The following is a 144,179-nucleotide window of genomic DNA, read 5'->3' on the forward strand; positions in this document are numbered from 1 at the left end:
TAATTTTTAAAAAGGCATCTCTATAATCTATTATAAATCATGCTGTTTGGCGAATTGGTAAGGCTAAAATCTTTTATAATCTACATTATTTAGGGGAAAAGTTTTGCGATGCGAAGAATAGGGTTGTAAGCACCTCAATAAAACGTCGAATTTTATTTTAGTTTACGTTCAGGGGGTCAAAATAAGTTAATTAAAGTTTCAAAAGCATTGAAAGCACTGAAAACACCACGCGGGCCAATTCATCTTCAATAAGGTTGTAATATTTTTCACTCGCAGATCATTTTTTGTCTTATATCCGGTCACTCATACAAGAGCAGGCGAGCAGCTAACCAGTAATCAATGTTTGTTTATTCAATTTTATGGTGAATGTTGGCCAAACATCTTGAGCTTATTACAGTGGCCATCATCTTATTTATATAATGATGACAATGATACACAGTGTCATCGCCCCGATATCTTCATGGCAGAAATGGTCATGATGGTAGATCGAAAGGACTTGTTTCAACAGCCACGCATGGCCACTTTGTTCCGACCTGTTTTTATAGTTTTGAGACGCATAATGGGCAGAGGGATATCCGACTAAGGCTATTGAAAATAGTCTCGTACGCTACTCCAATATGAAGAGAATTACTATACCGTCCTTGACCCCTTAGAGTTCTCAAGAAAACGAAGATGGAGCTTGATGTTCATGGCGAGAGACCTTGGAATTAATCTAGCCCTAAACTAGAACTAGACGAATCCAACGAGCCAAGTCATGGTCAGGATTTGGTCGGCCATATATGGGTACCCGCATGCACCAAACAGGTGTTGTGAGTACCCAATTGGGTGGATTAAACCAGCTTAAAATTCAATGTTATATTCTTTTGTGTTGTAAACTGTCATCATTCTTTTGTCTACGTATTACACGGGTGATAGAATGCAGTATATAATACCCTTCAAGGCCGCATCATCCCACATTTTAGGTGGGATAGTTGGGTACCCTAATGGCTGCCATTGAGGAGCAGGAATGCGTGAAATTGGATTCGTCTATACCAGAAAAACAGCACCCGATCTTACCGCACTGTTTTTTCATATGATGATCCAAACTATACGCTTTCCATACATAGAGGGACGGACACATAAATGCCCCTTGACTTCAACGCCTACTACTTCTACTTCTACGCTGGTTCTCGTCAAAGCCTGTTCAGCATATGGACGAGGGTGCTGCCGACGAACGTCGGAGTGGTGCAGGTGTAAAATATGTACATGCCTACGAGTACAACCAGCGGTATTTTAGACGGCAGATAGTAGTTGCAGATGTAGCAATGGCACCATAATATTGCTCTTCCAATAATACATTTTGAAGTACATTATAACATGTAATTGGTTAATTTATATTTGTAATCTACCCCAAGTCTACCACTTCGTTTAACCAAAATATTCGCTAATGTTGCCAATATTATTGTATCGTTAATCATGACTTTCATCGCTAATATCTACGCTCAATCTGTTATAATATATAAGTGTAGCTGCACTTGTACTCATATTTTGGTGCCTACAAGTATATAGCTATAGACATCTACCACCAGGTCCATGGGGCTGGCCACTTGTTGGATATCTACCTAATCTTGCCATTTCGGCATATCGTACCGGACTACCACCGGCTCAACTACTCAATTCATTGGCCAAAAGGTACGGTCAGGTATTCAGCATAAACATTGCTGGGAAGTTGGTTGTTGTCTCATTTCATGTACATATCCTTAAAACTTTTGAATACATGCTTTCTTGAAATGTTTTCAGCTTTGACAGCCAGTTGCCATGGCAATTGCCATGAGCATGAAAGTTAGTCTTAAAAACACAGTGGTCAATCTGTCATCTTAATCAGCTGGACTTCACTTGGGGTCACCATACTATATGCCCTCTGGCAATTCCAGCCCTGAAACTCACTCCCATGCCCAGCTGACCTCCAGAGCACCAGGAATGTGTTGACATGCAAAAGGTCAAACATCAGCAGGTGCCGAGGTAGATACGATCAAATTATGAAATCCAATATCAGAAAATGAAACCAGTGAAACAAAATTAATTAAGGGTAATTTTGCTCAAGTACTTTAAGGACCCGTCGACGAAATGTTAAACAACTTTAAAGATGTATTCAAGCTTACAATGCTCCCAATTTAACCGACAAACCAATCCCTCGTCTCAGGAAGGAGCTCGATTATGATGGAGTTAGGTAAATGACAGTAATGCACAAAGCAGAAGTAAACATGTTCCTATCATTTTAATTGAGACGTATGTTGTGTTAAAATATTTTTCAAAAAACGTTACTTTTCAACAACAAAAAAGCGTTTATGTCGAGTTATTAAAAGATCAGAACAACGCTTAGAAACTTTCCATATAAAAATATGTTTCAAATCATTGCCAAAATCTTATTGTAAAATATTGTTTGCAAAAATTATGTTACATGTTTTGAGGCAACCTTTGCAACTTGAACAAAGAAAGAAACAAAGCTAGGAAACAAACATTCCTGCAAATTTCATTCTTAATCCGTGTACCAATCGCTCACGTTGCAAAGGTAATATCGACTGACACAACCCTGATTATAGCAACGACAAAACGTCAACACAAAAAAATACAATTTATAAAGGAATACAATCACTTTATTCGTATATTTACAGGTTTTTGAATAAAAATTGTACCACCGCTGTTAGGTCGACCAACTTTTCAACACACGGACAGCTTAGGCCTAATAAAGACTCCAAATGCAGAAGATAAGCTTAAACAAAATAATATATCTCAGCATTTGAGAATGCAACGGAGAATGAAGACGGAGGGAAATCGGGAACTCCCGTACGGCGGTCACTTTGCGGTTGGTAGCAAATTATGACATTCCAAGACCAAAATTACAAAAACAAATTTAAAAATCACATGTTCGTCATGTTATGTTATGAAGCCGGTAGCTGTAAAAGACAGAAAACAGAAATGACAGAAATTACAGAAAAGACAGAAAAGTTTGGAGTTATGAATTAGAGAGTAGTTATTGATAGTAATGAATGCAAATGAGTGACAATGAGTCGAAATGAATCCATACACTTTATGTGGTCCTCTGTATTAATGTAACACTCCCTCATTTCAAATATTTAGTTTTGGTTTCTCTTTTGTTCAGAAACCAAAAATCAAGGGATTAAAAAGTAGAGCTGATCTGGTCTGCATTCATAACACTATTATGCTGCGAGGACACAGTATAGGGTATATAACCAGAAGTATACAATAGCCTATTGTGCTAACATAATTATTATCATGATTGATATCGGAAATCTATCCCGCGGACGACAGTTGATGCTTCCAAATGCAGAAACCAAAACTATATATTTGAAATGAGGGATTGTCACAAAAGTCTGGACTGTGCCTCAAAGCCAGAAAGCCTTGACCAGCTGCAGGACCTGCTGATACACAGCAGGTTCATTTTGCATACCTGCATATTTTTAGAGTTTCTTAGTGGCGAGTATAAGCTACTTTATTTGAAGTGCATGTGACGTTGGCGAGAACTTTGTGGCGGTGGAGTACATGGAGAGGGGTGGATGCTGATCCCCACAGATCATCACAATTAGATTTTATTAGCTTTTACTATTTATATGGCACAACAAATTGTGATAAAGCTGGAGACACAATTGAAGACTTTATATCCATTCCAAAAATAAGCAAAGTTCACAAGTTACCCACAATTAGATGAAAACAATTTAATAAAAAAAAGTCTAGGCTGGCTGCACTGAAAAGCTGCCCCTTTTCCCCTGATGCCCCCTCCCCCCGTTGGCCATGACACTGTTGATCTGAGTACATGAAATGATGAAATTAATCCTTGCACGGACATGGCAGGTAAGGAGGCAATCATGAAGCTGAAAATAAGGGTGGCACTGTTAAGGTGCCTATAGCTCAAAAATTTGTTTAATTAAAGAAACTAAATTTTATCACATTCACCAAGTTTGATGGCAATCCAACAATCTATACTCGGATGACCTTGACCATTATTTGCACCCGATGGTGATCGCATCCACCAAGTTTGATTGCAATCCAACAATCTAAAGTCTAGGTTTACCTTGACATGACCTTGACAATTTTCGGCACCCGATGGTAGTCTTATCCACCAAGTTTGATGGCAATCCAGCAAACATTCAATTAATGGGAACATTGCACCTTTATACATTAACTCCCAACATTTTAACTCGTACAGCTTCTTGACAACTCTCTAATTCATAACTCCAAACTTTTCTGTCTTTTCTGTCATTTCTGTCATTTATTTTTTCTGTCTTTTACAGCTACCAGTTATGAAGCGATTCCAATTCACTAATAGAACTTGAAAGTCACACATCTCATAAAATCGCTTTTAAATAGTTTGTTAAAATTTGACTTGTTTTTTGGGGTTTTTTTCAGTTTCTGGGAGTCCATTTTTCAGAAAAGACTTAATTGTTACCTTTGGCACATCAATGCATCTGAATCATACTGCAGTTACTGTCCGGTTTTTTTATACATAATACACAGTGCTCTTTCCCATTGACGCGTGACCTCTACAAATAGCCTACGTAAAAAGTATGGGGATATGCCTAGTTAACGTCGCTGTGTGAAAAATAACCGGCCAATATTAAAAGTACTCTTCTAAAGTTCTAGAAAATATAGTTTTGTAACATGTCCTAAATTTTTAGCTAATTTAGATGTTTGGAAATATTCGCACTTGAGCTGTTTTCAATGAGTGTTATCTTGGTTTAATAGCTTTTAATGGGGTTTAAGTCCTGCAAATGTCGAATTGAATTCTACTGTAGACATGACTGCATCATGTTCAATATAATAGGGGTGGATGGTAATGATGGGTGCTGTCAATCACACTCTCATATCTGTCAATTCGCTGTTGTAATGACGTAATAATCGGATTAACTACCATAGCAATAGGGTAAAACAGTTTTTGAATGTATCGCTCTGCACTACAAGTAGGTTGTACTCATCACCTGATCTCGTGAGTGGGTTGGTTCAATATTTGATCGAAATGTTGTTGAAACAGCGGCCAATGTTATACATCTAATCAGCTAGTAGAACAAGCCGGTGTGCATGAATGCGTCTCCCTAACGCCGTTCAAACCCTGCACTGCATACAAAAGCATGTACACTATCAAAACGTGAATCATACGTTGGAACGTGTGAATGCCATCGCCGTTGGCCGTTCAAGGTTCCGTTTCACGTGTAAATCGCAAACTCTCAAATACCGCCAATGCGACGCGCCGATTGGGCATGGGCTAATGTGTATCTGTTTAATTCATTACAGGTCGTCGCATGTGTGGCGGAGACTACATCACCAAGATGGAGCTATACATCTTCTTCACGCACCTTCTCCATCAGTTCACATTCAAGAAACTAGACGATTCGCCTCCTCTTTCACTGGACGGTGTCAATAGTTTTCTTCATTGTCCAACACCATTCTTAGTGAAAGTTATTGCTCGTGACTGACGCACGTTATGATTAATAAGCTCATTTATTGATATAGAAAAGAAACCAGGTTTACCAAAAAAGTATAATACATATGCAGAAATATGTGTACTGAAAAGTTGTTGATTTATTCCCCGAGTCGTTTTTAGAGGCTATGTTATCTCCATGTAGCAAACATAGACGGTTTCCTCTGTTATAATTATGCCACATTTTGTGCATTGTGTCATAATTGACAACATTTAATATATAATAAGTTAATTCGTAGCTTTGAAAAATAATTTTCTGGTGTGTACTGTAAATTTGACTAAATTTGTTGTTTATTTTAATGTCGTTGTATAGTTGAGTTACAGCAGTAATGACTGTACCTAGTTGTTACTTTCAAACCACTAAGTATCAGCCCAAAATCATGGCGAAAATTGTTCGCGTTAAGGTAGCTCGTACGGATATTATATACATACTGCAATAGCGAATCAGAATTGTATATATATTTTAAAACTAAAAACAAATCAAAGATAAAAAGTCCCACCTATTTTTAGAGTTTCACCTTATGTATTTCCGTATTTTATAAATTACCTAAATTTGTCCATGTTCTAAATGTTTGGAGGCTGCAGTGTAGTGTGTGCTAGGGTTTCCAACGTTTTAGGAGCAGGTTTATAAGTTCAATTTTCTCGACAGTGTTTTTTAATGTTAAAGTGTTTACTGTTGACAGTATACAAATCCAATAAAAATGAAGATGTTAAACTCACATTTTAGTGACGTTTCACCACTACACTAGTGGTTTCTTCAACTGGCAACTCATCACATCTGACTGCTTCCTTTTCTAGGCAGCAGGAACCGCTATAGAGGGCGTGATGAGTTGGTCAAAGATGTTGTTTAGTGAGTAGGCCCCCTCGTCCTTGTTTAGAGTGTCTTTTCCTTTTCGGCGTATCCAGATGGCTTCTTTCAGCCACCTGGTGGTCTTGTCAGCTGCTCTATCGATGACTTTTGAGTCCTCCCAATTGATGGAATGATTTGTCGAGGCAACATGATCGGTGATAGCTGACTTGTGAATGTCTGTGATAGATATCTTGCGGCTAGCTCGTGTGTAGGGCTTAGTTTCAAATTTCTCCACCTCTTTTTTGGTGTTCTTTGAGGCGAACGCCGAATGGACGGCCGGTTTCTCCGATGTAAGTGCCATCCCCGCAGGGGATTTCATAATCATAGATCGTCTCTGCTTTTTGTTGCGGGAGAAGTTTGTCCTTCGGGTGAACAAGCATACTGCGGATGGTACGGTGGGGTTTCATAGCAGGTGGGATCAATGGTGTTTAAATGATCAGTTAGATTGTCAACTTGTCCTTTGCGTATGATTTTTAACACGTCATCGACGTATCTCTTCCAAAGACGTGGGCGACAGCTTTCCGGGGCTGTAGAGATAGCTTTCTGCTCAAGCCACTCCATGAAGATATTACAAGCAAGGGAGCTGAGGGGGCTACCCATGGCCATGCCGAAACATTGACGATAAATCTGACCTGAATAGCTGAAGTACGCAACCGTAGCGAGACAAAATTTAGTAAGTTCTATTATGTCATCAGTAGTGAGGAGGGTTCTATTTTTGAGATCTTTGTCCTCGTTAAGTCTTTCTTTGAGTATGTGAAGGGTGAGATCAATCGGGGTACTGGTAAAAAGCGCCACCACATCGTGTGAATTAAGGATCTCATCTCCCTCAAGTGTGACATCTTTCAGGTCTTCCGCAAGACTTTTAGAGTTTAGAACATGGTGCTCAGATTGGCCAACGATAGGGCTCAAAATATCGGCAAGAGATTTGGCCACGTTATAACCTATGGAACCTGTAAAGTCCACTATAGAGCGAAGCGGCGTACCGTCCTTATGAATTTTGGGACTCCCATAAATTCGAGGAACATTTTCCGAGGTGGGATACAGAAATTGTTTGTCCGCTTTCTTGATTTTGTCCTCTTTCTCTAGCCTTTGTAAGATTGAAACCAGCTCTCTTTTGTGTTTTGGAGTGGGGTCTCGATCTAATTTCTCACACGTCTTTGAGTCGCTGAGGAGGGTAGACATCTTTGACCAACTCATCACGCCCTCTATAGCGGTTCCTGTTGCCTATAAAAGGAAGCAGTCAGATGTGATGAGTTGCCAGTCTGGAGACCCCACTAGTGTAGTGGTGAAACGTCACTAAAATGTAAGTTTTAATAACATCCTCATTTTTATTGGATTTGTATAAAAAGAAATATGTCAACAGTGAAATCTAACAATCCAAATGAACTTGTTCAAAGATTGAAGTGTTTACTTTTAAAAGTTGTATGTAAACAAAGTATCTACTTTCACTGTAGAAAGTAAATGGGATTTTGTAAAGTTTAAAACGCGGTTTTGTTGTTGTTGTTTTGTTTTGTTTTTATTTTGTAAAAATATAAATTGGTATGAATATTTTCCCTTGTATTTACATAATTTTGCATCATTTTCAAGGACATCGTAACGCTGAATTATTACGATCAAAGATTTATTTGAAATGTATGATATATTTGTCTGTTTTTATTTTGTCAACTGGTTTTAAATATGATTAGATATGGGATAGGCCTTGGCATTGTGCTGTAACATTGAGTACAAAGTCTATGCACTAGGTACATAGAAGCTCCACATTATGACCCTGGACTTTAACGCCTACAAATATGACAAAGGTCTTGAAGGAGGCCACACCGCGGCAGACATTAGGGCCTAGTTGCAGATGCAGCATCGGTACCATACCATAACATTACACTCTTTCAATTTATTTTCCGGCTTATTTCTACTTATTGGTTCATTATTGGAATCTACCAGTTTCTTCAGTATCTTGTAAACTTCTATAGCCGTTATTACGCGCACGTTTACAATAAAATTGTATTGTTAATCATGGCGTTCATCGCTATCGACATTCAATCTGTTCTAATCTGTATAGCGCCATTACTACTAATATTTTGGTGTCTACATGTATATTATTATAGCCATAGGCATCTACCACCAGGACTGGCCACTTGTTGGATATCTACCCAATCTTGTCATTTCGGCATATCGTACTGGACTACCACCGGCTCAACTACTCGATTCATTGGCCAAAAAGTACGGTCAGGTATTCAGTATAAACATTGCTGGGAAGTTGGTTGTTGTCTTAAACAACTTTCAATATGTGAAGGAAGGTTACAACAATCCCAGTTTAGAAGATAGACTAGTCCCTCGTCTCAAGAAAGATCTTGGTGATGGAGGTAGGTAAATGACAGTTATGCACAAAAAGTACAAGAATAGCGCAGTGATTTATAGTGCGCTACGCACAGGTACAACGCCTAGACGTTGATCCACAAGCCTCAAATGCCTAGATGCCTAAATACGGCATAACGGCGCTGACATACGAGGACAGTCAATAATACCCCTCAACTATTATTTATCTCCACTCATGCATGACTTTGATGAATGTTACTTACGATAAATACAAGTGTGTACCTTTGTCTTTCAAAACACGCAACAATTAGTATTAGAGTATCTTTAATTACGTAATTTCATTTGCATAAAGTCATTGCTATATGTGCACTGATAATGTCAACATTGGCGGGAAATTTGAATTGTAGTTGACGAACGTGTAATAAAAAGAAGCAGAAGTAAGTACCAAAGCAGTTTACAAGCCTTATTTTTGGTATGAGGTAATTTGGGTATATTCAATTGATAATTGTGAAAGAAGAAATGCATCTATCAACAGATGGGAAAGGGACCGTCTTTGAACTTCATCAAAAATAGGCCTTAACGACAATCAAAAATGGTGTGAAAAATCGTAAGAGAAGTGCACACAAGGTAGAAACAAGAATCTCCCAAATTAAACGAAAACAAATGTGATTATTGGTATGGTATGAGAGATCATAGTCTGGACAATAGAAATGCATGATTAAATGTACTAAAAATATATGAGAAAGAGAAAATTTCATCAAAACACCGCTACAAATATGACTTATACAAGGTTTGCTGACCAGTAGTAGTGTGAGTGAATTGCTATACTGAGTCTCATGTAATATTAAACAAACCTTTCGAAATTCAAACTTCTTATTCAATCCAGAGACTCTGTATGGTGTGCTACTTTGATTACCAAAACATGACTTTTTGAAAACAAAGGGTTCATTAAGAAAGAAATGTTTGTGATTTCACCACTGGGTCCTCTCCTTTTAATATTCATTAGTTACCAGGTACCATTTATTAAATTTTGTCTTCGATTAATCTCGCTATCTCTTGTTATGTAAAGTACAAGGGGTAATAAAGCCTACTCAAAATTGGAGATATTCAATATGATTCCTTATCTTTAATAAAAATCTTATGTCTAAAAAGAGTATAGCATCAACACTGTGTTATCGACCTACAAAGTTGTAAAACCGCGCCAGATTCCATACTTTTGTTCTCGAGATATTTGGAATAATGTAACAATGCCTCAATTTGGCGCGAGATTTTCTTGACTACTTTTAACCATAAATCAGGCAGTGTCCATACGCTATTGTGTTTATGCTAAAGTCATTATATATTATATATAATATATAGACCTTTTTCCCTCTTTCCCATCATGCACTATTCCAGGGGGGGTATGAGTGTCGCAAAATACATCATCTCCCCGGGGGAGTACAGAGTTATGTTCATTACATTCTGGAATACGGACATTTCGGCTGGTGCATTCATCACAAAAAAGGAATCCCCGATCATCACGATAATGGCGCGCGATCACTAATACCTTTCGGGGGCAAAAAACAACATTTCTATGCCTTAGATATATGGCAATAGATTAAACAACGTAGCTATGTTACATACAATATTTTACGTACAATAAAAAGTCTGAATACTGCTTTAAAAGTTGCATCTGAGTCAATAGGAGTAAGCTCTCAAACAATACAGTAGACCAGGTTTATCCATATGTTTGTTAAACAATGTTAAACAAAACCTGACTGCTAAGGACTCAGATGCAACTTTTCTTACACAATTAAGCAGTATTCAGACTTTTTATTGTACGTACAATATTGTATGCAACATACGTTGTTTAATCTATTGCCATTCAATTTCCAGTAATGTTTAAGTTCTAACGAATGTTTGATGACGTAAAATCGATAATATATTTCTACTAGATATTACATGTAACATATTATCGATTTTTCGTCATCAAACATTCGTTAGAACTTAAACATTACTGGAAATAGAATGGCAATAGATTAAATAACGTAGATATGTTGCATACAATATTGTACGTACAATACTCGGAGTCTGTGGAGCGCTTTAACCACTGTGACTGAACGCAATGACGTGTGACGCTATGAACTGGTCCACGTGTGTAAAACAAATCTAGGGCTATACATAGGCCTATCTTTTTACATTTCGTAAAATATTTTGACTTATTCTAAAAAGTATTAGGGGAACTAATAAGTTGTGGACCGTATAATATGTAAGTTAGAAACTGTATCCCTTCATCGAGATTCAGCGTATCCTGACCACTCTTTCTGACATACTGCAGTTACTGTCCGTTTTCCTACACAGTGCTCTCACCATTGACGCGTGACCTCTACAAATAGTGTTAGAAGTATAGGATATTGCCTAGTTAACGTCACTGTGTGAAAAATAACCGGCCAATATTTAAAGTATTCTCTGAAATTCTAGAAAATATTGTTTTGTAACATGTCCTAAATTTTTAGCTAATTTAGGTGTTTGGGAATATTCGCACTTTGGTGTTTTAGTGTATGTTATAGGTAATAGGATATTGCCTAGTTAACGTTACTGTGTGAAAAATAACCGGCCAATATTTAAAGTATTCTCTGAAATTCTAGAAAATATAGCTTGTAACATGTCCTAAATTTTTAGCTAATTTAGGAGTTTGGAAATATTCGCACTTTTGTGTTTTAGGAAGGATATGTAAACGACAGATAACACCAAAAAAATATGAAGAAATTATTTCCAAACCGTGTTAAGTCAACTGCAATTATGTTTCTCATTTTCAAGAATGCTGGTTAACAATAAGCAGACTATTGTTTCAATTTCGTGAACAATAGTATTATTACCTTGCGTTTGCTTTATAATCGGTTACCCAACTGAAACTATAATACTAGCTCATTGCGATACCGCACAGGTAAAACAGAAACATGTGCAGTGTGGATTTAACCAGAGAAGAGCTGATTTAATCAGTTGAGCTGTTTTCAATGAGTGTTATCTTGGTTTAATAGCTTTTAATGGGGTTTAAGTCCTGCAAAGGTCGTGGTGAATTATACTGTAGACATGACTGCATCATGATCAATAATGCCTCACGTCAATCGGATCCATCTTGTGTGTGTTTATTTTAGATGGATACATGAGATGGATACGTGTGGCATGGATGGGCAAAAGATGTCAGGAGACGCTAAATTGCGATGAAATGATATATTCTCTAAATCACATAGGGCCTATATGATCCGCTGTTGAGAACTGTGCACCCTAGGGATGAGAACTCTCGCGGAAAACAAGCAAATCATCGCATTGATCCATTCAAGAAGTCACTCGACCTGGGACGAAACTATCTAAGATTGTGTTTGGATTTGTCTTCATGCCTTGGATGTCCTCTATTGGGGGCTAATTTATCATAGTTTAAGCTTGTTGGATATCCATGTTTCGCCTCGGTTAGTGGTTCTTTGTAGTCCTGTGAGGCAAACTAGTTGGATATCCACATTTCGCTGTTAGTGGTTCTTGTTTGAACGTTTAATTATGTAATTATTATCAGGATATATTAACTATATAATTATGATCAGGATATATGGTGTAAGTTCTGTTTAATCCGCCCACAAATGGAGAAGAAAAGTACCTCACAGGCAAATTCTAATGTTCCCTCGTTTTTCTTCATACGTATAGGGAGGTTTGCGAGTCATTCATGGAAAGAACAGAAACGAATTATATTGACAACGTTGCGCGGCCTTGGAGTAGGAAAAAGAAGTTTTGAAGCAAACATCTCAGAAGAAGCCGCGTTTTTAGCAGATGAAATTAGGAGCTGCAAAGTCTTGGAAGTAACCCATTTCTTTAACAACGCCACAGCTAATGTCATTTGTTCTGTCGTCTTGGGGAAGCGGTTTGAATATTCCGACCTTAGCTTTAAGCGCCTGACGGATACGTTTACCCAGAATGCGAAAAATTTTGCATTGGCTCAATTTTTTCCGTTTGTAAAGTACCTACAACTGTCTCGTTACAACGCTATGGCAAAAAATGTTAAATGCACAATGGATTTTGCAGAAGATTTTGTAAATGGACACAAAAAAGTTCATGTAGAGAATGAGCCGAATGATTTCATCGATGTGTATCTTGATGAGATCAAACAAAGACAGAAATCGAATCTTGATTCTTTCGTCAATGAAAAGAATCTTATAGCGATTGTGAGAGATATTTTTGCAGCTGGCACTGAGACGACCTCTTCAACGTTGCGTTGGGCGGTTTTATATATGATCGTTTTTCCCCAGATTCAAGATCGCATTCGTCAAGAGCTAGATTCAGTTGTGGGTAGAAATCGCTTACCAAAGCTAACGGATGAAAAAGAATTACCCTTTACTTGTGCAACGCTCCTTGAAGTTCAACGCATAGCGTCCATTACGCCCTTTTCGGGTCTTCACTTATGTGGGCAAGACACCGCCCTTGGGCCATATGCCATCCCCAAAGGAACCATAATCGTGCCTAATTTATGGGCCATTCATCATCATCCGGATTTGTGGCCAGAGCCTGATGAATTTAATCCGGAGCGGTTTCTTGACGAAGACGGAGTTTTGCAAGAAAAGGAGGAACTCATCCCGTTTTCAATAGGTAGGTATTTCCACTTTATAGGTGATGGTATGGCAAAAAAACAAACCTTCAAAATCGTGTACTAGGCCTAAAAATAGTCTAATATAAATGATCACATTTCGTTTAAGGGATCTGGAATGAGCGTTTTGAGCGTTTCGACAGTATTTTTGTGGGACATGAGAGCACATCAGACATATCGAATTGCATTCTGAATACGAAGAATGTCTTTCTGATATCAAATAATTTTCATTTTTGAAATTCACAATATAATACAAATTTTATGACAAATTATTAAAATATGATATTTTTCACATTTTTGATATAACAGTCCTCGCCTCGAAGTAAATTTTATAAATCTAATGACATATTCTTAAAGTGTATGTAGCTGGGAGGAAAAGTCGACGATCAATTGAAAATTTTGTCCTTTCATATTAAAAATATGGATTTTTTCCCAAAAGACCTTTTTTCTTCTTTTTTTTTTTTTTGGTGTTTTGGGAAAAAAATCCGGCATAACTTCAATACGAAAGGTAAAAATTTTCAATCGATCGTCGGCTTTTCGTCCCAACTGCATACACTTTAAATATAAATCATCAGATTTATAAAGTTTACTTCGAGTACTGTTCAATATCAAAAATATCAATTTTTAAACATTTGCCATAAAATGTGTATTACATTGCGAATTTCAAAAATCAAAATTATTTGATATCAGAAGGACATTCTTCGTATTCAGAATGCAATTCGATATGTCTGATGTGCTCTAATGTCCCACAATAAATACTGTCCAAACGTTCATACCCCATCTCTTAAATTAACGAATCGATAATAATTCCCCAATAAAGCCACTAAGAGCTACTAAGCTCGACCCGTAACTTTCACGGCTTATACATTGTATCTAATCGACGCCAATTTGACAGCAATCAAGTCACAAAATGCCAGGTTCTTTTTTCATGGATGAATGAAACCGGTCCTTTTTGTCGCTGAGCGCAAGTAGCGACATTCATTAACAAACGGCATTTCACTGTAGTTCAATACCGTGACCGGTTTATAGTATAATCTGGATTAGTCTCTGGAGAAACCACGACGACGTCTATGGCAAGCCAATGGGTCCAAAAGCGTGGAACTGCTACGCGTAGCTTCTTTCTCGTTACGAGCAGCTGTTTGACCATTCAAAATAGTCCAATTTAATCACGTGGTTGGGTCGTTAGCTGCGCGTAGCATAGTGCTAGGTATCCTCTTTCACAATTATTATCTTGTAATTAATTTACGGAATTAGCATAGATAACGAGCGGGTAAGGAGGCCAAATCACAGCACGTGTTAAGAGAACATGTTGCTAATGCCTGGCTAAAATGACACAAAGCATATTTATTTAGTGTTTCCAAGTTTACACCGTGTTTAATAGAAAGTAACTTTATACTCGGGCTGTGTTAGCGGTGCAGGGGATATGAAGGTCAAACAACAACTACTACTGATGTAAAGCGCTGTGTAAAGATACTGCAGGGAAAGCGATATCACATGCCACTGTGTAAATATGGAGAGAGTAAAATGGGTCATATTTTTTTTTTTTCGGAACGGGGGGGTTCCTAAATTTACAAAAAGTCGGCGTCAATAAAATTGCGGCCCTCACTATTTCGGTATCAAAATGTTATGACCCCCCGACCCCAACACCGATACACCTTACCCCCTAGACAGGCTAAAATTGTATTGAAATCAGTCTTTTTGAATACAACAAACACACTATCTGTAGTCATCTTGTGACTCCCTACATTTTGTCATTATCAATTTATGACCCCCTCCCCCTTATTTTTCTTTCCAAAAAAGTATGACCCCCTATTTTTGGGATCCCTTCCGAAGAAAATGATAGCCCCTAAATATAGAACAATCATCATTCTGTTCAGATATTACTTAAATAGCACCTATACCATTTTTTGCTGATATACTACAGATATTTTCATTTACAAAAATTAACAACGTAATATTTGTGAGAGAGGATGTTTACATCAGCTCCACGTGTTTAAAAACCGCGAATCTGATTGGTTAATAAGCTGCACGTAACGAGAAAGAAGCTACGCGTAGCAGTTCCACGCTTTTGGACCCCTTGGCTTGCCATAGACGTCAATTAGGCATACGGTAGGCTAACATGCATATGCACGTAGCCAGGAGTGCGGGTGGTCCACTTTTTAGGATAAAATGTTGAATTGTACCCAAGAAGATCCCAATTATAAAGAAAAATTAACAAAGGGCCACTTTTTCATATAAAAACCGTTCAAATTAACCCGAAAAGCCAATTTTGGGGGTTTAAGTGCACTTACGTTTTGCATGAAAGAAAATTTATTTTAAATTGTTAAATTTATTGCAGGTCGTCGCATGTGTGGCGGAGAAAACCCCCGGGGGGGGGGCACTCACATTCCCCAGCTATACGGGTATGTGCCGCGGCGACGACCCCCTTTTTCAGAGCCGCTAGCCGTTCCTTAGACCCACTAAATTCATTGATTGCCGCTCTTGAAGCCCCAAAAATTTTCTAGCCGTTCCATAGACCCTCAGATCATTGATCTCCGCTCTCATTGGCATTTTGATTGGCGTGTTTTCTGTCCTACTATTTCGAGCCCAAAAAGCTTCAAAGGGAATTTTCCATCGATTTCTTCCCCATTGAAACACATTGTATATAGGAATAAGGTGGATTTTGGGCGGGATTTTGGGCTCCTTGTACTTTGTAGTAGTGGCAACACTGGTTGGTTGATTGTAAACAGTGATTGCAGCACTGCCGGCCGGCGAGTGCCGAGGCCTTCAGCTGATAAACACTTTGCTGGAAATAAATGATTTTGAGATCTCTTTTGGGAATAAAATTGCCAAATATAAGGAAAAGTACCTCAAATAATTATGTACACGTCCTTGCAGCTAGCCATAACAGTGAATTAAAAGGTAATTTACGATCTACTGGTTCAGTGCCAATAGTGGAATGGTTGTCAAATTCTGCATACTTAATGGTCACATGTATGCATGACATTTCAATGTAGCCTAAATGTTTTTCTTTAGTTACGGCACTGAAAAAATATTTTTGTGGGTTTGTTTTTATGGTGGGCTTTTAAATGCTGCTCGCTGCTGCTATAATTATCAGTAGGCTATAGGTAGGTCTGCAGGGTCTAGTAATTTTGATCCGAATGCTGTTTTGCTTTGCTGAGATTTCCATCGTAGGCCACCCCATCAGACCAATTTTACATTAATGATTTTCTTGATCAAAGTGAAATCGATTCCTTCACAAATCTGTGGCAAAAACGTAACGAAATTGAGCCCTGGTTTGGCCTGCATTGTTTAGTTCCGCGACCCCATTTTCAGATGTTGGCGGCTAATCAGTTCCCAAGACCCCCCTTTTTGGCTGGTTAATTAGTTCCCAAGACCCCCTTTTTGGCCGGCCAATCAGTTCCCTAGACCCCCTTTTTGGCCGGCCGATCAGTTCCTTAGACCTCGAGTTCGAAACTGGCGGTGGCACACCCCTACCAAAAAAAAATTCGAGTGCCCCCCGGGAGAAAACCTCGCTAAGATGGAGCTTTACATCTTCTTCACGCACCTTTTCCATCAGTTCATATTCAAGAAACCAGACGATTCGCCTTCTCTTTCACTGGACGGTGTCAACAGTTTTATTCATTGTCCAAACCCTTTCTTAGTGGAAGTTATTACTCGTGACTGATGTTACCGAGTGGCCTCTCCGAGTACTGCACGTTACCATTAATAAACTCAATATTGGTATAATAGAAAGGGGTATCATCCGTAAACATGGACTTCCAAAGGACCCTAAATACGTTTGATTTATTGGCAAGGTACCCTTTTTCTCAAATTTGCTTACTTCTCTTGTTTATTCACATTAAAGTTAGCAACAATTTTAAACTGTTCCGATTTGCTAGTTCAAAGCATCTTGCGAATGGTAGTGAGCTTTGGTAAAAAATGCATTGATCATTTCATAGCGAATGTGTAAAAGAATTCAAATATCACAGATGTAATTTTGTAGGTCCTGTGGTTCTTGAGTTATTTTGTAAAGAGGGCTGAAACAACAACACTTTTGTAAAACGTACATAACTCATTAACAACATGAAATCAAGATTTTAATTTAAACTTTTGATCCAAACACAAGGAATTAATTCCTACCTCGGAATTTTCAGATGGTACTCCATTTTTCATCAGCGAGTGAGTGGCTGTATCAGGTCGTGATCTTTTTGACCATTGACCTGATAACAGACTCGTAGACTCCTGAGAATTTGAACCGGCACCTGTCTTTGTTGAGAGATGGTTGGTTGGCTTTGATGTGAACTGCTTCCTTGACTCCACGTTGGAACATTGATGTGAACTGCTTCCTTGACTCCACGTTGGAACCACCTGCTGTCCCTAGCTGTCCCTGTCGAGTACTTGAACTTTATCTAAGTCCACGAAATGTCCAGGAGACTCGATGTGAATGTGGTTTGAGACCACTGATGCTATACTTCTGGGCCTCCTATGTTTCTGAAACCGTGTTTTTAAGGAGTGTGTATAGTTTCAACAATATGCTTCTTTGCACTGTCCGGTTACAGTAAATTGCCCTGGCATATATACCGGACCTGTAATGTCATTCTTTTCTGTTTTGTCCTTGGGTGACACAAGGATTTGTCTTAGTGTGCGGGTTGGTTTAAAGAACACGCTAACACCGTAATTGCTAAAGGTCCTTCTAATGGCTTCAGAGGTACCTTTGATGTAGGGTAGCACTACGTGGCCTTTATTAGGGCGTTTATCGCCCACGTCATGCGTTTTGTAAGTTCCAGTGCCCATTTGGGATATCTACATTTCGCTATAGCTTTGTTCACATGAGATTTCTCGTCCTCGCGATCCTGGTGGTTGGTGACTACGGTATCGGCCCTATGGTACAAAGTTCGGATGACTCCAAGTTTGTGATTAATAGGGTGATTGGAAGCGAAATTCAGATATTGATCCGTATGTGTGCTTTTGCGATAAATAGTGACTTTGGTGGATCTGTCTGGTTGTATAACGGTGAGAGTATCTAGAAAGGTGATAAATTGAAGTTTTCAAAGTATATGATTGGAGAAAAAACTTTTGCAAAACAAATATCAAAAAATCAGACCTTTTCGGATAACTTCCGATAGTAATCGGGTAAACACCGGCAAATTTCACATGCAAATTAGATAGGTAGCGGGGGGCTAACCGATAAATTTTTGGGAAACCATACCTTTCAGGTAATAGGTACCGGATGACTACCCAATGACTGTTTTGGGAAACTTTATAGCGGGTAACCACACGATGACTTTTTTGGGGAACTAGCGGATAACTACCCGATAACTTTTCGGGGACCTAGCGGATAACTTTTGGTGACGATATACCTGGTGACCTCTTTGGAGACTTCCTGTTGACCCGGGCTGTTGACCTTTTGGGGAATGCAGAAATACAAATTCATGAGTTTCGACGCGATCTTTACAGCAAATGCCGCGATTTCACATAAGGCAGCCATTTATATTCCCATTACTTTACACAGTGAAATCATGGCTCCCGTATGGAATTTGCATCTATTCATGCTTAAAACAATGGTAATGGAATATTTAATGGTTTCACAACATTTTAAGTAGTTGGCATGGTGTCATGGAATCACTTCTACATTAGAAATTAATAGCTGCCATGTATATTTCCATTACTTTGCACATTAAAATCACGGCTGCCATATGTATTTGTGTCTAATACTAGGCCCTACTGCTTTAAAAGAGTGGCAAATGAAATTTGATGTTATCAAGTGTTGTTCAATAATTAGGCATACTGCTTTAACTAATAGCTGCCTTAGAAGCTAATAGCTGCCATTTACCAACATGTCAATGTCACTACTTTGTCTGCTTTCCATGAGTACTGTATGGCTGTATTTTTTTCTCAAAAGGATCTTACATAATTCTAGGAAAAGTGGGTATTAATAATTCTATAAATAGTACTTCCTCTGGTTGTTTGTTTATGTTTCTGTCAGAGCATGATTTCATGGTCAGAGAGATGACAAGAAACATGCCCCATCTTGTTGACCCTGATGAGAAATACCTTATTCCTTAGTATATAGACCTATAATTGGGATTTTCTTCAGCATCTTCACAAGTTGTTTGTCTTCACTGCAGCTATCAACATCCTGATATCAATGACAATATGGCTGAAAAAAGTTCTGCCAGTGCAGAACAAACCCCAGAGTCATCCAAGACAACTTCTAAATCGTGTACAAGAAAAAGCATTGAAATATTTGGGCTTGGCAAAGGAATCACTACTGCCGATTCAATTATCACAGGATCAAAGCTTCCAACAAGCAGACAGGTTCTACGGTGCTACTTGTATAACCAAAAGCAAGGACTAGCTTCAAAACAAACCAAGTATCAGACTGCAAAGCTTGTGTTAGACCAGGTTGCCGAGTTCTACAACAAAGCTAACATTCCCATGATCATAGAAAAGAATGCATGTAAGAAGATCATACAGCTTGCCGATGAAAACGCATAGATTCGAGCAATCCCACTTTCGCGGAGAAAAACTCCAGCTACTTGTGCTAAATTGCAGCTTGCTGAAAGCCAACTCGGTAAAACATTTGCAATTTGGCCACAAAATGTTGATGAACTGATTACAATCCCAGAAGACCGCTTGTTCCTGAATTCCATGAGAGGAGATCGATGTGCAACATTTGGCTCCAGTGATACAGTACTTGCAGCAAAAATAAAACGCAAAGAAGAACGTGCAGCCGCAGAAGCAAAGCGACAAGAAAGAAGTAAACAGCAGATGGATGAACCATCAACTAGTTTTCATTCTCTTCTTAGTTCCAGTGAAGATAGCAATAGTGATGCAGACTCATCTGATAGCGATTCTGAATGTGATACAGAAACTCCAACAGGACACCGTCGTACTCGAACAGGAACATCAGTCTTCATACCTCCTAACATTTTGGCATCACCAAATCTTGTTTCTCTTAGCACACGAATGGGAATAACACCTACACAACAATCTGCTTTTACTGAAGAACTAGTAAGAGAAGTTGGTGGAGATACTTCAAAATTGGCCTTATCCTATGCCACCGCAGACAAATCTAGACGGAGAGTGGTGGGAGACATTGCAAATTCAGCCAAAGAGGCATGGACTCCGCCAAAGTTTGCATCTCTGCACTGGGACGGGAAACTTATGTCATCCATTTCAAACCAAAATGAAAAGGAGGAAAGACTAAGTGTCCTGGTGGGAGATACTAATAATGTGAAACTCCTTGGAGTACCGGCTTACAGGCCTGGTACAGACCGCAAGTCGGGTGACATCATCTCCAAGTTATCTGTCAACTTGCTCCAATCCTGGAATTGTGCTGACAACATAAAAAATTTGGTGTTTGATACTACTGCTTCTAACACAGGCCATATGTCCGCTGCATGCATTGCAATCCAGACTCATCTTGGAAAAGCACTCCTATGGTCAGCATGCCGACACCATGTAGGCGAGGTCATGCTGACCCAAATCTTCAGGGATCTCCAAATAGAGACATCCAAATCACCTGAGGTAACCCTCTTTTCCCGATACAAATCCAACTACAACATATTGCCGCAGAATAGCGAGCAGCCACTTGCCCAATTTGACATTACTGAGTTTAGTCAGACACAACAGACCTTACTGCGGAAATTCAAAGCTGATGCTGAAATTGTCCTGAGGTCCAAAATGGATCTTGTAAGAGATGATTATAATGAGTTTGTTGAGCTCTCCATGTTCTACCTTGGATTCCAGACTTCCATCACTTTCAAGCGGCCAGGAGCAGTACATAAGGCAAGGTGGATGGCCAAATTATTATATTCAATCAAGATCTCTCTTTTGCAAGATCATATTCGGCAACTCCCAAAAGGAACAGTCACAACAAAGCACCAACCCCCGAAGATTCGCGACTTTGTCACATTCGCAACCATCATATACAGCACATGGTGGTTAACATGTAGCAATGCTGTTGATGCGCCGTATAACGACTTGAAGTTATACAAGCAGTTGTTGCTGTATTCAGAGGTGAATGCTTGTGTTTCTGCAAGTGCCATCGCAGCAATGGAGCGGCATCTGTGGTATCTCACGGAAGAGATGGTTCCACTAGCACTCTTCAGTGAAAAAGTACCTGGAGTAGAGAAACAAGCTCTAGCCTGTAAGCTCCTGGCAGTCAAACCTGACACAGAAATTATCATCCCAAGTAACCGCTATGGTAAAGGCTTCAAGAAACCTAATTTCCCAACAAACATCACAGAAGCAACAACCCTAGCTGACCTAGCAGGAACGGACTCTTGGTTCACCATGCGCATTTTGCAGCTTGATGATGGCTTCCTTTCAGACAGCGTTGACACTTGGCCTCAATCCCCAGCTTTCCAGACCTCTGTTGCCAATGTCCGTGCCATTAACGTTGTAAACGATGCAGCAGAGCGTGGTGTAAAGCTAAGTTCTGACTTCCTGTCAGCTGCCCGTTCTGAGGAGCATTATCAGGCTATCTTACAGACTGTGGAAGACGACAGAAGAAAGCGGCCAAATCTGCGAAAACGCAAACTGCAACTTTAATGAAACTGCATGGCGACTTGGACAAGGTGAATAGTCTCATTTACAATATATGAGAATAGTAGTATTGTACAACACTTGTCAGTCACTAAAAATTATATGAAGCCATTGCTACTCTGTTAAGCCTAAAAATTCATGCAGGAGCCATGATTTCACTGTCAAAGTAATGGAAATATACATGTTTGTATAGGGCAGCTATTCATTTCTGATGCAGTAGTAATTGTATAACACTTGTCAATCACTAGAAAATGATGTAAAACCATAAAATATTCCATTACCACACTTTTAAGCATGAATAGAATACAAATTCCATACGGGAGCCATGATTTCACTGTGTAAAGTAATGGGAATATAAATGGCTGCCTTATGTGAAATCGCGGCATTTGCTGTAAAGATCGCGTCGAAACTTTGAGCTCCCGGTGGACCCACTAGACGACTTCGGATTGAATTTAAATTTGGTGGGGATTAATATTTTAGCAAGTGGCACACTTTCACCAAATAGCAATAGTGATAATACAATCTGCTGTCATGGCAGTTGAGCTTGCGCTATCTTGCTATAACTCTTGAAAGTGTACAATGTAATTGTATAGTTATTGTACAAAAATATTCTTTTGATTTAATTTGGTTCACATAAGGTGCACACCATTCAATTAATGTACAACCAAATTGTTATGATATCAGCATATACATGTACGTAGGCCTACCTAAATGTGATCACATCACTGACACAGCCTATAATTTTTATATCAAATAAATATTATAATTTATTTACAATAAATAGCTTAACATAAAGCTTATCAGTTATTTGACACATAAGCTGATGATTAGTAATTTAATTGGCATTAATTTACTGTCAAAATCATGTATGATTTACTAGAAAAGATATAAACTAAAACATTCAAATGTGTCATATGTTAAGTACATAGTGTATTTTTATCTGGCAAACGATATGTGAACCCTCCCAATATTTTGATACGGGTTATGCCCTATATGGTCCATACAATAACACCCCCTACACCCCCCCATGTTGACGCCTGTATGTGGGTTTCTACCAAATCATAACCTCATATTTGGACATTTCAGTCTGAAAAGTACAAATTGTGCTTGCATATGTACCATGAAACTTATTCTGTCGCCAAAAGGGGCTGGATTTCCTATATAGAGATCCCCCAAAAAAAAAAAAAAAAATCTACGCCACTGAACATTATATAATAATGTACCTAAGTTCATAATGTACATGTAGTTTCTAGAGTTATTTCCTGGTGTGTATTTTAATTTTGAAGAATTTTCATATTATGTCGTTGTATATTTTAATGTCAAATAATTGCGAAAAGTGTTTTCATAAATTAGCTCATACGGATATGCTATAGGCATAAAAATGTAATTTCTAGAGTTATTTCCTGGTGTGTATTGTAATTTTGACGAATTTTCATATTAATGTCGTTGTATATTTTAATGTCAAATAATTGCGAAAAGTGTTTTCATAAATTAGCTCATACGGATAGGCCTATACTCACGGTAAAATAACAACTAACAGCAAACCAGAATTGTGTATATATCTGAAAACTATTAAAGAACAAATATATAAATATTTACTCCATCTATTTTTAAAGTCCCATTAATTCAGTAACATTACGTATTTCATTATACTTTTTTATAAATGACCTAAAGTTTTCCATGTTTTTTTATTTATTTGTGTGCCGTGGTTTCTTAAATAATGTGTGATTTGCATAAAGAATAGATTCCTATTTAAATGTTTGTTTTCACTGATCACATTATCTCCTTTTAATTTCGAGCCAAACGAATGAGGTACCGAATAAAATTGCGATTCATTCCAACGCCTACAATGCGTATACTACGCTCGCCGATCATATTACATGTAACTGCACGGAGCATCGCGCTCGATGTGTGTACATACAAGCTGACATCTACGGTACATGTTAGCAAGTACTCGATCGTTGAACTTTGAATAAAACCGGGTCGACTGGTTTTAATACAAAAAGTTCAATTTTACTGTTATAAAAGCACTTCAGGCTTAGTCTTTTACGTGGTATTTTAGTATACCACTGGGCAATTAAATTATGCAAAAAGTAGAAATCGGAGTAAAATTGAGGGCGTCGCTGTAAAGCAAATCACACATTATGGCTTTAAGTTTTTAGAAGGTCTCTCGCCAAAGTTTTCAAATGTTAGGCCTAAAGGTTTGTGAGAAATTCAAGTTACGAAACTTTTATTTCTGGTTAATTTAGAAACACTAGGCCTATGCCATGAAAGAAAAAACTCAACTGGAGAATTTCTTTAGATATAGTGACATTTGATTTTAACATGGGACCTGTAGTTAGCTCCCAACAAATTCTTGAATTTGCGTAAATTGAACTGTGCAAGCCCGTACGATACGTGTATAATTCACACGTAAATCAAACGGAATGTGCTCTAACGTATATAAATATACAATTTTAGATTTCGTCCAATGTATTTCCATGAACATGCATAATTTTCTCGGGAGGGGAAATGCCCAAAACCTATATATAATTGACCTTAACTCAAGAACTGCAAGACCTATATAAATGCGACTATTTGCTTCCATGAATAATTTCCTATAAGATCAATGTATTAATAACAATATTAAGAATATTTCAGTGAAATGGCTACAAAATAATGAACAAAGTTATACAGAATTGTTGGTCCTGTTAAGGCCAGTCGGGGCCTTCAGGACATATTTTTCCAGATTTGGTAATTTTGCTTAATAATACAGTTCTGCAAGGACATTAATATTACAGGAAATGAGTAAAGGAAGCCATTGGTCACATTTATATTTCCATATGTATTGAAGTTATTGCGATAATAGGCCAAAGTAAGAAATTTTTGCTATCCCCCCCAAAAAAATCATGCACATGGGGGAAAATAAAACCTATTACAATGGGTTTTGGGATCTCACATAATTATTGAACCCATACCTTTCCCTATGAGTTTGCGCTTTATTTTTTCAATATTTGAGCACAAACACTGCTAACTCAGGCACCGCTCTGACTTGCCTTAAAACCTAAATAACTTCACATTCTTCAGCCCTAAATTAATGGCTGCTATTCTGATTTATACACCCTGCCATTTTTGTTCTAGATTTCCTTACCTGTCTGAAATCTTGACAATAAACCATGACAAAGACAAATGTTATATTACTTTAAGATCCACAAGTTGTATTTTATTTTACATCTTCTTCCTCTATGCACAATAGTACATTAAATACAAATACATTATATACAACTTTTAAAATAATATAAATCTCTCGGTTGGACGGTTATTTAAGTTTACAGTACAAGATATAAGATACTTTGTAAGGGACGGCACTTCATATAATTTGTACAAAATATCTGTAAAATAACTATTAGAGAATGTATCATTTCTACATAAAGCTCATTTCCTAAATACTCCTCAAATACAATCCATAATCTTTTATTTTATATTGTTATCCATTTACTAATTATTATTATTACTTTTTTTTAAAAAGAAAATAGCAAAAGCAAATATGTGACACGATCTGGTCCATGGGGGTTAAAGGAGGCATTTTTTGAAAATTGAGTTACTGTAATTATTACATTACACATACAATAGGCTATCATTTACTGAAAACTCCAAAGGTCTAGCATACTTGGTTCTAAAGTTATGAAGTTTTATTATTTCTATTTTCTTATGTATTTTATTGTTTTTTACTCCATATTTTTACCTTTATCTCAATTTCAAATTTGCTGCCTTTGGCCCCCATGGACCAGATCGTGTCACATATTACATGTATACATTGACATTGTATAATTCAGAATTCTTTTCAGATTGGTATTTTTCTTACTTAATTCTGTTTTCATCAGAGCTATCTAGCAAATCAGAGTCCATAATGACTATCTCTCAATGAAATTCTGAAGTTAACAAAAGGAGTTCCCAAATATAATATTATCATATTCATTCCATTAACTGCCCATGCCCCTATAAGCACCCACCAGGTTGATATTATTAGCTACAATGCAAATCTGGATCATTGTCTGAAACATATAGCACACGGATGATGATGATGGATGAATATTTTGGGCCATTTTTTTACATTATGCAATTATGTAAACAATATAAAAAATAAGCACCCACCCAAAATGACTTTGTTAAGTGCCCTGTACAGTTAATGGAATGAATACGGTAAGCCTATGTATGTCACAATTAAGAAAAAAAATGACAATTTCGTATTATAAATAGTATATTGTAATTGATTAATTTTACTACATATTATATATAACTTATATATAAATCTCTCTGTTGGAATAGACAATCTGAGTACAACACAGATAACACACACTTTGTATGGACGGCACATCACACAACTTAGACGTAATATCTTGATAAACTTTCATACACTTTTAAAACCACATAGCCAATCAGTAAAGCTGTTAGAAACTTACCCTGAATGCATAAATATTATATAATTGCACATGTTGCACAAATTCTTGTACCAGTTGGTATGTGTTTGTAAAATTGATATTGGTCAAATTTTAAGTCACTTTTAGTATTTTGTTTGTTGTAAAAAATAGCAGATATTGCAGAAATTTATTGTTGTGTATGAAATAGGTTAATATATGCAGATTCCTTATTGCTCGGGAGATTTGACATGGTAATGCGCTGCATGTTAATGCATCTAATGCACTCCCGTTGCTGGGCTCATGCGTTGGACACATCAACATCTCAGTGTGCATGTATTATCAAGTACAATTTCTCTCTCAACAAGTGATACACATTTATTAACCTATCTATCATTAAGATCATGTTTCATTCCTATTGTGCCTAGACGGCTACTTCAGGCGGTTTACCACATACTTGCATAAATTTTTTGAAGGTTAAATGAAGCTAACTAATCTGATATTAATTTCTATTGCTAATTATTTACTAATTATCAGTTTCTTCTTTCAAAAAGAAAACAAACACACATACATTGGCTCAGATTAAACCTTTAGTAATTTGCCTCATTAAATAACAAAAGCTTTTTGCAATTTATTCTGTTTTCCTCAAAGAGTACCACAGAGATTACACACACGTTGTGATATGGACGGCAATTCATATTACATGGACGGAATATCTTGACTATAAGATTATGTATCATTTCTATATATGAAGCTCATTTTCTGACTATCCCTCAAACACAATCTAGCTCTTTACTTTCTACTGCTATTCATTTACTACTTTTCTATTTTTCTTTAATAAACACCCACCCATATGTGACCCGCCCTGACAAAACCAGGAACAAGTCGCTTTTTTGACATTTCATGATTTGAATAAAAATGTAACCACCAGACAATAAGCTTGAAAATGATACCAAAATTATATACATAGCATCAAAACTTTTAGAGATATGGATCATTTTGTAGATGCCTTGGTATTTTTTGCCAAATTGCTATTCTGAGTAATGGACCAATTAGTTCCCTGCCTTACATAGGATTGAATAGGGATTATCCTAGTTCTTATTTATTGATTAAATAAACCTCTTTTTAATAAGTTATTTCAAGGATTTGAAAGTCCACTTAGTCCCACATTCAAATATCATGAAATTGAGAATCACAAAATTTGATTCTTTTTTATGGGAATGTCATCTTTGAAGGCCTTATAACTCAAAAACATGTCTGGCGACTTGTTCTGGGTTTTGTGGAGCTGGTCACATATTTAAAAAAGTCCACCAATACATCCCATCATGTGCATTATATAAAAAAGTACCCAACAGTTTGGTCAAGCTAAAAATGTTCTTGATCACCATATAGCAGATCCAAGAAAAGAATCAAAATGTAATATTATTCATTGAAAGTGGGTGACCTGATGATTGACACCCTCCCCTTTATCCCATAATTAAATTTTGGCATCTGAAGGAAGCTTGTATTTTCCTCATAACTCCAGTAAAAGTTTCTGCTGCAGACGCCAACTTGAAAAAGAAGAAAACCCATTATCAATTCTTACCTGCTTGACCATATCAAACCACAGCATTATGTCAATTTGGCCAGTGGTAATGTTACATGGAATAAGAGTTTATCATAACTAGATTTTTCATAAACAAGCATCAGGCAACGTGTGCTGGAATTGTTTATTTAAGTGCCCCCCCCTTCAAAAACCTGGATCTGCCCATGGTAAGAATGATATCTGCAATCAATCCTAGGTTCCAGGATCGTGCATAGGTAAAGCTGTGCACATAAAGTGATATTACTCAAAAATTGAGGTATGTTAAAAGAAGAGGAAAAAAGAGAAGAATAAGTCTAGTCAGTACGGCAAGGCACAAATCAATCTACTATGGCAGCATTTTTGCAAAGTAAAAACTTGGTCGAAAATACCTTTCTATTACAGGATTCCATTGAAAAGCATCACAAGTGATTCTTCCTCTACAACTCATATAATTCTTCCAGTGGAATAGCTAGTGGGAAGCCCCACCCCACCCCCTCCAGCAAATTGTGACTATCGGTACATCACAGGTCATTGGTACACGACAGGACAATCTGCGATGTGTTTCATTCCTTTAATTGGCTTGTTTCAGTCCCAAAATTATCAAATGTTGGCACATTTAAGGACTAATCCAGCAAATTTTTTGGGGCTTTTGAAAAAAAAGTGATCTCTACCCTTTTTCCACATTTTAAATTCATGAGCAACCTTCGACAACAAATTTGGGGTCAACTGTTAATTATCACTCATCAGTGATATCATGCTTTTGTGTCTGTATATTCAACAGTTTGTTACCCCCCCCCACCCCATCCTTCTCACTGCCAATGGGTTCTTCTTTACAGGTGTTTCCTTCTCACTGCCACTGGGTTCTTCTTTACAGGTGTTTCTTGCTCTGTATCTCAATAGCTCTCTTGTAATCCAGGATGGCATCTTGATGACGTCCTAGTTTCCCCCTTACTTCAGCTCTCCTCTTATGCACCAGAGGATCATCTGGTTGAAGCTTCAAGGCTACACATTACAAAGACAAGAAAAGAAAGAAAATAGTCTCTATTTCTGTGGATTACTTCTCACTTCTTTTATAAAGTGTAGTAATGCAGAATGGTGTGTTTTTCTCAATTTGTTTTTAATTAAATGATTTCATACTTTTTATTTTCATTATCTTTCCATCCTCTCTCTCTCTCTCTCCCTCTCCCATCATTTCTCTCTCACACTCACTTTCTCTCTCATTCTCTTTCATTAACATTCCTTCTTCTTTCTACATGTACTCTCTATTACGTTTTGTTTCTTTCTTTCTTTCGATTTTTTAATTCAATAATGTATGAAAAAATAACTGACAAGAACTGCAATGAATTTCTGTTTAGAGAGTATGTCTAAATCCTTCAGAGATTGCCACGCGGATTAAAGGTGGCAAAACTCAAAACATTATATATTAATTATATATTTGAATCTGCAATTCTATATTATGTATTCAATTTAAATATTGCAATCAATTAGCAACTTACCCTGTGAATAGTCCTTCTCTGCTAGTTCATATCGTCGTAATGATGTGTAGAGATTACCCCTATTGAAATACACATGAGCTGACAGTGGACTTAGCTTGATGGCCTGCTGGAAGTCTTCTAAAGCACCACGAGCATCCCTCATCAACACCTACATGATGCAACAATATTAAGTTTGGCTTTAACAATAAATTATGATACAAATATATGGATTAAGAGTTTCTAGCGCCCATTAAAGAATCACTGCATATTTTAGCTACTGTAACAAAAGAAATTAATTTGATGAAACAACCCAGAATTTGATTTTAACCTTTGTGCTTGTAACTTGAGAATCAGTTATCACAGGTAAGTCAAGCGATACTTTTGTGTGAATCCTTATGACCAGAAGTATACTTTGGGGGTGGTTTAAAACAAAATTTAAGTAATTCTGAGCTTTGAGCACCACAAGAAAATTGGTGACATTTTTTTGCCATAAGAGGAAGAAGAAGAAGGAAAAAAAAGAATGATTTATAGTGTGCTACACACAGACACAATGCCTAGACGTTGATCCACAAGCCTCAGCACACTTTACAGAAAAGCTACTTTTACAGAAAAGCTACTCTGACAAAATTGCTACCCCCCCCCCCCTCGCTCCAAAAATACCCTCCCCCTATGGTAATTACCAATCTATCAGGCTCATCCAAAATAAATATTAATTTGGTAATAAAAGGTGGTGATTTCAAAAGCTTGTGATTGGTTCTGGTCAAACCAGGCAAGATTGATTTACCTTTGTAATGGCTCTGTTGAGACAGGCAGATTCATCTCTTGGATTGTGATCCAATGTTTTGCTGTAATATTCATGTGCCTGTGAAAAAGTGAATTATGCATTCATTTGTTACAATAGGCATGACAATAACATAAGATTCTAGAAGCTCTCTTCTATCAGGGCCAATGTAAAGTAGCGAGATCGCATGCTAAACCGTGAACTCCTGGTGCCATAACTTCATCGTCAAGGACATATCTCACTATACTTTACATTAAGAACCATCTGAATATCAGCAGAGCATTGCACATGGAAAATGTAGAACTCAAGTATCAAAGTTACGTTTTTCATTCGCAATGGAAGTGGATGCAGCATGGACGAAAAAAGATAACAGACCAACTCCAAATAGTCAAAGTCTCAGCATCACCCGATAATGAGGGCCGATTGTTCCATGAAATGCAACAGGCGAAACTGCTACGGACGTACCGCATATTTTTAGGGTCATTCACGTAAACGCGACTGCATGCAACGCTGGTGTGATTGTTAGTCACGGCACAATCGAACGATCGGCCCTCATGAATATGCGAGAATTCACAGTATACACAGGGACTTTGACTGGTTGCGAATAGTCTGTAATAGTCTGTGGGTTGCAGTATGTAATTATCTCATTTGTTTTCATTTTCTTGTCAATGATAGACTATGTATCCATATTCTGCCTGTTACAAATTAGTATGTACATATAATGACCAAGAAGGATAACCACTATTCCAAGATCTGTATCCACTATCATTGCACATGGAAAGCTTAATCTTATTATTGGGCTATTCCAGTTGAAATCCATACACCCCCTATGGAAGACATGACCTTAAGCTTCCTCACAGGGTGTGTAAATTTCAATGAGGGGTTACCTGAATTAGTGACTCCATTTAAAATCTACACCCCCTGGATAGAACATTAAAGCAATGTCTTTCATAGTGGGTGTATGAACTGCAACTGGAACAGCCGATTGTATATCTAAGTGATGATATACTGACCTGCCTAAACTGTCTGTTATGAAAGTAGACATTAGCTGCATTGAAATATGCCAGTGCATATGTAGGATCTCTCTTGATGGCTGCCTGGTAATCCTTCATAGCATTATTATGGTCCTGCATAAACTGATTCACAACACCACGATTGGTGAGCAGCTCTGCTGATGCTGATAATTTGATGGCTTTATTGAGGTCTAGGAATGCTGCAAAGGTGTCACTCATTTGGAGGCATACGATGGCTCTTCCTTCCAAAGCAGGATGGTAGTCTACAAGGTTGAATATAAATCAAATTATTTTAAAAAGAAAACTCATTTTATATAGCACAATTACATAAGATTGTTGTGCTTCTGCAGAAAGTCACTGCCCACTTAGGCCTGGGTGCTTAATCTCGCCGATTAACTCTGCGGCGTGCCCGAAACCCAAGCCGCAGACCCACGCCGATGCGCCTATGCTGAGAAATAAAATACTGTTGCGATATGCACTAACAAAATGTGTGTCTGACCGATGAAAAGCCATGTTCAGTCACCCGTTCATCGGCTTGATCGGCCCAACTGCTACATTTCTTAACCGCTTATAACACTTGACAACAATACCCTTACAAATTAGTGTCCTTGAGTGCGTTGATTCTTTGCCGGATTATATCGACTGATCCGCAAATTGCTCATGGTGAGTAAACTCAAGTAAGTACTAAAATAAACATTAATATCAAGGTTTTGAGTAATGAATGGCAAACCGCAGAGCAAGAAGATGGCAAGATGTTGCGAACTCGATGCCCATAACTGCTCGCGATTTCGCAACCAGGGATATGGCTACACTATATTCATTCGTCGGCATACTGCGGCTTGCTGCAAGCCGCAGGAGAGCCATCGAAATGCTCCGAGACGACGCAGAGGTAATCAGCGAGATTAAGCACCGGGGCCTTAAGCCCAAGATACATCTTATAATCCATTAAGCACTATTCAAGGACATAATGCTATACAGGCTCAGAACCCTATTCAGCCTACATATAAATAATCATTGCAGCCCGTATCAGCTCTTTGATTCTCATACGGGTATACCATGACAAGTAGCAGTAATTTCCTTGTCCCTGGGAATTTCAAGCTAGCACAATTTTTCCACAAGAACAGAATTCTGACACTATGTGATGCCCGAACTCGTACAGCTATGTACTCATGCACCAGAGTCTTGGGACTTACTTATTAGGCTATCTGCTTAAATACAATCAGCAATAATAATCACACAATTAGGCCTATAGTTGAGTGAATGTTCATATGTGTTGATAGTTAAAATGGCAATTAAGGTTTAATCAGTTATTCAACACAAAAATAATGGAGACTAACATCAGGTCAATGGTGAAGTCAACACCTTTACAACATCTCTGTGGAGTTCTCCTGATGAGGATGTGTGTCTTCAAGTCGAAATATTCAAGTTAGTCTCAATTATTTTTGTGTTGAATGACTGTTTAAACCTTAAGGGATCTAAAATGAGCGTTTATTGCCTTTCGACAGTATTTTTTGTGGGACATGAGGGCACCTCAGAACTATCGAATTGCATTCTGAATACGAAGCATGTCTCTTTGATATCAAATAATTTTCATTTTGTGAAAATCACAATATAATACAAATTTTATGACAAATTATAAAAATTTGATATTTTTCAAATTATTGATATATAGCAGTCCTCGAAGTAAATTATATAAATCTAATGATATATTCTTAAAGTGTATGTAGCAGGGAGGAAAAGCCGACGGTCAATTGAAAATTTTGACCTTTCATTTTGAAGATATGGATTTTTTCCCAAAAAGACCTTATTTTTGTTTGGTGTTTTGGGAAAAAAATCCATATCTTCAATACGAAAGGTCAAAATTTTCAATTGATCGTCGGCTTTTTTATCCCACCTACATACACTTTAAGTATAAATCATCAGATTTATAAAGTTTACTTCAGGTACTGTTAAATATCAAAAATATCAATTTTTAATGATTTGCCATAAAATGTGTATTAAATTGCGAATTTCAAAAAATAAAAATATTTGATATCAGAATGACATTCTTCGTATTCAGAATGCTATTCGATATGTCTGATGTGCTCTAATGTCCCAAAATAAATACTGTCCAAACGTTCATACCCCAGCCCTTAATAGCAGACAATTATAGTTTCAATAGAAGAATATCTTATATTGTGTGATTTTCTCTACTTCATGTTTCTTTCTGGAATTTTTGTTTCTATGTTTGGTTAATGTGTTCATGTATACCACTATACAATGCAGATGCAACTTACTTGAATTAATGTTGAGACATGCAGTGAATTGCTCCCATGCTTGCTGATGTTTACCACATACTTGCATATTATACGCCAAGTTAACACGTGCTGGAAGACACATCGGATCCAGGTGTAATGCTCTCTCATAATCTCGCCTAGAATTCATGGAAATGATACAAGATGACAATATTAGAAAGTATAAACAAGATCGCCATTAACCTGCGTTAATGATTGATTGTGACAATCCTTTTAATAATTATCGTAAGACTTGTTTCCACTCATAGTTATTCTCCCAAGGTCACTAATGATCAGTCCAACCTCCCTTATCCAGACAATTTGATATACGGTATATCTCTGTTATCCAGCCATGTGACCTTCATAGGAACCCATGTTTTTTATGAGTACTTTAATCATGGACTAAAGGGATACAGACAAACTCCAAACAGTCAAAGTATCAGCATCACCCAATAGTGACGGCCGATCATTCCATGAAATGCGCCAGGCAAAACTGCTACACATGTACCGCATATTTTATGGTCTTTTGCATATATAAATGCAAAGACACACAACGATCTATCACATATATGCTACGGCACACAAAGCTAGCGTGATTGTTAGACATGGCACAATCGAACAATCGACCCTCATGAATATACAGGAACTTGACTGTTGGAAAATAGTCTGTATTAGTCTATGACTTTAACACTTTAATTTCATACTCTGAATTATTAATATTATTACCCATATTGAGGCTTTTGTTGTCCCAATTTTAATATTCAGACATTCAATACACCAGTGCCCTTTGCCGAATTTAAACCTTACCTTGCCAAGAGATTGGTGAGCTGATGTCCATAATCCATGAATGCATTGCCTCGACTTATGTAAGCATCCAGGAAGAACGGGTTGTTTTCTAATGCTCTGGTGAACACTAGGACAGAGTCTTCCAATTGGTTTAATCTACAGAGAAAGCAGTTAAATATGCAACATAATAACATAATGGATTAACAGAATTCTCTTGCAAATCACCTGAAATCAGAGCTTTGCAGAATGCAAGAAAGTTGTGAGTGCCTAGACTGATGCCCTCAAGTCATCTGGGCTGATGACTGTAAAATTTACAGGCAAATTTTGCTTGAGACTCAGCACCAGATGGAATGATTGTGCACAGTTGTGTCCAAGTCTTGACCTATGTTTGCTATTTGACACATGCCACAAAGGCGTGTCAAGACACGGGTACATTGGGCTACTCCAGTTGAAATCCACACACCCCCTATGGAATACATGACCTTAATCTTCCACACAGGGAGTGTGGATTTCAAATGAAGTTACCTGAATGAGTGAATCCATTTGAAATACACACTCCCTGTGTGGGAGATTAAGGTCATGTCTTCCATAAGGGGTGTATGAATTTCAACTGGAATTGCCCATTGGAAGTCTTTATAACTTACTTGTGGCAGCACAAACCCAGTGTGTGTCGAATCTTTGGGTCTCTAGGGTCCTCCTGATAAATGACAAAATATGCATCAATTTTAAAACTTTGCGATGTTGCATCAACATACAACAGTATGCATGTTTATCTAAATATGTTACCTAAATTATTAATCATGAAAGTTCCTTGTATCTGTATATACTAATATATGACATGATCAAGGGGAATGAGTTGGATGTCGCTAATATTGTTTTTGAGTTATTCGCAAAAACAGTGTTCAAATTCTTTTGTTTTACGTTGTTTTCAGCCATTGATAAATTGTGAGTGGACACTACGAATGAGCCGTAAACTCGGCAAATTGTATTCTGAGATACACTGCAAAATGTGCCGCAAGTTGTATTCATAGGTGTCTCAATTAGGCGCGACATGTTTCTCATTTGATAGCGTTTAAACCAATCAATAATCCTATTGCTGAAGAGGATAATAATCTTTTACATATAAAATCATTAAATAGTTCTAGTCTTTGTTTGATTTGGCTAAATCCTGTTCAAGTAATGCGTTACAATTGCATTGTATTTTGGCTGGGTATGTATAACCAACAATAAACAATGAGAGGACATTCCTGTACCTCGTTGACTCGGGGATGATTTGAAATGACCGCAAATTATGAATTTATTACCAGCAAAGTGGAAAAAGAGACACATATAGAACCGAAAAGGGTACCATTTTGTTGAAGGAGCAGAGTTCAACAAACCATAACCCCGCTTCTGGATATCGTTTGAAGTCAAATGATATACTATTTTAAAGCTTATGATATATATATTCTAAACACGAAATAAAACAAAATTGACCAGGGGCCGAGTTAACGGCCGATTCGTAGTGTCCAGTCACAATTGTCCATAACTCTCTAACCAGATGTTTGATTTTAATGGGGTTTAATCAAAATGTATTATTCATAAACTGCCAGGAAATGATGCAAAAAACTTCTAATTGAAAATTGCTGACATGTGACTCATTCCCCTTGATCATGTCACATATTTATTTTTAAAGTTCATCTGTGTTGGTATAAATCATAAACTTTTGATCCAAACACAAGGAAATGATTCTTACCTCAGAATTTAAAGATGGAGTACCATCTGAATATTCTGAGATAGAAATTATTTCCTTGTGCCTGGCTCAAAAGTTGAAATCAAAATCAATAGCAGTATTTGTTTAATTCTTTAAAAGATTCTGAAAGCCTCTAAGCCTGAAAGCCTTTAAGCTATTTCTCTCAAAAAACAGAAAGCACTGATTTGACTCATATCAGCATTTGATTGTTGTGCCTGATAAATGCTAAAATGCTATTATACTATACCTTGGCTGCTTGGCTAAAGTCTTGTTTAGCATTGCGATAATCTTTCTGGGCAAAGTACATCAGACCTCGGTTAATCAACACCTACAATGAGAATAATGTGATAGCTATATATTATACAAGCTATACTATAACATAACAGCTAGATAATAAGACCTGAAAGTACACCATTGCACCATGTTTTCATATGTTGTGATTTGAACGCCACCATGTATGATTTCCAACAATTTTTAATTTTGTTATTCTACCAAATATGTTGAATAAAATTTGTAATAACTGTCAGGAAGGATTTCTGTCCATTGGAAGATGAAATATTGAGGTAAAATTTAAAAATAAAAAACACTGGCCGTTGTAGAGCTCCATGGGTGACTGATGTTGTCATTGCGACATTAATTCAAAATGGATCTGTTGTGTTACAAATACAACAAATTTGGCAGATTCCATTTTGGAGTAAGTTACTTGGGACATGTGTAAACATTCCAAATATGCCAAAACAATCAGGTTAACAAAATATTAAACAATTTCATATCAAAAGACCATACATTATGGCTTGAAGCAGGCCAAAACATGTATTGAATAAAGATAAGCATTGAACATACAATGCTCTATGCATTTATATGCAAGAGCCACAAAAATAAATCCATAGATATGTCGTCTTTTCCAAAGGTTTCTCTGGGTATTCAGTTATCCTCAATACACCTAAAATTAGATCACTTCCTTAATCCTGCACCATTTTATTTGCACCACCTTGATCCATTGAGCTATTCCATTTAAAATCCACACCACCCCTGTGGAATATTTTTGTTGGAAATATCTTGAAGGGGAGTATGAATTTCAAATTGAATGAATTGGGCAGCTCCATTTGAATTTCATATATCTTCTGAGAAAGATTCAACCTGAACCTTTCAAACAGGGAGGGTTGAGTTTCAAATTAATGTTTGTTAATGTGTTAAGTCCATTTGAAATTCATACTCCCCCTGTGGGAGATATTTCCAAAATCTTCCACAGGGGTAGTGTGGACTTTACATGGATTAGCTGAATGTTTATTTATTTATAAATAACTACATGATTTCACCATTGCTATTTGCAGGGGAAACTAGAATTACACGGTTCGTAATTAAGGTGGTCCCCACACAAAGGTGTGTATATAACAAAAGGTTTGTAAATACAAATAATATGCAATATGCAAATAAGCTCATGGGGAAAAAATCAAAACATTCTTCTTAATCAGCCAGAATCCACAAACAGTCACTTCAATTATGTAGAGTATGCTAACCTTGAGTGCATTTTCTTCTCCTAACATGAGAACTATCCCATAATCCCTCAGTGCTTTCCTATAATCCTTTGTAGTATGATAGCAGACAGCCCTGTTGAAGTATGCCAATGAGCATGTGTTGTCGATTTCCAAGGCTGTGCAGAGATCTTTGATGGCTAACTTGTAGGCTTGGATGTAATACTTCAAAGCTCCCCTGCAATTATAAAAACACAGCATGAAAAGAGCAAAATTAACTAGAATTTTAAGTAGCACAGTGGCTTAACCGTTAGGGCTTTCGGTTCATGATCACAAGGTTGTAAGTTTGAATCCTGCTAGGGACGTCATGTTGTGTCATTGAGTAAGATACTTTATTATCTTGCTTGTTCCACTCCACTCAGGTGTACAATGGGGAACTGTTAGTGGGGAGTCATCCAGTGCTGTTAATATTGTTGGCAGCTAAGTGGAGCAATTATCCTAGTGGCAGCAGAATAAATGTAAAGCACTATGATATCAGCAGAATAAATGTAAAGCACTATATCAGCAGAATAAATGTAAAGCACTATGATATCAGCAGAATAAATGTAAAGCACTATGATATCAGCAGAATAAATGTAAAGCACTATGATATCAGCAGAATATATGTAAAGCACTATGATATCAGCAGAATAAATGTAAAGCACTATGATATCAGCAGAATAAATGTAAAGCACTATGATATCAGCAGAATAAATGTAAAGCACTATGATATCAGCAGAATAAATGTAAAGCACTATGATATCAGCAGAATAAATGTAAAGCACTATGATATCAGCAGAATAAATGTAAAGCACTATGATATCAGCAGAATAAATGTAAAGCACTATGATATCAGCAGAATAAATGTAAAGCACTATGATATCAGCAGAATAAATGTAAAGCACTATGATATCAGCAGAATAAATGTAAAGCACTATGATATCAGCAGAATAAATGTAAAGCACTATGATATCAGCAGAATAAATGTAAAGCACTATGATATCAGCAGAATAAATGTAAAGCACTATGATATCAGCAGAATAAATGTAAAGCACTATGATATCAGCAGAATAAATGTAAAGCACTATGATATCAGCAGAATAAATGTAAAGCACCATGATATCAGCAGAATAAATGTAAAGCACTATGATATCTGTTTGAATATATACTGTTCTAAAGGTGCAATATAAAATAATGCTTGCATTATTTATTTATTTTTTAAAACTAACTGCCTTCACATTATAAAAACATGAATATGTAACTTTTTCAAACTACATGTAGTTATTCCAATTACATGTTAAGCCACTTACCTTGGCTAAAATGATAATATGACCATGTAATTTACACATGAAAATGAAAGTTTCATCAACATCAAAGGTGGTAACCAAATTATTCAAGATTTTTTTTCTTTTTTGGGGGGGGGGAGGCTTAACACAATTAACAATAACCCTTCTAAAGTTCTTAATTTGTAAAGCATTGACAACATGCTGCATAAGGATGCACAGAATTGTGTCTTTTCTTCAACATCTTTGTTGTGTAATCCAAAGGGATTTCTAATGCTCTTGCTTGTATGTCATAAATTCAGGTGTTTGTTTTTTAGATTATTGATATTTATATAATTGTATGTCTGTTGTATGTAAAGATATCTGTGTTTCGTGCTCAAAAATAGTAAAAGATTGTCATAAAAATATAACATGTAGAAATTGCAAGGGATTTGTTCACAAAAAATGTACTAATCTAAAACCGAATGAAATTGACGCCTGAAATGTAATGAATGGACATGTAATAAATGTATTCAATTGGTAGAAGAAAATACTAGTATTGATGATGATAATAACACAGATATATCTCAACTCATTAATGAAACACATATTCCAAATATAGACCTTAAGAAATATGATGATATGATTTTTAATCCATTGCGATTTGGAAGTAGTTCTAGAGACAAAGATGATGTTGCTAATGTTAGTTGTAATCATGAATGTAATTATACCACACCTAGTCAATGTTCATTCCTTAAGGAGGGCAAATTAAATTTTATGAACATTAATATTAGAAGCATGTCTAAAAATTTCGATAAAATGAATGAATGTGTTAAATCTGTTAACCATGATTTCACCATTATAGGCATTTCTGAAACACACTTGAAAGATGAACCACATGACTTTTACAAAATCCCTGGATATAATTTTGAATATACTAATAGAGTCGGAAAAGAGAAAGGTGGCGCAGGTATGTACATTTCCGACAAACTTACTTATAAGCTACGTAAAGATTTGAGTAAGGCAACATCAAATTATGAGTCATGTTTCATTGAAATAGAAAATGTAAAAAGTCGCAATATTATTGTTGGTGTGGTGTACAGAGCTCATACAGCGATAAACTAATTTATATTAGATATAGACCCTGTCTTTCAAAAAATAAACACTGAAAAAAAGTTAGCCTACGTTATGGGTGACTTCAATATAGATCTCCTGAAAGTGGAAAATGAAAAACCTATTCATGACTACTTAGATTTAATTTACTCTTATTCCTTAATGCCAACTATTTACAAACCGACCAGAATAACAGAAACATCTGCTACATTAATCGATAACATATTAACGAATAATGAAAATATTGTACAATCTGCTATTTTAGTTACTGATATAAGTGACCATTTCCCTACTATCTTGTCTACAAATCTAGATGTATCAGATATTCCGTGTAAAAAGGCAACATACAAAAGAGTACACAATAACTACAATATTAATAAGTTAAAGAACAAATTGGCTAATGTTAAATGGCAAGAATGTCTTGATAATGTTAATGCAGATGATGATTATAACAAGTTTATTGAAATATTTAACAATGTATATGATGAATGTGTACCATTGAAGAAATGTTCAAGTAAAAGAAAAAAAGACCCAAGATCACCGTGGATAACTAAAGGGCTTTTACGTTGTATAAATATGAAAAATTCTTTATATAAACAGTATTTGCAGAATCCAAATACGGAATGCCTCCAAAAATTTAAAACCTATAGGAATAAACTGCATGGTTTGATACGCAAATCTAAAAGAAACTATTTTTTTTTTTATTTTGAACGGGCAAAAAATAATATGAAACAGACGTGGAAAACAATTAATAGTATTATTGGACGTGGTAAAAATCAGCAAACTAAAAATAAATTTAAGACGGACAATAATGACAATACTGCTACTATTTTAGATCCCCAAGAAATATGTGATCATTTTAATAAATATTTTGTGAACATAGGTCGAAACTTGCAGCAAATATTCATAAATCGGGAAAAGACTATTTTGATTATCTAGATAATCCCGTATCTAGTAGCATGTATATGAAACCTATTATAGAACCAGAAATTATTAAAATCATAGATAAATTCAATCAGAATAAAAGTGATGGTTGCGATAATATTGGAAACTTCATTATCAAAAGGGTAGCAAACGAAATTGTAAAGCCACTTGCCTCAATTTTCAATCTTTCTATCACAACAGGTATTGTCCTCAAAAATTAAAAGTAGCAAAGGTAATACCAATCTACAAAAAAGAAGACGCTGAAGTGTTTTGAATTATCGCCCAGTATCGGTATTGCCTTGTTTTTCAAAGATACTTGAAAGATTGGTTTTAATAGATGTATTGCTTATATTGACAGTCATAAAATACTTAATGATAATCAATTTGGCTTCCGCAGCAATCACTCTACTTATATGGCCATTATACATTTAGTGGATAAAATTAATAATGCGGTAGAAAAAGATGAAACTACTATTGGAGTATTTTTAGACCTTTCAAAGGCTTTTGATACTATAGACCATAACATATTAGCCCACAAATTAGAACACTACGGATTCCGAGGCATTGTACTGGACTGGTTTAGGAATTACTTAAGTAACAGGAAACAATATGTATATTATAACTCGTGTGAATCCAAAATGAAAGATATCATATGCGGTGTCCCTCAAGGTTCCATATTGGGACCTCTACTATTTATACTTTATATAAACGATATTGTTAACACATCTAACGTACTTAGCTTTATTCTGTTTGCAGACGACACCACAATACTATACTCGCATAAAGATATAAGAAGCAAATTTTGGTTAATTAACAATGAACTAAAGGAAGTCAGTAATTGGTTCAGAGCAAACAAATTATCAGTAAATGCCAGTAAAACCAATTATATGATTCTGGGAACACCACATATGACGTCCAAGAATTGGATAAATATTGATTCAACAATAACTGTCTGTAATGTAGATGTTAAGATAATTTTAGACGAAATCGTTCTAGAAAGGGTAGATAATACCAAATTCCTGGGAGTACTCATAGACGAAAACTTAACATGGAGGTGTCATATTAACTGTATAGCAAAAACTATTTCAAGGAATATTGGTGTAATGAACAAACTCAAATTCTTTGTACCAGATCGCATTCTTTATACTCTATATTGTACCTTTATTCAACCTTATTTGAACTATGGAATATTAATTTGGGGAAACACATGTAAAACATATTTGGATAAAAGTGTGAAACTCCAAAAATTGGCGACACGGACAGGTGCCAGTAGTCATTACAGAAGTCATATAGCCCCTTGTTTGCCAAATATAACATTTTAGCAAACAATGACACCTATAAATTAGAATTGGGAGTTTTTATGTATAAGTACAGTATTAATGAATTACCGAGCTTATTTGACAGTTTATTTACCCTACGATCTAATATTCATGATTACCAAACAAGAAACGCTAATAACTATAACTTGACTAAAAATAGCAGGGTTTTCACCGATCACGCTGTCCGTACAGCTGGTCCTATATTATGGAACTCATTGCAAAAATCTTTAAGAGCGTCTTATTCAGTGAAACATTTCCGAACGTGTACAAAAGACACTTAATTTCAAAATATGATTAATTGACGAGCATTGTAGTTTTTTTGTTTCTTGTTTGTTTGTTTGTTGTTTTTAATTTTTATTATTTGCTGTTGAATTTTCTGTTTGGTAACTTTTCTGTTAAAGGGATGGCTACCTCTGGCCTTACTGGCCTTTCGGCCATCTCCTCCATGATTCTTTGATGGTATTTTAATGCGTATTTTGTATTTATATGTGAATTGTGGAAATAAATAAATGAATGAATGAATGAATGAATGAATTGGCATCACTTTTAGTCAATTGTCTTTCTACCTCACTCACCTGTACAGATATGCTCTCACGCTTCTTGGCTGCAATCTAATCGCCTCATTGCAGTTCACAATTGCTTTTGAGTAGCGCCCTCTCATTCCATAGTAAGCAGCACGACTCAAGTAGGCTTGGAATAGCTTGGGATTTAACGCAAGAGCTCTGTTGAAATCTACGATGCCCTTTGCTTGTCGTAGCTTCATCCGTGTCAGGCCGCGCTGGTAGAAAGCCTAAATATCAGAAATAATAACAAGATGATGAATGCTTAAAATTAATCGAAAAGTATGTCTGTTTCTGGTTATTTAATTCAATGTAAAAGACCTCAAAATGAATAAATACTCAGGTGACTGATGACTCCAGATAGCCTTAAAAATATAACTTTTGATTGAAAATCCAGGAAAGGTGTCCAATTCGCTGAAAACCTTATAAAAAACCTGTAAATGTACCATATTATATTCATATTCATATTATATTCATATTCATATTTTATTTCCATAAAAATCAAAGACATTACATAAAAAAATATATAAACACGGTACATATGGAGGAAAAGGCTGGAAGACCAAAAAGGTCTGAAAGTTAGCCTTTCCCTGAAATCAAATGAAATTAACAAAATAAATCTAAATCACATAACATAGCCAAAAGACAAGGTAAGGGAGGGGGGGGGGTGCTCATGGAAAAGATTAATTATAATTAGAGATCAGTTTTGCTTTGAATTGATTACGGAAATGTTTAACAGATTTTGAAGCTTTCAGATTTTTATCTAAAGAATTCCAAAGAATGGGACCTCTTGTACGTATGGCATGATCAGAAAAGACTTTCTTATTTTTGGTTAGATTTAGGTCATTTACATATCGTGTCTTGTAGTTATGTATGTCAGAACGTTTGGTAAAATAATTTGATCACACTTGTATCTGTCAAACATGATGAAATAATTAGAAAGTGATCACTTTTAAAATTCCCATTCTGCACAAGTGGCAGAAAATCCAAGTTAATCATTGAGGCCTGGAGGCCTGCAAAGAGATCATTTCCAGCATTTTTTCCCGCAAAATGTCACTTTCTGAACATCAGGGGCGTAGCAAGAACCTCGGGGGCCCATGAACAAGAAACAATGCAGGGCCCTTTTAGCATGGTCAGATTTACCATTGGGCCAGAGGGCCCCCAAAATTGCCCTGTGTATGTTCTTCTTAGCCCGACAACAGCATGTTTTGGACTAAATATGAAAAAATTGCAAAATTTTGCGTGCTTCGCGCATATCATACTAGCCTTTCTCATAGCAAAAGAGGGCCCCCAAAATTGCCCTGTGCATGTACTTCTTAGCCCGACAACAGCATGTTTTGGACTAAATATGAAAAAATTGCAAAATTTTGCGTGCTTCGCGCATATCATACTAGCCTTTCTCATAGCAAAGTTCACCTTCATTTTGGGCTAAAATGGTCTGAAATTAAAAATTTATTTCACGCGCAAATGTTCTAGTAAGATCGGAATAAAATATGCTTATCTCCATCTAATTTGCAAATTATGCTTCTGCCACCACTGTTGATCTTATAGAAGGCCCCCGATATGTAAACCAAACTTGCCTCTTGCGTTCACATGCCATCTTCACGCTGAGTTTGGGGCCTCCAAATTTTGGCAGAGCCCAGATAAATTCGGCCCTGTCTTTTAGCATCTCCTTAATCAGCGCTTATTTCATTTTCTTTTTTTCTTGGGGCCCCTGAACCCTCGGGCCCATGGACTTCGTCCATTCTGTCCCCTCCCGCTTGCTACGCCCCTGCTGAACATGCTGTATTGAGCACATATTTTGGCACCCACTCAATTACAGGCAAGAGAGCCCTCCCTCTACTAGGGTTAGACACACATTGTATGTTACCTCTGGGTAGTGTGCATTGATTCTTATAGCATCATTGAATGCTTCATACGCCTTAAGATGATTGGGGATTTCCATGTGGCACATTCCAATTAAGTAGTACACCTCTGCAGCCTCTTTAGGCCATTCCTGTCTTTCTTGCCATGGTTTCTAACAACAACAAAACAAACAACCATATAATATTCCAGTTATATGTTAATTTATACATTGAGCAACAAAGTATGAAGCATATGCTGGCAAAATCAGACAGAAAAACTTTTTCACTTACATGTTACTGGAGCAGAGATTCTAAAAACAAATGAATCATGATGCATAGAATCTAGGAATTCCACATTCCCCTTTTTTTTCTGCCATGGCTGCATTGTGGTACATGTTCTATAGTTTGATAGTTTTAAGCGATACTGTATCAAATATATCCAAGAAGTTCTGTCTGACTTTGTAATGCACATGCATGTTTATAACAAGTATTGTTTTTATTTTTTTTAATATCAAGTCTATCAAATGTCATAACATTTAATGTAACAATTGCTAGGTGTTTTATTTACTGATATTCTAACCAAAATGAGCCTACAAATTATTCATGGCTTGAGGAGTCTTCCTTAAAGTATGTGTATCTACAGATCCAATCAGATCAAAGAAATTAGACCAGGAAAATTTAGATTCTACATAACTTCTTGGGTAGACTTTATCACCATCACCATCCATGAGTGACATAAACATGGAACTGATCAAGTCTTGAGTTCTGCTGGTCTGGTCCATTGAGTAAGATTTTGAATGTAAATACTGAAACAATCACTACCAAAAACTGTTCATAGTCGTTGCGGAAAAACACTTGAATAAAGAAACATTTAATGCTTCACAATTAACTACTTCAATATTACACATTTGCACAGAATGTGGTATTCTAGTTGAAATTCATACACCCCTATGGAAGACATAACATTAATCTCCCACACAGGGAGTGTAGATTTCAAATGGAGTCACCCATTCAGATAACCCCATTTGAAATTCACACTCACTGTGTGGTAAATTTAGGCCATGTCTTCAACAGGGTGTATGGATTTCAACTAGAATAGCCCAATGGCACCATCCACCAATCACTATCAAGCAGCATTGAACAAATATCAGCATGTTATTGCATGTGGAAAGCTAGATGAAAACAAAAAGGCATATATACATCAGGCATATTGTTACCTAGCAACAACAAAATAACAACAAATCACAGTACAATATATCACTTTGTATATTGGGTTATTCTTGTTGAAATCCATACACCCCCTATGGTAGACATGACCTTACTCTTTCACACAGGGAGTGTGAATTTCAAATGGGGTTACTTGAATGGTTGAAATCACACACCCTATGTGGGAGATTATGGTCATGTCTTCCATAAGGGGTGTCAGCATAAACAATCTTGTCAACAACTGAAACAAAAGCAATACATAAAAAGCTAGCTCAAATAAATGTTCAGGTACATACGATGACAGAAATACAAATGTTCACTATGACTATAATTGCAAAAGTACAATACTTGTCATGTTTATAAAAAAAATAGCATACATACATTACATATAATATGTCATACAATATGAAATGGTCTCATCACATAAATAATATCACAGCAAAAACAAACCGAGCATTGTGGTTCCTCCGCAGAAATCCATGGAGATGTCCAGTAGCGGTAAAACAACAGATGTATTTTGCTCTGGTCAGACCCTTGCTTGAATACGCTTGCTCCGTTTGGGACCCCCATACAGCATCGGATACTCATAAAATCGAGATGGTCTAACATAGAGCCACAAGGTTTGTTACCAGAAATTACACAAAATCACCAGGTACAACGACAAACATACTGCACAACTTGAATGGCCCACACTTGAGCAAAGACTGGAATCACGATTAACCGTTATGTTTAAAATCCAACAGGATCTCATTGCCATTCCCATACCAGATTATGGTCAGAAACAGACAGCATCCCAAACCTGCCAATACCATCCGGCCAAGTTCAGAGTCATGTGACCAAAAAGCAATGCTTACAAATTCAGTTTCTACCCACGCAGGCAACTTTACTGAGTATTTGTATAGAAATAGAATATACATTGCATACACACACTTCAAATACCATCACTGATATGACAGCCTGTGTCATCTCTGATCATCTACCTACTGATGGTCTCACAATGGATGAATGATTCCGATGTGTCTCAGCAGCACCAAAATAATGGACTGATGTATGATGTGAACCTTCAGGTGCAGATTACCAACTTGAGCTTTTGTTTCATTTGTTTGCTCGTTTATTCATATTCATTCATTCATTCATTCATTCATTTATTCATTCACATTTTACGAGCTATACTATTTTTCACTCTGATGTGGCAGTGTTGTTAACAACGTTGAAACAGCTGTTTTGCACACACATCTATGCGGGACGTTTAAGTGTGTGCATGCGAGCGCTACCAGTTTGAAGCCAACGCCCAATGTCACTGCCACATCAGGGTGAAAAATGGTATAGTAGGAAACAAATCTGGACAAGTATGATCATAGCATTATAAAACATTTAACAAGCACTTCTACTGATACAGCAAAGTGTCTTATTAAAATGTACTTCTAGTCACTAATGGAAAATTCTAATAATTGTGCAAAAGTAAAAGAAAAATCAGATATTTCTATTAAATCTTCAAAAGTTACACTTTAATATCTGCCAACCATGGTGACATTCAAAGCTTGTCTTTTATTTCCAGACTTAAAATCTTAACTCCATTATACATACTCCTCCCAAAACTTGGAACAAGTGTACACCACACAGTTGCAGTACCACTAGCATGCAAAACATCAAATTCACATACTAGTCCAGTCAAAGTGGGTTTTGACTCACCACTAATTGCAACAGAATTTTTTTCACTCCTATGAATGTCAGAGATGTCCCCTGAACAGCATACAAAAAGTATACTAAAATATACTTGGTGGAAAGGTAGTTTTTGGCGGGTAAAGGTCATACAGGGATCAAATTTCAAAATCGCTCTAATCATTTAAAAAACTATACCATATTATTCCTCTAGTCATAAGGATTCAGAAAAAATATAGTTTGCCATATCTGTGATGTATGGTTCTTGAGTTATAGCCAAAAAGGTCAAAGGTCAAATGTTGAGTTCAACAGAGGTCAAAAAACTAAAAATTGTCTGATTTTAACCAAAATGGTCTCAAATTGTTCGGCTTGCAAACATAATTCATGTAAAGAATATTTGCACTGTTTAGGTTGTTTAATTACATGTGTAACATCGAAAACTAGGTCGGGGTCAATAGAGTTCAATGATCAATGACCTCTTTTACCCTGCTACCTAGGTAACGAAACATCCAAGATATGGCAAACTATTCTTATTTTGGAGTGTTTTTAAAGGACGAACACATTGAGACCATTTTCAAGGAGATCGGAGCATTTTTTCGAAGTTGCCCCACATGGAGCCCAAAATTTGACCTTTGACCTTTTTGCTTATAACTTGAGAATGGTACATCACAGATATGACAAACTATACTTTTTCTGAATCCTTAAGACTAGAGGAATGCTTTGGTATAGTTTTTAAAAAGATTAAAGCAATTTTGAAATTTGACCCCTGTATGACCTTTTCCCACCAAAAACTACCTTTCCACCAAGTATATTTTAGTATATTTTTGGTATGATGTTCAGTGGACATCTCTAAAATGTATCAAAGTGAAAAAAATTCTGTTGCAATTAGTGATGGGTGACACCACTAATTTGTTTAGATTGACTGGACTATACTGCACCCATTTGATGAAAGGAATTGTTGACATTTGGCTGTGCCTCTCTCATCACAAAAGTGTCAGTCACAGAGATTAGACCCAAATAGAACCAACTCAGAATCATTATGGTAAAACCCCATATTGGTTTGTCACAATGGAGACCAAAATAGTGTACCTCCAGCATTTATCAAAAAAGTCTGATATTGAATAATAATTTGCATCCTTAAGCTTGAGCATGCTGATAGCACTAGAGCATTTTATCGGCACAGCGCAAACAAGTACATACTTCAAATTGAAATGTACAAGGTGCATGGCAAAATACTATTTTGCCCTCCATGAGCAACACCCAAACATGGTGGAGTTGGTTCTCTTTGCATCTAATCTCTACTTATACAAAGACCTGTACAGCAAATGTGTGATTGGGAGTACAAGGCCAGGGACAAAGAAGTACATTTTGATATGACCTATTACATTTAACTACCGTAAAAAGTCCAATAGTTAACATATGTGCTTACTATTGATGGCTTTTGAAAACATGAGTGTACCAAAGTCTGACTCTTTACCAACTGAGCTAATGGGGTTGAGACACACATTTGCAGGTTTACTTGTTCGTATATAACTATGTGTATCGGTAATTTGCTCAAAACCCTTTACACTTTTGTGGATGGGGCTCTTCATGTTTGCATGTTTTAAAGCACTCAATAGTAAGCACATATGCTAACTATCAAGATTTTAGGGTATCACATTTAACTACTTGAATTTTACAATAATTTGAATTTTACAATTAAACTAGATATGTAAGACATGAATAATGAGCCATAACCAACCTCTTGTTGCCCACTTGATAACCAGCCTAATCTGTCATCAGATTTTAGTTTACCTATCACACGAGCCTTCAGCAAATATTAAGAGGAAATATTTGTTTAATGGTGGTCCATAATATGTTGCATTGGTATCACCAATGAGTAACTTATTCAATAAGAACCTGTCTGTCTGTGAGTCTGTCTGTCTGTCTTATATTTATATAGCTGTCTGTCTACTCATCATTCTGTTTGTCCATAGTAATTATTTTAGAAATCACTCCTAAGAGATATAATACCACAAAAACAACAAACCCAGTCCGAGGTTCCTCAATTCTTGAAAAAATAAATCAAAAGTACAAACAAAGATATCAAATGTAATAGTATATCAATGCACAGAAGAGATTCCAGTTGAAATCCATACACCCCTATAGAAGATGTGACCTTAATCTTCCACACAGGGAGTGACTTCAAATGGAGTTTCCCATTCAGGTAACCCCATTTGAAATTCACACTCCCTGTGTGAAGGATTAAGGTCATGTCTTCCAGAAGGGTGTGGATATCAACTGGAATATTCCATTGTTTGATGGTTTGATGCAAGTGACCGTAATGAGTTGATGGTGATGAGCAAGTCAGAAAAAAATAGAGAAAGAATCACAATTTTAAGTAGGTGTGTATTGCATAGGGTCAAAAGTTCAAAACCATGACGACTTACATGTGTATGAGATATACAGAATTGTATACCTGATGTAACATTAAGGTAATACACTATTTTAAAGTGTTGCGATTTGGTAGTTCACAACATCTTGGGAATGGTAGTGAGCTTTGGCAAAAATTGCATTACCCATTTCCTTGCGAGCGTGTAGAAGAATTCAAATATCACAGAAATACTTTTGTAGGTCCTGTGGTTCTTGAGTTATGTTGTAAAGAGGGCTGAAACAACAACACTTTTGTAAAATGTACATAACTCATTAACAACAATATATTAAGCAAGTTTTCAAAGTATATGATTTGTAGAATGGACTTTTGCAAAACATCAAAGTGTTATTTTTCAATAATATATTTATTTAGACAATAAATACCGCATCTACCCTTAAACAGGCAGCAATAGATCACAAAGAATTTGTCTGATATGGTTATGTTTTTTAAATCAAAAGCAACTAATCTATAGTTTGATCAGCTCGTAATAGGCGGGAAATGTTTGGCTTTTTTACCACTACGCCAAAAAGTAGACCCACGTTAAGACTGCTATTAGTTGACCTGTCCAGTCTATATTTTGTGTGTTAAAGAAAATGGACAAAGTAGAGGACTTGAATTAATCATTTGTGATGCTTTTGGTGAGTTGTCACAAAAACATTCTCAAAATAAAATATTTTGATATTAATCCGGCGATGTTATAAGCCGCCGATTACAAGCTGATCAAAGTATAAAAGTTATTTCTGAGCCAAAAATAATCAGGATAATATCAAAATCAAATGATCAGGCTGAATATCATTCTTTGTATCTTGCAGCTGTGTCATAAATGTTGCTGTCAAAATAGGTCTCTGCCTTTGGAGCATATATTTAAGGATGCACACAGGATCACTGAAGTGTTACATGGCCAAAATTGAGTTTTCATCACTAATGTCATCTTCAAACCGTATTTTATCTTGTCATTAATAGATTTTAAAGAAATCTTAAAATTTAAACCATAAGAAAAGCTATTTTAAAGACCCTTTTTCATTAAAAATTGGTCAAAATGCAAAAGCAAATAAATCATTGTTTTCCGCAATAGATCGCGTTCTCAGAACGCTGCATCTGCGGCGATACAGCTAGCAAAGACACGCACACATGGTAAACTGGATGGGCGAGGTGATTACTGATTGAGGCGCTTGAGTCGCCAATCGCGATCACTACCGTATTTTATCGTATTGATCTCTTCCAAGGTAGGTAAAGATTGCACCATTGCATTGCGAAACTGCGGGCCGACAGACCACCACCGTCCCCGTCCCAGAATCAGTAGGCCTACTTACTCGATAAATTTCGCCAAAAAAGTGCTGATATAGTGGTATAAATTTTAGGGTTTTTTTTATATGAACATAATAGAGAATTTTTTGTTTGTTTTTGTTTTGCGGTCGTTCAATCTCGTCTTCATTTTGAAGTCCATAAAAAATAGGCAAGCAGTTACTATACCGGTAGGCCTATAATTTAAAAAAAATAATATTAGATACCTAAGGCCCTGAATAATGTTTCAAAGTGTTATTAAAACACTGATTTAAGATTCGTTTTCAAACGTTCTCTACTCCTGATTGACCGTTGACAATTCAATACATCATATCGACCATCTAGGCATAGGCCTACAACCCTAAGTCAAAAATGTCGATATTTGAAATCGGCATAAAGCACGCGCTTATGAAAGCATTTTCATGAATGTTTTAATGCTAAGTAATAATTTCAACGAGAAATATAATCGAAAACTCAAATTCGTTCTTTTTTCATAACCCATTTTAACTACATTTCCATTATAGTAGGCCTATTAGGTCTACCATATACCATGATTGCGATAAAAGCCTTTGGTTTTACAACACTTTTTGCGAATGTTTTGGCCGAATGCCTTTTTATTTGCAATGTTTGTCTGGCTTTCAACTTTCACGTTTATAATGTTTTCTGCATACTTTAAAAGGTAAACTGCTTTAAAGCATTTTTTTTTGAATGTTTTCATGCAGTGTTTTAAAACGCTCTTTATAGCATGATGCCTATATACGGTATATAGGCCTACTGCATAAACCACAATCTATAATTTAAAGCCATAGGCTAAGTGTTCCGTTTTCTACTTTTAAAATTCGGTTTTGTTAGGCTATGTAAATGTCCGTTTTTTTTTTTTCAGTTTTCTTGTGACCTCTCCGTGTTTTGCCCGTTTAACATATATAAAGGCCTACTTTTTGTCCGTTTTACAAGAAGTTTATTCAAGACATATTACAACTTTTACCCCACTTTTTACACGTTTATTTGATTGAAAACAACAACAGTTTTTTTGTTTTGTTGTTGTAGTTTTATTCACTTTTTATGCGGTACAAAATATTTTACAACCTATAATAGGCCTATGACTTTTGTACGTGTTTGATATTCCGTAAAAAATTAAAAATAAAATATGATAACAACAAACAATTACAATAACAAAAACCGAATATTGAGTATAAATGCGACACATCAGAATCCTTTAAAATTTTACTTGGGATTCCTGTGGTGTAGGCCTAGCTATATTCAAACGGGTGTTAAAATGTTTATCTTTGGCGCAGACGGGCCGCTGTGGTGCCTCTCAAGCACCAACTAAAAAGAAAAAGCAACGAGTAGTAACAACATCATGTTTGCGGTTCAGAAAAGGACAATGAACATAAAAATGCAATATGTCAACACCAAAAAAAAAAAAAAAAAAGAAATAATATCACCAAAAGCGATAAATTAAAAACATTGCATTTTTAAAGCAATATTATGAAAATTAGTACAAAACAGAAATCGTAATTATCATGATTAGGCCTATGTCTCAATTTATTCATAAAACTTCCTGATTATCTGCTAAAATAATTGCTTGTCAGTTATTCTATGCTAATTTTAATGTTCTGGTGTCCGCAAATTTTGATACAGAGCATAATCTTTTTTTTATACGGAACAGGACAAAATTGTGCTTAAATAATCATGGTTTCGTTCGCGGCAACACAACCTGTCGCTCCTCAAACGCCGCCGCGACGCCGCGACCTTGCCGGAAGCTCTGCTGCACCATGGAAACAAGACTGCAGTAAATAAAATGGCTGCACCATGTGGATAAACATCTGCCGAATGTGCACGGATAATTTTGTCATATTGTATTTTTTACCTTCTAAATCACCAAAATAATGCCAATCTGCTGCAGTTGGACGCCCTTCTCATTTTCTAACTTGACCAAAGCGTCTCAAGTCACCGGATTATATCTTTATGGAATAATCTTCAAAAATGGACCTAAAATCCACTGTATTTTTCTAAATCGCGATTTTCGGCAAGTTCACTTTTGACCACTTTTAGCCATTTTTGGTCCGCCATAGCGTCTAAATGAAGCATCACTGAGGTAAGTTTTTAAGTCAAACGTTTAGATATGGCCAAAATCTAGATAGTGTTTTTTAATTTTTTTAAATTAGGGCCTAGAACTTTTTTTATCACCCATGATTCAAAAATTTGAACACGGGTCACACGTTTTTACACATTTTTGCCTATATTTTTAAAACTAAGCAAAATTTGAAAAAATAAAAAAACACTTTCTAGATTTATTTGTCTAAATTAATAAAATTCATGTTTTACAGTTTTGATTTTCAAATAATTTTTTATGGCGGACCAAAATTTTTGGTCAAAAAATCTGTTTTTTGGGATTTTTTGAAAATTGTAGTTTTTGACCCAAAACTGACATTTTAAATGGATTTATGAGCTCATTTCCATTCAAAAAATGTATACTTTTATATACGTTACATTAATAGTTTTCGAGTTATGAGGTGAATAATAATGGATAATTAGTGACCCTGTGTGCCTCCTTAAGCCTGTGCTCTTCAGAGATGTTGGAATGAGAAATACAGTAAGCTATTCCAGTTGAAGTCTATAATAGTTCCCCTATGGACAACATGAACTTAATTTCAAACACAGGGGGTATAGATTGCAAATAAGTTTCCCATTCAGGTAACCCCATTTGAAATTCACACTCCCTGTGTGGAAGATTAAGGTCATGTCTTCCACAGTGGGAGTATGGATTTCAAATGGCATAGCCTATTTAATTTGCTTAGTCAATCTGTCTATACTTGTCTGTCTGTCTGTCTGTCTGTCTGCCAAATACCATGTTTCTTAGTTGACTCACAGCTCAGTGATTCAGTGGATAACATTTAAGTAATGAACTTGATTCACATAGGCAATCAGTATTGAATTCATGGGTCTGGTCACAACTTACATATAAATGGTATACAGATGATGATGTACACACAATTATGACATATATGAAATGTTATAATAGCATTTGATCTGATGAAATGGTGTATTCTGTTATGCCAAAACTACGATATTGGACCAAAGTTTTATATGAACAATTGGTTTTGGTGTGAGCCAAAAATCCTTTTATGCCTAAAAATATGGCCAAACACGGCCAAATTTGATACTAGTTTTGGCAAAACAGGATGAAAAACACAATAAAATGAAGGTGAGGCATGGCATAACTGGAACTGGACCTAAACCTTCTGTAATCACTGACACCCCCCCGCATGAAAAATTAGTAAATAACTCATGCAAGAGGCTTTGAAAATTTTCACCCACTCTTATCTAGTTATGCCACGAGAAAAATATGCATGGCTTATTAATGCGTTATTCCAGTTGAAATCCATACACACTCTAAGGAAGAAATGACCTTAATCTTCTACACAGGGAGTGTGAATTTCAAATGGGGTTACCTGAATGGTTAACTCCATAATCTAAACCCCCTGTGTAGGAGATTAAGATCATGTGTTCCCCAGTGATGTATGGATTTCAGCAGGAATGGCTCAATGATGGTTGAGGAATGTATGGATAATACTGATTAGTAGCAATAATGTAATATATACTGCATGGGAATATTTGCTTGGATGTTGCGTATGATTCAAGCCACTATCAGGCAAGCTCCCATGTACATGTAAGCATATCTGCAAAGAAAATTGTTGGCATCATTTTTATACAAATTAATGCTCAAAATGGTTAGGATGGTTACCCATGCAAACATGCAATAGATTTCACTACCTACTCACAATTCTAGAAAAATATAGCACTAATTTTTTTGGATTGCAAAAATTATTATCCTTTTTTTGTCAAATGAAAGTTGAAACATGGCTAAATCCTTATCCTTTAGTTAGCTTTAACTGGCAATAAAAGTCAAATTTTCAAGATTTTTGCAATTTCAGGGAAAATGAGCCAAAACCATGCAATTTAACATGTTTTCTTATCATTACACTCACAAAATTCAAAGACTTCAAACTAGTCTAACCTATCAAAATCTTGAGAATCGGCCAACAGTTTGCTCATAATTTTAATATATTATGTTAATTTTGATAATTGATTGTCAAAAAGCAATTTGAAAATGTGTTTTCCACAAATTACAATGCATAACCTGAAATCAGTCTTTGTACGAGTCTTTGGACTCGATTGTTACAGCATATGAATTAATTAAAGGAATAGGATTGAGCTATGTTTTAGTTGGCAAAACTGGATAATACACTCTTAATAAAAAAAATCAGTGCTGTATTTTTTTGGAATCGGGAGTAAACAACCTGTGTTGAGTAAATTTTAGCTGGCAAACAATTAGTGCCCAATAATGCCCATAATGTAATGCTCTTCACACCTTGATTTAAGACATCTCTATTAAGATAAAATCGCTTGCAACTTGTTAGTTCCCGTAACAGCATTATATACAACCCAGATATGCAATGGCTATTTATAAGGCACTTTAAATCACCTGAGCTGTTAAGTCATCATACCAACCAAATGGAAGATTTGCCATTTCTGCCTTCATTAAACCACCACTATCCTTTAACAAGGAAATAAACTAATTAATGAGTTGTTTTTAGTTTTGATTAGTCATCTCAGCAGATTGATCTTGGAATCCTATTATCACCAAGATGGCAAAGACGGCAGCGCAGTGTACTGTCTCCTATGCCTAGCTGCAGGCACAGAGAGCTATAATTTACAAGATCATGGTCAAATAGAAGATGAAGTAGGCTAGCACGGCATGGCATGGAGAAACTCCAAGATCCAGCCTGGTTAGGCACAACATTTGTTATGGTCCTATAGCACTATTGGTGCCCGAAAAGGTACCGATGGCACTTTTTATCATACCCTGAACATTTGTACAGTGCACTTATTTTTTATTTAAATGAAAAACACTGTACAACTGTTAATTATTATGCTTGATACAATTTATTATATCTCCAGGGAGTGATGTTAAGAGTCATCGATACCTAACCGGGCACCGATAGTTCTATAGGGCCAAAATGTGGTACCTTAGTCATGAATGGTTCTTCATTCTATCTATGGCCCGCACATGGAATGAACTCTTGCCTCACGTTCCAGGAATTGTGAAACAGGCTAGCTTCAAAAAGGAGATTATCAGCTATCTAGGCGCCAACACATCAGCTTTACCGTTATAATAAAAGCTTTTAATGCTTTGATATGTCTTGACATAATAAAAAATCTCATAATGTAATGAAAGACAGTCTCTGCTCCTGCATGCATAGGTTTAAAATTCACATTTTATCCCATTTATTTTATTTATTATGTTTTGAGGGTTTTTTATTTTGTCAGGAAAAAACAATAAAAAAAAAAGAAATTCCAAATCAAATTGGCCAAAGGAAGTTGAGACAAACTTTTTTTGCCAAAAAAGTATTATATTTGCTTGATAGCAGTAAACACTTGACCCATCAGACTTTCTATTACTTCTTGCCTGCCAACATGATAAAATACAGTTGACATGGGTAAAAGTAACTGATTAGCACAAGAAATTTGAATTTATATTCATTTCAAAATTGCTTATAAGTTGATCTACATCTTGGTCCTTACAAAATGCACAGAACGGAGGAGGACACAAAGTTTCTACATACCATGAAATCTAAGGCCTTTTCCAGGCTCTCCACTGCTTCTCTGTACTTCTTTGCCTTAATCTGTGTTTTACCAAGCAGTATATAGAGTGGTGCTGATGGCTGTACTTTGGCTGTGCTTAGTAAGATCTCAATAGCTTTGCTGTAATTCTGTAGGAAGGATTGTACTGCAGCTTGTTGTGTGGGTGATGAGCCTAGCCCTTGACTAAGCTCAGCTGCATGCCTGAAATACAAAGAAAGAAACAAAAAGAATTATGCTGGTTTCATACTACCCTGCCGCTTGCCGCTGAGCGGCGTGGCGCACACGCATTGCAGACAAACGGACACAATAAAGGCTTGTCATTGGTTGAAACGCCCTGCCGCTTGCCACAGCGGCAAGCGGCAGGAAAGTATGACGGGCGCTTAAAAGGGTATAATATTTTCCTGTAAACTTTTGAAGAGAGTGTATTTTAAGCATACATTGCATATTTACTGCATCTACTCTGGTCTCTGATTGGCTGCTGAAGCAATTTTCTGTTGCTGAGTGGAAAATTATGGATGAACTTTGCACCGCGTTCGGAGGGATTGCCTCTTCTACTGGATTGATGATACCATTCCATATCAGGAACTCTGAAATATTAGAAAATTTACTTTACACTGAAGTATACAGGTTCAAATCCAGATTTCTAATCTGTTAACTCTTCAACTATTAACAACCTTCATCACTGTCCAGATATTTATCTCACATGCAATACTCACTGTACACAGAAACTAGCAAGTTCCAAGTTCTTCATTTCCAGAAGAATTTCTCCCTGCAGAAGGTAAAAATAAATATAAAGACCAGGTTACACTAGACTGCTGCCCTCAGTCGTCAACTGTCTGGATTGCAACTGAGAAAACTATGTGGAAAAAAAGTGACTGATTTTGCAACAGGATTCCTGTGGCATAGAGCATGCGCAGTTGTGTCCAAATTGAGAGCGTGATCTTGTAACAAAAGGCGTGGTACAGCGATGCGATACCCAGGCGCCGCTAGTCAGTCACGCTATAGCGCACAACCAAAGTCGCATTTAATATTTTCAGAATTCTGTCACAATATGGACTGTAAGTTAATCAGTCGTCACTACGAAGCATAACAGTTACATGCGCAGTGTAGACAGCTAATTGGAATTAGTCAAAGGTTACACTAAGTACAAGTTGCAAATCAATTTTGATTATTGAATTCTTGACCAAAAGTAGTGTAAACAGGAGAGTCACTATATAAAAATGTTGATCTTCATTCAGAAGAATTAAATGCAACTTTCTAGCAATCAAAATGCATTTTTTTGCTAGTAATAACATTCACTCAAATCAATTTTTATATTATAATGGTAATGCTTCATTCAGCCAGTCCATTGGAAAATATCCATTCCAACTGTGATGACATTTCAGACAGAAAATTGATGAATCTTACCCTATACATGTAGTACTGCTGATGGTCAGGCCTCAGGTGAATAGCTCGTGTGAAATCCAGCAGGGCATTCTTGAGCTGTTAAAACAAATAAACCAAATAAAACGTCATACATAATATGAACTACACTTTCTGAATTCTGAAGATCTTCTGATGATCTTCTGAAGATAAAGATGGCCTCGTGACTAAAACAAACTTAATTAATGAACACATGGAAACAACAGGAAGGAAGTGGATTGGGAATATGTTGAGGACAATATTCATTGCATGACAGCAATGAGGACTACTGAGCGAAGAAGAAAAGATGGACAGCCCAACTTGGCTGTGCAAAGTAGAGAAAGAGGAAATCCACTTCCCCCTATGAAAGACATAACCTTAATCTTTCACACATGGAGTCTGAATTTCAATTGGGGCTAACTGAATGGGCGACTCACATTTGAAATCTACACCCCCTGTGTAGGCGACTAAGGTTATGTCTTCAATATGGGGTGTATGGGTTCAACTGGATCTGTATCAAGTTGCTAGGCCAATCTTTGAATTAGTTTAATGAACATGCATGATGACATAGCCTTAAAACTTTCCCATTTTCAAGCTTATCCTTTCATCTCCTTCCAGCTAAGCTAGACTTATTACATACTATAACCACAATGGTACAACAACTATACTTTGATCAGCTCGTGATAGGCGGGAAATGTTAGGCTTTTACCACTACGCCGAAAAATAGACCCAAGTTAAGAGTCCTATTAGTTGACCTGTCTGGTCTATATTTTGTGTGTAAAGAAAGTAGACAAAGCATAAGACTTGGACTAATAATTTGGGATGCTTCTGGTGAGACGTCACAAGACAATTTTCAAAATAAAATATTTTGATATTAATCGATTACGAGCTGATCAAAGTATAAAGTTATAGTTTTTATGTAATTAACGTATACACCCATTTTGCAGTAATTACTTACATCATGTATTTTATGGAATGCTTCACCTCGGCACACTAATGCTCTCACATAAGTTGGGTCTACCTTAATAGCATTACCAAACTTTTGGATGGCTCTGAAACAAAGAAAAACACATTCATATAATGTCATCAGGTGAAATTAACATAGAGGTATATTTTAGGACTTAGATAAAGGTAAGATTTCTCTGTGTAATGTTGCTGTGAGTGGGTCACTAGTCCTCTACACAGCAAGTTACCTTCCTAGCATAAGCAGGTGTATATACCTGGATGGAGAGGGTAATAAAGATACTTTCTTGCTTAAGGACTAGCCCAAGTCCCTCAGCCCCGATCTCGAAACTGTTAAACATATGGTGGAACAAAATGGCTGTTTCTCGTTTGCAAGCACAACCCGATGACTGTGCTTAGCAGTTAAAGGACTGGTGGATCAAGTCTACTCAAGGACGTGTGTGACCAACCAAAATGGCAGATTCACCATAGCGTTGCACAGGAACATTCTGAGTTGGTTCTCATTGGGCCAAATCTCTTGGACTGAAGTGTAAATATTGAGATGAAAGTAGAAAAGGACAATGTATAATTGAAGACAGAATTAAAAAGATAAGTTTGCGTCTGACGTCAGGGCAAAGGCGCAGCATGATTGGTTTCTAACCTGCACAGTACATCATTTTCAGTCCGGTTGACAGGACGTCAAATGCAAACTAGTCTTTTTATTTCAGTCTTCCATTATAACATAATTTATTTTAGTATACTGCAGTAACTATCCCACTTACTTTGTGTAGTTATCTAGTTTAGTCATGTAGATCAACCCAAGATTGACATGGGCTCCTGCAATGGCCTTGTCTAGTCTTAACACATTCTCAAAATCTGCTATGGCATCCTCATGTCTAAAAATTAAAAAAATTAAAATAAAACAGAACTACTTCAGCATGTTTTTGAGTATGAGATAGATGTAGAGAGAGACAGGTGCAGTCGGTCCATGTAAGCCCAGACAAGGGAGCACCTAGACAACTGACTTTGGTGCTTGTAGCAAAGTCGACACTACAAAGCAACAATTTTGCCAATGACACAAACAAGCGCATCTTTTTTTCCAGACATGGAAGTGATATTTCTCTGCGCCTAGTTACTCTGGTCATCCTGTCAAAATCACCATGGATACATGGCTTCACCTCCAGGGGTAGCATTAAGGCCAGAAAGTCAGGGGTTGTTTTCCCGTGTTTTTCACTCCCGAGCTTGCAGAAAATCCAAATACATGGGGTGAAAATTAAATCTCGGGGGTGAAAAATATTTTGCAGTGCAGTCAGGGGTAGGAGTAAGGTCCAAAAGTAGAGTGTCAGAGTTCACCCCCGAGCTTGCACAATGTATTAAGTTTTCACCCTCTATATTGGGGATATGTGCAATGCACATATCCCCAATATAGAGGGTGAAAACTTAATATTTTTTTAATTTAGGGGTCATTCACCCCCGATCGGGGGTTAACGCTACCCCTGTTCACCTCCCAGTGTCTATGCATTAAAGTGGTCAAGCTTTCATCATAAACAGACACATCTGATGAAACCTAGAACACTCACATGAAGCCAGAGACACAAAACTTGACCACTCATACAAGGACCAGCTGCACAAGTACTTTGATAACCAATGGCATACTTGTAGAAATACTTTTATCTTATTATGAATTCCTGTCAAGAAATTGTATCTACTTATTCAATTTATGAAGGATACTAACCTGTTGAGGTCCATGTAGAGTATACCTCTATGAAAGAATGCCATCACATTATCCTCACTGTCATTTAACAGTACAGATACACTGAAATCTTGTAATGCTTGCTTAGGATGAGCTCTGTCATATGGAAGATAAAGTTAACATTACACCAGTTACAGGTGGGAAATATGTGAACAATAAGTTATAGTCGGCTAACCATATCCATTTTTAAATTACAGGCCTAATTAAACTTGTGGCTTTGGAGTGACATCGATTTGCAAGCAACTTTTTTGCAGGGTTTAGTAGAAGTATTCCATGCTTTACAAAATGATATTTCTTGAAACATGCTAAAAGTATACCCAGGGATTATTTTCGGACATGAGACTACAATCGGAGGATTAGACTAGCAATAAGAATCCTTCTCTGACAATTACTTTAAGCAAACAACCTCTATAAAAGAAAGCCACACTATTGTATGGATCAAGATGTACAGCAGCAGATAAATCCTCCACAGCGTTGACTAGTAAATGATCTCCCTACTGGTATTCATTCATTCACACACTTACTTTCTAAGCAGACAGCCTCTATAAAAGAAAGCCACACTGTTGTATGGATCAAGATGTACAGCAGCTGACAGATCCTCTACAGCGTTGACTAGTAAATGATCTCCCTACTGGCATTCATTCATTCATTCACACACTTACTTTCTAAGCAGACAGCCTCTATAAAAGAAAGCCACACTATTGTATGGATCAAGATGTACAGCAGCAGATAAATCCTCTACAGCGTTGACATATAAGCCTTGTTTTGCACATGCTCTACCACGATATGTCCTGGCTAATGCATTATGAGGCTCCTGAGCTACCAACTCTGTGAAATCCTTTATGGCTTGTATCCAGTTCCTGCAAAAATGTGTGAGTAGAACAATATAAGTGCCATATACATGTTAGAGGGTCAGGATCTAACAAAATCTTACGCTCTAACCCAGCTGACTTATTAGCTCAGTTGGTAGACCATTGGACCGGTAAATAAAAGGTCCCCGGTTTGAATCCTGGATGGTAAGTGCAATATTTTTCACTGGCTTTCATTCATATTGTGTGGTGAGAAGTTTAAAATCCAATTATAATATAAACACCTTCAATCTGATCACAAAAATAAGAAAAGGTAAGTCATATCACATAACTTGGTATGGTTCAACTAGAAATAGGTGAATCTCATTACATCCACAGAGGTAAAACCCACAATTCTTTTGTATATAACGCTATGGTAAATCAGTCATATTGGTTTCCCATGGAGACTGGAGAGCAAAATAGTGAACCTCTGGCATTTATCAGAGGAACCTGAAATCTAAGATTTGCATGTTTAAGGTTGAGAACCACAAAGGTTTGTATGCATAGTTATTGGTACAACACATTACTGGCACAATTAAAACAAGCATGAACTTTAAAATTGATGTTTATGGAGGTACACCATGAGCGATATGCAAACATGGCAGAGTCAGGCTATGGTTTAATCTTTTTTATAACATTGTAAATTGAAAATATAAAATAACAACCCAAGTCTAATTTTCATGATGTTTTTAGCAAAGTGTTGCATGTGCAAACAATTGACAAAATAATAATAATGCTATCACATATACGATGGTATAGGTCATTCATTCCAGCAACTGAGTGATAATACACAAGTTAACATGAAAATCAATATGGAAATGACTTACTTGTTGACATCAAACTGATAGGTTGCACGTTTAAACAATGCCTCTGTCTTGCTGGGCATAAGTCTGGTAACCTCACGGTAGTCTTCTAATGCCAGCAACATCTCACCACGCTACAAATCAAAGATAATTATTACTATTCAAAACTTTGAAAGGAATAACCTGTCTATGTGGATAGATGTAGTATGAATCACACCAACCACCATCGTGTATGTGATCACACATATTGTGCTCTTAGTATTATTTACTAAGAGCACAACCTGTGTGATGTGCTCCAGGAGTGTGTTGGGGTCAATTGTCAAGAATTAACATTTCCTGATGTGCATAATTCTAGTCCATATTTGTCTAATATAAGTAGCGTAAACGAATATATGGCGCAAAAGTTTTAGAAGGACTATAAAGTCTGCCCAATGGCCTGCTTTACCGGGACAATTGTGGGCAAAGTACACACATATTTGTGTGAAAAAAAATGTTTCTCATAATATCCCACATACTTTAATCTTCTTTCTCTGCCTCAAATACGATTTTGGAATGATTTTCAAAACCTCTTTCTTAGTTCTTGGATAAGGTGATTGAGGGTTGGAGTTCAACTGAAAGCCTATAAAAATTACATCATTGCTCTTCCCCAACTGAGCTCAGTTGGTAGAGCATCAGTCCAGTGATCCAAAGGTCCTAGGTTAGAATCTTGAATGGTTTTCATTGGCTTTCATTTATTTATGTGTAAATCAAAAAGAAGACCAAAAAGGAGATGCAAGCTGCCATCTTCTTCTCCAAAAATCAAACACAAAAGACTCAATAGAAATGGCATTACCTTTTCATACATTTCTGCACGCTTGAAGAAAGCATCATAGTCTTCTGGATCTAGTTTGATTGTCTGTGTGTAGTTGACAATTGCCATGGTGATGTCATCCTTTTCTCTATATATCTCAGCCCTGAATGCAAAGGATATAAGATACATTGCAGTCATCTAAATGTGGAATTATCTGAATTGATAAACATGCTCCTTTCAAGCTAGGACTCTTCATGATGACCTCCGCAGTGACTGCATGAACACAGTTGGACTTTATATGGGACACCACACCCAATCCTAGCCCAAACCCTGAGAATAAAAATGTGAGTGGGTGATGGGCCTCAATATGAGAGAGAAAATGTCATGTGTTTACAATCAGACTACCCAACTTTAACATCAACAACATAATATCTTAACCCTGACTCGGCTGCTACTCTCAACCCTAAGCATATCCCTTAAACCTATACACCAAAACCATACATTTTAGAGCAGCAAGTCTTAATAAATTTTGTGTATAAAAATACAATTACTACACTTGCAGAGAAGAACAGAACTTTGTTGCCACTTTAATGTGTCCAGTTTTCACACCTTATTTGCTAACTACTAGTAAATAGCGTAGCACCACACGATCCTGGCATGACCCATCTTTTTTTTACAACAGGGCACATGGGTCAGCCTGTGGTGTTCTTCTATGGTAGAAACTGCAAAACTTTAACTTCAGTGAATGAACTACTTCTAAACATTCCATATAACATGAAGGATTATATTCAGGGGGTGTACATGTAAAGACATGGCACAAAGGTTTGCCACCATAAAAACTAAATTCTAAGCAAGATCTTACTGTGACCTGGTTTATTTCTAAGGAAGATCTTACCTAGACCTGTATGCACCAACATGCTCCTTGTTAATCTTGAGTATAGCATTGAGATCTTGTAGTGCATTGGCCGGTTTATTTCTAAGGAAGACCTTACCTTGACCTGTATGCACCAACATGCTCCTTGTTAATCTTGAGTATAGTATTGAGATCTTGTAGTGCATTGGCTGGTTTATTTCTAAGGAAGACCTTACCTTGACCTGTATGCACCAACATGCTCCTTGTTAATCTTGAGTATAGCATTGAGATCTTGTAGTGCATTGGCCGGTTTATTTCTCAGTAGATACAGTAGATGTCTATGCCAATAAGCATCCAGCAGCATTGGTTCCATCTCTATAGCTTGGTTCAAATCATCCCAAGCTTGCTTTAATTTGCCCAGCTGAAAGAATAAACATATACAGGGTGTCCCAGAATGATCTATACCGGGATTGATGGAATTTTTTGGGTATGAAGGGCATGTTGAGTGGTCATATTGTTTTGCATTTTAAGTTTTACATATATTTAGCTTTCTCAGATTTTTTAGATTTTAAAATTTGGACGTTTCTAGTAGAAGTTATAGAAGATTGCGTAAAAATGGCGAATTCTAAGTTTTGACAATGCAACCTATTTTGAAAATCTGTAAAATTACTAACCGTTCAGCACAAAAATATTTGGAAAAAGTTATGCAGGTATTTAGTTGTGCCCCGTTCATATTTCCACTAAATAGCCGATATCTATCTATTATTTATGACGTTACGAAGCAATCATTGGATTCCAGCCGTTTCATCTGTCCAGTTTCCGTATCTGCATTGCTCTTATGTAAACACCTTTGTCTTTAACATTTTTGAGAATACGATACGAAAGTAGAAGCAAAATAACAGAAAAAAACTGAAACAATAAAAGAAGAAATTAGCTAAAGAATAAAAGTTGTTTGATTGACATTAATTGTACATAAAAAGACTCCATAAGTTGATCAAGTGTGTTGTGCCATTTTCAAGGGTATGCGAGTCGTTTGCGCTGAAAATGAAAAGCCGGTTTTTCATCGATTTTACATTATTGCATGCCACGCCATAACAAATAAAGGTAGCGTGCTGAAATTAACAGAATAAGTAGGAGACATGTCCAACATTATAATATAGGTATCAAAAATAGAAACACTGCCCGTCTTCTATTTTAGTTATTTTTGCAAACACGGTACAAATCATTCTGGGACACCCTGTATTTATAGTACATAAGTTTTCAAAGGTAAAAGGTAAAGTTTAATGACAAACAGAGCATCCATTTCTCTGTTAAAGTGACTTGGGCCATGCATATATTGCTTGGGTCTGCACATGTCTGTTAACCTTCCTAGTATAAGCTGGTACTCATTTATAACTGTGTGAAGTGAAATTACTTGACTAAGTGCTTTACCCATTGAAGGACACAACACTTTGGCTGTAATGTGACTCAATCTGCGACCCTTTTCAAAGGGTGGACTTGTTTGTTTACATAATAAAGAAGCAACTTTCCTCAAATTACTTATTTCATAATGATAGTCACTAAAGTACCTACCAGTGATACTCTGTATCAGAAAATCTGAAAAATCATAAAAAATCTTCAGATTTTTTGTAAGGAATATAGGCGTGTTAACATACATTGTATTCTGCTACTTTATAATGCCAAGTGACCTATTAGAATTGAAGATACAGACACTAATTAGCAACACATTTTCAGCTCTCCTGTTTTCTTCCTTTTCGTCACTATTTTCAAATGAAAAAATAATCTCAGTTTAAAGATTCATCCATCACTTTCCATACCAATTTTTAAATATTTGTACAAGTTTTCATGGGGATTACTGATAGCACCTTTTAATCTTGACCAGTGACCACTAGCTGACCAGTAGCTTGACCAGCACTATGTTATTTGTATATTTACCTTTCTGCATATAGCTCCTCTTCTTGTTAAGTCAAATGGTGAAGGTTTGTCTTCACGATCAATGATGGCAGATAATCTCATCACCTCATCTTGCAATTCCTGAAATTCATTTATTGAAAATAACTGACTTAAAGAATTGGCTGAAGTGGGATTCCGATGGACAACCTGTCAAAGCTATCCAGACTTATGATGGACACTGATCCTATTTACCAATATCTTTACCCAAACGTTGCTCAGAAACCTTGTTGCCGTGTGGCCAGGCATTACACCCAAACCAGTAAAAGGATCAGTAAAAATGCTACTTTTTTATGAAAGAAATAAAACAAGAGCTAAATAGTCATGCGAGACATGACACACAAGACGGCTTGGTCTTAGGCTTGACATGTCGACTATAACATTTTTGACCTTTGATCCGTGGGACACGAATGTACTTGATCTTTTAACCCACACCCGGTTTAAGCGGTAACAAACGTAAACTCGAATATATGACACTGAATTGACACTTGCTATGGATTTTGAAATTTTATAAAATTTTTATTGACCTTTTGACCCCCTTAATGACCTTTGACCTCGATGGAAAAAAAACCTCATGTACACCGACAAAATGCATTGTTCCCATTTTAAATAAAAAATTCTACTATGTTTAGTTCTGGAAATAAAAATTCCTGAAGTTATTTAGCCAAAAACAGGAAGTGACCCCTTAATGACCTTTGACCCCCAAAATAAAAAATATCATGCATACACCAGATAACACTGATTCATGTATGATGGTTATGTTACCCTGGTCTGTTTACATTTTGAGATAAAAATTTGTGAACATTTTTGATAATTTTGCTTTTTGACCGGTAGTGACCCCTTAATGACCTTTGACCCCAAAACTGTAGGCACCGAAAGACCCCGTCTAGTAGCAATGCATGTGTGCTAATGGCGACACTCTGCTATGTAATTTGTAAAGACAGTGATTTTTTGAATATTATATTTACAAGTTTTTCAGACTGTAACCGGAAATGACCCCTTAATGACCTTTGACCCCTTATCAATGAACACCCTATATACACCGACCATAGGCGAGTCATGTGACCAAACCGTGTCATCATCGCATGTTGTTTGTAGGAGAAGATACATTTTGAAGAAAAATCACATTGTTGACCTCTTTATCTAGGTCAAAGGTCACACGTAGTTCAAAGTCATATGACATGTGCGGGCAATGCCAACGGTCCTTCTGACAACGTTTAGTTAAAATACGTCAACCCGTGAGTTATATGTACGAATGTGGTCGCCAGAAGAAAGAAAGAAAGAAGAACGCCAATGAAACAGGACAAGACGGCATTTGAGAATGCCGTCTTGTAATAAACACAAACATTATCACAGAGGCAGACATGATAAATGTCAGTGGTATACTTTTTAAGTCCCTAGTCCATAACAGAAGATTTCCCATAATGTATAATCTGAGACTGAAATAAAAAGGCTAGTTTGCGTCTGATGTCACCTTCACTTGAACTACCCACAATTCTTGATTAGTTCGTGTAAAGGAATGTTGATTCATCTGGTGCCTTCATCGCATGAAAAGGAATCACAGAAAACTGTAAAAAAAAAACTTTTCTACGCATTGTTTGACATGGTGCCTTCAGGAAAGAAAGTTTTCTATTACTAAGACCTGATTTTTGAAACGGTTTGTATGTTTGACAGTGAAAAAATAACTATAGGGCATTAATAATTAATCATTATTATCATCACAACAAATCATAAACAAATTGTTTCTGTATAGCAGCATGGATACTGATATTGGACTCTGTCATTCTTGACATTTGCTTATGGGGGTACTACACCCCTGCCCAATTTTGTGCATATTTTTGCATTTTCTCAAAAATTATAGCGCATTGGTGACAAGTAAGATATGTATATTATAGGGGCAAGGACTACAACTACTGCACTGGGAATTTTATTTCAGCTCAGACAACAGTTGTGGAGTTACAGTCAAAAATAAGGGAACACCAATATTTGATCAATAAATCAATAACTACTTACCTTGAGTTGCTGAATTTTCAGTGCAGTAGTTGTAGTCTTTGCCCCTATAATATACATTTCAACAACTCTTCCTATACCTTTGTACAGGAGCCAACCGTTGTTAAACCGTGATGAACCCACACTTTTACTGTAGCGTATACGCTAACGCGAAGCGAGACTACAGCGTTACGCGAGAGCGAGTAAAATTCGTCATGCCTGGAACCTTTGTGCGTATGCCAGCTTACAAGTTGAATTCAGCATTTTTCAGGTAGCGGCTAAACATTGCCGTTTTATTCTGTAGTTTTATTGCTGATATCAAAAGTGAAATCATCGAAGTTTTTGTAAGGCTGAGTGGCAATGATTAACTGACATTCCTCGTAAAATAATCGTGAATTATACGATATTTAGCTTCTTTTCGTTGTTGAAAGGATTCAATCATGTTTCACCGTTGTTCATCACCGTTTAACAACTCGCGTCGGCGCGTCTGCGTAGTTTACAGCTCGGGCAGCTAAAGCTGCCCTCGCGAAAGTAAACCACGCAGACGACGCTGCCGCATCGTTGTTAAACGGTGATGAACAACGGTGAAACATGATTGAATCCTAAATCTTACCTGTCACCAATGCGCTATAATTTTTGAGAAAAATGCAAAAATAGGCACAAAATTGGCCATGGGTGTAGTACCCCTTAAAAAGTTATCTTTTTCAGAGCTTGCGACACCATCACGGCATCTTCATTCAGCGTAGTGTTTACAATCGTTTCTGTGTTTGATTGACAGGTAACTTCAGATGCAAATTAGTATTTTTATCTCTGGCTCTGATTATAGCATTACACATTCTAGAGTGCCGACTAGTCGAGACTTAAGTTTAAGTCTAATCTCTTTTGTATTCATAAACACCTAACAATTATTCAAATTCTCTCCCATTTTTGAATGACATGTAACCTACCTCAATGAGGAGTTTATTTTCTTCTGTATCTGCTAATGGTTCTACATTGTCAATTTCCTCTGACAATACTGAACTGGTAGCAGAACCAAGCCTGAAAAGATATTTACAGAGAAACATCTCTTAGCAAAATTGTAGTGTTGAAGTTTCTAGCACATCGTATGTGACCAAATCTGATCCACTCAGGCCAAAGTTGGAAATGGTGAAAAATGAGTAACTACTTTTACTAACTTGCTCAGGACCTACTGATGTTGAATCCCAAAGTCTCTTGAATACTTGGCTGCAAAGTTATGAACCATTTATATGACCATTATTGCTGACTTAATCCTGATTGGATCAGATCTGGTCACATATAAACGATCCACTCCAGTATAATCTTGTTTATGTTTAGCATCATATCAAGCAAAAAAAAGAAATGTACTAGAAGCAGTTTTCAGTAATTAGGCAAATTTGAATTTCATGTTTGCCTATTTTATGCTATGCCACATGTTGAATATTTTAGACCTATAAAATAAAAAGCTGGTAGAATGCTAATAGCTATGTACAAAGCTTTAAATATGGGAAATTGGCAAAGTGATGCAGTAGTTTTCTATGGCACATATTCTAATTGTTCTTCTACTCCTCAGTCCGATACTGTACAGCCTTTCTACAAAAAAAAGATGTTTGCAGGGCATAGGATGATAAAAGGAGCTTGTATAAATGATAGGAATATGACTAGGGGTGAGTTTGCAATGCTTTGGCAAAAATAAGTTTGACTCAGAAGATTTTGCATGTAGATTTTATAATCTGAATTTTAACATATTAGTGGGTTTTTCATCCTTTGAGGATGTTTTTGTTTTGTTTTTGAGTAATTAGTTGTCGGGGAAAATAAGAGAATAAAAAGTGGATCGTTAAGATTTTTCCATTTTCTTCTGAGACAAACCTTTTGGGGCCTTACTCTATCAAAACAGTAGTAGTATTTTTAAGCATTACAATCAGAGTTGACAAATTTGAAAATTTTGGAAATTCCAAATTCCAAATAACTGATAATGAGGGCACGGTGGCTCAGTGGTTACAGCCTTGGACTCATAATCTGAGAGCTTGCACGACGTGCGTGGGTTCGATTCCCGTCCCACCACCGTGTTGCGCCCTTGGGCAAGGCGCTTTGCCTCGCTTGCCTCACCCCACCCAGGTGCAATGGGAAGCTGTTAGGGGTAGTCACAGTCGTTGTACTGATGGACCCTGCGCCACTTGTAGGCTGCAAACGTGGTTCCGACATATTCTAATGACGGCGGAATAAATGTAAAGCGCTTAGAGGCTGTTTACGGCATAAAGCGCTATATAAATGTCTACATTTATCTACATTTACATTTATTATAATAATAATTATTAAAAGTCATGGCAAAAAGGTGATGTCAGATGAGTTATCAAATTTGTCAAATCATTAACATGTTTTTCAATGGCACACAATAGTATTGCTATGTTTCCCGACACCACATATGTTATGGTATTGCTGTATGATTGTGCATCCTGGCTGGGGATATGGAAAGTAAGGCCAATGGATAAGCTGCATCATATTACAGAATGACACTGAACATTATGCACATGATGGACCATGTCAGTATGCCAAGATGTATACCATCTTAAGACATAAGGTTAGGACAGCTATGTTTCAGCTAATGCATTTTCAGCATGCTAGAGAAAGAAGCACATGCTTTGTATATCCCACCAAATGGCAAGACCAGGTCAAATGAATCCTACATGTACTTGACATAGAGGCTTGCTGGAGGAAAAGTGTATGGTAAAGAGGCTATGGTAGAGGAAGAATGGAAGTCACAGGCATGCATAAAAATGGGCAATATAATAATAGCAGCTACAGAAAAATAATATGTAGTAGCAATGATACTTTGTATACATATGGGGAAAAGATAATAATGGGTAGTATAATAATAGCAGCTATATAAAAGTACTAGCAATGATATCTAGTATACATACGGAGAAAAGATAACTATTGGTTGTGATAAGACACTGGAAGAATGAAACAAAAGATGATACTAATATTAAAAGTACAATAGTTCAAATACACTTAATGATGTTCAGTCATTAGGACTGTTCATTGGATTTATTTATTTTTCATCAAACCAGTACCACCATTTTAATGATAACATTGACAAACTAGTATTGCCATTTCAACGATAACATCAATGAAGATTTTAAGTTGAAATTAATTTCTACACATAATTGATTGAAATTATTTATTTCCCAACTTTTCTTTCTTGTAATCTTTGTGAGAGTTTCGTGCTTGATTGCTTTGTAATTAGGGGATGGCCATATCTAGCCTTACTGGGCTTCCCCCATAACTGTATTTTGATGTATTTAAATGTTTCTGGAAATCAATAAATGTTCAAAAGTCAGCTGGTAGTTGTCAAACCATCTGAATGTCAGTGAATTTTCTTGGTCTAGGTTGATGGCAATTTCAACCAATAAGTTTAGGTGGTGCTTGTTGCTTTTAAATTGACTCTATTGACGATACTCTTATTACAATAACATTTTTTTTTTAATGCCACGTAGCTATACTTGAAGCCAAAAGTGTAATTTTTTCAATGAAAAGACGAAAATCAAGAAAATTTCATGACAGGATTGACTCACCTTTTTGACTGAGATTCACTGATTTCAGACTGCGTATCCATGACACTTGCTGGCTGCGTTGGAGGGAACACTATATCAAACCAATCATCCCAAACGCCACGCACATACTCACGCAAATTGAGAATCTCTTCACGTCTGCAAATGGATCATAAGAATCACATGTTGAGTTTATTAGATAATTTGTGTTAGAACTCTGCTATTAATTTGCACTGAATTTTGCATAAATTACGCAAAGTACCCACTCAAATATGCCAATTTTTCACTGAAAAAGTATACAGCTGGATATCTTTCCTCCCACTAAGTGGCATCCCCAAAAGCCTAATGGATCCTTCGAAATAGCTCCGGGTGGAAAAACTAAATATTTTGACAACATTTGATATGAAATGTGAAATAAGCTAAAAAAATTAAATAACAATTGTAAAGAAAACCAATTTAAATGCACCACAGGCTAGAGCATACCATGGCAAAATCCTAATGTCATCATCTTTATCCAATAAAACACAAAAGTACACATTATCAAGACTATTCTTTCCTTAATGTGTAACTTTGAAGGAAAGTGAGTTACTTACAGTTTCTGGCACAGAAAAACAGCAGTTCTTTTCATTATGAGAGCATGCACACAGTGTAAACACAGAAGTAAGGTTCTGATTGGCTGATTCAATCATAAGACAATCATAACAACAAACCAATTATCTCATTGGCCGATTACGAGTCAAAACATTGTTCGGTGCATAGCAGCGCACTTAAAGGAACACAAAGTTCTGCATATGTCCTCATTAACAGAGCGTTTGAGTCAATCAGAGACTGCTGTACTAGTGTTAATGTGTGTTTGAAGTTGAACGTTATTTACATCAAAATTATTTACATAAAAAAACCAGTTGCCATACTATACTTACTCTACTTCTTGCTTATCAAGGAATTCCTGGAAATCTAGATCGCTTGGTAAACTGTTCCTCCTTATGGCTCTCACCTTCCTGAAATTAAAATGCCAATTTCAAAAGTGTCAGGGAATACTTCAGGAATTGACAATATTGAAAGCTGTAAATTTGTGTCTGGGGATAAAATCTCACCTGAAGACATTCATTAAATCAAGGTTGTGTGATTGTGCACCGAGCTGAAAATTTCTGAAAATATCTGTACTATTTAACATGCAAGTGGGCTATCTGAACCAACAAGAATGTTGATTAAGACGTTCAACTTGAGTTTTGGACATTGCATACTTTACGACATATGGCCAACACAACCTAGATCTTTCAAAGAATATCCTAAAATGAAACACACACATTCTGGCTTTGGTGGTAAATGATGTCCGAGTATCGTTTCCAAAAAACAATTGTTAACATAAGGGTCAGCAAGTAAGAAAACAACCAGCACACACAAACTTGCCAAACCCTCCCATGGGCAAGCAGGCTGTCTGAGGGAGTTTTATATAACACAGAGAAAATTTCTGTGATTTTATTGGTGAACACTCCACCAACAGTCATGGTATAGAAACTAACCTTGGGACTCGAAGCTCATAGTCAACAGGCATCTTCTTTACTGCAAAACTGACTCGCCTGTAAAACAAAATTTAAAAAATAAAACAAACTATACACTTGTGACGGATATATTCTTCTACTTTTTGGAAAAAGGAATTATAATTATGCAACTGACTCAACAATTAAGTGCCTTCATCTCTGTTTATTGACTAAGGCGCCAAACCAGAAAGGATTGTCTTAGCCACATGTGTGACTGCCTCAAGCAAAATGAGGACAGTAGGTCAATTCAAATGGTTTATTTTGTTTTTGCATTTTTATTTAAACAATCATTCTATTCAAAGCACTTGTTATCACATGTCAGCACTTATTGCCCTTATGGTGCACTGATTGATCCTACTGTTTTATCTCTTCTTTTCCTAAATTATCAAACATTTGGACAACTTTCTTCAATTGCATAACAAGCATCCTTCATGGCACTGACTAGAAATGAGGCTAATCACAACCAGAATTAGTTTCCTGGAAAAGTAAAAAAGATCACTGATAAACCATCTCCCATATGGAGATCACACACTTGTGATAATTTTCCCTTGTCGAGCAAAATTATTTCCATTATATGTTTGTATTATGATGTCTATCAAGACAGATGAGCTTCCATTCTAGATCACATCAAATAGATGAACAAAATATGATAATTGACTTTTAAGTCATTTCTTGATTTCACAATGTTATCTTACCTAGTGATCCGTGTTGGTTTTTCTTTAAGAAAGGCTTCAATTTCCTCTAGTCTATGCTGTAAAATAAAAAAATACAATGAAAATTCAATTCTTCTAGTCTATGCTATAAAATAAAACATACAAAGACAAGTTGTCATTTAGTAACAACAGTATAATGTAATTTTCTTTTAATTAAAGGTTTATGAAGATTATTGTAACATCAGCAAGTACTACACTTTTAATAGTTATAAACTTACAGGATCAAGGGCTTTCTCTTCTTTTCTTTTTTCTGAAAATAATAGATGAATAATATGAAAAATATTTTAGGATGAAAATGAAAGTACATATGTGACCATCCATCACAAACCTCTAGTTAATTTGGCCCTGGTTAAATTAGTTTAAATTGTTTAGAAAATAGATGACTTCAGCTTTAAACTGATATATCATTTGACTTCACACAATATAAAGAAGTGGAGTTATGGTTGGGTGGACTTTTCACTTCATGAACATATGAATACAACTTTCATGCACATTTAGAACTATCACTCAAAATCAAATTTGCCAACTTACATGTAAACAGAGGTTTGTGGTGGATGGTCATATGAAGTTACTTAAATCAAATTACAGGTTTGTAAACACAATTTGTTACAAGAGAACATTTGGCTTAAGAATGGTTTAAAAGTACCGTAGTGTCTTGAAACTGGCCATTTTGAAGTTGTTTTAGGGTGGCCTCAAAACCTAACCGCCAGTCAACCACACCACTGCAGTGCCCTGACCTAACTTTTGAGACAGTGTGTAAAACTGCATGTTTGAAGGTGAAAAACTAACCACAGAGTATGTTGTTTTTGCTACTGTGTTCAGAAATGTCAATCATCACAACAAATCGTTAACAAACCGATTACAAGTTGCTTGACAGGTGACGTAAGATGTGAGATATATGGCACCTGGTTTGCATTCATTTAATATCACACTTATTTTTATGTGTTTATGAGACTTACCCTCTTGATTTTGGATACACCACATACTTAAGCCCAGCTTCCCTGGCCTTTTCAGCAAGTGTAGGCTTTGAACCTACAATAAAGCAGAAAAACAATGTCTCTTAACAGTACATCTTTCTGTCATCAATAGCCAAACTTCCATCACAAAATATGAAAGCAAAGCGTCACAAAACTGACAATGAGTTACACACACAGATTCACACCTGCTGCTGCCAGATATTGAACTGTATGCACCAACAGGCAGGAATCCTAACCAGTGTCACAGTATACTACAAACAAATATATGTATGCTTACTTCTTTTGATTTCTACATCTGGTGTTGAAGACTTCTGTGAGAGACCAGCTGTTATCAACATCTGCAATTATATACAAACACATAATGTTTTTATGGCGAGCCTAAATGTATCATATGCAAAGATTACTGACTCAAAATTTTGATGCAAGCAAAATGAGTAGGATGTTGGGAATATTGAGATATAGCCAATAATAGTATTCAATTTCCTTTGTATTTTATTGTTCTGAGTAACACTAAAATGGCCATATCTCTGGAACTGTAACTCTAATTATGATGGGGTTTTCAGCAAAATAAAGCTTAGCAAATGGCTTTGTAATAAAAGTGAAAACTGAATGTTGATTTTATTCGACGTCAGACACACTTTGCTTGATCGCATCACAATTGTCCTATCCATAAAGCTTTGACAAATCCATCTTGGTTTGCTGCTCATGAGGGCAGATGATGTAAATCTGGCATTTAGTCAGCACACTATATCCCGGTATTAGCATGCCACTCCCACTTTGTACCAAGTTTACGATACATGCACCCTTTTATGTTGGTTCTGATATTTTCCCATTGCTGTACTAAGTGTTATGGATTTTACAAAAGATTGTTTAAAACAGAGGCTTATACCCACCCCTTCTGCCTCCATAATATCTACAGCTTCACCCATTGATGGATGCAACAATTCTTCCTTAGCATCATGAATCTGAGCCTTCTGTTTCTCCAGCTCCTCCATACAAGTCTGGAAATCTGTTGGTAGTATGAGAACTTCTTCTTCATCATCATCATACCCGAGACTAGGCATTGATTTGATTCTCCTGTAAGTGGATGACAATTACAGAGAGGTGATTATCAGTACATGTCATTCACACAAAGCATGATCATAGGTGAATGAATGCATGTGGTTTTTTTATGGGGGTGAAGGCTTAAATTTGCAAAAATAGATTGATTTTGAACAATTTTACAGATTTGAGGGAACAATACCCCCTTGCATTCACCACTTACGATTATCATCTTGATCTGTTCCTAGTGAACATGGAACTAGATTTTGTTTTTGGTGCAAACGAATGGTTGGGATTATGAAACTGACCCCAAAATACAGTTGTGGCCTGGATTTTGAAATTATTCCTGTTCAAAATTAAGTTTCTTCTGAAAAAATAAACATTTTCAGAAAATTTTGAAAAAGCGTGCCTTTTCTGAGTTAAGTTTTCTTCAGATTTACAACCCATTTTTATACCTAAGAGCCCAAAAGTGCAACCCAATCATTCTCAGCTGCATTCTCCATATACCCACCTTTTCTCTAAGAACCATTCCCTCTACAGTTCCTAGCAAACAAAGACAAAAGACATATGGAATACATACAGACCCATGAAAGAGACAATCACGCTGCAAACCCATTGGGCAATTTCAATACACATGTATATGGAAGACATGTCCTGAATCTTCCCAATAGGGAGTGTGAATTTGAAATGGAGTTACCTGAATGGGTGACTTCATTTGAAATCTGCATCCCCTGTGTGGGAGATTAAGGTCATGTCTTTCATAGGGAGGTGTATGGATTTGAACTGGAAGAGCTCAGTTTGCCACATAACCACATAACTCACCTGAGTGGCTTCCGCAGTAGATTCACAAAGAAATCATCATCAGGTATTATCACACGCTTGGCAGAACTGGCTCCTGATGCCCTGGATGTTGCCGTTTCAGAATACTTCTGTAGAATATCTGAGATCAAAACACAGTGTTGGGTGTGTCACATAGTAGCATAGGTCATATTTGCTGAAAATATATTGCTGACAAAATTTAGTTCAAAGAAAAAAATAAATATATGTACCAAAGCTGTGTTCTTCAAATATCTACTGACTTGTATTTGGTAATGTAGTTTTAAGTATATATCGTATTCTTTTACGGCAATAACAAATTATATGCCAAATTATCATGGACATACGTAAGACATAAATCAGACAATTACGCTTTTTGCCACAAATTGTTAACGCATTATTTGCGTTTTTGAAGCATATGTCAAACGTGTCACTTTCATTCTAACATACTGATGGATATGCCAAATCCATTTCTAAATATCATCAAAATAAAATATTTACTATTAAATAATATAAAAAAAAGATAATTTTTGCATTTTGCTAATTCTAAGTTTTCTGAATAGATATTAAATTCTTTTTTTTTAATCTTTAATATGGCACAAGGTTAAGACAAAAATAAAGTGTGTCAATATCAAATTTCCAATGCTTATGGCAAAAACCAAGATGCAAAAAGCACTTTTTTTAGCAAGGCTCTTCATTTTCTCACAACAATCCATTGCTTTCTCTGCTGCTTTCAAGGTTTGCCACTTCAACAAATCATCTTGCACTTACCAAAAGCTCCAGTACCAAAGAAAATATTCAACTCTAAACCCTGTATCAGAGTTGTACACAGTTACTTGCCATGAGTAGAGCATGAATAACCTGCATGTACACATTCATATTCGGCTGGTTGACTTTTTGTATGTACAACAGGACTTCTTACTAGTCATGTACAGTTGTGTTGTGCATATACGATCATGCTCAGGGCATGCATTTGTAATCATGGCATGTATCTGAACTCTGTATGATATTTAGTGTACTGCAGACAGATCAAATGGCAATACAGTGAGCAGAATCTTGGTCAGCGATCCAGTTACCACCACACGGAATAAAGCAATTCCTTTCGTGGTAACTGGATCGCTGACCAAGATTCAGCTTTCTGCAATGGCAATTGGCAAAATCTGCAGTACCTGTGTTGCTATGTTTCTCACATTTTAAAGAGGGTCAATTGTTCTATTGCATTATATCATCCATGCTAAGCAATTTGAACTTCATTTTATGCCTCTGCATTTAGATGAAAAATACTATAGCCATTATGTGGTGCAAGACTCAGAGTAAGCATGGCAATGTTGTCTAGCACACACGTTTGAACCCTTATCCAATTATTATCCAGTAAGGTATGACTTTGCAAATCCAAGAGCTATAATCAAAGACAGAAACATAAGCTAGTTTCATTTGACATCCCTTAATCAAACTCTTCACAATCTGTGATTGATTACCATGATACATTGACAACCTTTGTTAATTATCAGACATTTTATAATTTAACGCATGGACACTTACTAGTAAGACACCTGTACGCTTGAATAAAATTCATGTGCAAATGTTATGAAATAATATAGATGCATTTTTGTGTGGCCTGGCACAAGAGTCTTACATATGTTGTAATAAGTCTATGTATGTAATGGCTATGGCAGTGTTTTATAACCTTAGTTTTAAATTCCTTTTAGGCTTATAGCTGCCAAAAAACACCTCTTTATTTTTCTAATTTTTGCACAGCATATATATTGGTTGAGTGTTCCATGTATCCCTAATCAGTGCTCATCATCTGAAGTTAAATCTCCCATACCTCAATGATTAAGGAATAAAGGTGTGTGACCCCTTGGATTACCAAAACACTGAAGAAATTAGTCTTTGACCAATAAGTTTGAGCTTCAATGCAAGCAACCTTTTGCTTGTTTGTGTAAGATTTCACAATTTCATATTTATTTCATTGTTTCCAATCAAATACAGGCAATTTCATAATTTTTCAGAGTTATGCATTTAGTGTAGCATGGTTATGCAATCAAGTTTAATTAACTGAATGGATCTTTCTATTTTGCACATACATTGCGATTTTAACTGCCATTTTATATGAATATACGCCATACTCTAGTAAAACATTCATGGTCGTTTATAACAACCACTTTTATCTAGGGTACCCTCAATTTATGGCTTACAATAAGCTGTACCTATCTATGTACAAATAACATGTAAACACACATTCATAGATATTAAACTGACTGCACAATATGAACTCTTGGCATTACAAGTTCATTCATAAAAACAAGTTCTGAGAGGATTTTAAGCTGAATGAAGACGCCGTGATGATGTCATAAGCTACGTCGCTGCTAACCAAGACTCTGAAAAAGGTAATTGTTTGAAGCAAATGTCATGCTGCAAAGTTCCCATAAATCTCAGAGATAAATCGATAGGTACAGCTTAAATAAAATCAGTAGCCTTAAATTAAGGGCACCCTAGATAAATGTATTTGTCACAAATAGGCAGTAAACGACTGTGCATTCATGATGACAATGAATCAATGATCTTTGAAAAACTGTTGAAATTCCTGTATGAAACATAATACCAGTTGAATACCTGTGCCCTTTCTTTTTGTAGGATTAGTTACATGGTTATGGTTGTTGGAATACAGTGTGTAACAATATAGAATGTGAAGAAATGAAAATGATAACCCATTAAGGAATCCGGTAGTTAATACATTGGGATTTATTTATCTAAAACCAGTTGAACACTAGTGGACTTTTGTAGAACATGGTTATGGTAAGTATACAGTAGCACTCAAAATTTTGTTTTTGTGCCATCATCAACACTTGAGTTTCTTATCTACTCTTGATTTTTGCTTAAAAGGACTATATATTTTGAATTGATTCTATAAAATGTAGCCCTCGTGTGTACTTTGAGCCGTTAACAAATACATTCCACAGGGGCTATTCTCTAAAACATGGGTTACCATATAGTATGTAAAGAAATGAATTACCCAAAAAGGAATCTGGTGATTATATTGGGGTTTATTCTTCTAATACCAGTTGAACACTGGTGGGTTTTCTTTTTGTAGGGTATAGTTACATGGTTATAGTTGTTGGTAAACAGTGTATAACAAAAAAGAAATGAAAAGAATAACCCATAAGGGAATCTGGTGATACATAGGGGGTTATTCATCTAATACCTGTTGAACACCGGTGGGCTTTCTTAATACATGGGGGGTATTCATCAGGGGTTTCCCAAAATAGTTAAGCTAGACTCAGTTTCAGAGAAGAACGGCAGTCTTTTGCTTTGATTGATGTGAGCGCCCTGTTAATGAGGGACATACATGGAGCTTTGCGTTCCCTTCAAGAGCGTCATTTTTCCCTGACCAATGTTTTACGGGTAATCGATCAATCACATTAACAGTTTGTTTGATTGTCAGACGATTGAATCAGCCAATCAGAATCCCACTTCCGTGTTTACACTGTGCACATTCTCAAAGCAGTAAACAACTGCTATTCTTCTCTGCTAGAAACTGAAGTAAAAGCATTTATAGACACATATAACTGCATCTTAAGCAATGAAATAACTGCTTGACAAACCCATGATATGATCCATGGTGATGGTAGACTGATGGTGGTAGCTATGGATATCACTCAAGGTGTGTTCATATTGCTTCATTTTTCAGTGCATTGTACTGAGTAAAATATGACATTTCTTTGACTTTGAATATCCCGCAACCAATGTCTAGATGGGAGAAAGATTTAAATAGGATCCAACTCTGCTGTCGCTGTAATTATACAGCAGCGTTACACTGTCTTGCCAGTTTGGATTCTATAGGAACTAACATTTAATACATTCTGAAAAACTTTGCTACAATTTTCTGGGTTTTTTTTTTCACCTTTTTTGCAACAATGCACTGAAAAATACTGCGAAGTATAAACACTCCTTCTTTAGCAACCCTTATGAAGCAAGGCAAGAGCTTATGAATGGAGTTACAAAACATACCTTGATAGAAATCACTAGCATTATCATCAGACATTGCGTCTGATTCTGAAACTGTTATACATATTGAGTAAGAATTGAAGAATACAAATAAAGTTCTTAATTTTGTATAAATTACTTAATGAACACACACAAAAGTTGGAGAATTACAAAGCACAACTTTTTTATGTAATGGAACATTAAAAAACAGGGGAGTTATTGCCAAAAGGGCCTTCTTTTTTTGTTTTAATGACAAGGCATATCTATGTAGGCATTATCAACTTGAAGAGACTGCTGACATGTTTGTGCACAGATAGCTATCAACCTCTTTGCTGAACCTCCCGTATGTTACTCGGGGAGTAGATTAGGAGACTGCACCTATATTGAGCTGCAGCCCTTAATGTTTTTTAAAGGTTCATAAGGTGTGTCTTGGGCCAAAGTAGTCATTAAAAATCTGTAAAGTGTGCAGAAGCCTATAGGATGGCATAGTGCACTATTATAATCCCCAAATTTATTTGATCATCTTCTTGCCCAAACAAATGATTTGATGTACTCCTACCAAGTCACAAACAATAACACTGGTGAAATCAAACATGAATCCTATACTAACCTGATGATGTAGTCTGACTTATTCTACTCTCAGTTCCTCTTTCCAATGATGCTATCTCTTCATCTTCCTGTCCATCCCCCTCTGGAGCTGACTCTTCAGGTTGAGCTGCTGGCACTGCTGTTGATACATTCTTCTTGGCTTGACTGAAGTGTGTAAGGTCTTCGGAGGATGCATACTGGCGAGCCAAGATTCTGGGCAAGTATAAAGACACTAATTATATAACATTTCTTATGTTATTTCTACCATACATAACCAAGCAAATAAACACAAGGTCAGCTTGAATTAAAGTATTTTTTTACCTTCATATCTGTTCATGTAGATCTCATTATAAAAGTTTGTGTACCCATGCCAATAAAGCAAAAGCCTAAACATTGCAAGGGCAACTTATATGTGACCCAATGCGAGTAAATGAGGCACATGTCATAAATTTTGTCAATTAAGATTTTTGCATTTTCATATAAAGCACTAAATGTAAATTAAAATGATACCTCAAGTTTTGATTGGTCAATGGTCAGGAACTTAATGGACATAATTACAGTCCAACAATCTTATAAGCAAATTATGTGTAATTATGCATTGAATGTTTGAAGCAATTAAATTGAGACACCGATTGGGACTAAATATGGGGTAACAACGCTGAAAGATAGTATCTGAATGCTGTTTGCAACATAGATATGTCCAAAATACTTCAGAGCATAAATTAAGGTGTCAAAGCATTAAATATATGTTGTTTAGATCACATGGCTGGATAACAAGAGAGATCTACATAAAAGAGGTTCAAATAATAAGAGGTCATACTGTATGGCAACTATGGTCTTTATCAACATCATCAACTTGACAAAAAATGGCTATTCCAGTTGAAATTCAACTATGCAAGACATGACATTAATCTTTCACATTGGATGTGCATACTTCAAATAGAGTCACTCATTCAGGTAACCCAATTTGAAATACACACTCCATTTGTGTAAGATTAAGACTATGTCCCCAGAATAAACTAATGTTAATACTTACCTATCTCTCGTCAGTCTATCCTCTAAATCGCCCTCATCCCAAGCAGTAGCCACACTATCCCTATCACTTGTGTCATCCCCAGCTGATGTCAAGCGGTCATTATCTAGCCCCACACCTGTACCATGGAATTCTGGAAAGAGAGTATTCTGTATGTATGATGATGGTAGATCCATCTTGGGTGGTGCTGGATTCCAGTACAGATGTGACACATCTTGTCGAATGGGAACAGATTGACCTACAACTTCTACAGTGTCTTCATCAAACTGAAAAATAATGAAAAAATGAAGGAATTTAGATTCAACAAATTCAATTTGGGCAATCAGTGGCTTGTTTTTATTAATGTTAGTATGTGACAAATATATAATCCCTGTGTATGGTATCTACATTGTAGCTGCACTTAAGTTCTGTACAATATACCCTACCTTAAAGTGCCTCTCACTTGCTCAACCCATTAAAATTGCTCAGAACGTTAAAGTTGTTGAGTATAGATGTATTAAGGTTGGTCTTAACCCTGGAATTATGGAGACTTTTGGGCCTCATATCTGCTAAACTATTGGTCTAAAGTATATAAGTATGCATATTTAAAATGGCAAAAACTTGGTGAATCTATCTGTGAGGTCAAATTTGGGTAGAAATTTGGGTTTTGGAGAAAATCCCAAACAAATGTTGTTGTTTTTTGACACATATTTTTTTGGGCAACATAACAAAGAAAAAAAAAAGCGAAAAAATGTTTTTATTAATTTTGAAAAACTAGATAAATATTTAGGAACCAATTTTTGTATTTTTAAAATCCAGGTCCAATTGCCAGTTGTGCCAGGGTGCTATCAGTAAACCAGCAACTGGGTTTGGAAGCCATCCCTTATCACTTGTCAGGCACAAACCAAACTAATCCATAACTCAAGAATTGCTGAATTGAGACCTATGTGGCCACACATCTCTATCACATACATTCAACTAGTGTCCCTGTCAAGTACATACCACTTCCTGTGCTCTACGTTCCCATGTAGCCAATGTCTCTAAATCATCAATGTTAGTCTCAGACTCCTCGGCTTCCAGTAGTATCCTACGAGCTGCAGCAGATCTCAAGCGCTGATGTTGATCCATCAGGATAGGTTCTTCACTCTGTTGCTTTTCAGCAGGTGGCTTTGGTGATGCCCTGTTACTCAAGGAAGAATGTGATGATGCAGAACTGATTGAAGTACCCTGCAAAACAGATCATCATTGTAAAACATCAGTCTGTGTAAATGCAGGATGAACTACAATAAAGTGCAAACATTTTTGACACCTACACAATTTGATAGTTATCCCACTCCCAAAATATTTAAAGTGTTTCATGTTTACTCCAGTATATATTGCTTGGTGGAGAAGAGGATGGGAGAATCATGAGAGATGAGAAACAGACATTTAATGCTGGTTTCATACTTTCCTGCCGCTTGCCGCTTTGCCGCTCTGAAGATGATTTTACTTCACCGCGCAATCTCACTAAAAACGCTTAGCGGTGACCAGCGGCAAGCCGATATATCGATCACTCCACCGCTTGCCGCGGCGGCAGCACCGCTGGGAGTTGAATTCAAGTCAACTCGGAGCGGTGCCGCTCGACGTATGAGAACAAAATACGATTTTGGAGCGGTGCTGAGCGGCAAGAGTAGCTTTCAGAGTCATGCCGCTGCCGCTTAGCGGTGTGCGCTCCGCTTGCAGAAAAGTACAAGCGGCATGATGAAGCGTCATGCCGCTCAGCGGCAAGCGGCAGAAAGTATGAAACCAGCTTTAGTGTTAAGGCGATTTAATACCCTGATTTTCATCAGTACCCATCTTCTTTTTTTTGTTGCAAATTTATGAACTATATAAATATGTTCATCATCTCATGTCCTGAACTTATAAAATATCTCTACATACAAAGTGGTTTTAAACCATTTTAGAAAATCATTTTAGCCCTATATATTTTTTTGTTTACTGTATCCTGGTAACTGAGATGTGTGTTTCATAACAAACCATTTAATTTATTCTATTGAACATGTCCAAGTAGAATACATGAATAGAATACATTAAATCCTTTGTTATACTATCTATAGAAATGTACTCACTGATTATAACACTGAATAAATTAAATAGGCCTAATCTCTTCCACATAGACAATTCAATACTACACCATTGATGTATCTTCTATAATATGTTGTTAGGAAAAGAGATTAAAAAAGGCTATAAGGTCATCAAAGGTCAGGTTATAGGTCAATTGGTTCAGGTCAAATTCAGGCATCCATTTTAAATACATGTGATAGTCTGTGGATATCATACATGTCATAATGAGGCATCAATTTTGATATTTTGTCTGTTACTGGATATATAATGGAAATGTGTGAGGTGGATATACTAAAATACCTTGGGATGTAAATGGTGAGTACAATTTAGATTGCCTAGTTGAGTTGGATTGGGCAAATAAATATAAAATAGTTACCAAAATCACAAAAAATGAAGCTTACGGAAAACTACCTAATATGGTGGTATAGGTGACAAAAATACAATCTTTTTCAACATTGCTGTAGTGTGGTTTTGGTAACCTGTTACCTATGGCTTAATTAAGTTTCAGTGACATAGTGTCGCAAGTTCAAAATACAAAATATAGCTCGACATTGAAAATAGAAGCATTTTAACCGGTTCGTTTTTTGATAGTTGTAGAGCACCAAGTTCATGAATTCATAAAAGAAATCAGGGACCACTTATTCCCATTTTACATATCAACATTATTTCCCTAATGTGTTAGCAACACATATCCAAAATTTTAACGAAATCCGTTGACAGTAAGCTTTCCAAAATGAAGTGAATTTAAATCATCAGTGATGTACCTCCTTTTGGCTTCTATCTTCAAAAGCATGTAAGCTACATTGATACGGATGCCACCAATAAAACGAGAAGATTTGCCCCTTCATTTTGCATACCACTTTGTCCAATTTTGTTTTGTAATTTCTTCACAAAATGCAAAAAAATGCAAAAAAAATCAATGGGTGTAGTACCCCCTTAATTCAACTTAAAAACTTCATGCACATTTGAATATTCTTTTTAGTTCAAGGGAATTTCAGAGATCCATTGAGGACAAAAACAAATCTGTAAATTCCTGCTTAAAGGTAGGTGGTCAATTTGTTTTTGTATTGTGTTTTGTACCTCACATTTAAGGCCTGTACCAAAATAATCAAATTCCCAAGGTTTGAGGTAAATAATTGCACTTAGCCATTTTCATATTAGAAATAAAAACATATTTCACAATGGCCCATAGAATGGTATGTGTGGTATACCACAATTGGGGATGAAGCTATCACTTTTTAGTTCCTAACATTGAAACAGAATATATTTCAGGCCTAAAATTTCACCAGGATTATGAGAAAAATATGAGATTTCCTCCAATGCCAAAATCTCTATTTTGATAGGAAAAAGTGGAGGGCATGAGGCTGTTGATCAGGTCACCCATCTTCAAATGGTTGATAAATCAGTGAAATACTATTAAGAAAATTGACAAGTTACATCAGTCTTTGAGATCACATCCCTAATGAATTTGTATGGGGAATTCCTTATAATTGGGCATAAAGAATTATTGTCTCTCTTGAAAATGCAGTGTTTTATAAATTGTAGGGGTTATTTACTACATTAGTAAATATTCTAAATGTGCAAGAAATTACATGTATGGGGAATAGTGCAGATTGCGATTGATGGACCGCTGAATGTCAGTTTAAGGGAAAATTCTCGTATCAAACATTCAACTTATATGAATCTTATTGTGTACCTCCCCTATATTTTACACTGTATGACAACATAAACATTAGCTCAAGTCAATGTCCCCAATACACCACTGATTGGTTTAAATTATTCCAAATTGTATATGGGTCCCAATGATATGCAATCTGAGTGTGAGTTCAGAAGCATGGCAAAAATACTAGTGACAAACCCAAGACATCTATATAATCATATTACTACTAACTACTAACTAATGGCAATTTAATACATGAAGGTTTTTAACATTGTTAGTGGTTGCTTACTGCTTGTGGTGGTGCCAGCAATCCCTTTAAGACGCCATATTTGCTAGGAGTGTGATACATGCGACTGACTTGCTGAAGTCCATTGGGTAGAGCCACTTCTACTGGCACAGTACAGAAATGATGAATGCTGGGACGGGTCTTCACTTCCTCGCCATCAACTTTCTGAAATTTAATAAAATTGCAAACTTGTGAATAAAATTAGAGAAATGGAAAATCATGGGAAAACTGTACTGCCTTCAATTTCAGGTAGTTATTATATCATAATTTTACAATTTTGTATATCCTAAACAAAGACAGATATGTCAAAATTAAAACAAGCAGCCAATATCTGTATTTTTAGCTCTGATTTAATACCTTATTTGTTGATATTTGTTGAGAATTAAAGAAACAGTGATCTAAAACCAAAGGAAGAAATGAAATCAAAAGTTGCACTTTTGTGTTCTAATCAATGAAAGCACAATGCAGTTTTAATGTCAGCGCAAGTTCTCTTGTTTGAGAATGATTTGGGTACATATCAATAGGACATGCAGTGGAGCAACTTTTGAATTTACATCTTCCTTGGGTTTTTGAATTGTTGTGTCTTTATTTCTTCAACTATTTCAACAAATGAGGTCTTAAATTCAAGCTAAAAGATGCAGGTATTGGCTGCTGGTTTCAATTATGATTATGTATCGTCTTTGTTTAGGGTATAACAGGGGTGAACATAACTGGTACCTTCATTCTTTTGCTTACTGTATTATAAAGCAATGAAAGTGTGGTCAAGAAGGGTATCACTTAATTATAAAATGATAACAAAATAATCACATGATACCCTTCTTGACCCTTCTTGCTACCCTATATTATGTGATACTAATGTTTACCCCATCAATGGCAGGAAGATGCCAATAATAGGAATGGTCTATACACTGTGACTCGCCTCACATCGCTTGTGAATGACAAAAATAAACAGTCCCAGACGATAAATTTTATTCCGAAACAATGCCTGTCATGATGTACGAAGTAGAAAATACTTGATGGAGCTGTGAAAAAAAATCACGCTTGTTTTCACTCAAATTATTGGCTATTTCCATGTTCTTTCAACAAAATGCAGTGCCAACTCTCTAATATTTTGTGTTTCTTGTTATTTGCCTTCAGGGGTCATAATATGGCAGTATTTTTCCTTGTTTAAGTTTACAGGTGTAAATTATCTGATCTCCAGCATGACCACCATGTAGAATTTCAGCGAAGCCGGCGATGGTGTTTCATGTTATTTCTCAAATCGCAGTATTTTAAAATTCCCTAAGAAATGAAAATAAAATGAATCCAGGGAAGCCCACAGTAGGGCCTGGTACCCACTAAATTTAGGTGAACCAGGACTAACTTTTTACCAAAATTGAGTCCTAGCAGAAAATCTGTTAACATCACCCATGTTTCTTAGCTTACTTCAGTTTTCCTGAGTTCTTGCGGTGCCCATGCTGATAAGAATGACACAGATGAGCTCTGGACGGTTGGTTTGCCAGACACCTGTTTACTGACTGGATCATATTCTTGTCTCGATACCAACGACTGGGATTCACCTTCAATATTCATGATCTCTTCATATCTCACATCTATAGGAGCATGAAGGTCCTGTATCAAAATAAGCACAAAACATTGTTAGTGCTAACTTTTTCTGACAAACCTTTCTTAAATCAGAAACAACCATGTCCCTAGATCTAAACACTTTGAAATGTAAATACAAGAAGCTATGTGTCCCTTTAATTATATTGCCAACCTGGTTGCTATGTTAACACCCTAAAGGGGACAGTGTGCCCAATCTGGGGACAATATCCTCAAAACCACTGTTTATTTTATAATGTGCTATTCCAGTTGAAATCCATACACCCCCTATGGAAGACATTACCTTAATTTTCCACACAGGGAATAAGATTACAAACAAGGTCACCTGAATTGGTGACCCCATTTAAAATCCACACACCATGTGTGAGAGATCAAGGTAATGTCTTCCATAGGGGGTTGTATGGATTTCAACTGGAATTGTCCCTTCTTTGAGAGCAAGTGGGAGCAAAGGGAAATTTCATATCAATGTCTACCACTGTTGACATGCTTTTGACCTCAAATGTCAACTTGAAATTTCTACCTTTTTTTTAAATCCAAATTAGGCTAAAACAACATATCTGCACCAATTCAAAACACCCACAACTAGTCAGACCTACAATATTGTGCAAAAATTGTTGGGACAAATGATGTTTGAAAGATCAAATTCCTGAGAATTGAACATGAGGCTCAAATTCCTGAGAATTGAACATGAGGCTCAAATTCCTGAGAATTGAACATGAGGCTGAAAATACATGATTCGTTTCTTACTCCCCCTCCCCCTGAAAACAATGTTGGAGCAAGCATTGAGCGCAACCACTTGTTACTATTTTTCAGCATTCAACACTGAATAAGGGGAGCAGGGATGCGTGAAATAAACAAACTGTTCCAACCTTTTCACACGGGAGTGTAGCCACACAACCATGGTGACCACTCTGCCTGTCACTTTGCCCTGTGTCAATCACTTACCTGCCAGGCTTGCTCAAGATCAATCTCTTCCAGATCTTCACTCTCATCATCTCCAACAATGACAACTTCTTCCTGGAACTCTACAGATGGCTTAGACACAACCCCTTCTGCTGCTACTGGTGTGCCTATACTGTCTCCAGTAGGTGTTTTACCTACTTCCTCATCTCTTGATGGGGCCTTGGAGGTTAGATCCTGGAGATTAAAAAACAAAAATTGATTTATGTAATAATTTCAAACAACACATTTTTTTCCCTGTTTGATTTTATATCAGCCAAATACACCCTTGGGCATCTCAAACAAGATGAGCAGCACCTATCCTTGCTCTGATAAAATAATGCTAAAAATGGTTGTATTTCTTCACACATCACTTTTACAACACAAATTCAGAGGTTTGTCATATGCAATGGAACCCCGAAGAAAGCATTTTTTTGTCAGGTTCTCATCATACGTAGTATGATCCTGGAAAAATATTTGGCACACTTGTACTAAACATCTGGGGGCAGAGATATACCAAAAGACAAGCAAAGTGTGCCAACGCAAGGAAGGAACAAAATCAGAAGTTACATTTTAATATTATAATAAATGTAAAGCACAATGCTGGTTCTCTTGTTCAAGAACATTTTGTGTACAAATCAATGGGGTAATGGAGTAATTTGCATCTTCCTTGGGATTTTTGATCACTGTGTCTTTATTTCTTGACCAATTTCAACGATTGAGGTCTTAAATCCGAGCTAAAAGATGCAGTATATATGTGACACGATCTGGTCCATGGGGGGCCAAAGGCGGCAAATTTGAAACTGAGATAAAGGTAAAAATATGGAGTAAAAAAGAATAAAATACTTAAGAAAATAGGCATCAAAAAACTTCAGAACTTAAGAACCAAGTATGCTGGACCTTTGGTGTTTTCAGTAAATGATAGCCTATTGTATGTATAATGTATTAATTACAGTAACTCAATTTTCGAAAATGCCTTCTTTGCCCACCCCCTGGACCAGATCGTGTCACATATTTGCCTTTGTTCAGGATATACATTGGTGAAAACCTTCATTACCTTGCTGTCTGTATATCAGTTGCAACAGAGAGCCAATTGGGCTATTCCAGTTGAAATCCATACTCCCCCTATGGTAGACATGGTATTAAATTCCCACACAGGGGATGCAGATTTCACATGGAATCACCCATTCATGTAACCCCATTTTAAATTTTACACAATCTGTATTGAAGATTTAGGTCAAGTCTTCGACCGGGGTTGTATGGATTTTTAATTGGAATAGCCCATTAAAACAGAACCATACAAGTAGACTACATAATTGGGATATTTGATGAGTGACAGATGGACAACAAGCTTATTTCAGAGATACTTCAAGTTAAGCTGGCAGCAAACAAAAACTTGCAAAGTTTTGAACCAATTCATGACAATAATGTTTGCATGACTCACCTGAGGAGTTGTGGTTTCTGTTGGTAACACTGAAGTAGTTCCTTCTGTTGCACTTTCTATCATAATATCAGGTAGTTCATCTGTGAGGAAATCAGATTAATTACAGGTGAAATTTTTAAACATGAATTCTGGATTCTAAAAATGTAGATTAACAATACTTTTAAAGGGGCATTTCGTGATCCACAGCCTCATCCCTCCTCTTTTCTCAAAAAATTAAGATTTTATATCACAGGAAACCTCTGGCTACATAATGTTTATATCCAAACATTTGGCAGATTAATTCACTTGGCAAAAATATCATCAAATTTGAGTCCATAAGAATCAACTCTCAAACAATACAGAAGACCATGCCTATTCTTGTGTTTGTTAAGGAAAGTTGGCTCCCATCATGGACTCAGGTGCAACTTTTATAACAGCCTCCTTTTTACATAATGGATCATTGTGGCCAACCACAATATGTGATGCTATAAATTGGTATAGATGTGTAAAACAAATAATACCATACCATTTTAAATTTTTACATTTCGTAAATATTTTCTCGATTTATTTCAAAAAGCGTTCGGGGAATTTACCTTCATTTGCTGGTGCCTCTTCAGGTTCACTTTCTTCTTTCTCTTCATCTTGTGTAGTTTCTTCAATTTCTTCTTGTTGTTGTGAGTCAGCTGCACCTTCACCAAGGACATCAGTTGAACGTGATACCACACGGCGCATAATCTCCTGAATCTTGATATCTGCTTCTGATTGAAAGCCCCTGAAAAAATAACACATTTAATTTGTACAGCACAGAAGAAAGTATATTTTTAATGATTGTATTTACTTATTTTGTTGCTTGGAAATATCCTTGGCTGCTGATCATGGTTGTTCACCTTATGGGTATCCATGAGTCTCTAAATCAGGAGTGCACAACTTCGGCTATCAATATAAATGAACACATCTACTGAAGATATGGTGTACAAGTTAAGTGGGTGAAAAAAAGTGCTATAAAAATATTTTCTGTGATTGTTAAACTAAAAATCAAAATCTCTTTTACATAGAGTATGCGATCACCACCAACAGTTTGCCTACTGTATGGGGACTTAGTACAGTTGCTGACTATCAGAGGATCATGTGAGTGACCTGGAAGCCCATGCATCTCCTATGTAAACTACATCCAACATGTGATTCAAGCAGAACAGATAGCCACACTTGCCAAAGATCGCTGTGCATGGAGAAGTCGCAGACTATCAGAATTTTTATTTTAAGATGAGACATGACTTACTTTCCCTCTCTCGCTGCTTTGAGTGAAGCAATAATATCATCTACAGATCTATCCTTTGGCTCATCTGGTAGTGGTTGCAGCTTGTCTATCTTAGTTCTGGACATCCGTCGTACAAGACGCCTATCAGATGGATGAGTTTCACTTTTTCTCCTGAAAATATGATGACCAAAATAATTCAATAGACAGAAATAACAGAGGAAACTCAAGCAGAAACTTGAAAATATCAAAATTGGGCTATTGCAGTTGGAATCCACACACCCCCTGTGGAAGGCATGACCTTAATCTCCTACACAGGGATTGTGAATTTCATATCCCAGTGTTGCCCAACATTCTAAGGGCTCTTTTCGAAATTCCCCTACACAGGAAGGCGTGCCCCATCCTGCAGCTTTCCTGTGCGAGCCTTCTTTTGTTAAAATCCTGTGTGATTATAACACTGCAATTAGCCACTTCACTGACTTAAATTAGGAGTGCGCTTTCCTGACCGTGCTTTCCTAAGGCGCACGCTTAGCGAGGGGAATCCTGCCTTCTTTCTGTGTGAAAACGTGGTAGGGTATTTCAATATGAGCCCTAAGATTGCTTTATTCGCCAACAATGCTAAGTGTTTTATTAATGTAAAAAAACCTTCAGATTGTGAGCAGCTTCAGTCAGACTTAAATGCTCTAGTCAATTGGAGTAATACCTGGGAGCTTAATTTTCGCCCTTCCAAATGCCAGGTCATTTCCTTGACAAGATGTAGGAAACCCGTCCTTTATGATTACAATATGAATGGGACAACTCTTAGTAAAATTGATACCATCAAAAATTTGGGTGTCGACATATCAGCTAAACTTGTCTGGGATACCCATATTAATAGAGTTGTCAAAAAATGCAATCGTAAGATGGGCATGATCATGCGTACAGTAGGGTTCAATGCCCCAGTAAAAGTTACCAGAACTCTTTATAGTTCCCTGATCAGGAGTGATCTTGAGTATGGTAGCTGTCTTTGGAGCGGTACATCCAAACACAACATCCAGATGTTGGAAGGTGTTCAAAGACGAGCTACCAAATTCATTTTACATTATCCTGATCAGGATTATAAGGAGAGGCTTACCAATTTGGACTTACTTCCCCTTACTCTCAGGAGAGACAAAAGTGATCTCTTGTTTTCTTACAGATGTAGGGAGGGTCAATATGATATTAATATCAATAATTATGTTAAATTCAGCCAAGGGAATGGGCAGGACCATCCCACCACTAGATTATCTTCCGATCCATTTAAACTTAAAATTCAATGTTGCAAAACCGAAGCGCACATGACTTTTATTTTAATCGCATTGTGCAGCTTTGGAATTGGCTGCCTTTTGTCTACAAGGACAGGCACACTATTTTGAGGAACTCTTAATTTTGAGCTAATAATCTTACCTGTGTAGCGGTATGCTATCCTGACTGACTATATCCTTAGCTTCTTCCAGCAGCTCAGTAGCTGATTTCTGTGAAGTAACAGAGCTTGCCTTTGACAACTGGCTAGAGGATCTACCAAACCTGTCTCTCACAGGACTTCCAGATGGTCTTGACAAAGAAAGGTCCATCTCATCACTGACATAGCTTCTTGCATCATATTCACTATCATCCCAGGTGCTGGGGGTCTTGGATTTGCGTGCACTCTTTTTGGATTTTAACTCTGAAATTACAAAAAAACTTTTTTACAACTGGCAAGAATGAGTGGGCTTCTTACAGGCTGAGTAAGGAAAGATTCAATGATGAGACAAAAAAGATGAAGAAGAAGAGAAGCAAAATTTAACAGCAGACTGGTATATAAGGAGACTTACATTGGGTTATTTCAGTTGCAATCCATACACCCCCTATGGAAGACATGTCCTTAATCACAGGGGATGTAGATTTCAATTGCAGTCACCTATTTTGTGTGGAAGATTAAGGTCATATCTTCCATATTGATTTCAAGTAGAATAGCTCATTAACATTGCAGCCTAATGACATGGAACTTGTTTTTTGTCATGGAGTTCATGGTGCAATAACTTGGTATCAGATTGAGATCAAGACCACAGCCATGCTTGAACCAAGCCTCAAAATAAGCAGATCTGGTCCAGGAGCCACACATTTGGAAAAAGCAGCTCCTGGTCCTGTGATTATCTAGTGAACCAGGAGCCATTTTTAAAGAGCTAAGAGTCATTTAAATTTCAATTGTATACATTAAATAAAAAACCTGCTTTAACTACCAGGCTCTATTAAAAAAAATGTAGAGTCTGGTTCATATGATTTTGATGTGTAGACCAGGAGCCAAAATGTTATGACCACTGGGTAAATGGCTCCTGAGTGCCTGGTTATTTTTGAAGCTTGCAGAATGCAGATGGGTTCTGAAGCTATCCCTATGTAGCCAATGCAGGGAAAGAAGTGTCTCTGCACCCTACTTCCAAAATGGCAATTTGTCTGGCCACCAAGAAAGTACTTTTGACAAACTAGTCAGCCATTTTGTGTTGTTGAACTCAGAGTGTCTACCATAGGACAACAACTTCAATCTTATCCATTTGTTACATGAAAAAGGCTGCTTTTTTTGGTGGCCGTGCACTGAAAGGTCTTTTTTGGTTTTCAAAATCAGCCCCCTCCTCAAAAATCTTGGTGAAGTGCCAGGGCATCACTTCTATTAAAGTTGCTTTATTTAAAAAAGTTTACTTACTTTGACTCAAGTCCCATTTAGTCTCTTACTTGTCTTTGAATGAAAGGAAGTTGAACCCAAAACATATCACAACTTACTTGTCTTCTTCTTAGGTATTTCTACATCAGCTGTAGGTTTGGCTCTGGCTGAAAACTTGACAGATGCAATGGTTCCAACTTGACCCAGAATAGCTGGTTTACGAGACAAATCTGGTGGGCCTTCGGTTGCCTCAGGGACTACAGGGGTCTCTACTGTTGGCTGCTGCATTGTAGTTGATTCAGAAACTTTGTCTAGATCTGAAGCTGCCGTGATGGTTGATGAACGCTTTGATGATGCCACATTTGCCTTGAAGAAAGAATTAGGATTGAAACAGGGTCAATATCGGGTCTAAATTACAGTCAAATGAAAAATGTCTCATGTGACGCAAGGTGGAAAGGAACACAAATAGACAAAGCAGACTATATACAGACAGGCAGACATATGGAGACTGAGAGAGAAATAGAGCTACATAGAGGGCAGTCAAAGACACAAGTAATTGAGGCAGTCTCTCGTTAAGCTGATACTGGACTTAAGTAATTACTGTCTGTTCTCTTACCATAATAGGCTTGCCCTGCAATCTCACCATCAACTTGTACACTTTGTTTCACCATAAATTTGATAGTGACATTGTTGCTTTTATGTAATTGCGCTGCAAGCCTGCCAATGCCCCCCCCCCCCCCCCACACACACACACACATGTTATACACTCTTCAATTTGACCCTGCCTATTATTTTGCCACAGCAGGTTTGCCCTGTAATTTCACATTTAGTTCTTTGATTGAACTTGTACTTCTTACAAGAGTCACCTTGTAGTATTGCAGTTATTGTTGGCTGTCCTTTTGCCATAACAGGTTTGCTCTCTAGCCCCATATTTATTATTATGCCTATCATGTATGTCTTTAATTATACTTTACATATACCTGTTGTATTGCAGTAATTGCTGTCTGTTGTTTTGGCATAACAGGTTTGCCCTGCAATCCTACATTGAGTTCCCTGATTGCACCAGTACTTCTAACTGGAGTCACTCCAATGGTTTGAACACGAGGCTTCTTCATATCTGCAAAATAAAATGATTGACAAATACATGATCTTTAGCCATGTTTTTTCCTTGCCTAGTTTAATAAAACTGCAAAATAAACAATAAGCTTTTCCATGTTTGCACGGGTTAATAAAGCAGTTACACTGGCTCCCTGTTGAAGAGCGCATCAATTTCAAAGTTTTAGTCACTGTGTTTAAATGCCTCACCAAGAGTGTTCCTGAGTACCTGTCTGATTGTGTTTCCCTGCACTGCCCTGCGCATGCAGGCCTGCGTTCTGCTTCTGATACCACCCTCCTGACAGAGCACAACACAATCAACACACTCATGTCAGCTGAACGCAGGACCTTCTCCTATGTCGCGCCTCGCACCTGGAATAGACTGCCAATTGGTATCAGGGAATCACAATCAGTGGGTATTTTCAAGAGGGTTCTAAAGCCACATTTGTTTCCATAGATTTTGTAGCCTTCACAGGCAGTTCTCATTTATTGTTTCTTCATGTTCTTCTTTTGCTTTGTTTTTTGTTTTTTGTTTTGAGCGCTACGTTCTAAATGTAGCAGCGCTATATAAATATTTATAATGTATGTATGTATGTAATAAAATTGAACAATTTTTTGTTGTATTTGTTTTAGTGCATTTTCACAGCCTTCTTTGTTTGCTTAATGACTTGAAATGCTCACAAACAAAAAGGATTTTTGTTACGAACAGCAACATCAGCTTAATTTTAAAGATCTAATCCACTGGAGGATTCCTAATTCAGGTGAAGAATCACTATTATAGTGATCTCTAAACAACAAAGTCAGTGTGGCACAAATTTTCTTAACAAAATACTCTCTTAAATTTATAAAGGGCATAAATTGACGCAAATTGCATGAAACAGCAGGTAGCTAAGCTCACTGACTCTTAGTCAAACACTCTCTTATATCAAAAGGGAACAAACCAAAATTGAGAAAGCCCTATGGAAGAAAATGCTTTTTTTACAGGACAGATGATGTTAAAAGGTTTATTACATTGTTTCATTATACTCTTTGAAAAACATCTATGTTAATGACGACTTCATTTTGTTTCAGAATGGCATATTACAGTTGAAATCCATACACCCCTTATGAAAGACATGGCCTTAATCTCCCACACAGGGTGTGTAAATTTCAAGTAACACATTCAGGTTAGCCAATTTGAAATTCATACTCCCTAAGATTAAGGTTATGCCCTCCATAAGGGGTGTGTGGATTTCAACTGAAATAGCACATTGGGAGGGAGCTGATTAGCTTTGTAACAAAACTAGTTAACACATTGATTTTGCTCAAAATCCAACCGTCTGTGATTACTGATAAATCATTCTTACACAAATACAAAATAATGATATGAAAGTGAGTGAAAAATAAGAATAGTAATTCTTTCTGAAAGCTATCAAGGCCACACTGAGCAGATTCCTATTTGAGCAACATTTATTTCTCTCACTTCTAATATATGTAAGCATTATGTAGGTCTATGGCAAGAATTGCAACAATTCTAATCTAATAGTCAGTACCTTGAGTAGTGGTAGTTTTCTCCTTATGGTGAGGGCTTCTTTTGGAAGCAGCTGTATGTGGTACCAACATCTGATCCTTATCCAGAGGGTTATATGGTGGCACAGTTCCTGGCTCCTGTACGGTAGGACAAAATATATGTAGATCAGCAAGTGCCATGCAGGGGCATACAACCGGACCCATATTATGAATAGTCAAGAGTTCTATAAATTGTGGGATAGGCTTTTACGACGGGAATTCATAACAATTAGTGGGTTATAGCGGGTTCGCCATCTGACAAGTTTAGAACTGTCAAGCTTTCGTCAGGAGTAGCTTTGACTTCTTCAGGACAAAGTACCTAAGAGTGAGACATGTAGACTGCCCCTTGCCTACTGATGGCTCTGAAAAGAGCCATTCACTGGAAACTGCCCCTTGTTAACAGAGAACAAGCAGATCTCGCCTATCTGCTAAATTTGAAGATTTGGTGACTCTGATCTATAATCTACCTGCCAAGAGGTGGTCTTTACAGTGTTACTTTAAGTGAGAAAGGTCTTGCAATGTAGCTTCATGTGGCTATTTAATAATAAGCAAAGTCTTTACAATGTTACTTCTGAGTGCACTTACAATTTTCCTCACTGGTACAGGCTTGGTCAGGTAATCCGGGGTGAAGTTTGGTTCTGTTTTGCGCTGGTATGGCATATCTTTTTTGCCAAAATCTATAGCCAATTCACTAATTATGTGAAAATAAGACCACAACATTGTCAACTATTATGGTAGTCTCAGCATAGAATAAAGGGGTGATTGTGTCATGTATTTCGTTACTATTACAGGGGTATGATCTATTTGTCATTATTTGTCATAAAAACTGAGATTTTAGTATCAGAAGAAAACTCATATTTTTTTCATTACCCCAGTAAAATTAAAAACCAAGATATATTTTGTTTCTTTGGTGTGAACAAAAACCATAGATCTGGTTGAAAAAGGAGGTGAGATATGATTAATCATGTTAAGGCAGTGGAACCTAATGTTACAAACATTGACAACAACTCTCTTGATTTAGTCATAGATTTTAAATATTTAAAATCTATGATTTAGTTTAACACAAATTGGCATAAAATGAGTTACAACTACGACTCACATTATGAAAGTGCAAAAATTAAATCCTTGTTTTGAGCATAAATTATACACTCCTACGTGTCACCATTATGGCAAAAATGGACAGACTTAATCACTTGGAGATTTCACTATCCAAATGCGGACACACACATTTCAGGGGTTTTTTTATTTGCCTTTAATTACCCTTTAGTTTTCATTAAATGAACAACAAAATATACCTACACATTGTGCACCTTGTGACTTGATTCAACACAAGCAATAAATTCAGCAAATGAAAGAAAAGCAAAGCAAAAAGCAAAAGTTAATTCAAATGTGCAGTACATTTCAACTACAATGCAACATCAGTTTAATATTTTTAAGCAAAACATAGCCAAGCAAAGCAAGAATTCATAGCTTCCCAACATAACAGAATTTTGATAACAGATTAAGGGGTGGGGTATGAACCTTTGGACAGTATTTATTATGGGACATTACAGCACACCAGACATATCGAATTGCATTCTGAATACGAAGAATGTCCTTCTGATATCAAATAATTTAGATTTTTTGAAATTCGCAATGTAATACACATTTTATAGCAAATGATTAAAAATTAATATTTTTGATATTTAACAGTACTCGATGTAAACTTTATAAATCTGATAATATGTACTTAAAGTGTATGTAGGTGGGATAAAAAGCCGACGATCAATTGAAAATTTTGACCTTTCGTATTGAAGATATGGATTTTTCCCAAAACACAAAAAAAACAAGAAGCGTCAGCGGTTTTCGGCATAAGGCGTCGAATGGGATGCCTCCACCATGGGGCGATTTAAATTTGTACAAATCCATTTTTAGTAATTTGACCTCAGATGACCCTTGGGTGACCCTGGATGACCCCAAAATGACATGCCAAAAATTTGGCTCTAAATGTTGACTGTACCCACCAAGTTTCATGCCCATACGACCAATTTTATTAATTTGACCTTAGATGACCCCGAAATGACCATCCAAAATTTTGGCTCTAAATGTTGATTGTACCTACCAAGTTTCATGCCCATATGACAATTTTTAGTAATTTGAACTCAGATGACCCCTGGGTGACCTTGGATGACCCTGAAATGACCTTCCAAAAATTTGGCTCCAAATGTTGACTGTACCCACCAAGTTTCATGCCCATACGATCAATTTTATTTTATTTATTTGATTTATTAGATGACCCCTGGGTGACCTCAGATGACCCCAAAATGACCTTCCAAGAATTTGGCTCTAAATGTTGACTGTACCTACCAAGTTTCATGCCCATACGACCAATTTTATCAATTTGACCTTAGATGACCCTGGGTGACCCCCGGATGACCCCAAAATGACCTTCCAAAAATTAACTCTAAATGTTGACTGTACCCACCAAGTTTCATGCCCATAAGACAATATTTAGTCATTTGACCTTAGATGACCCTTGGGTGACCCCGGATGACCCCGAAATGACCTTCCAAAAATTTGGCTCTAAATGTTGACTGTATCTACCAAGTTTCATGCCCATACAACAGTTTTTAGTAATTTGACCTCAAATGACCTTTGACCTCAGTATATGTCCTTGAACATCACCCAAAAAAAAGCATCCAGAGTTTTTGACCATGACCCAACTATCCTGAAAATCTGAAGTCAATCCGCCCATCCATGCCCGAGATACAGCATCCGGACGGAAGCACGGAAGCTCGGACAGTGCAAAAACAGTATGCCTCGCGGTGGAGGCATAAAAATTAAGTCTTTTGGGGAAAAAAATCCATATCTTATATGAAAGTTCAAAATTTTCAATTGATCGTCAGCTTTTCCTCCCAGCTACATATACTTTTGAATATATCATTAGATTTATAAAATTTACTTCGAGGACTGTCATATATCAAAAATGTGAAAAATATCAAATTTTAATAATTTGTCATGAAATTTGTATTATATCGTGAATTTCAAAAAATGAAAATTATTTAATATCAGAAAGACATTCTTCGTATTCAGAGTGCAATTCGTTATGTCTGATGTGCTCTCATGTCCCACAAAAAATACTGTCGAAACACTCAAAACGCTCATTCCAGATCCCTTAAGTCACCTTATTTTTACAACATTAAATAAATGAGACCTGTCTGACAAAGTGAGCGGACAGTTGCTAGGGAAGGAAAGAAGATATATATGGTGCATTGTATCTGAAAACAACAAAATTCTTCATTGAAATATTGACTTTTGAAGACCAAAGTGAGGGAGCAACCCTGACAAGTTATAGATCATTTTAAAGCTTACAATGTATGATCCAAAGAATATGATTATATGAATCTTCACATAACTCAACATAAAAATTTGCAACTCTCCTCTCACTTTGTGGAAACAGGTCTCATTGAAAATAATATAGCAAGACCATAGGGCCTGAAGATATTATAAAAGATTGTGTTTCATATAGCATATTTTGCAATGGATAGGTGATTTGGAGCCATAAAATTTGCTCACAAATTTCAGCAATTCGTGTTGTGGATAGGTGCATAATTTTATGATAGCCTGACTCTTTATTTCTTACCAAAATGCTAGAATTAATAATTGTTCACTGAATCATTTGTTATGAATGGTCTTCTTTAATCGTACTGTTATCTCACTTCTCACCTGGTCAATTACACCATTAGGCTAATAATGAAAATGTATATTGAGTTTCCCGTCGCCTGTCTGTGTCACCTTTTTTATGCTGAGTCAGAATGTAATTTTACAGAATTAATTCAGTATTTTGCCATTTCATAATTTATTTTGAATACTTCAGTCTTCTTTTTTCAGTCTACCTTCTGAATTTACCTAGCATCATTTTCCTGCCTTCAACATTGCTTATTATTAGGCCTACTTATTTACTGAGTGTGATAAAAAGCCCAATGTGTTTTATTTAAAAATAATGAATGTTCAAAAAATAATGAATAATGAAAGAGTCACCTCATCATTCAGCAAGAAAAATGTGACAGGAAACTCAACATCAACTTTCATTATTAAATCCTTATAATACTATATAATATTATTACCTAATTATAAATTTCAATTGTTAAATCATGATTAACTCTAACCCAGGTCAACTTTGCACAATTGTTTCACCACCAAACAAAATCAAATCAAGAAAACCTACCCTATTCCAACTCCTTCTACTTTCTTCTGTGTTTCAAGCGCTTTACTGCTTGCCCTTTTATGTTCAGCTACACTAGTAGAGACTTTCTTGATGCGATCTATTTCTTTCTGGACCTTGAGCATCTCTGCTCGATTAAACCCAGTCGCAGCTGACCTCTGACCGCACATTATCCATGTTGGCCGCCCCATGGGGCTGAAAGTCATTCTCCCTAATTCATACAGAAAACAAACAACAAAACATTCTAACTAACAAAACAAAATACTGGTACAGAAGACTTGGAACACCTCTGCCTAGTATTTCCAATCATAGTTTGTGATGAGCAATTGGGGCAAAATGATGGAAGAATATTAAAATTGAAGTTTGTGTATGATTTACTACATGATTTGAACAAAAAATATGTGGCATATCACATACAAATTTAGTCTTTGTCAAGTATGGGATATACTTTTGTGCATACTTTGTACAGAATGTCAGAACTGTCTGGGCATTCAATTCCACTCAAGGTCTTAGGTAGGATTTTAAGGTTTGGGTACATGTGTAAATTCAAAAACCTGGGTGTGAAAATTAAAGATTTGTGTACAAAGTATAGGCCATGTGGGCAAAAACTGGGTGTGCATTTACAAATTAAGAGTGTGAAACACTCCCTACACAGCTGGCTGTATTAAAGCCCTTGATTCCATCATTGCAAGCATACAAATTATGCACCATCTTTCTGACTTTTAACATTCAATATTGCAATTTGAATAGCAATCGTATACAAATCAAAACATTGTAATATTTGTACTATATACCAGTTAATGCCACTAGTGTTACCATCCCAATAATGCTTCTGTTTCATAATGTTATGACACTTCATGCCATGCCCAATGAACTGCCTATACTGATTGATAATAACAACAAATAACGAGCACTTACCTATCTACCATCTTGCAAGCTCAGGTGGTTCCTACATCTGCAAGTGAAATAAAGGATACATTGTATTTGTAACACATTTCTTTTTGACTCTTTTTATATACTTTGGAAATTTTTCTTTCAAAATTATCAGAAAAAAATACAGCTAAAAAATTACCACAAAAAAAGTAACACTAAAATGCAATACAAAAATTTTTCTGTTGCTATACCTCATTTGTTCGGCTCGAATTTAAAAGGGGACACATGCGGGGACACATGACAGTAAAAACTAACAGTTTTATAGAAATCTTCTTCTTCCTTATTACCGTAGTGCCTCCCTCATATGTATAGGGCTGTCAACTTTTTGGAATTGCTTGGCGTGAGACAGGGGCGTACCGGGATTTGCCGACTCCAATGTTCATTTTGTACCATGATTATTTGAGCAGCGGGCTCGAGAAAGTGACCCAATGCGTGAGACTCACGGCCAATGCGTGAGAGTTGACAGCCCTGTGAGTATTATCCCACTGCGTACAGACAAGCTGTACTCATTTTTTACTCTGGAACCTAGACTAGTAGATGAGTGTATTTTTAAAGTAGGCCTACAGTCAACAGTACCAGGATGATCCCCTGCTCTTTTCGAAAAGCCTGAGGCGTTATTTAATGTGCACACTGCATTAATGTCAGAAATACATGTACACAGGACCAAGGATTCTCGAGTACTAATTTACTATACAAAATGTAGGATAAGCCACACATTTGCGCAAATGAAGTCAATGACACACTCAATGCGCGTTCATGCATGTGATGGCTTAAGCTATGTAAGCGGTTGACCTGTGGAAGAGGTGATGCATGTTAACGTCGTCGTTTCAAAAAAATTTAATGCGAAAAACAACGAACATTTGGTTGTTTCTTTCCATTAATACTAATCATATTGTACGGTAGCTGAGAAGTTAGCTCAATATGCTAGGAAAATATTATCTGTGATGACCCATGTTGACTTTGGCTAAATCAGGTATATTTTTGCTGGAAAGAGTACGGTATGTAAAATAGCACTCGACATCCGCCATCTTGGATAAATTTGGTGTACTGAAAATGCCCAGCAACTGTCAATCAAATACGGGATCTTCAATTAAATACAGGGTTTCACTATTGAAGCAGTACGCGCAATGTTCGTAGTGCACACAAACGTAACATTTAGGCTAAGTAGCTCTAAACGTTACTATGTGTACTGAAAATGCCTAGCAACTGACACTCAAACTGCCAATGTGTCAATCAAACTGCCGTAAAGTGACTTCACTTTTTATAGTATACAGGGTTTGAATACGAGTGTCACTGCCCTGACAGGACCGATGGCTTAAAGTGCCCTCTGAAGCACTAAGCAAGTAGAGTGAAGTGCCTTGCTCAATTACACAAAGAGCCAGCTGAGCTCAAGCGGACCTACTAAGATTTCGAACCCGGCTCGACCCTTGGATTCACAGTCCAACGCCTTTATAACCGCTCGGCTACTATAGGTGGATTTTCCAATTTGTGAACATCCTATTCCTAGAACAATATGGATTCGCAAGAGAGATCCTGCCGTCATGAACAGAGACGAGGGGCCTATCATCTCAGTCACGTGTATGACCCTCTCCTCAAGACCACGCCCCCTGGGGATGGAGCTGTGTTACCAGCAGCTAAGAGGATGATGGGATACCAATCACTCTGAGAAAGTATGTCGTCCAAGACATACGAAACTGTCAGGTCAGTGTTCAAAAGTTTAGTTTTGTAATATGAAAATTATCCTAGAACAGTCGCCAACTGCACTTGTCATTCTGTGTCATACACGAGCGTACATGTATTTATTTAGCATGTATCTGCGATACGCGACTACGCAACATACACGATTACACGCTAATTAAATAATGTATACGCTCGTCTATACGGCGCGGAATAACAGGCATTGTCTATTTTGTTCTAGGAATAGATGTACACAAATTGAAAAATCCACCTATATAATATTGACATTTCTATTTTACTATTTCTATCAAAAAAATATCTATGTAAAAAAAAGTAAGGTCAGGAAGATCGCTGCCGCAATGCCGTAACTAAAATCTTGTTCACGAACATGACAGATGCTTCCTTTGACTTTCAGCTCTGAGTACTAGTAGTTAATCTTTTACTTCATTTTAGATATTTAAATACAACTAGCTAAATTCAGTAGGAAGTCTTTCAAAGATTGTTCATGATGTTCAAGATCATAAATGAAAACAAATTGCTATTCATTTTCACTGCAGAATTCGGCATACTTGCCAGGCATTAATTTGATTACAACAACTATAATCAGTTTTCAGTTTCATATTAAATTCATCACCTGTTTCACTATCAACTTTCCGCAAAGACGAATCACTTTTAGACTTCATTATTTACTTTCAGAATAAGTTTGACAAACCTTCGGTAAGAAATTCAGTGGCAATCAAACGACAAATTTTGCGTCCGAACTTCTATCTTGTTGTGTGTTGTTTGGGATACCAGGTCAGGCGCATATAACGGCACAGTTCAGTTACTGCACTGTGTGTCATTGGAATAAAGTGAACTGTCACTACTGGTTATGAGACTGTCACTTTTCCGGACCTCGACCTTTTCGCTTTCCACGATCCACCATGGCGGTCGGTAAAAATAAACGATTGACTAAAGGTGGCAAGAAGGGTGCCAAAAAGAAGATGTAAGTCAAAAATAAGATACTAATGACTTAGCGAAATATGTTTTCTAACTATTTATTCGTAAAATATGACAAAATAGTGTAAGATGATGTTGAAAAGAGTGGATATAAACACGCCAAATTTCAATGCGATAACACTACGCATTGATTGAGCCATTGGAGCAGTGACTGTAATGTGCAATGTGTTTGTTGGCGTGAGGGGCACTGCCCAACCAAATCCCGTCTCCGCATCGTGGCATATTACCGTACTGTTTTTAAAGGGACCATTCACATGATTCACAAACACTTGTTACAGGGGGGGGCTGATTCAACAAGGAGGGGGCCCTGAAAATTTTTTATCCCTCTGAATCAATCCCAAATGCATTGAATGGGGTGTAAAATTTCATGTTATCACAATTATAAAATAATGCAGTAAACCCTTTGCTTGACGAGCGCGTATTTTAAGTACAGGGTCAGAATTTCAGCGAGAATCGATTCTCATAAAGATTCTTGTTAACAGATTTGCGTGAATTAAGTTGATTCTCGCAAACTTTTGTAGTTTACACTGAACTTGGTGCAAAATGTGGTTGATTTGCAATCTCCCGTGAATTTATTCTGCAAGAATCAAGATTGATTCTCACATACAAAACTGTGTAGGGAATTTCAACGGACATAAATTATCTATCGTATCCAAATACGGTCATGCGGTAGCTCGTTATCCAAATAAGGCAAGTCGTAATAATCAGTGCCGCTCATTATGACGTCTTTGATCATGATTCATGTGCTGTTTCAGGCAATATGTTTTTGATCAAGATACTTTTTATACCCCGGCGAATTTGGACAAATATTACCAAAGTTACAGCAATTTTTTCATCGCTGTTTCGATGTTGAAATTTGGATGAAAATTATTTCGATGAGTCAACTGTATGATCTGTATCTTTTAAATTTGCCTATCTTGCACAACTGGTCTAAAATTTTGTTGAAGAAGTGCAATTTTAGAAACATTTTCGATGTGATCACCCGTCGTGATCAGCTGTGTTTACTTCTGAACTTACATTCATGCATTGCTTTATACGGTGTCATGCTTCAGCGAATCTGACTAGATTTTGAATGCAATGGTCTCTAGCCCAGAATGTGAAACTATCAGTGAGCAAATTCAAACGCACTCGTCAAACAAAGGTTTTCTGCAAAATATTATAAAATGTGAATTTTTTATGAAATGTGAATTTCCTTCATTTTCCCTACCTAGCAATCGCACAGCCTAGACACCGGGCATTAAATATTGCTTATACCCAGCTCTTGACCAATCACACGCGATATATAGCGTGTATCATGTATCAATGACATGTCCATACAAGCCTTCATTTTTGAAAATTGCAGGAACTCTGTTAAGGGCTGGGGTATGAGCGTTTGGACAGTATTTATTTTGGGACATTAGAGCACATCAGACATATCGAATTGCATTCTGAATCTGAAGAATGTCATTCTGATATCAAATAATTTTGAATTTTTGAAATTTCGCTATTTAATACACATTTTATGGCAAATCATTAAAAATTGATATTTTTGATATTTAACAGTACTTGAAGTAGACTTTATAAATCTGATGATTTATACTTAAAGTGTATGTAGGTGAGTTGAAAAGCCGACGATCAATTGAAAATTTCGACCTTTCGTATTGAAGATATGGATTTTTTTTCCCAAAACACCCAAAAAAATTACGTCTTTTTGGGAAAAAAATCCATATCTTCAATATGAAAGGTCAAAATTTTCAATTGACCGTCGACTTTTCCCCTGCTACATACACTTTAAGAATATATCATTAGATTTATATAATTTACCGAGGACTGTTGTATATCAAAAATTGAAAAATATCAAATTTTTATAATTTGTCATAAAATTTGTATTATATTGTGATTTTCAAAAAATGAAAATTATTTGATATCAGAAAGACATGCTTCGTATTCAGAATACAATTCGATAGGTCTGAGGTGCTCTCATGTGCCACAAAAAATACTGTCGAAACGCAATAAACGCTCATTTTAGATCCCTTAATCACTCTCCGGAGTAATACTACGGTGCTCAACAAGGAGCTCAACAATTTTAAACATAGGGATTCAAGTAGTGAGGAGTTCAGTAAATCGTACTTCTGAAATGTTGTTAAGGAGAGCTGTAGGAGCTCTGGTGCAATCAAGCTCCTCAAAAATGAAGGTGTGTCAGTAATGGACTTACCAGATACATGAATTGCCACTTATTTGATCTTTTCGGTAAATCCCAGCCTGTTCCTAGTACACCTGAGAACTTGTCATTTAAGGTCACGCCGATCTGCGCTGATGCACACATCATTTATCGAACATCGTTACTGCGCATTGCTAGTTGGCGTGACGTAAAATGACAAGTTCTCGCAAAGGCTTATAAATGAAAATAGGATTTGCCGAAAAGGTCAATTGGCCATGAAACATTCCATGATTTAATAACCAATTTTTACGTGTTTGCATCACAAAGTATTCATGAGCATTCAATGAGCAATGGATCTACACTCTACAGACATAGTTTGGATCCAGTGATCATGAAGAATAATCAGGCATGAGAATTTTCAGTTTAAAACTGAATTCAGTTTTTTTTATATAGTTAAAATTTCCGCAACTTTATTTAATTTCAGCCCGTTTTTGGTACTTTTTGCCCAATTTCACGCACATTTTCAGTTTTTTTCAGTTATTTTTAGGAAGGTGCAGTCTCATGCAGGGAAGATACCAACTCATCTCATAATGCAAAAAAATTCAATATAACAGAATTCAGTGCAAAATATAAGATAGTATTTTTAAGTGATGAAAATCTGGCTTACGTCGCATTAATTGCCGCAGCAGAATTGGTGTACATACATTGCTATTTTGTTTTCTGTTTTTATACATGTACAGGCATTAGAATTTTCAGTTTTGTTTTTTTTCTGTTTGTTTTTTGGTCAAAACTTATTTAATTCAGCCTGTTTAATTTGGGTACTTTTTGCCCAATTTCACACACATAGTTTTTCAGTTTTTGCCTGTTGCTGGACATACACTGATATCCCTGTTTAATAACATGAAACTGCCAAGTTAAAATCTTCAGATTGCCTGAAGAAGAGTTTGGTACGGTACTACAAAAACTCTACTATTTTTTGTTGAAAAAGATCATAGAAATAATGAAATTTTAGCAAATGTGAAAAATTTGATATGGATTTGCATTTTAAGAAACTAACAATTCATTTCCATTCAGCCCATAGAATGGTGGATTGGGTTGTTGCTTTTTCATCGCCTAAGGTTTAATATTCTTACCTAGACATCACTGTGTGCCTAATTGTAAGGTTTCTTGTTTTTCTTCTCTAGTGTGGACCCTTTCACCAAGAAAGAATGGTATGATGTGAAAGCCCCTGCTATGTTCAACATCAGAAACATTGGGAAGACACTCTGCACAAGGACGCAAGGAACAAGTAAGTGAAGCCTGCTTACCACTGTATCTCATTTCAAGAGTTTCAAGTAATTTTTGGTGACACGATTGTACTGGGTAAATTTGTGAAAATTATGATTGTAATTTTCAGGTGCAACAACATTAATATAGATTGATAAAAGTTATCACAGTTATCACACTCCTGGACTTGTCTAGAAGCGCAACAAGGAGCTCAATTAGAAATTGTCAGCATCAAAATCACAGGAACAAGAAAGAACAAGGAGCTCAATAAATAACTCTCCTTAAATAGGAGAAAGTCAAGGAGCTCAGGAGTGACTGAGCTCCTAAAAAATAAAGGTCTGCACTCTTACCTGGGAATACCTGCTACCCATTGAATCTTGTGATCTATCATTAACCAAGTCTGTTTCTTGATTATTAATCTTACACAGAAATTGCATCCGATGCTCTTAAGGGACGTGTGTTTGAGGTCTCTTTGGCTGACCTTCAGAACGACGAAGTAGCCTTCCGCAAGTTCCGTCTGGTTGTAGAGGATGTGCAAGGCAAGAACTGCCTGACTAACTTCCACGGCATGAATTTGACCAGGGACAAGTACTGCTCCATGGTCAAGAAGTGGCAGGTAGGTTGACGCATGCTTTCAAGCTGTTATCAAAATTACTTCTCCATCTTGTGTCGCTATATTCAGGGATGGATTTCAGGACATTTTGCTTGGATCTTCCCTGAACAAAGTATAGGGAAATGCACATTTTCAGGAAACGTTAAAGCAGTTTCAGGAAATTCTGTCAGTGCTTGTTTTCATACCTGAATATTACACTATTTTGAGGTGCAACGTAATTTTGAATTGGCAGTGCTTCACGCAGCCCTATTTTTCCTACGGTATATTTTTGAACTCTTCCTATAATATTGTTTATGTCCTATAATTCTGGTGGTTTTGTTTGTTTTGTTTTTCAAATTAAGGAAATTAACATGTCCACCCCCCTCGAATCTATATCAGTGAGTAGATTTTACTGGTCTTTTCTATTTTTCCCAGTGTAATTTACAGACATACCAGTCCCAAATGATGCACACATCATGAAAAAATAGTGGTCTATGATACCCACAGAATTCCTGCCCCCATTGCTCCCATGAAGTAATTACCATCATTGTTTCTTTCCTTCCATTTAGACCCTGATCGATGCCAACGTGGATGTGAGGACAACAGATGGTTACCTGCTGCGTATCTTCTGTATTGGTTTCACCAAGAGGAGGCAAAACCAGATCAAGAAGACATCCTATGCTCAGAGTCAACAGGTGCGACAGATCCGCAGGAGAATGCTTGATATCATCCAGAGGGAGTGTGGTAGCAATGACCTCAAAGAAGTTGTCAACAAATTGTAAGTGTGAAACCAAAAATGGTGGGGAACTTTGTCAGATATATGTAAGTTTGAGACAAACTTGCATGTACTACATGTACACCCTCGATAAATTTGTGTCTATTTTTGCATTTTTCTCAAAAACTAATAACACAGTGGTAACAAAAGTTATGTATATTATAGGGGCAAGGAATCCAATTACTACACTGGAATTTCAGTGACCCAAGACAAGCGGTTTGTTATTTATGATAAGAAAAGAGGTACCGCTAGGATGTACCTCGTTTCCTATCATATACGAGGGGGTATCCAAAAGTTTTTGACATCATCCAGAAGCAAAGGAGCTATATCGATGAAATTTTGTCAGTGTAATCATTGGTCCTTATGTACATTATGGTCCAAAAATGGTCTCATAAGTATGTTTACTTTTTTTACAGGTGGTGCTAGATGGGCAGTAGGCGCATAATCTTTTCATGATAAGCTCCTCCACTTTCTTGAATTTTTTCACAGTGGCGCATCATCCGAAAGTGATGGACGTCCACTGTGAGGGACATGTGGCCAGTTTTGAAAGTCCTTTTTCAAAAATCAACAGTGCCATATGATGGGCAATCATCACCGTAGATAGCTTTCATTTCATCATAGATTTTCTGAGCAATGTAGGCCTAACCCTTCAAATGCAGGAACTTGATCACGCTGCGTGCCTCAATTTTCACCATTTTACAGGTTATCGCCTACTGCCCATCTGGCGCCACCTGTAAAAAAAGTAAACATTCTTATGAGACCATTTTTGGACCATAATGTACATAAGGACTAGTAATTACACTGACAAAATTTCATCAATATAGCTCCTTCGCTTCTGGTTGATGTCAAAAACTTTTGGATACCCCCTCGTATACTGAACCGCTTGTCTTGAGTCACTGAAATTTCAGTGTAGTAATTGGATTCCTTGCCCCAATAATATACACAACTTTTATTCCCAGTGTGTTATTATTTTTTGAGAAAAATGCAAAAATAGCCCCAAATTTACCACAGGGGTGTAGTACCCCCTTAAAACAAATGTTGTGAGCTACATTACAAGTTTGTTCAAAACTTCATTTTGTATTGAATACACTGCAATGATAGTACTAGGATATTTTTGTGTAAATATTATACTATTTGTCATGTGAGGTTATTTCTGTAATTCAAGGGTAGCGCTGGGTCCAAAAGCTCGGGACAGAAAATGCAAAATTGGGGGTCCCTAAAGAACATTTAAATAGCAAATATATTTAGCATTCAGGCATAGTAAGCTAACATATCTGCAGTTGACATTCAATACAATAACAGGTGTGGAACTTATTTACAGGGGATGATTGTGGTGTGAACTGATTGCAAATGAAAAGTTAATTCTCCTATTAAACTGCTCCAAGTTGAAACATCACATTTGTGAAATGATTCTTGCCAATGTCTTCAGGTGTCATAGCAAGAATCAACTGAATATCACACTATGGACTATATGTGATGCGATCAAGCAAAATCAGTCAGAACTCAGAAATATTGACCAATCCAGATCCAGAGATATTGAGAAATATTACCTTTTGTTTCCTCTTATTTTGCAAACTCTTTAATGGCTCATATCATTGGAACTTGTTATTCGATTTCAATGGGGTTTTCTGCAAAATGTAGCTTTATGAATGCTATTTACTATCCTATAAGTATTAACTGAAAATTTAATATTTCTGAGTTCCAACTGATTTTGTTTGATCGCATCACATATGTCACACTATGGACTTCTGCCATGTACATGTATTGAAGAGTTGCAAAGGTGGGTGTTCATAACAAAGAAACTGATTTTGTATCTGTGATATTGTTTCATTAAAGGATCCCAGACAGCATAGGTCGTGACATTGAGAAGGCATGCCAGAGCATCTACCCACTCCATGATGTTCATGTACGCAAGGTCAAGGTCCTCAAGAAGCCAAAGTTTGATGGTAAGTTATGAATAATTGTGATTAATTTGAGGTATTGGTGACAAAATACTGGAGAATAAAGAAACTACCATGGTTAACTAAGGAAATTATCAAGTACCAGTAGATTAGTAAATGTGGTGCGTAAATTGTGTCCCCAGCAAGGGTGGTTCGCATGCTTTCATGGTGCAAAAATATAATGAAAATTAACATATTTGCAAAATGACCTCAAGTAATCCCAAGATGACCTTTGACCTCGTCTGTCAACATCACACATGTCAATGTATCAAGGTTTTGAGCCCATTTCAGAAAATCTTGGACTGCACATCAACATCATGCATGTCTATTTGAGAGATGAACAACCCAATCTCCTCCATTGCCGATGCGTGTGATGAACCGCTCCTGAAAGGGATTCCCCCATGACTTGCCTGTTTTTACGCTTGTAGTTTCTAGCTAGATCATCAATACTTCCCTTGTACAGGTGCAAAGTTCATCCTCATTGAAATATTGTGGCGAGTCCTCAATGTTTATCTCTCGTGGATATTACACACAATGCACATTGATCTGAAATTGCATATGGGCTTATTGTGTAGCACTCTTTGTAATGTAAACAAATTTCACAAACTTCAGATAGTGTTGCCTACAAATGAGAAAAGAATGTTTAATGATTGAAGTAGAAAATACTAAAAATTCACTTTGCATGACTTGTTGCGCTTAAGGTGGTACTACACCCCCTGATCAATTTTGTGACTAATTTTGCATTTTTCTCAAGAAATAACTACACACTGGTAACAAAAGTTGTATATTATAGGGTCAAGGAATCCAATTACTTCACTGACATTTCAGTGATTCACATTTCAAGACAAGTGGTTCATTTATATGTTGAAAAATGAGGTACATTCTAGCGGTACCTCTTTTCTTATCATAATCAACGTATCGCTTGTCTTGAGTCACTGAAATTCCAGTGTAGTAACTGGATTCCTTGCCCCTATAATATACATAACTTTGTTACCAGGGTGTTATTTTTTTGTGAAAATGCAAAAATAGTCTAAATTTATCAAGGGTGTAGTATCACCTATAAAGACATAGTATTAACTTGATCTTTTCTTCTCATTTTCCCTATTTTAGTTGGCAAACTGATGGAACTCCATGGGGAAGGTGCAAGCAAAGGTGGCGTTGTCAAGGAGGGAGAAGAAGGAGAGAAAGTAGAGAGACCAGACGGATATGAACCACCAGTCCTTGAGACAGTCTAAGGCTACAACCATTGAACTGAACATCATATTATTCCCATTAACTCAACATACAATCTAGTGTCATGTGCTTACCATAGCATTTCTTGGCATTCAAGATGAAGTCAGAAAAGAAAGCCGGCCATTGTGTTGGATCTATCACTTTTTTCTTAACCATGTATGTGACAATACATGTTGTGCGCATGGTGAGAGAAATTGGTTAACCATCATAAAATTTAATCACATATACTATTATGTGTAGGTCAAAATAAATACACAAAAGAATGACCAAACATCTTTGTTTATGATATGTTATTTTGTGTTGTCTGTCACCCTTTGATTCTGTAAGTTATGCTAAATGAAAAGTTACGCTGGAATTAGGTAAACCAAAGAGTGTCGCCTACACCTTCAATCTAGGCACTTCTGCTTGGAGCTTAACAATGCAGCCTGAGTGTACCTGATCTAGTCAAAAATAGTCCAGTACAAGTGAGGAAGCCATGTTTGTTTGAAATACCGTAGAATTCCGTCTAGAAGCATATATGCCTCTAAGCGAGGGTTTTTTAACGAAAGATATGAAAGGCCAATACCCTTCTCAAAAACATTGCAATAGATTGGTCTTACAAATATACATGTTTGTACAGCCGCCTTTATCAGTAATATAGTTGTTACAAACTCCAAATAACGTTTTTTGTTGAGAGTGTCTGCCTCTTGTCTCTTGTGTCAAAAAAAACCTTGTTTAGAGGCATATACGAGGGGGTATCCAAAAGTTTTTGACATCAACCAGAAGTGAAAGAGCTATACCGATGAAATTTCGTCAGTGTAATCACTGGTCCTTATGTACATTATGGTCCAAAAATGGTCTCGTAAGTATGTTTACTTTCTTTACAGGTGGCGCTAGATGGGCAGTAGGCGCATAACCTAAAAGATGGTGAAAATTGAGGCACGCAGCATGATTAAGTTCCTGCATTTGAAGGGTTAGGCCTACAATGCTCAGAAAATCTATGATGAAATGAAAGTAATCTACGGTGATGATTGCCCATCATATGGCACTATAAAAAAAAAAAAAAGGAATTTCCAAACTGGCCACATGTCCCTCACAGATGAGCCAAGAAGTGGGCGTCCATCACTTAACGGATGGTGCTGCGACAGTGAATAAACTCAAGGGAGTGGAGGATCTTATCATGAAAAGGTTATGCGCCTACTTCCCATCTAGCGCCTCCTGTGAAGAAAGTAAACATACGTATGAGACCATTTTGGACCATAATGTACATAAGGACCAGTGATTACACTGACAAAATTTCATCGGTATAGCTCTTTCACTTCTGGGTGATGTCAAAAACTTTTGGATACCCCCTCGTATATGCTTGTAGACAGAATTTTAAGGTAGTGGACTTACATAGTTTCAATATTAAAGTTACCAAACAACTTTGATTGTGTCCAATGATTGCATCAAGGATTGTAAAAAGAGATTAAATTATTTCAAGCGGGATTTGTTAAGAGAATGAAATATTTGATGAAACCAGGGCTAGAAAAATGTTAATTTCCCGGGAAGCAAGCTAAATTTCCCAAAATTTACAATGTATCATGTTGTTATATACAAAAAAGACACAATACAAGAATTTCCTTCCAAACACCAACATTTCCTGGGAATGTGCTTCCCAAATTACCCACTTTTTCGAGCCATGGATGAAATGTGGGTCCTCACTAGTAGTACAGTAGTTCTTTTAATTTGCCTTGTATTTCCAAAGAGATAACTTTTTCAATTTGGCTTCAGTGGTAATGTGGTCGTGCTGCATGTGCGAAATACTGCATCTCTATCACTCCTAAACTCGAGGGGAAACACAACTCTTGACTACTGCTTTGTTTGGGTTTCATTCATGGACGTGTACCCTGATTGTTAAGCCATGCAACCAGGAAACTGATTCCCAGTTCGTACATGTTTGCAATATGTTTTGGTGCCAGTACAGAATTCACTTCTTGCATGGTCATCAAGTTTGAAGGTAGAGCCTCGATCTGGCAGCGTGCATGAGTGGGAATTGAACGAGTCATATAACATTGTGTAAAGTGACGCAATTCTTTCATGTCTATTACCAGTTTGAGGCTCTACCCAATATGGCGGAACCATGCAAGGGGTGAATACCAAAAGGTACATGCAGACATTTATTTTGCATGACAAACCAACATGACAGATATCCCATAGAATTACACCCAGAGCTATTCACCCCTTGCATGGTTCCACCATACGGGTAGAAAATGTAACTGACCACAGATAAATTGGGCTCAATAATGCATGCACTTCCCCTACAGGACTCCTATTACGATATTAAAGAATATGTTTTTTGACCAAATCTAAAGGTTTGAAAATGTTTTGGGCATGCCTGAAGGGTACTGAACAAATTTGGCTTGGGCTGCCCTGAGTGCCCTCTTCAAAAGTGTCAGGCATTTTTGGTAGGGGTCGGTTCCCTGCACACAGTACATCTGCATACACCCAAGTTCTATTTTTCCCGCGTGCAGGCATGGTGCAAAGCCTCGCAATATGCATCTTTTGTATAGACAGCTAATGGCACTTGACAGTCTGTGTGACAGGTGGGCCAAAGGTTTTGACATCAAGTTGGACCTAAGTTCTTTAACCTTTATTCACCCTGCATGCAGTGTCTTGGCTAGCCACCAGTCTGTCCATAATATGTGACTCCTCGCCACAACTGAGCCCGGATGTCGCCAATCATCATTTTTGAGATATTCAACCAAAATATTCTGCTTGAAATTAGCTTTAAAATGATGTATATCATGTCTATAGTACTTGACATTTAAGTAGTGAAAAATCAATAAAACAGTCAATAAATCCTTTCTTTCCTATTGTTTATTGTTAAGTTCGATGGAGCATATCTCAATAGTGGCACTGGCGACATCCGGGCTCAGTTGTGGCGAGGAGTCACATATCATACGGGAATTAGCTCCTGGGACGGGCAAAATTAATGCCTTTGACAGATGCTACATTATAATTGTACGTGTTGAGAAAGGCTATTGACCAAAATTAAGGTAAAGCTTAGTGTTTACCTGACCAATTTTCAATTTTACACGCGGGGGTTAGGGGTTAAAATTTTCTTTATGGGGGTTGAGTTAGCTCACCAACTCATTTCGGGGTTCAACCCCCAATTAGGCCACAAAAAAAGTTGTTTGTTTGTCCTCCACCGCCCGTTACTCAGATGAAGGCCTGACCAATATTTGTTTTTTTTTCTTTTTGTTTTTTTTTTAAATAAAAATAAGTAAAATTCAATTTTTTTTCCAGATTTGGAGTATCTCTGGACCTCTTTCATGGTTGAAAATTAAAAAAAGTCCACCAAATCATTAAAAGACTATGACATGAACATAAATTATAACTTTAACTGCATATTTTTTTAAGTCGCCATGAACGATTGTAGCATTTAGCAAGGTCCAGAAATACGACAAATCCGAAGAAAAAAACATTTTAAAAAAAAATCCGCCCGCCCGCACGTCCTCTTTCAAAGCTGTGGAGGACAAACAATTTTTTTTGGCCTTGTAAGGGTATACGAGGTATTGTTGGTTGGAGCAGCCAAAAAAAATTGATTTCATTATCTGAATCAATATATTATTGAAAAATAACACTTTGGTGTTTGCAAAAGTTCATTCTACAAATCATACTTTGAAAACTTGCTTAATTTATTGTTGTTAATGAGTTATGTATGTTTTACAAAAGTCTTGTTGTTTCAGCCCTCTTTACATTACAACATAACTCAAGAACCACAGGACCTACAAAAGTATATCTGTGATATTTGAATTCTTCTACACGCTCGCTATGAATTGAGCAATGCATTTTTTGCTAAAGCTCACTACCATTCGCAAGATGCTGTGAACTATATTTTTTTGTTGCTGCTTCGACCAACATTACATCATTTAACCTTAAAGACCACACTGTATGGTAGTAAATTTGCAGAAAAGAGCAATAACAAAGACACATAAACATATTTCCAGCTTATTTTATTCATTTCAAATCACACCACACAATATAAATTCTATATTTGAGTCTTGCCTAGTTATAGGAACGATTTCATTTGAATGAACACAGGAAACCAACAGTGTGACGATTGCCTGTGTACACTGTGTGTTGACAGCATGCGTATAATCTAGGTAACCTAGGCAAACCTTAGTTAACACATTTACTAGTCAGCGAATTCGCCGAGACCGGGGCCCCAACACAATGCATATTTACATAGAAATTTGAATTTTTTTCGAGAATAGGTGGGTGAAGGAAACCTACATAAATATGTTTTCTATACTTCACTTGACCCAAATATATGATTTTTTATGGTGATAATCAAGTCGCACATGGAATTTTAGAGGATTTTGATAGCAGTTCCATTAAAAAAGCTGCCATCGCCATGAGACTAAGATCTAGAAACACCCCCGAAATGCCGTTTTGGGGAATTTTGCTAGCTGAATCTTTTTGATGAAAGTCAATCTTTGACAAGATGTAACTTTTCTACGGAAAGTGCTATGAAAAAAAGGTTTTCAGTTTTGGCTTAGTTTACGCAAGGGCTTTAATTTGATATATAAAACGATGCAATTTGATGGCAAATTTGAATTCACCTAGGATACCTATATAATCCAAGTCAATCCAATTCGCTTGTGTTTGGTTAGTATTTTCATTAAGTAGCAAGGTTGTGCGTTTGTTTTGTATTTTGAAATACGAATCTTGGTCGAACGGCAGCTGTGTTCATTCAAATGAATTTTTTACTATAGTGCTGAACTTGTTAATCAGTTCTGGTTATCCTTAGTGTAGAGAGCACAAAATACTAATAGGGTTAGGGTTGGGATAGGGTTAGGATTAGAGTTGGGATTTGTTTGGTATTCTCTTACACGAAGGATACACCTCAGTTCTGGCTTGAGAGCACATCAGACACACCAAATTCTGAATATGAGGAATGTCCTGATAACAAATAATTTTTTTATTTGCAATATAATACACATTTTATGGAAAATTATTCAAATTTGACATTTCCTCGAATTATTCAAATTTGACAACAGTCCTTGAAGTAAACTTTATCAATATAATGATATGTACTTAGTGTATGCAGCTGGGATGAAAAGCCAACCATCAAATGAACATTTTGACCTTTCTTATTGAAGATATACATAGTTCCCAAAAGACCTAAAATTTTAAGGTCTTTTATGACACTTCATGTATATTTTCAATATGAAAGGTCAAAATTTTTTTATGTAGTCTGTAGTCAGCTTATCCTCCTTGCTACGTAGTACGTACATGTCATTAGATTTATATAAAGTTTACTTCCAGGACTGTTAAATGTCAAAAATGTCAATTTTGTATAATTTGCCACCATAAAATTCGAATTATATCACAAATTTCAAAAAATCTAAATTATTTGTTATCTGAGAAAGACATTCCCAGTATTCAGAATGCAATTTGGTGTGCCTGATACGCTCTCAGATCCCACAAAAAATACTGTGCAACGGTGGATGATCTAGCCCTTAAGGCTGCGATCACATAAAGGTATACTGTATATGGTATTCGATATACAATATACGCTCATTCGATCAGGCTGAGTTCACTTAGTATACTCCTATGTGAACTCAGCCTGATCGAATGAGCGTATATCGTCTAGTGAATACCGTATACAGTAGGCTATACTTCTGTGTGATCACAGCCTTATGAAAAGTGTAAATACTACAGATATGATCATGATAAAACTATTATGTTACTCCTTTAGTATGTTACATGTGCATTGCTGTGATACAAAAAACATTTTCTACTTTCAAAAATCACCCTTGCCTACTCCTGTTTGTTCACATAAGATTACAGCCATGCAAGTTTTCTGCAACTGTAAAGTTTTTAAGAGCTTAAAGTGCTTTTAAAAGAAAAAAACAGGAAAAAATTATTATTGTATCCATGTATATAGAAAATAGATAAATTAAAAAATATGGAAATATATTTTGATATTTTTCTTGAATGGACGGATACTGGGGACGGACTATTTGTTATAATTACACCACAGAATTTTCTGGACAGGATAGGCCCTATATACAAAACAAACGAGTATCTCACATGTATAACATACAATTCTTAATAAGCACTCAGTCATACAAGGAATATGCTGCATGGTAGAAAATATGTATAAATCACACACTTTTCATCAAGGTGATAAATATTCACTTAGGCTAAAAAAATAACTCTGCACTATAATACTTAGGCTATACATGTATGCAAATTTGTGATACAAAATACATTGGAATAATACATATTTTTGTCATATTTACAATTAAATCAAAGAGCTGAATAATTCAATCTTGGTCAACATTGAAGACCTTAGAACTAAAATGGGGTAAGTTACATTGAGTGCAAAGAAGGTTTCAATGCAAGGAGATAGTTATGTGACTTAATCCACTTTTTAGTTCAGAGGTCTTCAATCGTAAAAAACATACATTTGTCAATGCACCATGTTTTACACAATGGCAGCATCAGAGGTGACATTCCCACAATCTGGGGATTCTCCATTCCCCACCCTTTCCCTCCAATCAAAATATGAATTCTGTGATTTCAACTTCTGGGGCAAAAAATGCCTTATTTGAGGCAAAATTTCAGTTACCCCCCTGAAGTTCTCCCACCCCATATCCTGCTGCCATTCGTTTTAGGCACTGCATGTTAGAAACAGTGGTAAACTGGGGGTTGGATTTTGGTTAGATACTCATGCTTGTATGTAAAGGGTAATATCAAATCTTTTCACAAAGAGTATCAATTTGAACTGCTATCTTGAAATTTCAGTAAGTTTGGTTTTATTTGACGAATATCTGAATATCTGAGGTCAAAAATCCGCACAAAATATTGACTTAGAATGGCCAGGTTTATCTTCTTTTAGCCAAACTGAAACAAACTTAACTATGATAACTGGCCCAATTAAAATTTGTATCAAAATGTTCAGAGTCTCCATTAGCCCTGTGATTACATTTGTGCCCCATGTGTAATGTACATGCATCGTAAGAAATCCAGATGTACATGCAGAAGGTCAAACAGTCGTCATACGGTATGCATGTTGCGCTCAACGCACAGCACAACTCTGAACATTTATGAGGCACGCTTTTTTAAAACAAATTTCCACATGATTCATTTTGGAAGTGGGCCATCAGTGGAACATCCAATTGAAGACATCGTTGTCCATAACTAGACTACTTCATTGATGAACGGGAGCTTGCAGTAGATGGTCTACTCTGAGGACGTCCTTCAGCCATGGCCAGACGGTCCTTCAATTCTGCCATTTCTGTGAAGTTAAAAGTATAGGACGTACTTATATTAGGCAGAACTGTCTACATACTCTTGTCACAAATGCTGAAGCAATTTCTTTACAGAGTAATTATGCAACTGCAGAGTGTGATTACACAAACTTCTCAACATGAGCAGCAATGGGCTATTCCAGTTGAAATCCATACACCCCATGTGGAAGAAGTGACCTTAATCTCCCGCGCAGGGGGTGTAGATTTCATGTAGGATCACCCATTCAGGTAACCCCATTTGAAATTCATACTCCCTGTGTGGAAGATTAAGGTCATGTCTTCCATAGGGGTGTATGGCTTTCAACTGGAATAATAACTTCCAATAGACTGATATTACAAGCACAAGGACAAAGTAATGTTGGTAAAACAAATTCAAATTTCCAGTGACATATCACGGCACATAATGCGAGTAATATGATTATATGACATGATATTATTAGTTATCCCCTGTCTGTTTATGCAATACTGAAAAATATCACTGGTTTTGAGGTTGTATCAAAAGCACGACAATATTACTCACAAGAATATTACCAGCATGGAACCTTAAAGATTTGCATAAAATCTTCATCCCACATACCTTGACGGAGTGCCTGATTTTCCTGCACTAGCTCTGAGTTGCGACTGGATAAAAAGATAGCATCCTGAATGGAATCTTCCAGTAAGCTGCGATAACGCTGCTCTAATGCCAACTTCTGCTCCTCAAATACTTCACGGTAATTACGGAATGTCTGTAAAATGTGTAACAATGATGCCAAGTCAATTAACTTCCAGTTCACTTGTTTGATCACACTTCAAGAATTCTGCTGATATGTGATGCTATCAAGGAAATATTCAAATTTGTGATGCTATCAAGGAAATATTCAAATTTTGTGACAAAGAGATAATTTAGAGATGCTGGCTATGATCACAAATCATTCTTTCCCTGCATAGAAAGTAGTATGCATGACGAAATAAAAAAGTATGTGTCAAAACTTGTGAAGATTTTGAAATCCAATGCAAAATATGCTTTCCGCCTATTTCCCCCGACAAAAACTCAGCCTAAATAAGTTTGAGATGCTCAAAACTTTCAAAGCTTACATTTTTATACACAAAATGAAATATTTTCACTAATTTCAAGTGTTAAATCACACAATTCTTCTAACAAAATTCTTGCAAAACATTTTTACAGTTCAGTTTTGTAAAAAAAAATCAAATTTCTCTAAAAAAAATGCACCGCAAATTCTTTTTGAGGGCGTAAGCCTTAATGTTACTTCAAATGAGATTGTCCTGATTCTTCATTAGCAATATAAGAAAGGTATTTGATTATTTAAACTAAAAAAACAATGTTTAAGATTATTATTATGAATCATAATCACTGTATACATGTGTTAAGAATTTGCTATAGTGAACTGTTATGTAATGCATTTTAGATAATTTGATGACAAGCAAACGCCTCTAATACCCACCAGAAAATCATATTATAAATTTCATTTTATTATAAGTTTCTACAAAACTAATGAACCTCTTCAAGAATACACACCCAGGGTTTTCTTTAAGCATTTTGTTGAAGGGGTATTTTTCCTCTGAAGGGGTCCAAAACATTGCCCAAGAGGTATTTTTTTTATTTTGGAAAACGCTTTTAACAATATCGGTGGTTTCTATATTCAAATCTTGTAATATTTGAACGTGTACGTTTTCAAGATTTTGTATGCTTTGGCCTTTGAACTTTGGATTTGAACGGGGTCTGCAAAGTGCGTGAACGCATAAATACGCATGTTTTGTGTGTTAAAGTAAACCCTGTACACACCTGAAAATGCTGAAGTTGTTGCATCTCCAGCTCATCTCTATGTTTCTGATATGACTCAGTGAGTTCCTGTAGGACCATAGCTTTCTCTGCATCCATAGCTTGTAGTTGCATAGTAACCACACGTCTCTCCTCACGCTCCTTGACCAGATCCATCTCTAGCTGCATAGATTGCTCCTTGCTGTACTCGTAACCATCGGCTGATTTCAACTGCAATGTCAGTGCAATATAAAATGAAAACAAAATGTAGGGGACTCTGAAGAAATATATGCTTTTGTTACAATGAGCAGGAAGGTATTTTTCAGATTTATTTTTTCCCTTCAAAATGCTAATCTGTTTATTAGTTTGTTACATATATTTGATTATCAAGATGGCAGTGGTGTTTTTATAATACAAATTTGAAGTATTTTAGTGTCAAAAAATGTCAGATTTGCAGATACAATAGTTCAATAATTTACGAACAGACAATCACATCATTCAAAAAGATAAACACCCACTGCAGTAGCTTACCATAAGTTTCATAAACATTCAAGTAATTCATAGCTTTTATTGTTTTGCTCTAGTTTGTCTTGGTCATAGATCTAGGCCTGCAGACAGTTCTCCTGCTGATCGTCTTATTGGGCTTTGAGAGACCTTTTCTACCTCATTTTGAAAGATGGGTCCTGTGTTCCATGTTCTTACCTGTATCTCTGCTTTGTGATGATCAACCTCCATTCTCATTCTCTCCAATTCTTCTTCCAACATCTGTGCATTCTCTGTCTCCAATTTCTTCCTCTCTTCTGTCTTAGCAAGACGACGCAATTCTGAACTGGTTTGAAGGTCTCCATGCTGATTACGCATATCCTAACAAACATGAAACACAAGAAAAAGAAAATTGAAACAAGTGATCTTTCAGCTATGTTCATTTGGTGATGTATAGCTTCCCATCCAAAAAAAAAAAAACAATCATGGAAAAATACACTTTTGAGATAAAAATGCCAAATTTTAGGCAAATGTTCCTATTTTCTCTCCTGAAATTCACTTCTCCCTCTCCCTCCCCACTGCTCCCCTTATCCAGAAATAAATTATAGTGCCAACATTGCTTATTGATACTATGAGTAGTGAAAACTGTTTTCACAATTTCAGCCACACATGCTCAGAACTTTGACATCCATTACATAGACGAGATCTAACTTGAACTTGACAAATGATTAAATTACCTTCATTGATGGCCATGTGAATGAACTGCAACTCTGGGGGAAATTTATTTTTCATTAACATATGCAAAACATAACTATTACATTTTTCAAAAGTGCAAAGTTTACAACCACTGTAACATGTGAGTTGCTATCGTTTTTGTTCTCTAGTCGATATAACGGACGTCAAAATTCTAAGCATGCGAGGCTAAAATTCTAAAAAGGCTTATTGGCCTGCTGTTGTTTTTTAGCATTATTTGTTGTGTTTCTCACCTCCTTTTCTCTCTTTTGTTTCTCACTCAACTCCTTCAGCTGTCTCTTCACTTCCTTTAGATTATCATTTTCTTTCTTCACCTTCTCCTTGAGATCATGAATAGCATTCACCCTTGCCTTGGTCTCAGATTCTGTTGCCTTGCCTACACATATAAAACAAAGGATGATTATATAAATATTTTTCACGTGGGTTCGTTGCCCTAGTAAATGTTGGCCAAATCAAGATATTTTCCTTTGTCAGCAGATCCAAACCATCAAGAAATTCATAAAGAAATTCGGCAAAATGGCCTTCCTGCCCAGTTCCACGCATCTATCATCCTGCCATTATATTTTCATGGGATCTTTCAGTCCTGCTCAGTATTCCTGGTGTGTTCTGCTTGTTACTTTATTCTCTTGTATTTTGCTAATGTTTGTATATGTATCACCTGCATTCATTTGGACAACTTAAGGGGGTGGGGTATGAACCTTTGGACAGTATTTATTGTGGGACATGAGAGCACATCAGACATATCAATTGCATTCTGAATACTGAAGAATGTCCTTCTGATATCAAATAATTTTGATTTTTGAAATTGCAATGTAATACACATTTTATGGCAAATGATTAAAATTAATATTTTTGATATTTAACAGTACTCGAAGTAAACTTTATAAATCTGATAATATGTACTTAAAGTGTATGTAGGTGGGAAGAAAAGCCGACGATCAATTGAAAATTTTGACCTTTCGTATTGAAGATTTTTTCCCCAATACATTTTAAAAAATTAGGTCTTTTTGGGAAAAATTCCATATCTTCAATATGAAAGGTAAAAATTTTCAATTGATCGTCGGCTTTTCCTCTCAGCTACATACACTTAAAGAATATATCATTAGATTTATAAAATTTACTCGAGGACTGTTATATATCAAAATGTGAAAAATATCAAATTTTAATAATTTGTCATAAAATTTGTATTATATCGTGAATTTCAAAAATGAAAATTATTTGATATCAAAAGACATTCTTCGTATTCAGAATGCAATTCGATATGTCTGATGTGCTCTCATGTCCCACAAAAATACTGTCGAAATGCTCAAAACGCTCATTCCAGATCCCTTAATGTCCAGCTTTTGTCCTGGTTATTTGTTCCTACTTGTATCTTTGTTTTTGCTGGTTTGCTTTTGCCTTTTGCATTTGCTGAATAAAGGATGATATAACAAACATCAGGGTGTAAGGGGTGAAGGTACAACATTTAAACTCGAGCAACTCTTTCCTATCAACAAAATGTCCACATTGTCACTAGATTTGGCCTTGCAAGTGCGACCTTGTAAAGCGCTTACCAGTTTCAGCAATCTTGGTGTACTCTACAATCTTCACCTGCAAGTCTTCCTTCAGTGTGTCAACCAACTTACGCTTCTGTTTGTATTCGGTTTGCAGCTACAAGATAAAGAGAAATAAGCAAATGTGTCATTATATTGACAATGTAGTCCAGACAGACTCAATGTATATTATTATAGTAGTATTTTATTATGACTTATTGATTCTCTGTGATCTCAGATACAAGTGATTTGATAATCAATCATGGTTATCAGGCGTGGCCTTATGAATATTAATACAACAATTATAGTATATTCTAGGTTTCTTATTGATAAGGCCAATGAAAGTCATTTTTCATTATTTCATACCATGTGCTAAATGACAGTTTGTAAACTGGTCCCAAAAAGTAACTTACCAGGTAAGAAATTCGTCTGTCAAGTTCAAACGACAAATCGTATTATACTGAATAGCATATGAGTGGAAGCGGTGTACATTTACGCGGAGTTTGACACCTCAAAACTTTTGAAGTTATGCTCATTTGAACAAGCCTACTATCAAATTTGAAAGTTGCAGGTCCGCCCAATTTCTTCAGATGATTGAATAAGGACAATTGTCATTGAACTTTGATCATTCTTCATCCTCACAAGAAGCAATAGGAAAGTTAGTCATGCAAAGAAGAAGAGGAGAGCACTGATTACACCTGTATACTGCCAACCATCTCAAGTGGTATGAGTGCAACTTTCATTCCAGTGGATAGGTTCGGTTAAATAAGCATAACTTCAAAAATACTCATCCGCTTGCAACAAATGAGGTGTCAAAATTAGCGTAAATTAACACTGCTTCCACTCATATCCCATTTAGTGTAACACAATTTGTCGTTTGAATTTGACAGACAAATTTCTTACCTGGTAAGTTTCTTTTTTGGAGCAGTTTAGTTTACAGATGTAGTTTACAACCACATGATGGTGATTGTACAACTATTATCAAAAGTTTCACAATATTTTTTACGGGATGAGATCAGAGCAGATCAAAAAGTGTGCGACAGAGAAGTGAGTAGGTATTCATTATTAATTCATTATTAACCATATATCATGCTTCTACTGCAAAGCAATTCCCTGAAAATCAACAGAAACAGATTTATGGTATATTTAAAACCACGATTATTTATTAGTATGTTAAAGTTTGTTAGAAATCAACATTTTATTCAAAATAATGAAATATTTGGCCAGTAATTGGTTTTGAGCGGAGTAGGGTAACGGGAAACTAGGAATCGACTTTCATTAGCCTAATATCTTGTATGATAATTAGGAGAAGTTTCTCATAAGGTTATAATGTTCTATGACACTTGTTACAACTGGAACGTGTGGTTTGAGAGAGATCCAAATATGAAGGAAGTAGAAAGTACTCATCTCATCATGATTATGATTTTTAAGAATGTTCATAATCATCAGATATTTCTTCAACAAATTGTTGCATGAGGGTGTGCCATACAGATTCTGGAATTCTGCCCAATTTGCACAACTTTGCTGAAACCCAAAAAAGTGGAAATGTGAGGGCCATCACAGTACATCTCTTAACCCTACACCTTTCTCAGCTGTTTCTAGGTATATATTCATACTAACCTGGTCTTTTTCTTTCTGCATGAGTAAGACTTTTTCTTGCATTTCTTTGTTACCTTTCCTTACACTATCAGACATCACCCATTGGAGCATTCCCTATATTATACAAAGTACAAAAACAATGATCAATCTATCTCTTCAGTCAAATATTTAATCAAGTTATCAAGTTATTTAGTTAATTCTATAAATGAAACATCGAGGGGTCAGTGACACAAAGATGTAACTGCATTTTTTGCGAAAATGAGATTTTAATACCAAAATTTTCAGAAACATGAGCACTTTCCAACACGTACATGTAGAAGTAACTCCTTTTATCACCCAATTGAACTCAATGGCCAGTGAAACATAGACTAACAACATAAGTCAATGTGGACCATTGTCTTTAAACTCACTTTTTTTTTCAGAATGGCCAAAATGGAGTTACGTCTTTGTGTCACTGACCCCTGGATATTCAAAGTAAACATATCAAATACTTTGCCTCCAGACCACATTGGTCTCTTAGAAGTTATTTTTGGCAATCTTTCCATTTTTAAACATTAGAGAAAGATTTGTCATTTCTGATATCAGTTAAAATAATGCTTATTTTTATGGTCAAATTAAACACATTATTGTGACAAGGTATAGTAACAAGAATTACAAACATTTCTAGGAAAGCACTGAAAATGCCTCTTGGATTTTTTACAAATATAATACAATAGTTATCTGCTTCCACATGGGAGCATGAAGCATGAATTGACCAGTATATGTTCACATTAATGACATAATTGCTTACCTTTTTAGCCAGGTTGAGTTTCCTGTCTTCTTCATACTGTGCAGACAATCTTTCCTTTTCTTCCCATGATTGCCTCTTAGCTATCTGCAGATCTTTGATTAGGTCCTGTGACAAAACATTCAATGTTCAAGTTTTACCTTGAATTAGCAACAACTATTATATCAATAATATCCTGTGTATGAAACCAGTACAAAATAATACATGTTGATGATTCTAATGTACTCCACCCCCCCCCCCACCCCCCTTTACGGGGCTTGTGCATTAGATGCATCAACATCTCAGTAAATGTCCATTATTTTGTACAATTTCACTCCCAACATGAGTATAACTAGTTAAGGGAGGAGGTTAGACATGTTGATTAAGTTTCTTGTGCACTCTTATTAAGTTTAGGCCTGGGAGAATCTATGATCACAGAAAATGACATGTGAAATCAGCTTCATAGATCTTCATCTTTTGGTTTGTTGCTTCAAACTTACCTGCATCTGAGCTACATCTTCCTTGCTGTTCCCATCAGTAAGACTACTCCCTGCGAGCTTGTCTCTCAAACGTGCAATCTCATCTCGCAATTCATTCATCAAACGACCACTATCATCCTAAAAACGAAACAAGAACTTGTAGCATTAATTGAACTATTTAGTTATTACTTCAACAATGCCATAGTTAAAATATAAATGAATGATGATACCTATTGTTCCAGTTTGTTGACATATTGAGCATAGGAGGGACAATTAATGCATTAATATTAGACAAACATCAACATACCACACAAGTGCATTCTCTCATCTACAAAATACTCAATGTCGTTGCAAAAAGCAATATCTACAGTTTGTCCACTCTGAAGTACAAAGTGACAACGCACGCATATACAGCGCGTTAACAGTGCATAGTGCTGCGTCTCTGCTGCAGGTATGCATGCCTTCAAAGTCGGCACAATGTATGCGTCTGCGTCTGTGTCAGTACTTTGTACTTCAGAGTAGACTGACTGTATTGAGAGAGATATGATGGATTTGGATGAAAAAAAAACATAAAAAAGGAGTAGGGTACTTAATGATGTGATCTGAAATAGCTGCTTTGAAGCTCTCAGTGCTAGTAACAATTAATCCATCAGTAAAGTTTCATACTTTTTAACTTAATCCATACATGACAACATGACAAAGAAAAACAACAAGAAATCCCTATTTTAAAACAAAATTGTCACTAAACATGTTGGAAAACATGAGCAATACAAATACATCCACCCAATAGAAAAGTCTATCAATCTTTCATGATGTGCAGCCTGCAAGTATTTGAAACCACAGCACCTAGTATGCGCAGTACAATTAACCACTGTCATTTTGCTAACCGCTTTTCTGATCAGCTTCTGGATGTACCTTAATTGACAAAATAAACACCATATAACATATTTCCATGATGAGATGACACTTACCACATTCTTCCTGACTGCATTCTGTACATTCTTACAGTATTGTGCATGTTGCAGTGTATTCATGGTGTCATTAAAGCATGTATCAGCTGGCGAGACCAAGGAGAATAACAACGTGTAGGAATTACCACCAAGAGAATCCTGACAATAAAATACAGCATATGTATGGGTGACTTTTATTTTGGTTGTTTAGACATTATGGCCCGGGATAACCCAAGAAAGCCTCCTACATGAAGGTTAATTCCATCGGGTCATTGGGTAGGGTGTATAGACAGCCATGCATTACCCTGATCAGAAATGGCTAAGAGGTCTATAATAGCATCACCTGCATCTGCCCCACAATTCAAATGCAGTATTGGATAGAGCAGATAATTTTTTGTTTGCCTCCACCAGGAATTGAACTGGGAACCTCTTGCGCCAGAGTTAAACTCCTTAACCGCTGGGTCACACTGTTCCCACCACTAGGGAGTACAATGTGCCAAATATACAAGGCTTCATCAAACTTAGGATCGCATAGAATCACCTACCAGCAGCCAACTTTAATCAAAATAACAAACATGTAAATGACTTTCCTACATGAAGAAGGTTTGAAAATTTACATGGAAATGTTATTAAATGCTATTACCTCTGGCATACAAAAGTTTGTTATTTTGTTATTTTTGGAGTGACTGGCTTGATATGTGGGCTTACCTGTAGAAGTCTTGTCACTTTCGAATCCCTGTAGGGCACATGACCTCCCTTTTTGCGAGGATCTCCAAGAGCACCAATCACATTTGCTAAAGCTGAAAGGCTACAACAATTGAATTTTACTTATTTATTTATTTATTGCAATTTCAGAGACAAGTAAAAGAATATCTCAAAAGGTAGCCGACTACTTAATATATATTTAAGCCACTACTTGAAACACTGAGTGTGAAACTTGTGGTCTCAAATAGCAATATATGGGTATGGTGCTCCATATTATAAGTACACCTGTGGTCTCAGATAGTATTATGGTATGATGCCCTATACTATAATTACACCTGTTGTTGTCACTCCTCAATTTCCATGGGAAATGAGAACTTGATAAGTATAAGCTTTAACAAGTTACAGGTACAAAGGCAAAGCCAAACAAAGAACAGATGCAATTATTTAAAGGGATGGGGCCAAAACTCAGCCGCTGATCACACTGGTAGAAAAGGCAGTTTAACCTAATTCTATATATTCCATTTTAAATCCATACACCCCCCTATGGAAGACACTGCCTTAATCTCCTGGGGTGTAGATCTCAAATGGAGTCACCCATTCAGGTAACCCCATTTGAAACACACATTCCCTGTGTTGGAGATTAAGGTTATGTCTTCCATTGGGGGTGTATGGATTTCAACTGGAATAGCCAACAATTGTTCCACATACATGTATAGAAACCAGGCCCAATCTACCATTCTGCCAGAATGTAGTCGTAAGCGGTCAACAAGCAATTGGGTTTTGAAGCCATCACTAATGCAAGAATCTTTACAAGTCTCTTTAAAATGATTGCAGAGTAAGAGAAGAAATTTCTTGCTGTCCAAAGAGTAATTACGGCATTCCCTTCCCAACACACATACACTGACAATTGAAGTTGAATTTACAAACTTGCACCAATTGATGTTTTTCTTAGGGATATGGCTTCCAAACCCAACTGCTAGTTGAACGCCAGGATCCTGGCAGAACCAGCAATTAGGCTTGGTTTCTATTTTTGGAACAATAAAAAGAATGCTGTTGAACCACAGGTTCTGATATGCCACCAGCAGTTGATTGGTAGTTACATTTTGAAGCTATCCCTTACCTCCTATCATCACTCTGTACTCCCAATCCTTCAGATCCTAAAACAAAAGTGAAACAAAAACAGAGAGCAGTCAAATAATTACAGTAAACACAATGTTATATATAAATGGGTGTCATGCCCAGGGGTTCTTAGAGGGAAGATGGGTACAGCAGATTATAGCTACCATCTTCAGGCTCTTGGGTAGTAATTTTAAGAAATAAAAAAGGATCCTATAATGAAAGACAGAGATAAAAAGACTAGTTCACATCTAAAATTCTGACAACTAGACAAAAATGCTGTACTCCGCAGGTTGGACCCCAATCACGGCACGTCTTTGCCTTGACGTCAGACGCGATTTAGTCTTTTTTATCTCTGCCTTTCATTATAGGACACATTTGGGGGTGCAGGCAACCATTGACGCAATAGTCGCCCAGCACCCCAAACATGTCCTAGCACCCCATACATCAGCATCACATATAATGCACATTCCCTGTCACAGAATACACTACCCAGTAGTGTTTTAATTGCGCAACATTGTTGTAATGGCAGATTACATAGCTGTACGACTCCTCAGGTGGATGCCAACTCCCATATTTAATACTCCCTGTTCACACCAGATCTCTTACCTGCAAGATCAGCAAATAATACTCTGCTTCTGAGTGCATGGCCTCCATCAGGCTCCTTTTGTTCCACAGTAATAGTGAAGAACCCATGGGCTCTGAAAATGAAATCAGACATCATCCAACTCATGATATGAACTTAGGTAGACACATTACACAACATTTGAGATTTGGTGGAGACTTCTTAGTGTATATACTGTTAAGGGGGTACAACACTCCTGGCCAATTTTGTGCCTATTTTTGCATTTTGCATTTTTCTCAAAAATTATAGCACATTGGCGACAAGTAAGATATGTATATTATAGGGGCAAGGACTACAACTACTGTACTGAAAATTCAGCAACTCAAATCAAGTAATTATTGATTTATTGATCAAATATTGGTTTTCCCTCATTTTTGACTGTAACTCCACAACTGTTGTCTGTGCTGAAATAAAATTTCCGTGCAGTAGTTGTAGTCCTTGCCCCTATAATATACATATCTTACTTGTCCCCAATGCGCTATAATTTTTGAGAAAAATGCAAAAATAGGCACAAAATTGGGCAGGGTGTAGTACCCCTTAAAGAGAAAATTGTCATGCTACATCGATCATGTTCGCTCTTCTGCATTCTCTGAAGCTTATGTAAAATTCAAAATACTCAAAAATATAGTAAATGAGAGAAAAAGCAACTTTTCAAATTCACAAAATAGGAATACTACTGTACCTTGCTCTATGTGCTTTGATATCAGAGGAGCCCATCTTGCGTGCCCTGTTGCCTTGGTCATAAAGCCGTGCCAGGTCATCCCCATTTTGACAAACAAACTCTGATAAACCATCAACAAAACTATGAAGGCAAAATAAAAACAGATTTCAGAAGAGGTTTTATACCTGATTGCTAAACAAACATTACACTGAAACAAAAAAATACATTTAGACAAGAAGAAATCAAGCAAGATTGGTTTTGCCTTATCCTTTGATCAGATCGTAATCGACGGGCCTTATAACATCGCGGATTAATATCAAAATATTTTATTTTGTGCATTTTCTTCACAAATTATTAATTCAAGTCCTATACTTTGTCTACTTTCTTAAACACACAAAATAAAGACCAGACAGGTCAACTATTAGCACTCTTAATGTTGGTCTACTTTTCGGCGTAATGGTAAAAGCCTAACATTTCCCACCTATTACGAGCTGATCAAACTATAGAATGTGGCAAGACACAAAAAAGTCAGCAATGCAATACCTGTTGTGCAACCAGACAATCATTAGAAAGCATGGTATTGTTATTCTTTCATCATACACATCATACATACCCCCAATGTGAACATTGGTGACATTAACATCAAAGTAGTTATACGAGAAGTAATCAACATTTCAAACCCTTCAGTCCCTAACAAAATTATTTGTTTCTAGGATATCAATCTTTTGGCTTGTTCCATAATATTCTGTCACGGCTCAAGTTGAGAGTAATTGGATTTCACATCTGTGCTAACTTAATCTCACAGGTGTATACACGCGTGCAGAAGCATGACTTGTACAGAAGCAGGCGACGCAACCACAAAAATGCATTGATTCCCTGGGATTGATTCAAATGTGCCACTGTGATATCCTACATGTAGGTATGCTAGGTGAATTCAAATTTGCCATCAAACTGCATCATTTCATATTTCAAATTAAAGCCCTTGAGTAAACAAAGCCAAAACTGAAAACCATTTTTCATAGCACTTTCCGTAGCAAAGTTACATCTTGTCAAAGATTGACTTTCATCAAAAAGTTTCAGCTAGCAAAATTCCCCAAAACGGCATTTCGGGGTGTTTCTAGATCTTAGTCTCATTATGATAGCAGCTTTTTTAATGGAACTGCTATCCAAATCCTCTAAAATTCCATGTGCGAGTGACTTATCACCATAAAAATCACATATTTGGGTCAAGTGAAGTATAGAAAACATATTTATGTACGTTTCCTTCTTCGGCCAGTTGTTTTAAATTTCTATGTAAATATGCATTGACATTGTCGGCGAAATTGGCTGACTAGCAAATGTGTTAACTAAGGTTTGCCTGGGTTACCTACTACATGGTGTTACTCTCAACTTGAGACGCAACACACTATAATAAGCTGTGGTCCAAAACAGTTTATAGTGAACTACACTTTAAAGTAAAGTTATTTGCAGACCACTGTGGTTCCCATATAAACCATATTAATTTAGCAGCAACCAGAAACTTGCAGCTCAAAAGTGCACACTATATACAGAGCTGCTAATCTTTGAATCACTTACATTCCTGTTTGTGGATGTTGTCTGATTGCCATCTTGTTGCTGTGTGGATTAAGTAAGTCAGTGAAGTTTTCATCCAGAATCTGCAGCAAACAAACAGTTTTCAATCAATTAAATCAAATGATTTCCTTTTGTTGTGTCAGTTAATTCAGTTCAGTCACATTTCCATCTGGGATATATTGAAAAATTAAATTGTTAACAGATAACATGCAAAAAACTGAAATAATGTGATTTGATTCCACAATGTATTCACTGTGCAACACCCTTCTCTGGGTTCACCACTGATTTGCAAACAGCTCTTTTTACATGCAAGAAAACTTACATTTTCATTCAAAGGCACGATGGTGCAGCAATTGCAATTGGTGGATTGTGAGTTCAAGCCCCGGTGGTGCCATCATGTTGTGCACTTGGGCAAGGTGTTTTATCTTACTTGCCTCTCTCTACCTATGGGTGAAATTTGGGAACTGAATTGAGCACTGCCCAAATGGTATGAGCATCCCTTGGGCATATACCCTTGTTAAATTTTGTTTAGTGGCACATAATTATAATGAACTTGAGAACTGAATTTTGGATTTGCCCATTATCACAAATAAACTTACTTTAAAAATCAAGATTGACATTATGAGCATTTGTAAACTTACTTGACAGTAGTGTTGGCCGATCCAGCCCAAGATCGGCAGTACCGATCTCCGATTGCAAAATTCACAGATCTGTCTGATCCGGTCCCAATTCAGATATAATTATATTTTCAAATCAGCACTTGGCCATCCCCAGTTTACCAGCTACACAGACAAATTCATCATCTCTTAATCATGTGCAGTAACATTTACAAATTCCTCTCTTAATCTCCCTCCTTAAACACACTCAGCTACATGGAGGAATTCATCTTATAATCTCCCTCCTTCAGTGCTTCACGGAGGAATTCATCTCTTAATCTCCAAACACTAAAAAAATATTATTTTCTGCCAGAACAGGTGTACAAAAAGCCTCCTTGCATAAGCTTATCTACGCTGGGACCACTGGAAAGTCTATTGAATTTTTTTTTGGTAGATCGGTAAGAAGATCGGCAACATAGGGGATTTTGCCTGATTCAGATTCAAGACCGGTTCAGTTCCAGATCAGCCGATCCCTGATCTACCGATTCTGGATCGGCTAATACTTGACAGAAGAAATATTTTGTTATTTTATTACCTACCTCCAGATATGATGTAGTAACAAAGAACTGTTTCCTGGAGTCTTCTATGGCCTTGAACAGGTTCTTGTTGAACTGACAAAATTAAACAATATTAAAAACTAAATTAATTTCATCTGCTACCTGAGGGTTAAAGCAAGGATTTATGAATTCATGTCAGCTTCTAAGTTGTGAACATCATATGAGTTTTCATCGGATTACTGGTGGACACACGATAATTTGCCCAATAAAGACTTCGTCACCGGCCAGTTCCAAAAATTGCTTAAGTACAGGCCCTATGGAGAAACCAATTCTTTTGTTGTCCATTCACCCATATAAATAATAGCAATCAGGTTTTGGGATGGATGTATACACAGTGATTTGGAGAAGCTATGTAAATAATTAAAAGTACATGGCTACAAATTGACAAGGACAACTCCTTTTGTCAAACCAAATTAAAACAGACCCAAAATAAATGTAGCGTGTTAGGCCTTAAGACAGCTGTGTACTCTAGACATTGTTTCTTTCGCAAAATTGAGTTTTTTTGATATGTTTGTACTTTGTTATGTTTTTTATCAATACAAGGAATGAAAATCCAGATTTGTAAACTCCAACTGCAATATTTTAAGGGTTTTATTTCACTATTCCACTCGTGTTTGAAATTGAAAAGGAAAGAAAATCTTTGTTGTACCAGCAGGGTACACGCGCAATAACAACGCATCGCGTTGCGATCGAGCAATTTGTTAACACACAAATAAGCGACGCATACGCGACGCTTACCTGCATGCGCGGCGCATCTTATGGAAACACCACAGAAGCACAAAAACCTAGTGGTCAAATGGCTCCGTTTTAGCTGATAAAATGTGGTTTTTTTTATGTTCTTCCCAATATTTAAATATCAAGTTATGAATGGATGTCGCTCAAACTTCTCAAGGGGCCGTGGATTTACCCGATGTTTATGTAATGTAAGGTAGAAAAATAAAACTGCCAGATTCTCCTGCGTAGATTCGATGAAAGTGCAAAATGTGACCACTTTAAACTTCAACGGCCATTATTTCAATGTTCATTTTCTTGGTAAAATGACGATTTAGGTACACGATAACTCAATAAATACAGCATCTATAGGTAAGCAAATATGATCATCGTAAAAAGCATGATCGACTCAAGAAACAGTTTTCTCATTTTTTTATATTTTGGTCTATTTCCGATTTTAAGCATCATTTTGTGCAAATAGGCGTTTGTGAATTTTAAAAAGTTCAATTTGATGCCTTATATGGTCAATATCTCAAAAAATAAGGCCAATATCAAAAAAAATTTAAAAAAACGTTTTTGGAATGGAGCCTCAAGATTGAGCTAAACACAAAATAAAATATTTTGGAAAGAGTGTTTTTTTGTTATGATGTACCTAACAAATATTGCCAAAAACTCACTTTTTTTGTGATTTTCTTCATAATTGTTGCTTTTACCCCAAATCTGTATTTATATTAAGATTTATTGATGTCTTGCCTTCATAAAAATGTATACTTTTATATGTCTTATGTGAATAATTACAAAGTTATTGCACTTTTACTACATGCATGTCTGACAGTACACAGCCTCCTTAATAGTGTAAGATAATGCATGTATTCTTACCATAGGTATTATGCCAGGGTCATCAGAGGTACCACTCATGAGATGTGTCTTGCCGCTACCAGTTGGACCAAAGGCTATGAAACTAACATTGTAACCATCCAATGCCTTCTTCAACAACGTTGTGCATTGCTCCTTGTAGATTTGACTCTGTTTGATTGAAACAATTGAAAGAGGTTTAAAATCAATGACATAGAGAGATATACAGTGATTTAATGTTGACACCCAAATGTAAGACTAACCTTTTTATGTTTTGAAAGATTAGGTAAAATGTGAAGAACATGAACCTGCAATTGAATTAGGCTTGCAAAGAAAATGCCACATGTGCCATTTATTCTTTTCTGCGTTAGCATAAGGCATTTTTTGTTGTTCACATTGTTCACCTTCCTCCTTGACTGAGCTGAACTTGTGAAACATTTGGTGCAAAAAACTCTGTAAATTGCGCATAAAAAATAGATTTTTATTTGTTTCCCACCAAATGTTAGTCACTTATCACAATTTTGAGCCAACAAAGAAAGTTGCTATTTCATGCCAGCACCTATAATTATTGTCAATGTGTTTATTAGCTTGCCGATCGTTATTGAGCGGAGCTTAACACAGCTGGGACGTATAAATAAGACGTACAGCTAAGACGCAAAAACCAAATTTGTTTGATCCTTGGATTGACTGTCAATGTTGAGTCGATGCTTCTTATTTATGAACTAACAATTAATCAGCATTGGTCAATATCAATACAGGCAAAGTTTCAATGTTATCAAAATTAACAATAATTTTATCAATTGATTTCATAAGTAATAAGGATCGACTAAGCATCAACGGCCGATCAAATATTGAGTGGGATTTATACACTTCGCAGGGGGGCCACTCAAGTCTCATAGTGTACACATGCATGACCAGAAAAATACCAATTTAGGATCCATTCAGAGAATGAACGCAAAATGCTAAAATCCCATATAGGGGGTCAAAACCACCTGTTTTCAAGGAAAAGACTGCTAGTTGGTGCGTTTAGAAGTCATTTTCGGATCCTGCTATTTCACAAAGCATGTTTCCCTGGCATGTTTTGCATCAGGAACATCACCTAAAGCATAAATGTTAGAAAATTATAAACCAAAACATGTACTATAAGGGTTCTTTTTATCAAAAACCAGTAAGGGCGATACCGTTCGGATAAAATCCTGCTTAGGGGTATCTTTCAGGTAGGTTTACAATCTAGTTTAGGGAGTAAAATTTGTTGCAAAATAGCGCTAAATTCCATTTTAAGGGTGTATTTTGCTCAAAAGGACAAGGTATGTTTTGAAAATCTCTGGTCATGCATGTGTACACTGTGAAACTTGAGTGGCCCCCTAATATACTTACAGCTCTGATGTCCCAAAAGTAACTTGCATTAAAAGCAAATGTGTTTTCCTGGATAAGAAACAAATATACAATATTCATAATATGTAAGCAAATAGAAGTCACAGATGTGTTAAAGAAACTTTGAAATATGCATAAAGTAACATGTGAAAACCACACTTACATTTCAAGTATCACTGCATGTGGCAAATTAAACTTGGAATAATAAGAAATTATCCATAAATGTATTCTTTATTCTACTATTAAAAAAGAGACAACCACTCAAGGTTTTGTTCTGTGCTGGAGCCTAAAACTCAAAAAATATGTGTAGTTAACTGAATTTATCCTAAAAGTGTCCAGTATATATTGTGTCGCTACGCCGAGTCGGAAAAGGTTATGTTATTTCAAAGCCCAAGTAGGCCCTATGACAAAATCTCATTAAGTTACAATTTTGTAATTTTGCATAAAACATGAAATAATCTAGACCGGAGTCAGAATAGACTGGCTAAACATAGGTTAAACATGACTCGATAGTCATGAAATGAACACAATTTGCAAGATCGGATGTGCTCTGATTCTTTGAGTTACCTTTTGTCACTCTTGACTCATGTTGCACTGTACTAGATAGCAAATCAGTACAGAAAATTAAAATGGATGAAATGCATTGTGGGAAGTGTAAGACATCTTCTCATCTACAACACTGTACAAACACACTATACTAATCTTTCCTGTCTGTTGTTTTATCTCCACTCATCGTGAGTTTCTTGACTATTCTCATTGCTCCCTTCCTTTGCTCAACAGGGTCGACATATTACAGTCAGTCACTCACCCACTATACCAACCTTTCCTGATCCTCCTTGCTGAGGATTTTGTACTGTTGTTTTATCTCCACTCATCTTGAGTTTCTTAACTTTTCTCATTGCTCTACAGGGTCGACATAATACAGCCACAGTCACTCACCCCCCCCCCCACACACACACACACACCCACCACACTATACCAACCTTTCCTGATCCTCCTTGCTGAGGATTTTGTACTGTTGTTTTATCTCCACTCATCTTGAGTTTCTTAACTTTTCTCATTGCTCCCTCCCTTGCTCTACAGGGTCCACATAATACAGCCACAGTCACTCACCCCCCCACACACACACACACACACCCACCACACTATACCAACCTTTCCTGATCCTCCTTGCTGAGGATTTTGTACTGTTGTTTTATCTCCACTCATCTTGAGTTTCTTAACTTTTCTCATTGCTCCCTCCCCTTGCTCTACAGGGTCGACATAATACAGCCACTGTCACTCACCCCCCCCCACACACCCACCCACTATGCCAACCTTTCCTGATCCTCCTTGCTGAGGATTTTGTACTGTTGTTTTATCTCCACTCATCTTGAGTTTCTTAACTTTTCTCATTGCTCCCTCCCCTTGCTCTACAGGGTCGACATAATACAGCCACAGTCACTCACCCCCCCCCCCCACACCCCCACACCCACCACACTATACCAACCTTTCCTGATCCTCCTTGCTGAGGGTTTTGTACAGTTGTTTTATCCCCACTCATCTTGACTATTCTCATTGCCCCCTTCCCTTGCTCTACATCTGTGAAGGGTCGACATCTTGCAGCCACAGTCACTCCAACTTTAGCATCAGATGCCTGGAATCATATGGGATGAATAAGTAAGAAGGAGTGGCCGCAGAAAAGAAAATCACAAAAAAAATTAAATTACAGATTTAGAATCCTTAGACTAATGCCAAGTGCTACAATCATTAATCATTGATTTTGGAATTTTTGAATAATTTGGAAAAAAATAACCATAAAATTTAGGATTCACTAACATAGGTACCGGAAGAAAACACGATCACAGTTTTTGGGGCCGCAATTTTTTGTTTTTGGGTGCAATTGCGTTTTTTCAACAACACAAAATTTGTTTGTTTTTATTTATTTTTTTTTTGTTTTGTTTTTTTTTGTAAGTTATAGACCCTAACTTTCTTGTTATTCAAGGTTGGAATCAGAGCAAAACTGCTATTTAAAAAGATAAAGTTGTACATTTTAAAATACTTTTGCTTCTATTGAACAGCTAGCAATGCATGTTAGTTCAATATATCCCTGGCTGTTAGAAGCAACAGTATGTAATATGTGCAACTTTATCCAGCTTTGAATAAAAATCTAATTTTGGAAAACTGTGGTGCATTTTTTGGCTTTCCAAATCGTGTTTTTTTCGGTGCTTAAACACTAACATCTCCGGTATGAAGACTGAGGCATTAACCCAATGAGGTAGAAAGGATAGAGTGCCCTGCTCGCCGAATCTGTGAAGCAGGTTTGGGTCCCGATTTGGGTGCTGTATAGATCAAAAAGTTGAACAAATCATGTATTAAGACGCATTAAATTTCCCAGTATACCATTGTCTTTAGCAAAAAATTGCTGAATTATAAAGGCAAACACGCCTGAATCTGGTATTTCATCAGTGTTGCCACACTAAACAACTCTACCACTTACGAAATTTCGCCTTCAGTCGCCGTTCCTGTAGCGCCGCATGGCAACGGGCGAATGAACTAGATTTAGGAGCGTGCTTGCCTTTATTATTCAGCAATTATTTGATAAAAAAATGGTACACAGTAAAGTTGAATATGCTAAAACAAGTAATTTATTTAATTTTATTAATCCATACATGCTAGAGTAAATTCAGTTTCCATTTTAGTTGTATTTGATGCTGATTTTGTTCGGTCCCTTCATTTCATAATGGCTTATTCAGTGTGTGATTGTCAATGAAACGGCAACGTACCAGCTCGAGCTCAGCGATCTATGTTTTTCTACGTCATTGCATTAACCATACCCAAATTGGCCAATGGGCCCTGATCTAATCAGTGAATCCAAACACAGCCATTTACGATTGGTGATTGTATCAAAAATTTTGCACAAATTCACTTTAACTTAATTTTAGACTGTTCAAAATAGGAAACTTTTGAACTAAAAGAGTTTTAAAACTCATCAAAAAACTTCACCATATTGATCTATTGAAAAATGATAGAGTGGGACTCTAGCTTTGAATGCATATTGCGTAACTATTGTTTGTGTGCAAATTCAAAGCTAGAATTCTCAAGTAAGAAAAGACCGCAAAGGCCAAGTTTCATTGAATGGCCTTCGTGTGAAAATAGGAAAGAGAAGGCCAAGATATTTCAGGCTATGCAGTTAGGTATAATTTAATTTAAATTGACTATAAAATTACTTAAATAATTAAATTTATATTCTGTTGATGTAAAATGATGTTAAATTTGGATGATAGTTATTTTGATGAGTCAATTATATCTTTTAGAGCAAATGCTACCTACTTTAAACCAGGGATGGAAAATAACACCCGTCCAGTCGCCAGTAGAGAGTAAATTTGCGGTCGTGCGAGTGAAGTTCTAAAATCACCAGCCCGATTGGTGAGTAACATTTCGCACTGATCTACCAATTTACGGTCCACAAAACTTGAATGAAATTGTGCACAAAATTTTATCACGCCTATAGTCCCAATTTTGCATCAAAATTGTGCAAAATTGGTACAATATTAACAATTTTTAGTATTGTTGAATTCGTGTTTTACTAGAACTTGTGATTCATGTGATATCTACAAATTTGAAAAGAAAACGCGAAAATTTGAGTGATGTTTATGAGCGCATGAACACACAAGGACAGGTCAAAACGCGGTTAGCAGTCAGATGTTAACATGGAAAAATGCATATTGCGTAACTACTGGCGTAACTATTGTTTGTGTACAAATTCAAAGCTAGAATTCTCAAGTAAGAAAAAGACACAAAGGCCAAGTTTCATTCATGTAATGTAAGAACTTGTGATTCATGTGTGATATCTAGAAATTTGAAAAGAAAATGCAAAAATTTGAGTGATGTTTATGATTATGTGCACATGTACATAGTATTAGTACACACAAGGTCAACTACGATTTCAATAGCAAAGCAGTCTAGCCTCGAATGAAGCCCTCGGTAAGCAAATTCGAAGCTAGACTTCTCCAGTAATAATATATTTTATAATCAGCTTCTTCTTCTTTCTGTTACGGTGCATAAACCTCCTTGGCTTGGAGTAGCTGTATACTCGAAGTCTAGAACAAATGGTGGCTGCTAACATTTTAACAGACATGAAATTCAAAGGCATAAAAATTAGCAAAAACAAAATTAAGGATTGAATGCATTTTAGTGTCCAAAAAGGCAAAATTATCGTCAAAGTTCTGCAGAATTCTGCACCCTTGCGAAGGGTTTAGAATTCGAATCAGGAATAAAAATATCCGATCTTTGCGATCAAAAACACAAAATTACAACTTTAAACATAATATTGGCAAAAAACATTATTACCAAACAATAAAGAATAGAAAATTCGACGTCAACTTCTCAAAATATTGGAGAAATATGCTCACTTAATTTTTGCTAGCTTTACTTACCATTTTCCTCTTCACTTCAGTCAGAAATGTATCAGATTGTTTTTCAATTGCACACGACGGTTAAGTTTTTTGTTAAGTCATGAAGTGCCACTACTAGGCCTATTCAGTGGGTTCTTCTGTAACACTAACACTACCGGTAACTTATAAAGCTTTATAAAAACAACTCGATGTTGCCACTTGAACGAATCGTCGAACATGCGAATGCAAAATAAAACGAAAAGAGTCAACGTCGAACAACTACAAAAACAATCGCAACAAAAATTGTTAACCAATTCGAGGATCCACAAGCTAAGACATGATCAGGGCATCAAAAGGACAACCTACACCCGCAAAATGCGTGTGAAAACAATGAAAAAATATGTGCGTTATTTCCAGTCCTGTCTTCCGAATTCTGCAAAGAATACCAACAAGTAGTGTTTCTATAAATTGTACATAATAAATTGTCATTTACCGTATACTATTTCATAATTTTAAGGATTATAACTTAATTTGAATGGTAAATGTATCTGTTCCAAGACAAAAATGTATTTTATTTATAGCTCTGATTCCTAATCACCATTTAGGTCGGCTTTTAAAAACAAATCTACAAATGGGAAACTTTTTTCCATCTTAGAAAAACCAAACACCTGCAACCGGAAGTTTATCGACTCCTTGCCAACTTTGACGTCATTATTTACATAATTGATTGGATACCGCAACAGGTGTGGCGCTGTGCAACTCAAACTTTGGACCAATCAGCATGCCCAGTCAGCGGGCTGGTCAGTATGAATAGATCGATCGATTATCTTTGACAGTGACCCGCCCGGCGGTTCTCGGGTTTTCATCAGGTTTTTTTAGAGGCCATCTATATATCCCGGAAGGGCTAAGATTTTACGTAGGCCTACAAAAGCTTGCTGAGTTTTGCCGGGGAGTTTTGATGACATTAGGACAATAAAAAAAAACACAAACACATTTATGGTCCTGTGTTACAACCTGGGGTACCTTTGTGTTACATAGTAGAAAAATGAAATGTTTCTAACATTTTACCTACACGTCTCATTTGAAGTGGTTCATCCTCCTGAGCATTTTGACACCTTTTTTTTTTTATGGAAATCGGTTAAAATATGAGAGAGTGCGGGCAAAAACAATCACAAAGTAGGTGGGATTTAACCCCACCTCTTTTTCCACATTTACAATCATTCTGAGCAAGTATTAGTCTTTTAAATGACCTTCTGTATTTATTTACTTGGTTTAGATGTCTGGGAGTTCATTTAGACATTTTTTTACTAGATTCTAATTTTTAATGGGGGGTTTTAGTAGGGTGGCCACAATGCTAGGCATTGTGTGTACCCCTGCCTACATACACAAATGTATGGTAGAAATGTAACAGAATCTGGGAGCAGTTGGAAAACTTTTGGGCATTTTGAATTTTATATATTTTCTCTTCTAGTAACTTCTGTGCAAACCTGACTACCTAATTAGAGAGAAAATATTCTGCTCGTAATGAAGGTGAATATAGCATTTTTGTACGGTCACGCATGACAAAGTTACGCACAAAATCAGTTTTTGTCATCAAATAAAACTATTTTCCCAAAGATGTACAATTATGCTATATTCAGTTTTAGAATCTAGACCCTCACAGCAAAATCCTGTGCAAATATCAGACAATTTGATTGTGTGGTTTAGGAAATAGAGGCATTTGAAGGTCATAATTGGCACATAATAGCGCCCTCAACGGTGAAAATCACACATATTTACCTTAAAAGTCAAGGCAAAAGAGTTATTTTTGTGATTTCAGCCATTCTAAAAATGTTGTAAAGAAGAAAATACAGCAATTATGACCCTGGATTTTTAATATTTGCATGAAAGAACATTAAATAAATAAAAAACAATACATCTCATGCCTTCTTTAGCTTTATTCCCACAATTATCGCTTCGTGAATATGCAAATTTATGACAAAATCAGGATTTTCCTAAAAATGGGGTAAAATTGGTCAATTTTGTAAATCTTTGGAAGGCTGTATCTTCGCAACGGATTGTCGGATTGAGTTGATTCAAATGTTTTTTTAAATCATTTTGCAGAAGGAACAATGCTGACACAAAAAGTAATTCCAGGGGTGGGTTTGAAATTTTCATGTGGCCGCCCTAGTTTTAGATCAAACTTACGATACAAATCCCTCCCCCTAACCCTCCTTCCCCTAATCCTCAACCACCCTTGGCACATTTCATGCCAAACGTCATAAGAAAATAATTGAAAATTATTTTCAAACAGGTTAAAAACATGAGTAATATCAAATAAATTAGCCTCAATTTAAGACCTAATTGAATCTTCTAAGTGAAGGAATACTCAAGAGACAGTGTTTTGAAATCCAAGCTGCACATAAAAATGTAACAAAACCACCTTTTTGGGTACCCCAGTATATGACACAGGATCTTATAGTTAATATTTTGCGTGTAGCTGATCATGTGTCATCATGGTTGAGACTCATTACTCGTTGATGGTCGATAAACGTCTCAATAAATCGGACTTAGTCACCGGTCAGTTCTACAGCATAGATATCCATGGCTAACGATGGTTAACTATGGAAACATGTTAAAGGACATCAAGAAAATTTTCTAAGTTATTTATTTTGAGCTCTTTCGAGACGAGTAATGGATATATTCTGTAGATTTAGGTTTTGTCTGTGACTGCTAATGTGAGGCCGTCGTAGGTCGGGGCTCAAACTCGGTGGGTGGGTGTAGTTCTGTCCTGGCAAGAAGAAGTTTATGTTCGTTAAGTCATCCGACCCCAGGGCCCCTCCAAGGGGTCATTTGAGGTCAAATGACTAAAAACTGTCATATGGGCATGAAACTAGGTCCTACGGGACTCAAACTCGGTGGGTGGGTGTAGTTCTGTCCTGGCAAGAAGATG

The 144,179-nt window shown here is 36.5% G+C and overlaps 5 protein-coding genes across 6 annotated transcripts; 2 read left to right on the top strand and 3 right to left on the bottom strand.

Annotated features, from left to right (window-relative positions):
* Positions 1-6,647: 6,647 nt before the first annotated feature.
* Positions 6,648-7,508, bottom strand: LOC140160125 (uncharacterized). The gene has a single exon (XM_072183403.1). It carries the CDS (start codon positions 7,506-7,508, stop codon positions 6,648-6,650), a length of 861 nt encoding a protein of 286 aa, XP_072039504.1.
* Positions 7,509-8,412: 904 nt separating this feature from the next.
* On the top strand, positions 8,413-19,299 carry LOC140160126 (cytochrome P450 2U1-like). The gene is made up of 3 exons (XM_072183404.1): positions 8,413-8,686; positions 12,318-13,253; positions 19,220-19,299. Exons 1-3 carry the CDS (start codon positions 8,413-8,415, stop codon positions 19,297-19,299), a joined length of 1,290 nt encoding a protein of 429 aa, XP_072039505.1.
* A 9,292-nt stretch (positions 19,300-28,591) lies between these two features.
* Positions 28,592-104,314, bottom strand: LOC140160127 (uncharacterized). The gene is made up of 51 exons (XM_072183405.1): positions 104,200-104,314; positions 101,796-101,832; positions 100,881-101,088; positions 97,973-97,990; positions 97,259-97,364; positions 96,658-96,772; positions 95,011-95,147; positions 94,150-94,396; positions 92,800-93,058; positions 91,399-91,548; positions 90,713-90,891; positions 90,141-90,220; positions 88,703-88,894; positions 87,581-87,766; positions 86,159-86,320; positions 83,109-83,333; positions 82,131-82,393; positions 81,117-81,307; positions 80,531-80,581; positions 76,526-76,643; positions 75,556-75,739; positions 74,940-75,000; positions 74,645-74,717; positions 73,668-73,718; positions 72,955-73,011; positions 72,352-72,429; positions 71,456-71,590; positions 70,802-70,834; positions 68,831-68,921; positions 65,880-65,978; positions 64,181-64,365; positions 63,134-63,254; positions 62,326-62,435; positions 61,313-61,510; positions 60,633-60,746; positions 59,680-59,793; positions 58,914-59,007; positions 57,962-58,036; positions 57,271-57,323; positions 56,536-56,755; positions 44,367-44,513; positions 42,512-42,726; positions 37,325-37,517; positions 36,052-36,132; positions 34,717-34,769; positions 34,094-34,228; positions 33,290-33,426; positions 31,014-31,276; positions 30,004-30,081; positions 29,241-29,388; positions 28,592-28,746 (listed from the first exon to the last, which is right to left on the bottom strand). The coding sequence occupies exons 3-51, from the start codon at positions 101,081-101,083 to the stop codon at positions 28,613-28,615; spliced, it is 6,612 nt and encodes a 2,203-aa protein (XP_072039506.1). The 5' UTR covers positions 101,084-101,088; positions 101,796-101,832; positions 104,200-104,314; the 3' UTR covers positions 28,592-28,612.
* Position 104,315: 1 nt separating this feature from the next.
* Positions 104,316-112,703, top strand: LOC140161105 (small ribosomal subunit protein eS1-like). The gene is made up of 6 exons (XM_072184497.1): positions 104,316-104,472; positions 107,811-107,914; positions 108,321-108,508; positions 109,054-109,262; positions 111,096-111,205; positions 112,310-112,703. Exons 1-6 carry the CDS (start codon positions 104,411-104,413, stop codon positions 112,432-112,434), a joined length of 798 nt encoding a protein of 265 aa, XP_072040598.1. The 5' UTR covers positions 104,316-104,410; the 3' UTR covers positions 112,435-112,703.
* Positions 112,704-119,552: 6,849 nt separating this feature from the next.
* LOC140161106 (osmotic avoidance abnormal protein 3-like) lies at positions 119,553-141,708 on the bottom strand. 2 transcript variants are annotated; one of them, XM_072184498.1, is made up of 20 exons: positions 141,290-141,708; positions 138,361-138,507; positions 136,875-136,922; positions 135,522-135,668; positions 133,914-133,985; positions 132,722-132,801; positions 131,168-131,287; positions 130,470-130,561; positions 129,865-129,901; positions 128,748-128,847; positions 128,061-128,198; positions 127,111-127,227; positions 126,635-126,739; positions 125,866-125,958; positions 124,267-124,363; positions 122,947-123,089; positions 122,180-122,341; positions 121,502-121,708; positions 120,293-120,443; positions 119,553-119,702 (listed from the first exon to the last, which is right to left on the bottom strand). In XM_072184498.1, exons 1-20 carry the CDS (start codon positions 141,290-141,292, stop codon positions 119,611-119,613), a joined length of 2,151 nt encoding a protein of 716 aa, XP_072040599.1. In that variant the 5' UTR covers positions 141,293-141,708; the 3' UTR covers positions 119,553-119,610. The 2 variants fall into 2 exon arrangements, with proteins under 2 accessions (XP_072040599.1, XP_072040600.1); XM_072184499.1 differs by lacking the exons at positions 138,361-138,507; positions 141,290-141,708 and adding an exon at positions 137,693-137,749.
* Positions 141,709-144,179: the final 2,471 nt, after the last annotated feature.

Source organism: Amphiura filiformis, chromosome 9 (genome assembly GCF_039555335.1).
Source record: "Amphiura filiformis chromosome 9, Afil_fr2py, whole genome shotgun sequence".
In the NCBI taxonomy this organism is placed as follows: Eukaryota; Metazoa; Echinodermata; class Ophiuroidea; order Amphilepidida; family Amphiuridae; genus Amphiura; species Amphiura filiformis.

Bases quoted from the DNA above. Each gene is read 5' to 3' on its own strand.
- LOC140160125 (XM_072183403.1), bottom strand. From the start codon at position 7,508: ATGTCTACCCTCCTCAGCGACTCAAAGACGTGTGAGAAATTAGATCGA.
- LOC140160126 (XM_072183404.1), top strand. From the start codon at position 8,413: ATGTATATTATTATAGCCATAGGCATCTACCACCAGGACTGGCCACTT. The intron at 8,687-12,317 runs GTAGGTAAATGA...TCATACGTATAG, and splicing joins GAAAGATCTTGGTGATGGAG to GGAGGTTTGCGAGTCATTCA. The intron at 13,254-19,219 runs GTAGGTATTTCC...TGTTTCTGTCAG, and splicing joins ACTCATCCCGTTTTCAATAG to AGCATGATTTCATGGTCAGA.
- LOC140160127 (XM_072183405.1), bottom strand. From the start codon at position 101,083: ATGACTTTCAGCCCCATGGGGCGGCCAACATGGATAATGTGCGGTCAG. The intron at 72,430-72,954 runs GTTAGTTTCTAT...TTTTAATTTCAG, and splicing joins TATGAGCTTCGAGTCCCAAG to GAAGGTGAGAGCCATAAGGA. The intron at 42,727-44,366 runs GTAACATACAAT...TCTGATATTTAG, and splicing joins TCAATGCACACTACCCAGAG to GCTTTCTACCAGCGCGGCCT.
- LOC140161105 (XM_072184497.1), top strand. From the start codon at position 104,411: ATGGCGGTCGGTAAAAATAAACGATTGACTAAAGGTGGCAAGAAGGGT. The intron at 104,473-107,810 runs GTAAGTCAAAAA...TTTCTTCTCTAG, and splicing joins AAGGGTGCCAAAAAGAAGAT to TGTGGACCCTTTCACCAAGA. The intron at 109,263-111,095 runs GTAAGTGTGAAA...GTTTCATTAAAG, and splicing joins AAAGAAGTTGTCAACAAATT to GATCCCAGACAGCATAGGTC.
- LOC140161106 (XM_072184498.1), bottom strand. The intron at 130,562-131,167 runs GTACAGTAGTAT...TTTCATTTTCAG, and splicing joins ATCAAAGCACATAGAGCAAG to AGCCCATGGGTTCTTCACTA. The intron at 123,090-124,266 runs GTAAGCGCTTTA...TTATATGTGTAG, and splicing joins CACCAAGATTGCTGAAACTG to GCAAGGCAACAGAATCTGAG.